A 109117-nucleotide genomic window follows, 5' to 3' on the forward strand; every position below is an offset into this window, starting at 1 on the left:
TAACAATGAGTGCTCTCCTGCCCCTCTACCTCTCTGCTTTCGGGGGTGGGGGCACCGTGAATATCTCATAACAAAGGCCTCCCTGATAGCTGTGGTATACAGACGTGCCCGTTGGCTTTGGTCACTGGGGTACTGCGCTCCTAACTGCCCTTGACACATACAGTATGGCACCATGGCAGTGCAGAGATGCAGTTCATTCCAGGGCCGGGCAGGGCTAAATGCCGTGACAAATCTGGACAGTTGACTCACTTGCCTGCTTCAGGGGGCATGTCCCACCCACTGCCCTCAAGCCACACCCCTTGGGGGGCGGATCCTGCAACTCCCCCAGATGCCCCAGAGCTTGAGTGTCATTCATTCCAGATGAGCTGTTTCCTGACGCAGTCAACCATGGGACTCCTTGCCATTCTGGTCCTCTCGCTGCTGTCGACCAAACTCCTTGAAGCGAATGAGGAAGAAATCTTACTAAGTGAGTAGTAACACACCCTGCCCTCTTGGGCTGCCGGCCGTCCAGCCTTCCCTCCCTCTTCTGTGCCATTGTCTAGAGTAAAGTCTCTTACCGCTGTGTATCCTGGCCATCAGTGAATAGGTTTCCAGGGCTATTTTTAGGGATGACTCGGCTGCTTAGGAGAAGTAAGCAGAGGGAACTTGGCTTCTCTCTGACTGTCGTCTTTTTGGCTGCTGTTAAATCGCGCCGAGTGCCAAAGTGTCTCTGTACCTGTTTCCGTGCTGTTCCGTGGCTTCTGTGCACTTTTCTATTGAGCCTGGCCACCAGGAAAACAAACACATACGCGGGAAAAGCAAAGGGCTGTAACAGGTTAGCATGAGTTTGAAGAAAAACAGCAGGGGGCGTTTTTCTCTCGTTTCCAGGGCGCACTCACCATCTGGGTGCACCAGTCAGCATACCGCCCCAGTCCCCCGAGGTCCAGGCGTCAGCCCGGTTAGCCACGGAGAAGTTCAGCTCCAAGTCAAGGTCCAAGATGCTCTTCCGGCTGTTGGATGTGACGTCGGCGGAGATGCAGGTAAGGCTACTGGGACACTGAGCTTGGTCTTTCTGCACATGGAATGCACTAAGACATAAATACCTCCATGCTGACTTTCAGCCTGTTGTCCTGCGCTGTTTCCTCACGCTTTGATGTCACGGTGCCCGTTCCCTAGGTGACGAACATCATCACATTCAAGATATGGGCCACCATCGGAAAAACCAAATGCCCGAAATCCACAGACGCCGACTTGGAATCTTGCGTGCTGGGAAAAAGGGTAATTTAAAAAAACACCCCATAATTATCTGGCATGGGATATAGGCATTAATTAAGGTCGACCACAACATGTGGCTGCGCATAGAGCCATGCTGGTCAGTGAATGCTGTCATACAGGTGTTCTCCCCTAGCTGCACCCTGTCCCACACACTCCCCGATCAGACACACACACACACACACACACACACACACACACCTGCTTCATTGGTCAGCAGCTCTCCTAATTTGTCTCTCTTTTCCAGCGCCTCTCTTGCACATTTGAGGTGACCTACGATCCTCGTACCAATCAGCATAAGGTCCCGATTTCTGACTGCAAAAAGGCCCCCGCAGCAGCTCGCTGAGTCGCACGGCGCCTCCTGCTGGATGTTTGCAGCATTGTGAAAACATAAAGACATGTTTCTTCACAAAGCCTAGACATGTTTCGGGGGGAGATTGCATTTTTTAATCTTGCTTTTTAATTTTAACAGCCATAGTCACCAGCATTTGGGGGTGGGCGGGACTTTCTCTGACCGATATGCACATCTAACGAGGGAGACTCTGAGTAGGTGGGTAAATCCTTGTGCACCAGTCATTAATCTTAAGGGGTTAAACAATCTGAGCATTTAGTTTAAGAATTTTATAGCAACAACAAAACCAGCAATGACGATGACAACAACAATAATAATATTACTATTATTTAAAGGGTTCCCAGAACTGTAAGGTCATCAGCCGAACACCAACGCTCTTATACCCATTTTATCACATTTTTATTGGCCTTATATCTGCTGCTTGTGTCACTGCTGTCTGAATCCGCATTTTGTCTGTATGCTACTTCTGTCTTGAGAATCTTAATTGTGAAATCTTTCAAATGCTGCTTATAATATGTCATTCAACGTGTCTAAAGTGCTTTAATATGCTGGTCTGGGAACAAGAATCTTCCACCACCAACTGGGGACCAACTGGGGCGTTACTTTACGATCTACATGAATCTGTATGAAAATGGAAATTAAACCCCTGCTTGAGGCCTCACTGTCTGCACTGATGATTGTCCTGCATTGGCAGTTTATAGCGGTTGCTTGTGGTGAGTGTGGCTGCATACACCTCTGCACACTGGTATGAAGAGGATGAGCTGTACACAGGTCACAAAGGCAGAAGTGCCCGATACATGGCTCACAAGTTTGTTTATTTCCTAACACCGTAGTTGGGCTTGTTTTAAGTTCAGCACCGTTTTCACTAAGAAGAGCCCCACAAAGGAATTTCCTGGGCTGTCAACAATGTCACATGTGCTATTCCACTGTTACTCATCTCACATGCCCCAAAACCTGGAATATGACCAGAGGGATGACAAGGTAGCCAGTGAGGTCTGCTGGCAGCTCCACGGACTGGGATATCCTCCCACGGTCTGACCGCGTGCGGTTTAGTGAATCGCCATGGTTACCTGTGTTGTGAGTGCTCCCTTGCTTCTTGGGCTCTATATTGCTTGGACAGTTTTGGAAGACAGATGGATGAACGAATCGCTTTAAATGAGTGGGCAATCGATGACATTGGCGCTCTCCTTAAGAGCGATCACGTCGAGAATACGGCAGCCTCATGTTCAAAGTCTTCCTGGAACCGTGATCATCTCACCGACAGCCTGTTGGCTTTGGCTTCCAGGGTTCTGCCCGCCTACATGTCTGTCTACCTGCCCCCGACACACAGCTGGCATCACAGCGGGGCAGGACTGGAGGGCCACTAAACACCATGACTCATTGAGACAGCTGAGTCACATATTCGAGAACCGGCTTAGCTAAGGCGGCATGTCTCACCCACCGCCCTCAAACCACACACCTTGAGGGGGACCGATCCTGCGGCTCCCCCAGATGCTCCGAGGCTTGGATCTGATTCATTCCAAATGACCTGTTTACTGCTGCCGTTAACTGTGGTTCTCTGGGGCGTCCTGCTCCTCTCGCTGCTGTTGGCCACACGCCTCGAAGTGAATGAAGAAGAAATCATTTCGCTGAGTGAGTAGCGCCACACCCTGCCTTCTTGGGCAGCCGGACGTGCAGCCGGACGTGCAGCCTTCCTTTCACTTCTCTGCACCTTTTCCTCTTGTTGTCCTGACCATCGCTGAATAGACTTCCAAGACGATTTTTAGGGATGGCTTGGGTGCTTAGACAGGGCTAGACCATGGTCCTGTGAGGCCCCTGGGAACCTGCATTTTGGAGGCCCCCCCATCACAGCAGGGGAGGGGGAGTTGAGGGCACATACCATGTAAATGGTCTGGATTCTGCTCTTCTATCAAGGCTATTTAGCTAGCTTGTTATGCTTGTCAGGTACAGAGCTAGCTAACTTTATCTGACAAGTTACTGAGCTAGCATTATTAGCCATTATTTCTGACACAGGGAGGTGATTTTACGTAAAGTATTATTTGGATTAACAATGAAACTACAGCCACACAGCATGAAGATGTCTTTTTTTAGCACTAATGACTGTCTAGCTGGGATGATGACCACAGAGTTAGCTAGATAATACTGCAACGACATATATGCTAACATACTGTAACTAACATTACATTTCAGGGTTACACTAGAGCCAGGGGATTTAAATCATTGCTATTTATGTTTTTGCTAGCTTGTTATGTTTTGACTTGTCAGGACTTGAAATAGCTAACCTTATCTATCACCTTAGCTAGTTAGCATTATTGGCCTGTGTCTAAGTAACAGAGGGAGGTAATTTCGCTAAAAATTTATGTCTTGGGTATAAACGTGAAAATAATGCACGTTTTTGAATGACCACGCGAAGCAGTGTATAGCAGCTGTGATATAAGCAGCATAATGTCATTCAAAGGTCCCTGTTATTCTGAATTCACACTCTTGTGAAAGTATGTTGTAAAATGCCAACCCGCATATTGAGGATGCCACCGTGGTTAACTTGTGCTGTATATGTCAGGGGCCCTCATGGTTAACTTGTGCTGTATATGTCAGGGGCCCTCATGGTTAACTTGCGCTGTATATGTCAGGGGCCCTCATGGTTAACTTGTGCTGTATATGTCAGGGGCCCTCATGGTTAACTTGTGCTGTATATGTCAGGGGCCCTCATGGTTAACTTGCGCTGTATATGTCAGGGGCCCCCGTGGTTAACTTGTGCTGTATATGTCAGGGGCCCTCATGGTTAACTTGCGCTGTATATGTCAGGGGCCCCCGTGGTTAACTTGTGCTGTATATGTCAGGGGCCCTCGTGGTTAACTTGTGCTGTATATGTCAGGGGCCCCCGTGGTTAACTTGTGCTGTATATGTCAGGGGCCCTAGTGGTTAACTTGTGCTGTATATGTCAGGGGCCCCCGTGGTTAACTTGGGCCTGGTAGTCAGTTCTTGCTCTTTACACAGAGGGCCCAGGTGGTGAACTCGCATTTTATATGAGGGTCATAGTGTTTAGCTTGCTCTGCAAATGTCGTGCACACCCCCAAACACCCCGGGGCACTCAGAGTGACTTGACCAACGATTATGGCTTTTGTCCGTAAAGTAAACTTAGGCTACACACAAAGCAAGACAAAAGAAGGATTTTTGGTTTGGCTTTCAGTTCAGCCTTCTAGCCTATGTGTTTGACAAAAAAAAACATTAAAGAAAAAAACATGGCTATTACAACCCAGCATTTCACAAACATTGATCATTGCTGTAATAGTGCGTTCGCCATTCTTGTTAGCTGGGAAGCTGAACGTTGACACATAACCACACCGCTAAGTGCTACTTCCAGGTGGGAATTTCGAGACTCCAACTTATGTGAATGGTCCAACAAGACAAACGCATACCATTGTTAATGCCCTTTCTAGATGAGGTTGCCGACATCCGTAATAGCCTGGCTATGCATTCCTTCTTTGCGGCTCCTTTCGTTTATACGTGGGACTGGTCTTCACAGGCTATAGCCAAAACTTGGGATAAGAAAATAAGGATCGAGCCTTGACAATTATAGATGAACTAGGCTAGGCTACGACTATTTGTTGCGTACTAGGGTAAGCAGTATGCATAATCATTTAAATTTCTTGTCCTAGGTCTCAGCTGGGTTGAATTTGCATTCAACTGGGTGGTACAGTGAGGATTTACTGACACAGATATTAAACAGCGCTCATTGGTCACATTTTGCTAATGTCAGTATGTGCTGAGCTGCTCCCTTAAAAACTACAAAACCCAGGTGCCATATTCAGCCACGTACCTCTGTGTTCTCCAGATTTCACTCTTCGTAGTTATGACATAATTACATTTAATGATGGGTGATGTGATGCTAACTTATTGTGACTAGCTGCAGTCGTATCCACAATATGCGGTTCTGGGTTATTGTGTGGATCTCAATACAGCACTAAATTTACATTAATTTTTGCTTAGCAGAGGCGTTTATAAAGTGACATACAAGTGATGCAAACATACACATTTTCAGGAGCTGGGCACAGTGTGTTTAGGCTGAGCTTCCGATGAATGACCGTTTACAACCACGGAGTACTTAACACTATTATTATAATGACAGAACGAACCAGTAAGTGACTGTCACACGATGGCTGAGAGTATGGAGGCTGCAACGGTGTAATAAAGAGTTTGAAACTGAGGAGGGAACAACTTAATCATTTATATACAAAGGCTTCTTATTTGGGAGATAAATGAAGCCAAGTTAAATTTAGGGGGGTACACATCTCCCTTGTCTCCAGCAGTTCCTGTGCTCGGTGTGTGTGTGTGTGTGTGTGTGTGTGTATATATATGTATATATAGATGATTATATGTATTCTATGCACACTTGTCCTATGCAGGGTCGTGGATTATTATTATTATTATTATTATTATTATTATTACTTAGTATTGGTACCAGTGCAGCTTCTTTCCATGCCAGCTGTTCTGCGGGGCCACAGCTGCTTGACAACCAACTAACCCGCCCAGTCCAGTCTCCAGCCAGCAGTGTGAACCCATGTCCCCTCTGACCATGGACGTCACCGCCATTTCATAATTATCCGTTTTTCATTAAATATTTGTTCACCCAGCACTGTTTTCCAGTTTGCCCCCCCCCCACATTCAAAATGCTTCTGACGCCTCTGCCTCTGACCGACAACACAGGGCCGTGGAGGGTGGGGGTAGGATTCTCACCCATCCTGTATGTTACAGGATTAGCCGAAGAAAAAATAGGAATCTAAAGAAACACGGATGTAGTGTGTGCTTCTGTGATTGGGGGGGGGCGATGATATTATTGTTTATCCCAATATTTTTGAGTTATAATATTGCATATTATTATTTTGATTACTCCCAGTCCCACAGCACACCAGTCAGCATACCGCCCCAGTCCTCCGAGGTCCAGGCGGCAGCCCAGTTAGCCACGGAGAAGTTCAGCTCCAAGTCAAGGTCCAGGATGCCCTTCCGGCTGTTGGATGTGACGTCGGCGGAGATGCAGGTAAGGCTACTGGGACACTGAGCTTGGACTTTCTGCACCAAGATAGACATACAGCCGCACTGGCCTCCAGCCTCCCGCCCTGCACTGTTTCCTCACGCTTTGATGTCACTGTGCTCGTTCCCTTTTGGAAAAATCAAATGCCTGTAATCCACAGAAGCCGAGCGGAGTCTTGTATTTTGGGAAAAGGGGTAATTTCCAAAAACATCTCATAATCGTCTGGCATGGGATATAGTCATTAATTAAGGGCGACCACAACATGTGGCTGCGCATAGAGCCATGCTGGTCAGTGAATGCTGCCATACAGGCGTTCGCCCCCAGCTGCACCCTGTCCCACACACTCCCCGATCAGACACACACACACACACACACAGCCAGTTACATACATACCTCCAGCCAGATACACACATACCCCCAATCAAATACTCACACACCCCCAACCAGATACACACACCCCGAGCCAGATACATACATAACTCCAGCCAGATACACACATACCCCCGATCAACTACTCACACACCCCCAACCAGATACTCACATAAAGAGGCTATAGCCCAGCTGCGGGACACTCTCTCACAGACACGCGACCTCAATTCCTCAGCACCACCCTGACAAAAAAAAAAGCTGAACAATGCAGACTTTCAGGGCATGGGGGTGGGTAGGGAAGTCCACCTCCTGACGGCGTTTTTTCCCTGTCGTCTGACGCCTGGTAACCATTAGCTCATCGCTGGCCTACGGTTCGGCCCACGCCTCCGCTGCAACTGTGACGTCTGGCTCAGCGGGCCGTCAGCAAACCAAATGACGGAGGAGGATGCTTCAGAAACAGCAGATTTTCATATGCAAACCAAAACCCCAGATAATCTCCTAACAAGCACGTTTATTCATTCACAGCGAGTACAGCTGACGATTATCCGGATACCTAAGAAAATAGATCTCTATTACTCATCGGCGTCTTCGGAAAGCTGGCAGCAAACCCCGGATGCTTCTCTCAGTGGGCTGCCGTTGTCTGTATTTTGAAAGAACCCTGCGGTCGCCATGCGGTCCCGTACTACACGGTCGTCTCCACCTTGACTGTGACCTTGGATCTCAGGCACTGTTTAAGCAGGACCTCCCACTGCCTGTACCTGTCCGGGGGGGGGGGGGGGGGGGGGGACATCTTCATTATTTCAGTGTGGAGTTGAAAGTGTAGCATCACCCTGGGAATGACTGCACTTACTTCTCCACAACTCCCCTGATCTCTCTATCCTCTTGCTCCTTTAATCTGTGCAGAACGCCCTCCAGGAAGAACAGGTCCAGGTTCAGGTACTGGGCCACCTGGGGAAACGGGGAGGGGGAGTAAACTGAGAGGCTGCGAGCAAAGCGACACGCTTTGGGGTTTGAGTAGTGTGTTGAGTAGTGTGTTGAGTAGTGTGCCTGTCCAAAGGGCTGCATCGCCGCCCCCGTAGGCTGAGTGTTTGACAGTAAAGTATATAATAACACCGTCAGAGGACCAATATGAGACATCAGCATTGTCACTGAGGCCCTCGTGACTCTCAGGGAGAGTGAGCAAGTTTTACTCCCACGTGGAATAGTGAAATTTGTATGCTGCAGTTGAAGGACAGGGCATCAGGGGACAGGACAGTGCCATGCAAGAATGAGTGAACAAATAAGCAATAAATATGTGTAATGAGACCCCAGTATAAAATGACAAATGGATGACAGTATAGAACAGGGCTATTCAACTCACGGTCCTCAAGGGCCGAGCTCTCCTGATTTTCCAGCCTTCCTTCACCTGTGAGCCAGGTGTGAAGCCTCTGACCAATCAGAATCAGTAATTCTTAAACTAACTACCTGGGAGAACTGAAAACAAGGCCTGGATTTGGAATCGAGGGCCTGAATTGAATTGCCCTGGTTTAGAAGAATAAATAAAGTGCAGATACACACAAGGTGCAGAGAGTTACCTTAGCAGTACGGGAAACACACGGCTAGCCGCTCATACTCACGTCTCCGCTGACCTCACGCTCGTCGCCTTCCATCAGGAACATCTTCACCACGCTCTGCGAGGGCCCCTGCAGGAGGCGCTCCCACAGTGGGAAGTCACTGTCGCTCAGTTTTCTTTTCTCTGACGGACACATGAACACAGTCACAGAAACGGGCCGGATGGAAACCAGACGTCTGCCATTTCTCCACTGGGGTGACACCTAGTGCTTGCTTCCTGTACTGCAGGCTGCCACGTTGACAGTACAATCACATGTAAATCGGAGGACCTCTCGTTCCAGGAAATGACAGGAAGTCACGCACCTCCACTCTGGTGAATGCAGTACAAGGCGAACTCCATGGGATCATTCTCCACCTGGGGCCGCAAAAACAAGAGTCCCAGATCACTTCCTGGCCTATTTCTGCGTGTGGCTGGAGGGATGATGGGAGTGGGGTCATCACCTTGAACTTCTTCAGAAGCTGCACTATAACCTCACGAGTCGTCATCGTGCTGCTGATGCGGACGTTGGTCGGGGTCCCGAACGACGGTGTGAATATCGAGGTCTGGGGGAGTAGTAAAAGGACAAGATCACATGCTTTCGTGGCATCAGGTTTCGTCTCACCTTCTGGAGGATATCTGGGCCCAAACAGGAAACTGCAAGCTGCAGTACCAAGGAGGGTAAACCCACAGCAAGCTTCCCATCGGAACATGAACACAAACCGTCATGTGACTCACAAGCCCCGCCTCCCCACCACAGACAGACCTCCCTCAGAACCTGGAACCTTGATCCGCTGGAGCCAGGTGGCACCCACCTTATAGTTGTAGAAGTGGCCGTTGATGGAGAAGCGGTGTTGCTGGGCCTGGTGCCTGTCCGACGTCCTGCCCCGTGCCCCCTTCACCAGCGAGGCGTCACTCATGGTGCGGAAAAGGTTGGAGGCCTCGTCCAGCTCTGCCTTGCGCCTCGGCACCCTCAACGTCCCACTCTCCAAGGGCGCTAGAGGGCACACAGTATCCCGTCAGGTTAGTTGTTCTGTGAACTCACGTAAACTCTGACCCCCCTCTGCTATTAAGCCGTTACCGACCGGCATTGTGGTCACGGGGAACCGCTTCCATCTGGTCGAGGTGGAGAAGGTCATCGAACTCGCCCCATCTGGTCATCCCCCTGAGAAGAGGCAGTCCGGGTTGTTTTTTTTCCAGACTACAAGAATGTCACCCCAGAGGTACCCAGGAGACACACTGACTGCGGCTACGTTCCAAAATACACAGTAAACTGCTGTCTCCTTTATCCTTTCACTCCTTAACTGCCTAGTGCTGTAACCCTGCCTGGAAAGTTCCGCCGGCTTGTCTGCCAGACGACCTTGGTACCACAGACCTCTTGGCCCCTAAAAGTTCGGTGGGGTCCGGGGACTCTGGAGATGCCGGCTGTGTCTCGTCTTGCATTTTGAGGTGAATGGGCATGCGCACCCCCCAGAAGATGACCAGCAGCCCTTCCAGTGTGACATGACTTCCTGTCTGTCAGGGGAAAGCCGGGTTTAACTGTGGGCATTAAATTACGGAAAAAAAAAACAAAAGTCTTCATGCGCTGCAGGTGAGCAGGGCTTTACCTCATGAAGAATCAGGTGCTGGTTGGTGTTATCTTTTAGGAAACAGTTGTACGTCCTGAGTAAAGACGATAACTCAGGCCTGAAAAGAGACGCAGAGAGAGGACAATTTTTAGTGTTCACAGTGCATACCTTTATTTAGTGACCTGTTTTATTCCCAGGCCCTTCTGGGGATATCAGACCACAGAGTTATTTACCAAGATAATATTATGGCTTTGAGACTTTCCCCGCAATGTGGTACTTTGCCCAGCGCCCAGGCATCACAGTCAGCCGCCCTTATCAGCTCCTGGAGGACTTCCTGTTCCTGGGCCTGACGAGGTCGCCGCCCACCTGACTCTCTGTGCTTATGTTACCGCTGCTGTGTATTAAATCACCACACAGTTCTGAAGATCTAGGCCGCTTGTTGGGTTGAGGCGCCCTCTCCAGTCAAAGCTTTACCGTTAGCCCTGCCTTCACGGCGACGCTCCTGCAGCTCAGCAGGGACGTGACGTCACTCCCCGGCACAGCTTTCTGTTTGGGATCCCCAACCAACTGGTTTGGGATCAGTCTTTTACAGCTCAAGGCCAGTACCTGGACAGGAGTCTTCCGTTTCCAACGGGGATGACCAGTGACGACGAGGCCATTCTGGGGCCATCCGGCGTCCGCACCCAAGGGACCTGCCACCGTTTCCTGGCCGGGCCTTCCCCTGCAGTTACAGAACCGACGTAAGCATGGGCACGCAGCCACTGGGAGAGAACACTCCTCAGGGCATTTAATTATGTTCATTTAGTTCATTTATCTATAGCTTTCATATTTCTTATTTTTATATTTCTTTCTGTCCTTGCTACTCGCTCATCATGTTCTTTACTTCTCATACAACTTACTCTCACCAAGGCCGTCTGACCCCCCGGCTCCAAAAGCCTGTATGAAGACCATAGATAAAGGGCCTGCTGCCCTCAGGGGGGGCAGAGACAGACACAGACAGACACTGAACCGGCCGTGTGAATCATCTTTCTGTAACATCTTCATTCTGTCTTAATAAACTGCTTAAGCTTAAGGAACCTGCCTCACCATTCAACTAAAAGAATGAAAAGATCTATAAGCAACTCAGTTAATTAGCCTGAAGAGACTGAACCTCTCGTAAACACAGCCTCGTTTGGCCAGGGGGCGCCACCTTGTGTCTGAGGCATCTCTGTGAGCATCACTGCAAGTCACCGAATCTCCTTTCAGTCCCGGGGACTGGCTGACACTCAGAGATGTTCTGCCTGAAATACTCGCCCTTCAAACAGACCGGGCCAAGTTTTAACAAGGTGACGAGCTCGTCAGCAGCCGTCTTGCTCAGCCTGAGGGGAAATGGGCTCGCAGCCATGAGTACCAAAGACACATAAAAGAAGGTTCCGTTTTGTTACAAACCGACACGCTCCGTGCCGCCTGACGCTGAATTAATTTGTCATGTGTGTTGTGTTCTCGTGTGACAGTGTCAGTCACCTACCTGGGTCTCCCTGCTCCCTCACCCTCTCCCCCTTCCCAGGTCTCCCCACTTCCCTACCCCCCTGCTCCCTTGCCCCCCAGCCCCCCGCCTGGGTCTCCCCTCTCCCCTACCCCCCATTCAGGTCTCTCCTCTCCCTCAGCCCTCTCCCATGTCTCCCCGCCCCCCCTTCTGGTTCGCCGCACTTTTATTCCTAAACTCCAGGCTGACACGCTGTGAAAGACGTCACCGAGAGCACCCCCGCCTGCCCTCACACGCCCCGTCAGTCCTGGAGTGGAATCCGCTGCCTGGGGGGGCAGAGGTGGGCCTCACCCTTTTCTGCTGAGTGGGGTATGTATGTGAAATCCACACGCCTCGTTCTACCCACATTACCAAACAGCAGTGTGCAGGGTCCCTTCTGGAATCACGCTTCACACTCACGTTTCCGCGACCAGGAAGAGCCACTCAGAAAGTGAAACCGTAACAGCAGAAACCCGGTACGTTTCTATTTTAAGACGGCACAAATGAACAAACCGCCTGCCGGACCCCTCGACCCCTTAACTACGGTTAATCATTTTCAGCCAAGACGGCAGTTGACGGCGGCAGCTCACCTGCGTCAGCGCCAGGCGGGGAAACCCCGCGTGGGTCCTGTGCTGCCTCCGATGGCGTGGCGGTGGGGTGTCAGGGAGGCCCCGCTGCCCTGGGGGTCTGAGGCGGGGGCAGGGGCTGGCCGTGTGTCACCGTACACACACGCGTGTTCCGAAGGCTAGTACAGCTCACCTTGCCCTGGTGCAGGCTGGGAATGTTTACCTAGGTGCAGCGTAAAGTCAAATGCTGGGAGTTACACACCCCATACAGGTGTTTAACCGTTTCCTTCCCATGGGAATCAGCTTTTATGAGTAGCCAGACACTGTCATCCGTCTCTAAAGCATTAGCGCTGACTATCTAAATCTGTCCCTTTCAAACAGATGATACTGTGTAAATAAAAAGCACCCACTAAAAACTAGCAGAGCTGCTTCTGTGCTCCTGGCTTTGTTTACATATTCTGAAACATGATACAGCTGCAGCTGACAATCACCACCCAGCCTTTATGTAAAGCGGGACGCGCTGTTGCCTGGAGACGGCTGACCCGCAACAGCGTGAGGGCAGTGACCAGTCCCGGCAGGTGACCACATGTTTTCTCTGGGTTTTTAACCCTTTACCTAAATTTCTTTGACTCATGCGAGCATCCAGAGATGAACATCATCTGATACCTCTGCTGTTTTTTGGAGATCTGGTGTTCCCTTGCTCATGTCAAAGGCTGTATTCCAAAGCACCCAAAAAGAATATGGCTGCGGTTCTGCTGTTGACAGGCAGGGGGTGCTATTGGCACAGAAAGCGATATTGGCGTTGAGTCACCGGTGCCGTCACCCCTGGGGTATTCAGCACAGCTGTCATGTCATCAGGGCCATTCTTCTGCATTCTGTCCTGTACACGGTAGCCATTTTAATGCTTATTTATTTTTTAAATTTGTAATTAATCTCTTGCTGTCAGGGAAGGTCAAAGCCCATGTGGCACCCAAAGTAAGCCTCACTATGCGAGACAAAAAAAACGTCAAAAAAAGAACAAAATGGGAGTAGAAAAATAAATTATTGTTTGATATATTTTAATGCATAATATAATTATATAAATAATATAGTAGGTAAAGTTAGTAATAAAATAAATATATTTATATACAAATAATAAAATAACAGGTGCTTTGAAGAAAATTAAAACAATTAAAAACACCCTTCACACAGCATGCTATTAGGACATTACTTCAGGCTGAATAGATGCACTTTCCTTAAAGCAGGGTTTGGTGACGTCTTTGATGTCTGGACAGCAGAGTTCCGCACTTCTCTGATGAGAAAATGCAGGTATACCGCTGAGCAGGCAGGTAGCGAACAGCCGCCAGGCTAACTCTGCACATCCATTTCCTAGCAGGGAAAACAAGCTGGAATAAAACGGCAGAATTCACTCACCCCTCTCCTCTTTCTCCTGTCCCTTTTATTGTATTGGGCTCGTGGCAACTTTTGCTTCTTCATTTTGAAATATTCGTCATCTTCTTGTCACCATGTAACTCACAACGTTTTCCTTTGCTAACCAGACAGCATCCTTGACACCTGTTCTGTGCCGGGCCTGCAGAGGGCGCCAGTACTTCCTAGGACACCAGTGGTCTGCTAAGTCGGTGGCCCTCAGCATTTGGTGACCTCGGCGGCCGCCTACGTGACTTCATGGGCTGACCGGCCTGCTTCTTCTGACCATCAGCTTCTCCAAACTCAGCCTCCCTGCTTCCCGCTGTCCATGGCCCCCAGTCGCTAGTCCCCACGCCCTGCATGACGCTGTGTACGAATGACCCCACGGGGTAACGTCACCGCATGGCGGCTGTGTGACCGAGCAGACTGGGCTCTCTGTCCCTCGTGCTACACTGGCCATCTCGAACTATGGGCCGGCACACACCAGGCACGTGACTGGGCATTTAACGTCGGGCAAGAAAGCAGGCCGTGGATGTTCTGTACTACCCCTCACCCTCTGGAATGTTGCCTGCGACCGCAGACGGCGCTCTGAGAAATGTCACTCCTTGCCTAAAATAAATGTGGGCAGTGGAGTGACAGGTGGGGCCACACAAAGGCGATGGGAATGCGAGGGCCGGATCCCCTAGTCTGCATGCATGCCCCTGGCCACACCCCCCTAGCCATCTTGCTTGTGGCATTGTTTAAACAGGACCAATTTCCCCATTGATCTTCTCCTTTTCCCGGGACCCTGAAGTGACCCTGTGCAAACAGGTACATTTTTTCTCTCCGGGGCAGCTTCTTCATGACCCCCCCACAGGGCGGTCAGCTGAATAAGCCACCCCCCCCACCCTCCCCCCGCCCCGCGTCATTGTACGGGCCCTCACCGGGGCCCCGTCAGGCTGCAGGCTCGGCAGCTGCGGCCGTCAATCTTGACTTCTCGCTGCTGAAAAAAGACCACCCCCCCCCCCCGTGCCGGCCCACTGCCCCCCTCCCACATGCCGACGCGCAGCATGGCCGGGAGCGAGCCGGGCGTGGGCGGGCATGTGGAAATGCTGTAGTTGACAGAGATTCTGACGGTGGAGATTTCCTGAGACTTCGCTTTCGGGGATTAAAGATGGGGATCCGCGTGACCCCCCTGCTCCTCCTGACGGCCCTTCGCCTGAGCGTCGGACAGCACAAAGGTCGGTCCCAACCGCGGGTCGCAGGAACGGGGTGCAGACAGCCGCATTCGCAGACAGTCGGGGGAGCATGATCACAGTTTAGAACAGATGCCCATTCTCTGAAGGATGTTCGTGTGCCGAGTCGCTACCTGGGAAACGGCGCCGGAGGTATCTGACGGAGGTGGTGCTGGGTGGCGGCTCGATGCTCGCGGTGAGACAGCTGGTGCCGGGGTCCCACTGACCACAGAGAGAATGACTGTGAGGCCAGTTCAGCCTGCGAGTTTGCGGCTCGTGGAACAAGCGGACGTATCCTGATACAAGCACCGTGATACATAACCATGTTCACGGCTGCTGCGATCTACAACCGCAGCTGTGACTAATCACTGGAAAGACAACATAAGTTAATGCTCAAAAACGGCCTGCAGTTAAAATAAATGAATTGATGGCTGTTAATAACATTAATAATATTAATAGCAGTGTTATTATTAAACTGGAAACATATGTCCTGTGAAACAATGTAGTGATGATATACTCACCGTTTGTTAGGGAGACCCGGCTGTTTACAGATATACTCACCGTTCGTTAAGGAGGCCTGGCTGTGTATGGATATACTCACTGTTTGTTTGGGAGGCCCGGCTGTTTATGGATATACTCACTGTTTGTTTGGGAGGCCCGGCTGAGTACGGATATACTCACTGTTTGTTTGGGAGACCCGGCTGTTTACAGATATACTCACCGTTCGTTAAGGAGGCCTGGCTGTGTATGGATATACTCAATGTTTGTTTGGGAGACCCGGCTGTTTACAGATATACTCACCGTTCGTTAAGGAGGCCTGGCTGTTTATGGATATACTCACTGTTTGTTTGGGAGACCCGGCTGTTTACAGATATACTCACCGTTCGTTAAGGAGGCCTGGCTGTGTATGGATATACTCAATGTTTGTTAGGGAGGCCCGGCTGTGTACGGATATACTCACTGTTTGTTTGGGAGGCCCGGCTGTTTATGGATATACTCAATGTTTGTTAGGGAGGCCCGGCTGTGTATGGATATACTCACTGTTTGTTTGGGAGGCCCGGCTGTTTATGGATATACTCATTGTTTGTTTGGGAGGCCCGGCTGAGTACGGATATACTCACTGTTTGTTTGGGAGGCCCGGCTGTTTATGGATATACTCAATGTTTGTTAGGGAGGCCCGGCTGTGTATGGATATACTCACTGTTTGTTTGGGAGGCCCGGCTGTTTATGGATATACTCACTGTTTGTTTGGGAGGCCCGGCTGTGTACGGATATACTCACTGTTTGTTTGGGAGGCCCGGCTGTTTATGGATATACTCAGTGTTTGTTTGGGAGGCCCGGCTGTGTACGGATATACTCACTGTTTGTTTGGGAGGCCCGGCTGTGTACGGATATACTCAGTGTTTGTTTGGGAGGCCCGGCTGTGTACGGATATACTCACTGTTTGTTTGGGAGGCCCGGCTGTTTATGGATATACTCACTGTTTGTTTGGGAGGCCCGGCTGTTTACGGATATACTCCCCGTTTGTTTGGGAGACCCCGCTGTTTACAGATATACTCCCCGTTTGTTTGGGAGACCCGGCTGTGTACGGATATACTCACTGTTTGTTTGGGAGGCCCGGCTGTTTACAGATATACTCACTGTTTGTTTGGGAGACCCGGGTGTACGGATATACTCACTGTTTGTTTGGGAGGCCCGGCTGTTTACAGATATACTCACTGTTTGTTTGGGAGACCCGGGTGTACGGATATACTCCCCGTTTGTTTGGGAGACCCGGGTGTACGGATATACTCACTGTTTGTTTGGGAGGCCCGGCTGTTTACGGATATACTCACTGTTTGTTTGGGAGGGCTGGCTGTTTATGGATATACTCAATGTTTATTAGGGAGGCCCGGCTGTTTACCGTTCATTAAGGAGACCCGACTGTGTACGGATATGCTCAATGTTTGTTAGGGAGGCCCGACTACTTATGGATATACTCACTGTTTGTTAGGGAGGGCTGGCTGTTTATGGATATACTCAATGTTTATTAGGGAGGCCCGGCTGTTTACCGTTCATTAAGGAGACCCGACTGTGTATGGATATACTCACTGTTTGTTAGGGAGGCCTGGCTGTTTACGGATATACTCACTGTTTTTCAGGGAGGCCTGGCTATTTGCAGATATACTCACTGTTTGTTAGTGAGGCCCGGCTGTAAACGGAAGTTGACCATTAGCTGCTTGATATATGTCATGTGATCAGTCTGGAGATGCTGCTCATTTTCACTGAATCATCCATTTGCGACCCGCACCATAACCCCCCCTTCCCTGGGCCCTCCAACCTCTCACTCCACTGATCTGGGGTTTGGCGGCTAGCCCTCCCAAGGAAATCTCACCGGAACCAAGGTCAGGGCTTGGGGGGGGGGGGGGTGCGGGGGGCAGTATTCATCTGAGAACTTTGGCCACACAGCACCTGTGATGCGTCCGACTGTGACCCACAGCAGCTTAATCCTGGACTGCAGTTCTGAGCAGATGGCTGCAATTACCAAATGTTAATTAAATAAGCACAAACGATCAAGTGGGAAATCTCTGCACTATCACATGCTTCTGTCTAGGGTGCCGCTAATCATGTTAGCAACTCATTCACTGGAGTCCCCCTTTTGCCAGCAGACAATTCCTTCCCATCCCAAATAGATTTGGTGATTTGTTAAAGCCAAATTTTCGTTTTAACCATGGTTTGAATGCATAATGTTGGCAGTGACATCATTGGTTCATGCTGCAGTGAAGTACTCAAGGTCTCAAGGTCACTGGACCTCTCGTAAACCCACCGTCAGTCATATCCAGAGGTGTCCCCTTGAGAAGGTGACCTCCAGATAAAGAAACAAAGTTCAACATGTTACAGTGTGACAGATGGTTTCACATGCAGAGATATTTGTCCGTAAATCAAAATACACTGCAAACAAACAGCTCCTTTAAATGACATTCTTATGTCAGATGACTTCATGAGCGTGCCATTTGGGTGAACTCATCTGCATTCCTTTCTCAAATTGTCTTGTCGTGAACTTCTTGGGCCATTTTATATGAAGACGGTTTTAATTTCTGACACCAAAATTAGAGCACCACCCACGTGCTGCACTGTAGCACTCACCGTCGACCCACAAAATCACGTTGACAATCTGTCACCCATAGACGGGATTCATGGGAGTGCTCTAACCCTTGGGAATTGCTGCTTTACCCCACAGCCCCTCGTATCACCACCTTGCTGGACACTCTGGATGTGCTGCCTGACCACAATGTCACTTTCATCTGCGAGGTGGACGCACGGCCCATCGCCGACGTCACATGGACGAAAAATAACTTCCAGATTGGGTAAAGGGTGCATTTATAAGCACGTTTCCTTAAGTCTGTATGCCGCAGTATGTCCCGCCTGGATCAGTGAATTGCGTTAATCTTTATGCATCAGGAATTTGACACCTCGGCGTGTCAATGTGCCCCCAGTACGATCTGTCCCTGTCCCACCTCAGGCCCTACGACCCGCGATACATGACCAGGGAGAATGGGCAGATGCTGGTTATTCCCAACGTCAGGGACTCGGATAGCGGCGAGTACTGCTGTGTAGCCAGCAACGGGATTGGAGAACCGGCGAAGAGCTGCGGGGCCCTGCAGCTGAAGATGAGTATGTGGCACGGCACAGCTCCACCTCTAAGGGTTGGCGGAGGTTTCTGGGTTCTCCCTGCTATCCTCGCAGCAGTAGAACTTTATCTCGGGCCCAGTGGAGCATCTGAGAGACACTGACATGGTGACTAGGTCATGGTACTTGGCAAATGAATCATCTGATCAGGTAGTCAGGCTTCAAGCTGGTACAAAGCATCCACAGTCAAATTTCCCCTAGAGATTCCAACTTATAGAAAGCTGACACGCGTTAACTAGTCCGGGATAGTCTGTGTGTTATATGTAGGGATGGGGTGGGGGTGTTATTTGAGATATTCTTGACACTTTCTGAAACGTGTCTTCCAGAGCCTCAAATCAAGAAACACCCAAACAACGTCACGCAGCTCATAGAATCGAAGGTTGTGCTGCAGTGTGTGACCATGGGCAACCCCAAACCGGACATCAACTGGATGAAAGATGAGGATGTCGTCAAGGTGACTCCGGCAGGAATAATGCCGTCGCTGTAATGTAGGCCATCCATTCTGCATTAGCACTCCCACCAAAACATCTTTAAGAATGATGAGGAAGCACATTAATTTAGGAGATGGATGTATTGTGCAAGAGGCATTAGATGGTCTTTGTTTACATGTCATTAGAGGTTCCGACCATTAACCAGCTGATAAAAGGTGTCAACTCTCACGAAAGCTGCGAATCAAAGCCTCAGTCACTTCCTGTTCTTCTGAGCCATCGGTTCTCTATTTAGCCCAGATGGAAAACTCCTCCCACTTGGCCACCAGCAGCCAGTCTTAAAGTTCAATGCAGATTTCGAAACCGTTGATGCAGCAGGGCCACAGCTAAATCCGCTTTCTACTCCACTGTAGGTTAGTGACCGGATAACCATCCTGGACTATGGCTCTCTGAAAATCAGCAACATCAAAAAAGAAGATGGTGGCCAGTATCGTTGTATAGCAAAGAACAGCTTTGGGATGGCTGTGTCGAGACCAGCAACACTTGAGGTGCAGGGTGAGTGGGGGGCACCTTGTTTGGGACTTATCTAGCAGGTCATAAGGTGGAGTTCTGTCAGGACTGACAAAAGCTGCAGAATATCAAAAAGTAAGCAACATCCCTTTAAGGAAGGAATATTTAAAAACTTTAAAACCTCCAATGTACCAAAACAGCCCAGATCCTAAAGCATTAGTCACACCCCCAAAAGACTTCTTTAAGAACATACCTCATACCAGAAAAACCCTCCTAAATAAACCCAGCTGACCCTGATTACATCTGAACGAGGCCAGTGCTCTCATCAGGGTCAGCTGCCTTTCGGCTCTTGTTGGCACGGGTAGGAGATCGATCACCATGGAGATGCCCCCCTTGCCCCCACCCCAATGGCTGTTGCCTTGCCTCCCACTGAACCATAATATTTCTCATATTTTTAACTTTAAAGTTGGGTGTCATGTCTGGAAGGGGCAGTCTTAGACTCCTCGCTGAAGCAGCCTCAGAACCGGGACAAAGGCACAAATTAGTCACGCCGGTCCACATCACAGGTTGTAAAAAAACTGAACGGACAGACGAGATGAACGAGATTGAAGGATGGGTCACGCACCTTTGAAAAGTGAAAAAGTGTGAATGTCTTCTTCTTCAGTCCACATATTTATCCAAAAGTGAGCCACAGATGGTTTAGTGGGTAGCAGCACCGCCTCAGGCCTCAGGCGTCGGAAGTTCCAGTCCTGCCCTTAGTCAGAAGGTGTGGAGAACAGTGCACATTCTCCACACATCATGTGGCTCTCCTCTGGGCTCGAAGTGACCTTACCTATGGTAGGTGACAGTTAGATACACAACTGGGCAGGTCACACCCCTGAGATTGTGGCACATACTCATGGGACCTGAAACTCACACGTCCAGTAAACCATGACAAAGTAAGCAGCGCTATGATTGGCCGATGGGCGTGGTGACACGCTCATGGGAAACAGACCTTATCCAAGGCAACAGCAAAGATGAGGAGGTAGGAATGTTCTTTAACGGGGGTTCAAAAGCAGATAATGTGACTGTTCTTAAATGGAGGATTATTCTTGTGGCTGTGTGTTTTCAGGCTGAGGATGTAGACGTGACTTGCAAACCAGCGGGTACATTTATAATGAACATCATGCTGTTCTCAATCTCTCCCTCCGGCCCGTAGTTCCCGCCCGGATCCTGAAGGTCCCGAAGGAGAAACGCGTTCCCTTCGGGTCCGAGGTCACGATGGAGTGTAACACCACTGGTAACCCAGTCCCAACGATAACATGGCTGGAAAACGGGAATGCGGTGAGTCCCCTTCCTGCTGGGAATGCCAGCGGGGGCCTGTGTGTCACATGCTTGGGTTTCCCGGCATGGAACAGTGGATTCAGGTTAAATGTCAGGGGTCATGTGTGCCCCATATGCTCTGGGGAAATGCGCTGGGGTAGCCCACAATTTGCAGCACGGAAACTCCTGGGAAATGTAGATGCCCAATTTGTGCCACAAGAGGGAATATACAGGATACCAGCACATCCACATCTCTGAGATAATAACTCAGGGTTATTAAATCATCACATGAAAGGTTTTTAAGGGCTATAGCCCATATGAGAGCCTGTGATTCATCTCACAGAGTCAGGATAGAGACACAGGGTCCTAAATCTCACCAGAAGGGCTATACTAAAGACGCACTATGATCCATGAGGGTTGTCATGGCCAAGATTACTACACAAGGAGTGAACTGTCAGGAAAGCTGTCTGTTTACAGGATGCGCAAGGCCAACCTGAGTGAAATGCTGAGATATGCTTAAGAATGAGGACTTCCTCCCACACCCAAGGGTTTGTTCAGCCATCTCAGATGCTGGTTCTCAGATGCATCCATGTTGCGTTTACTCAGATCTCCGGGGCTTCCGTGGAGGAGACGATCGTGGGTGATGTGGTGGCCTCCATTCTGCGCGTCGTGGTAAACAAGCCGGCTCTGTACACCTGCCTGGCCACCAACCAGCCCAGTGGTGTAGCCAACATGGCCAAGGCCACCGCCAAAGTCACCATCTCAGGTAAAGAGTCTGAGGAGTTAGTGATGGCCGCTAATGGCCCACACCACCTGATGTGTGGGTAATGCGCGCTTTTGGTGACGTAAATGACACCACGCAGTCCCCACCCCGACTACCTGACATCAGCTGTGGACTGGCATCGGCAGAAGCCTCTCACATTGGTTCTGAGACCAAGGCCATTGGTAAACAGGCACATATTGCAGTCACACTTCATAATCCCCCTGGAAATTCGATCCCGAATTCTAAGATGGACAGAAGTCCAGAGCAGAAGTTCTGTTATACCCAGAGTAGGCATTTTACCATAGTAAAAGAGGGAGAACGAAAGGTTGTGGTCCAAGACCATTTGCCTGGGCTCACAAGTGCACTACTTTAAACAGCACCCTGGTGAAATCTCCAGCAGGTTTAAAAAGACGAGCCCCCCAGTTTGAAACTCACACTGCTCAGAGCTAAAGATGCCATTTGCAGTTGCTTCATGTCAAACAGTAGGGGGAGTAAGAGAGGAGCCCTTGTAAGTGTTGGCTGTTTTTATTGCCGACCCGTGCTGGATATAAATACCGTGACCCTGATTCATCATCAGGCACTGCGAATGCGAAGCAGGTAAATCACCATGTCATCCCGTGGGTCATCTATCACACACGGGCACTAGATCGTTCCTCTTCCATTGCGGGGAGGGGCCGCTGTTGATGGAGACGCCCATGTCTGCTCACAGAAGAGGTCCTGCTCACCTACCTTCACACTCTGGGGTGAACACCAGCCCTTCTCTGCCGCTTTAGGCTTTTGCTTTAGGTTTTCGATGAGATAAGTCTCTGCTCTGGTTCGCAGCAATCCCAAGCTCGGCCGGTAGTTTTTAGTCACAACCACAGATGTCACACAAACACAAGCAAGTAGCCCATAAATTCAGGTCAGCTATAAAGGTCAGAGGGCTGTTAGGACAGTCAGAGGGGAGAATGCCCCCCTCCCCAAGGGGCTTGCCATGGACACAGGGGCTGGGTTGGCCACGGCCAGCCATCTAAAATCCACACCTGTTCCCACACAAAGCACCGACAAACAAAGCATGATCGGCCCCTCACAGAAGCATGGCCTCCTCGTGGGTGCAGACCAAAACATGGCTCCTGTCGAGTGCACACTGTAAAAGCTTCTTCTTCCTCCTGGGTCCTGTTCTGCTGGTGCTGGCCCAATCCTGCGACTCCCCCATAGAATGGAGGTAAGTCTGGCTCCTTGCTCTCGTTTGTGTGTGTGTGTGTGTGTGTGTGTGTGTGTGAGTGTGTGTGTGTGTGTTAAGGGGGGGGCGGGGAGACAAAGATTTCAGGTAAGGTCTGGTTTGCTCCCGACATGAGAGTTCACTGGGAGAGGTACTGTACAGTAGAGGGACTGGGAATGACATATGCCAGGATTCACAAGCACGAGACAGGAGTGAAGTGCTATTTAGAAAAGTTGGCACTGTTTAATTAAATCTATCTATTAACAGACGCAAAATACTACTTTGCATACATTAAATTAAAGAGTCTTTGGCCAGCCTTGCTGGAGATGGAATGTTTTCCCGTCATCTATTCAAGCAGGCGGATCAGTTTCCACTTAGTGTGACGTATTTTACCAGCAAGTCTCTCACAAAGTGCTTCAGAGTCATTTCCAGTCAGTCGATCAATAACTCTGCAGATGCCAGTGGCAGTGAATCCGAGTAGCAGTGAATCCCAGGGACAGTGAATCCCAGTAGCAGTGAATCCTAGTAGCAGTGAATCTCAGTGGCAGTGAATCCCAGGGGCAGTGAATCCCAGTAGCAGTGAATCCCAGGGGCAGTGAATCCTAGTAGCAGTGAATCCCAGTGGCAGTGAATCCCAGGGGCAGTGAATCCTAGTAGCAGTGAATCCCAGGGGCAGTGAATCCTGAACCACGGAGAGTATGAGTTTCAGTAGATAAATCGGCCTCTGTGAAGGTCTGAGTGCAGAAACCCCAGCGTGCACATACTGTAAGCAGGCATGGCCCCCGTTTCTCTGGGTAACACCCCACTGTTTACCTCACGGCCGCATCTTCCAGAAAAACATCACAGGCATCAGTGGCCTTTCTGTCCGTCAGAACCACTCTGAAAGTTGGCTTGCACCCCCATGAGGTGTCGCAGGCTCATTTCTGTAGCAGTACGTCACATACATCCGGGGTGCAGGAGGTGCCAAATGCCAGGGGGAGGCTTCAATTCTGCAGCGTGATATGCAGGGGAACCCGCTATGCTGTACGTCATGTTGGGCGGTGTTACAGGGCGCGCTGTAATGTTCATACGTGTTCAGAGTGCGTCACTTGGCATGTCACGACTTACTGTGTGTTACAGGGCGCGCTGTAATGTTCATACGTGTTCAGAGTGCGTCACTTGGCATGTCACGACTTACTGTGCGCTACAGGGTGCGCTGTAATGTTCATACGTGTTCAGAGTGCGTCACTTGGCATGTCACGACTTACTGTGCGCTACAGGGCACGCTGTAATGTTCATACGTGTTCAGAGTGCGTCACTTGGCATGTCACGACTTACTGTGCGCTACAGGGCGCGCTGTAATGTTCATACGTGTTCAGAGTGCGTCACTTGGCATGTCACGACTTACTGTGCGCTACAGGGCGCGCTGTAATGTTCATACGTGTTCAGAGTGCGTCACTTGGCATGTCACGACTTACTGTGCGTTACAGGGCGCGCTGTAATGTTCATACGTGTTCAGAGTGCGTCACTTGGCATGTCACGACTTACTGTTTAGTACAGTAGTGCGGTACAGAAACACCTTATATACGGTACCTTTCAAAAGTCACAGGCCGCTAAAAAAATATTTAAATTATCTTCATGCTGGTGTAAAACTATTATGTCAAAGTGTATCAGCTTAGCCATTTCAAACCTTCCGGATTTAATAATAATAATAATTAACCTTTATTGTCCCTCATGGGGAAATTCTTTTTACACCTCCCTCAACTTGCACTTTGCAGAGTAAGCTGTCTGCGAAGGGCAGCCACCTGTTGGGGCGCCCAGGGAGCTGGGGGTTAAGGGCCTTGCTCAAGGACCTTTATAGCAACAGGCCGACATTCTCATGTATTTTTTAGCAAATATACTGGCCAGATAAATAGTTAAAAAAAAATTCTTTGCCTAGGACTCTCACGCAGTCCTGTATATTTAGTACATTTACTGTCATCGAACTGTCTTGCCGTGTTTAGTAATACGTTTTACAAGCATACATTTTACTGCGCTGTCTTGCCACTTCATACAGAAAGTAGGCTTTGCATGTCCAGCTTATGCTCATCTTACCACCCCCTACAGGCTATACAAGGGCAGTGCGGGGTACTGCAGCACCTACCGGGGGCAGGTGTGTCAGGGCGTGCTGAGGAGGGATGCCCTGCTATTCTTCAACGCCTCGCTGCATGAGCCCGAGGACACGCAGGAGCTGCAGGCGCAGGTGGCCTGGTCCCAGCTGGACAGCAGCGGCGCCCTCTGCAGGCCAGCCGCCCGCGCTCTCTTCTGCCACCACGCCTTCCAGAATTGCAACCCCTCGGGGCAGGGCCCCACACCTAAGCCCGTGTGCAGGCAAGCGGGGGCCCGACAGGGAGAAGGGGGTCAAGTAGATGGCTGCCCCTCCGAGCTGTGCTGAGTCCAGCTGGCTGTCAAAGCTGCTGCCCGAGTTCACGTTACGTAAACAGTCACAAGAAGCTGCCGGTGCAGGAATGTTCTGCTCTTCTCTCCACTGTTCCGTGACCCTGTAGCCACACATGTTCCAACCCCCTCAGCCAGACCCCCTCTGACTGTTTTCTGGCAATGGGTGGGGGTGTGCTGCATTATTTCAAAGCTCTTGCCACCCCCCTCCCCCCATGCAATTGCTACATCGTTTGAAAAGATCCGTTTGTTTTACAGTTTAATCGCTCGTAAGAATTACTGCTCCTGAGCCATGAAATGTGGGGTTTCAAAGCCAAAATATCACTTTTAAAGAACATTCTGGAAGCAGAAACAGTCTCCTTCCTATAACTCTATCTGAGCTTCGTGACTCAGAAACAAATATCTTAAAATCCAGCTGGGCTGGGCGGTACTGGGATTAATCCAGTGTCACCTACTGGCTGGATCAGACCAATTCGAGTCAAGTCATGCATTAAAGGTCCTCTGTTCTTTCCAGAGAGCACTGCCTAGTGGTGAGGGACCTGTACTGCCACGGAGAATCGCTCTTTAAGGAGGACTCTGGCAGCAAAGGGATGTATTCCTCCGGGGCTCGCATCACGCTGCCTGACTGCACACTGCTGCCCAGCCAGAAGGATGACCTCACAGCCTGTACCGCGGTCCCGTTCGTTGGTGAGTCCCACCCCGAAGAGGCTGTCCACGCCATTGGCAAAAGTGCGTCGCTCCGGCATCCCATTGGCTGACGTGCGGCATTTTGGCATCCCATTGGCTGGCACTGGTGTGTTCCTTTTGAAAGTTTCGTGACATTAAAACTCTAGTCATTTAGATTCAGCCTCGCAGGCAACCCTGCCTTTGCTCACCAGTGGTGAAGCAGAGAAAATGGCCACATTTCACCTGGCATGTAGCTAGCTTACGATCAAGTTCTTAAAGGAAATTTTGACAAAGGTACGTTTCAGGTTTTAGCTGAGATGGACTCTGGCTAAAACACACAACCAGGTAATAAACAGCGGACACAGAGTTGGGCCAAGATACACAACTTGGGTAAAATAAACTGGGATGCAGAGCTTGCAATTTCCTGCATTGGTTGTAGCCTGTGGGAGCGTAAAGTAGCGTGCGTGACACGTTAAATAGCTGCTCTGGACCCCCCCGGGGAGCGAGCGCTGTGCTTTGCCCCATTTTCAGTTGGGATCAGGAACTCCGCTGCCAAAAAAAATGCAAGAGGAGGGAGCTCAGTGTGTAAAACAGCACAGCTGAGTAAACGTTTCTGTGCCTGGTTTTCCAAGCTCCCCTTCCTCTCCCCAGAGCCCCATCCCCCCATTCCCTGCCCCTTACAGGATGGCCGTTGTTTGCACAGGTTGACGTTTTTACTTGTGCAGCTTTCCATGGGTCAGAGTGTATCAGCTCCCACTCTAACTGGCAAAGGTGCCTTCAAATCTGCCTGAATCAAGCCACATGTGCATCTGGCAGAATTGAGGTGCCTGGGTATCTACCAGAATCGAGGCAGCCATGTATCTGCCTGAATCCAGGTGTCCGTGTATCTGCCTGAATCGAGGTGCCCGTGTATCTGCCTGAATCGAGGCACCCATGTATCTGCCTGAATCGAGGTGCCCGTGTATCTGCCTGAATCGAGGTGCCTGCATACCTGCCTGAATTGAGGTGCCCACGTATCTGCCTGAATCGAGGTGCCCGTGTATCTGCCTGAATCGAAGTGCCTGGTTACCTGTCTGAATTGAGGTGCCCGTGTATCTGCCTGAATCGAGGTGCCCACATATCTGCCTGAATCGAGCATCTCTGTTTTCTTGCAGATCTCAAGAAAGACCAAATTACCAGTAAGTGATTCCGCCCCCGCCCAGTCCCAAAAGGACTCTGTTCCCTAAAAGATTGTGTCCTTACTACATGGTGCGTCTAAAAATATTGTAAGCTCCTGTGAGCTCATTCTGACTATTTGACTCTTTCACATTTTCAGCAAAATGCTACGCCGACCGGGGACAGTTTTATCAGGGGACGGTCAGTGTCACGCTTTCAGGCGTGCCGTGCCAAAGATGGAGCCAGCAGGTAAAGAAGCCCAGGATTCATCTCCCTTTTTATGGAAAGTGCTTAACTCTCTTTTTTTTAAGTGCATCACTCAGCCTGGGAGTATTACAGCACAGTACTAAATTATGAACATGTAATTATATCTCTGTACGTGGAAAACAAGCGTGCAATTACACAACTGTGTTTTGGATGGGAGCAGCATCATCAATCTAATGAACCACTGAAGATGGGTGGGCGAGGGGGGGTAGGGGTCAGTGACACTACAGTGAGGCCCATGTTACTGCCCCCCCCCCCCACAAATATCACAGATATGAACTCTGCATTAACTAGTCACAGACAGGATGGGGCTGCACTGCCATTTATGCCTTCATTGTGTCAGATGGAGACCGAAAGGTTCTGACCCAATGGGTTTGACATGTATTGATGTGACAATGGCCCCCTTCCCTGCAGTGTACTGGTCAGCACGGGTGGCTTAAGCACCAATCACGCACACTAGTGTGTAATCAGTAAGCGTGTTTGGCACTGATTACTCACACTAACATGTACTGATCACTCACTCTAGCATGTAATCAGTAAGCATGTTTGGTACTGATCACTCACACTAGTGTGTAATCAACAAGCGTGTTTAGCACCGATCACTCACACTAGTGCAGGGGTGAGCAATCTTATCCAGAAACAGCTGTTGGGTGTGTGGGTTTCCGCTACAACTCCCCAATTAGATTACTAATTAGAGGACTGATTGGCTGAATTGGCTGAAGAGTACTCACACCGGGGTTTGAACAGCTGACCTACAGGTTATCCTAAAGACCTGCCTACACACTGGCCCTTTGAGGATAAGTTTGCCCATCCCTGCACTAGTGCATAAACAGTAAGCATGTTTAGCACTGATCACTCACTCTAGCGGGTGAGACTCACCTGGGTGACATAACACATCACTTGACTCTATAGACACCCTACCAAAGCACCAGCAGCCCACGGTTCGGTCATGTGACCATGGTATCCACATAGCTGAAGGCTTTCACTCTCGTATCCCAATGCTGTGACTGGATAGATGGATGGATCCATCACTTGTGACTTGTTTACCACCCTCTGCCCTTAAATCTCCACCGAAGGATCCCCACACGCACCGGCTTTCCCCAGAGGTCATTCCCGAGCTGCGCAATGCAGAGAACCACTGCCGGAACCCCGGAGGGGAGAACGAACGGCCCTGGTGCTTCACCTCCAACCCATACCTGCGGTGGGAATACTGCGACGTGCCTAGATGTGGCGATGGTGCGTCACAGTTGCATGTTTACTTTCTTAAATTAGTTTATAGACTATCAAACTTTATTAATTGAAGACAGCAGCATAACACAAATGCTATGAAGTCAAGGGCTGCATCTTACACTATCTGCACATTACAGGTTTGTGAAATTCTCCTATTATGCCTTATTCTACCTGTGCAGTGCCGGCCCCGGTGTCCACGGTCCCCCGCCAGCTGGCCCCTAATGTGCCCCTGTCGGGGTCCCCTACCTACTCAATGAGCATCATCATTTTCGTCATGGCTGGCTTGGCTGCATCTGCTTTCCTCGTCGTCATCGCGCTCATGTGCCACCGCAGGAGAAAGCTGTGGAAAAGCAGGAAGAGGTTTCCATTATTTCTCCCAACTTTTCTCCATATGTTCTGGAATAGCCGAATATTCCCGTCATAGACAGCGCTCTTGGAATTGTGCCATCAGCCACTTGCAATGGCATTCATTGCGCAAGCCAATAAGCTTTCACACACACCCTTGTAGGGGTCGCTGAAGAAAGAGACATGTGAGAAACCCAGTCAACAGAGAGCTGCTTTTCTGGGGCCTCTTTCAGACAGATGGGGCGAATTTTGTACACTTCTGACACACACTTGTCTGCCCAAAATCCAGAAATGTGCTAATTATTCACAGATTATGTGACATCGTGAGTTTGGCCTGGGGAAGACCTTAACTCATTGTCAGATTTTCATGCTATGGTGTCACACTAATTACAGTGTTGCCATGGCATTTTACCTAGAGTGATGGAGACCGCCATGCTGACCACCCTTCCCTCGGAGCTTCTGCTAGATCGCCTTCACCCCAACCCCATGTACCAACGCCTACCACTGCTGCTCAATACTAAGCTCCTGAACCTGGAGTATCCACGTAACAACATTGAGTACGTCAGGGACATCGGCGAGGGGGCCTTTGGCCGAGTCTTCCAAGCCAGGTGAGGGCGACGTTGCTTCTTGTGGATGGTGGTCCTGGTTACTTTGTGTCCTTACAATGTCTAAGGTGACCACTTTATCCATGTCGGGGCACAGTATGAGCTCGAAAAGCGTTTATAAACTACCATTTCTCTTAAAAAGCCCTGGATTTCATTTTAGCACCGAGGTCTTGCTATATGCTGATTGGTCAGTCTCCTATAATAATACATCTGTCACTGATGTTAATGGGAAACAGCTGGATAAGTCTTTCAATCAAGAAAAGAATCCAGTTAAAGCATGAGAAGAATCGAACTAATTAGCCCAGCACAGGAGCCTTTCAGTTTGAAAGTAGTTTTTGAAGTAGCTCAAATTGTCCTCCCTGACAAGGATTAGATCAGGGTTCTTCAACTCTGGACCTCGATTCCAAATCCAGGCCGTGTTTTCAGTTCTCCCAGGTAGTTGTTTAATAATTACTGATTCTGATTGGTCAGAGGCTTCACACCTGACTGACAGGTAAAGGAAGGCTGGAAAACCAGCAGTGCTCGGACCTCGAGGACCGTGATTTGAATAACCCTGAATTAGATGGTCACTCTAACAATGTTAAATATAAGGTTCTCAAAGGGTTAGTCTTCTGGGGCCACTATACTGTATGCTGACTGCTAGCTATTTTAAATAACATTTTGCCAAAAATAATAATGAGTGTGCATTTAAAAATAGCAAAATTGAGCCAAAATTTAGAAGCAAAGCATATATATATTATAGTGTTTTGTTTTTAGTGTATCTTCACATAAAATGAAAGCATGCCTTTTTAAAAATATCCTGTGCTCCCATATTAACCGACAGACCAGCGGACGTTACGTTAAGGTAACTCAGACTCATTCCCTGTTAGCAGCCAGATTTGACGGCTAGCAAAACAGCATCTATATTTTCGTCTCAGAGTCACTAGATCGCCCAGGTCGAAATCGATCTCATTCGGTACAGAGAGATTCCTGGGAAGAAGACGGGGTGATATATTACCTTCCTTCATACCCCCGTTCCAAAAATAGCACAAGGAAGCTGAACATCAGCACCCATCCAACGTTGTTTGGGGTGGAACTTCCCTGTAGGTGGGGCTACTCGCCCGCAACTGGTGAGGGGGGTATTTTTATCCACAGTGCGAAATGCTTGCTTTCTCCTGAACAACTTGGGCAGCTTTGGAGCTTCCAAGACAGGAAGCGAGAGGAGCCAGAATGCTAAGTCTTTCCTGAGTGGCTGCCATTTTGGCTCAGCTGTGGGTCAAGCGGCCCAGACGCCAGTTTAGCGGGGAAGCGTTTATCCATTAGCACGTTGCCAGCGTAGCATCTGAAGTACAGCTAATACGGTGTGAATTAACGAATCACTGATCTGGAGCCTACTGCATTTCTTGTGACGCAGCTATTTTAAAAATAATGCTTAATGCTGGCAATGCACGGCAAATCGACATCTTAAAAAACGAAATAATAATGGCTTTTTCAGCACTTGTAACTAAATGTAGTCAAGTGAAAGCAGGAGAGATTAGTTGTGTGCTGCACACTTACTACATCAAAATCCAGTGTAGCCCACATGGTTTGTCAGCAGATTATGTGACGGGTGAGAGGTCAATGGAGAGCACAGAGGGACACGTCAGTATCCGAAGACACAGCCGGGTCCCATCCATTAGCGCAAAAGAGTAGCACCGCCCACAACAACTGGGCCAGAATCATCCCCCGCAAATGTTTTCTTTGACTGACAGGACAGCAACGAAAAACAAATATTTTCAAATATTTTAAAAGACCAATATATAAACATGGCGATGTAAACAACATTTGGACGGCAGCTGTCTAAAATACAGATTTCCGCCCAGATGTGAGTGTTTATTCAAGTTCATGTGCAATATAATATGTCATGTTTCTATAAACACTAACTCCCAATATCAATTTTAAAATTAAGCACTTCACGCTGCGTAAAACAGCAACAGAACCTCCTGCAGCAACAGAATGTTCTCGAACATCCAAACCTTCCAAGCTCATTTCAGTGTCCATTTACTGACAACAGGCTTGTGGCGATGGCGGGGACATGGGAGGAGAAGGAAAAAAGTAACGGGTGCTTTTGCGAGATTCCACAATACAGATTTATCAGTGAATGACTGATCAGAATACACAGGGTAAAATAAACAGATTTATAACTAAAAAATAAGTACACTTTTCCAATTATGTATGAGTGACAGCTATTGAACGTGAAGTGCACGTATGAATGTTCAGATATTGATTACATTTTCCTCGTAAAAAGAGATTACGCCTGGAAAAGTGAATTTTGAATATAAAGCTAACTTTTCCGCGGTGCCGGAGTTAAGGTTTAAACCAGGGCCCACTACCTCCCTGGTGTTTGTGGCTGAGGAAGCAGGCCCACCAGAGGTTACAGTACATTCCATGTACCTAGAGCCAGTTTTGGTAGCTGGTAGTTTTGGTAGCTGGTAGTTTTGGTAGCTGGTAGTTTTGGTAGTACTTCCAAGGCCCCTGCCTTCGACTGCCACCCGATCTACTTCACACCCCACCCACGCGGCCCACCTACAGGTGGTGGTCCCGCAGGAGGGCGGACCCAGAGCTGCTGCTCCTCCGCGTCAAAAGGAGCCAGTTGTGGTGGTTCGGGCGTCTATCTAGGATACCTCCTGGGCGGCTCCCTGGGGAAGTGTTTCTGGCATGTCCAACCGGGAGGAGGCCTCGGGGCAGACCCAAGACACGCTGGAGAGATTACATCTCTCAGCTGGCATGTGAGTGCTATAGGATTCCCCCGGTGCAGCTGGAGGAGCTGGCTGGTGAGAGGAAGGTCTGGGCATCCCTGCTTAGACCCCAGATGAGCAGAAGAAAATGGATGGATGGATGGATGGATGGATGGAAGTATGGATGGATGGATGGATGTAGGCCAATATGGATCACATGGGTTTATTGTGTTATCTCGCAAAACATTTGCTGGTGGTAAATGGACACAATGCAATTATTTTAATAAATGCCTATAAAAATACAAAATCTGATAATTAAATGGTGTATATTGTCCCCCGTAGCCTATTTGACCATTTATTCTATCCGTTGTAGTTGAAACGGGCACAGTGAAATTATTAATACATTTGTATTGCGATATCTCGGTAATGGACTCATTATTTTTTCTTCCATTAGTTTTCTTCTCCTCTAATGTCCTCTTCAAGGCTCTGTACGATTCTGGGTAAAATATGAACAACGATTTCTTTTCCCCTCAGAAATGCGATCGGGACCGTCTCTCACGATTCTTCAGCAATATATCTCCCACTTTATTATTTTTTCTTATTATTGCCTTTATGGGCAAAACAAACAATACGACTGTCACATATATGCTACCGACATCGACTTCGCAGACCTGAAAACACGCTCCAGGTACCTCGTCTATCGACGTTAAATTCACACAAGACGTGTATCGTTACTGAAACTTAGGGGGCAGCTGTGTGCTATATTTTGGACAAATTGTACAGCAGGGATAAATCAGCAAAGTTGCTGCCCGTGTGCCAACGATTCATAACACCAGCCGGTACCTTGACATGACAAATGGTAAATCTGAAAATGTGAGCTGGGACTTTTTACTTATTTGTTTACCGAGTGAACTCTGTGTGGTGTCTTTGCACTTGGTTTTCTATTAAATGTATGTTTCCCTATGCTGTGGCTGAAAGGCAAACATAAAAAATACATTTGCTGTGATGTCCAGCTTTCAAAATGTAATCATGGGTAATGAATTACACTGACACTCTGATAAAGGCATTTCAAATCGAATCAATTACAACAGCACAGCATACAGCAGTATATGCAAAGTGAGTGTTAATTAAGCTACTTGTTAATTGAAAGACGTTTCATTCTATTAATGCGCAAGTAATCTGTGAAGCTGACATGACATTGACAAATAGAGCAGCTTGATGGTCCGGATCAACCTATGCCACAAAAATGGTCTGAGGGCAGAAGGAACAATGACTGGTTCAGAGAGATAACCAATCAGATTGTCGAGGAGGTGGGTCCAAGCAACTAGAGGAGGTGGGACCAAGATATTTGATTGGTGGGTCCCACCTCCTCGACAATCTGATTGGTTATCTTTCTGAACCAATCATTGTTCCTTCTGTAAAACTCCCATGAGCAATCCTATCGGTGACACAGGTGGCTCCCTAGGCCATACCAACTTGCTAGCCAGTTTCCCTACATGGGGGGCCGGCAGCGATGCTTGCCTAGGGTCCCACATCAGCTAGGATCCTATGATTTGCTTGTTTTGAGTTTCATGCACCACATCAGTATCTCTCGCATGCTCTGGCACAACACTGGGCCTCCCCTCTTCCTCACACTGTTCAAGTGATATGAATCAAGATTGTGATTCAAAAATATTAATCACACAACCCCACTGTTGCTCAGAGCCCCCGGTCTGCTGCCGATGGAGACGTTCACCATGGTGGCCGTGAAGATGCTGAAGGAGGAGGCTTCAGCGGACATGCAGAATGACTTCCAGAGGGAAGCCGCTTTGATGGCCGAGTTTGACCACCCAAACATCGTCAGGCTGCTCGGTACGAGCCGCCCCACCGGCACCATCACAGTAACGTGACCAGTTTTCACAGTCACCGTAACTCCCGCTCTTTTCCTGTGTATCACTACGCTGTTTTTTTTTCACAGAACTTGAATTTGGAAGGTTTTTTCCCCCTGAAAATTTGCCCCCAAAAAAGCAAAAAATGCTGAAAGACCCAAACAGCAAGTCAAAGACCTTAGTTTGGAGGCAGCAGGCAGACACAAAAATGACATGGAAAGGGAACTATGTAGCCTCCGTTTGACAGCTTGCCCAGCTGCATCTGAAATTAAGATGCTAATGATGCTAATCCATAGGATAAAACGCATTAAAAAACGCACAAAAAAACAATTAAGGGAATCTGCTCAGAATTAATTTAAAACCAAACAATGTGATGCGTTATTACTGTGGTAGTGGTGTTGTAATTGAATGATACAGCTTTATGGTAATTTGGACATTATATAGCTTCATTTATAATTAGCATTAACTAATGTTCATATTAGCCAAAGTTGGCCACGCTTTGACTACTGTCTCCTCTATCCCTCCCCCCCCCAGGAGTGTGCGCCGTGGGCAAACCCATGTGCCTCCTGTTTGAGTACATGGCTAACGGCGACCTGAACGAGTACCTGCGTCGGAACTGCCCCAATCCGCGGCACAGCCTGAGTCAGGCCAGCTTGTCGGGCCGCAGTTTCGCCTCTGAGCTGGAGGGCGGCGCCCTCACCTGCGTCGACCAGCTCTTCATTGCCAAGCAGGTAGCTGCCGGCATGGCCTACCTGTCGGAGCGCAAATTTGTGCACCGAGACCTGGCCACCCGCAATTGCTTAGTGGGCGGCGAGCTGGTGGTGAAGATCGCCGATTTTGGCCTGTCCCGGAACATCTACTCGGCCGACTACTACAAGGCCAACGAGAACGATGCCATCCCCATCCGCTGGATGCCGCCCGAGTCCATCTTCTACAACCGCTACACCACTGAGTCGGACGTGTGGGCCTATGGCGTGGTGCTTTGGGAGATCTTCTCTCATGGCATGCAGCCCTACTACGGCATGGCGCATGAGGAGGTCATCTACTACGTGAGGGATGGAAATGTGCTGGGCTGTCCCGACGGCTGCCCGCTGGAGCTCTACAGCCTCATGCGCCTCTGCTGGAGCAGCCACCCCTCGGACAGGCCCGGCTTCCCCAGCATCCACTGCATCCTGGAGCGGATGCACAGTCAGATGCTACACGCCTCCCTACCCTGACCCCTGATATCCCCTGGAAGACAGCAGCCGGTGGGTCAGCAGAGGGTCTGGGATCATTTCCTGATGGGATCCTTTGGCCCATCTTGATGACAGTAGGTCCTACAGCTGAGATGACGATCAGCTGGATGCACCAAGAGAAGATGTCAAATGCATTCGCTCGAATAAACCTCCGCAGGCTCCCTTTGGAGATGTGGGTGGTCCTAAGTCCATATCCAAGACTCTCCCCAAAACAGCTCATTTCCACCTGATTAACTACAGTCTGTGCAGAAATGACTGTTCCAGTTGGGGATAACCTCTCCTTCTCCTCCACCATAGGAGATGCCGTCTGAGCCCAAAAGGGACAAGATAAACCTTTAAGATCCATTTTAGAATCGACTGGACTGCACTTTCTCTTCAAAATAGATGATTGCTTTTCTTGTCTAGCGGGAACAGTTAACGATCTGAAGGGTCTTTGCCATTTTAAAAACACACCCATGTATTAGCTGATCGACGCCGGTGTTTTCCCCGTTTCTGACGGCAGATAAGCTTAATGAGCGCCACCACACCGCGTACACACCTCCCTGAATGCCTTTCAGACACCTTCAGCCACCCGCTGCCCTCTTTGAAGCAGGGCACCTGGGAGTAATGAAGATCAAAGCCAGAGGGTAGGACGGGCAGGTACTTACACCCCCACCTGTATTTAGGGCTGTATTTCATTGCAAACATGCCACCGTCTATACAGGATACAGCATATTCCACAGTGGTACATTATCACTTTTAATATTTTTATATGTTGTGTTTTGACATTGTTTTTTTTTTTTATTGCTCTTCCAGCTAATCATGTAATGTTTTTATCATTGTTATTGCATTATTTTTTGGCTATATCACACAAATGCATCCAGATACACCAGGAACTCGACACACAGAGTCCCTCCTCAGGGTTAAGGAGAGCAGGCAAGGAAATGGCAGGCTTCCCCGTTTGTTTAGACGTGTTCGGCTTGTATCTCACATGCATGATGGAGTGTAAACTCCTTAGATAAAACATACCGAGTCAAACCGTAAAGTAACCATGCAGGATACCATTCCAGCAACTTTGTTTCACAGGTAGTCAGCTTGTGATATTTAAATGTGCTTTTTTAAAGGTTATGTTTAAATATAATTACCGAAAGGCCTGTTTCTGCAGTACCTGAAAATACCCAACCAGTTTGTGTCGGCCGTTTTTTTCCGGCGATCGTACCCTGTGCGGACGCCTCTGGGCACCGATGGCCGTGCTGGTCCCAGTTCTGGTTCTGAACGCTGCCTTTCTGCAACCTGCATCTTCTCTGAGCAGCATCACCAGCTACTGTGAGCGAAGCAATGATGAGCTGCTGAGAGAAAATGTTACATCTAGGTTGAAAACGTCTGAAAATATGCCGGCACTTTGATTCCTTCTTTGTTATTATTAATTTTGATTCAAGTATTTGACAAATTGTCTGGATTTTGTGTGCAGTCTAAGATTTTGTGCTTAAAATGCAGATTATTATGTGGATTGAATGGCCGAGTGATCACACTAACTTTGTCATATTTGTATGCATTATGCCATGATTATTTACACTCCATAAACTAACTTTACAGCTGCCGTGTAGACGATACAGATTAAGTTGCAATATGATTTTGTGAGGTAGGTGGCACTGTTTCATCAGTTTTAATAAAATTCAGGAAAAAAAAAATCACTTCTGCTGGTCTATTATTGACGATCTCACCGTAGATTTTGGGATCCATAGACGTGATAAAATGTCTTTGACGCCTTGATGTTACTCGAGTTGGACTTTCTCAGCTTAACTTTCCATGTTCTACAAACCGGGTTGGGATGTCGGGAAACCGGGCGGAAGCAGAACACTCCTCCTCCTGTGTCTTTGTCGGGGTTTGTCAGTCGCCTCCTTGGTTGCATTGGGAAACAGCTTCGTAAACTCCCCCCCCCCCCCGTCCTGACCCCCACCCTGTGCACCGACCAGCTGTTTCATTTTGCCTCCACCAGGGACCAGATGTGTCTCCTTGCCAAGCCGCATGACGCAATCGGCCCTGTGCCTCTCCGTGAGAGCCCAAATGAGGAGAGGACAAAGGCACACATTCAGCGCGCTCTGGCTCCCCGGTGACAAGGCCGCAGCTGCAGGTGACGAGCCGGCATGGGAGCCACGTGCCGATGCCAAGCCCGGGGCCTGTCCGAACATGGCACTGGATTTCTGGGGGGGTGACGATGGAGAGCGGAAGGAGGTTAAACGAGAACTGCGTGATCTCAGTGCAAACCTTCAACTTGGCGCGACCCTGCAGAGTCTCCACAATTTATATCAACCCCATCCCCTCTTTTCCCCCCTCCTTCCAGATGTGAGAACTGGAGGGTCCAACCTGCTGGCACATTCTGTGTGAAAGGTTCTCCCCTCCACGTACTTCACAGAGTGCTGGTGTGACCGGGCAGGGAGGGGGGGCTCCGGCGGGACACCGGTCACAGTGGACTTCGAGGTAGACCGTGCCTGTGAGATGATGTCATGTGAAAGCTATCAAAGCCACCGTCACTGGCAGGGAGTCCTGCTGCGTTTTCGAAATCCCATTAGTCCTAAAATGTCAGGCCGTGCAGCGTCTCCCATCCAGCTCAAAGCGTCACCCCGCAGCCCGAGAGCGTCTGGGCACAGGACAGCCAACTGGGCCATGTGGTCCTGGGTTCACGGTCAGATACTGTGATTTGGAAAGGGGGGTTCTGAGGAGAGGCCGGAATTAAGGAAAAGGATTCAAAACAGACACCCATACTTGCAGGCATCTGACTGGCTCTCAGATGCAGATCACGTGGCGGCCGGCACAGTGATGTCATCGTGAGCCATCAGGGACTGACGCCAGCCACAGTGACGCTGCCCCGGTCACAGCCTGGCGCTCGCTCCGAAAGTGCGGCATGAAAAAACGATGGTCCCTGCGGCTGAAATTTAAGAACCAGGCCTGGGGTCCAGACAGGAATCACATCCAGTGTTCACATCAGCCATTTCCTGACTCCCTCAAAAAGACAAAAACCATTTTGTATGACCCCCCCCAAGCCCCCCCCCCCCGCCCCATACATACCAGCCGTCTCCACACTCCGCCCTGTCAGCTCTGTGCCCCCACTGTGGCTCTGTCCCTCAACACTATGGCATCCCTTTCGCTCAGCACACAGGGAGAGCCCTGAACGAGGGCATTTCCTGTGTGGCTGGAGGGGTGTGGAGGAAGCCAGGGCCATCAATCTGTCCGTGGGGGGGGGGTCGCAGAGGTGCAGGTCATGGGTGGGCACGGCCCTGGCTTTTTCCACATAACTTAACTCTGCCACATAGGCACAAAGGCTGACCACGCGGCTGGCAGCTAACACCGCCTGGCACTGAAAATGCAGACCCGGATTTCAGCATCAGGCCCAGCACCGTTAAAAAAAATATCATGGATGGGTGTTTTGAGAACCGGTGCGGCAGAAAGTCTAACAGCCTCACCCCCCAGATGGTGGGAGAGAGGCCTGACTGAGGAACGCCGCCGCCTCGTATCTGCTGTTCTGACGCTTGCACTGAAATCCTGGTATCTGTAATCAGGGGTGTACTGCTCTGAAGGGAGTCTTTGTCTTAAAGGGCACTGTGCCTTTGATTCACCACAACAGCTTAATCACACCCAGTCAGCAGCAGGTAGCGTAAGGAGCTCAGGCCAATGATTTCAGGAGAAAATACATTTTAAAAACATCTAGTTTATTTCATTTTTTTCCTGCAGACAACCATTTCAGAGGACTTTATTAAAATGTCTTCACTAAAGACCCCAGACAGCAGGCCACCTTATTATCTGTGCTGAATTTATTTTGAGAGTATGGAGAAAAAAATATTTGTGGTGGAGTAGACACCCTGACCCAGGTGACCAAGGCTGTGACTCTTCCGTTTGCTGAAATGCACCTTTAAAAAAACAGAAGGGCTTACGCAACATTTTTAGCAATTTCCCACATGGTGTTGTGCAAATCATACATCTGCTTAAAGTGGTCAGCTGAGGTCAATAACAGCGGTTTGCATGCTGTCACCCAAAAAGGATTGCTTTGCTGCTGTGGCGAAGGGGGACGTTCCTTTTAAAAGCAAACGTTAAAGATTTCCTTTTATGATTAAGTGACAACTTTGAAGATATATATTTTATATACATACATACATACATAAGTGGATATAGGAAGTACAACACAGATTGATATTTTTTGGTCTCAAGCGCAACCTCAAATTACATCATTACATTTTTAGTGAAGTTGAAAAAAAAATACACATACTTTAATGTCAGTTATGGAGGTGTATGTAAGAAAGGAGCTATCGGCTTTCTTTTAAGAGAGATCCACCCATACATGCTGATGGGAGGGACCCAAACGCCGCTCGCTCACAGGATCTCTGTTCTTAGTGGGATGAATATTTATCAACACTATTTCATTAACAAAGCTTTAAGGCGAGTAAAACGATATGTTACATAAGTTTCTACACTTGGTCCTGTTACCCGGCAAAAAAACGCAGTGCGATTTCAGTGAGAGATGGGAGTCCCGCGTAGTCTGCCGTGTATAACGCCGGCCCTGGGGGCGGGCTGGCCATGGACCTCGTGCGTCCCACACAGGGGGGGCTACGTGACAGCAGGAAGGCAGCCCTGCATCTGGGTGACCGCGGCGGACGGCAAAATGGCGGCCAGTTTTCCCAAGGTTTCCTTCATATTGTACGTTAGTCCTTCGGTGGGAAATGCCACGGCACTGTTAAAAACAGACAAAAGCGGAACAAACAGTGCAGGCGAGAAACACGCAGCTAACAGCTCACTGGTGCCGTCCCAGCTGGCTCCATTTTCGCTCTCCGAAAGAGCGGGACACGTCTCCTTCATACCACCCCGGCAATGACACCCTCACCAGCTCCCCTCTCCTCCTGGGCCCGTGCAGCCGCCCGCACGCCCTCCGGGCGCTCACACCACCGAGTGCTCGTTGTTGTGCGGTCCACTCAGCACCGTGTGGTTCATGGAGGAGGCAGAGCGGTCGGAGCCCTCCGCCGTGCCGTTGACGTTCTCCTGCCGCTGGCAGCAGAGGATCTGTCTGAAGGTGGCGCTCATCTCCTTGTCCCGGTAGGAGTAGATGATGGGGTTCATGGCCGAGTTGAACTCTGCCAGTAGCAGGAAGAACTTCTCGAAGCTCAGGACGTTGCACTCGCTGCAGAAGACGTCCAGGAGGAGCAGAACCAAACCGGGGGTCCAACATATAATGAATGCGCCTAAAAGGAGAGGAGAGGAGAGGAGAGGAGAGGAGAGGACAGGAGAATACAACATGGAGTTAGTCACCTAACCCCGAGGCGGAGGCCTCATCGGCCAGCATGATTGTGTAGCTACAATGCAGAGCGTCAGAGGCTAAAACCACTGAAAATAATAATAAATCCTGGCATTTACAGAAGGCGGGGGGTGTCTTTGAGCATCACATGCCCCCCCCCCCCCCCTCAACGCCAGCTTTAATATTACATGGTTTGTGAAGCTAATTAGAGACCGAGCGAAGGTCATCCAAAGGCCCCGCCAGCCTCACTTTCATGCGTTTATCAGCCTGGTTCGTGCATCTCCGTGTCAGGAAACAGGGCAAAAAGTCATTTTGGCTACAGATGTGCTTCTGTGAGAGAAGAGGCAGACTTTGAGGGCCCCGCTCTCCTTCAGCTGAGCCAGCTGTTCCAGGCCCTGTTTACCTCACTGGACAGCTATGGAAAGACTCTCTGGAGTTAGATAAATCCCACTCAGTCCCTTTCCAGCATAGCACTCAGAGTTGTCCAAAGACAACGAGCGGAAGGTTTGTTTGTGACGTCCCGGTCTTATAAAAGTGAATGTTAATTTTCTCAGACAATTGTCTAGCTCAGGGAAGCCATTTGCTTTGCTAATGATCCTGATTTTTCAGTTTCCTCGAGCCTGCTGTCCGCAGATAGGCGTGTAGTCGGAAAGGCGGCCATTTTTTGCCGACAGTGATTGACAAGAGCTTCGCTCTAGGCCACGAAATCAGGCCGGGGGGTGACAATGTCACGTTGCCACACGCAACCCCCGCGGGACCTGAATGCCCGAGTGACTAAGAACAGAGTGCCTCTGTTGCGTGAAGCACGGCTCTTTAAAGAGACGCACTCGCACTGTGACAGGACACGGGCCAAAACCACACATACAGGCCGCTGACAGAAACACGAGGGGGTGGGTCCGGCTGGTCATTAGTCGCCATGACTACATGGAAAAATCACATCAGGCAGTACACAACCACACGCAAAGGTCTCATTACCTAAACAAGACTGGTGGCATTATGGGGGTCCACACCATTAGCTAATGTCCAGTGACGTCACCTTAGCGGCGCCATTAAACACTGGCTGAAGGAGGCACCTTCCCCTGGGGGTAGTCTACGCACTGCATATCGCAGTGCCTTTTCCAAGCTGTCTCGCCATGACCCAACCAGAGAGGCCCCGTGATTTTTCACCCATTGAGGGAACCGTATCCTTCTGGGTGTAACTGTCACACTGTGGCCAGTACACAAGCCAGAGAGGCATCATAAAGCACACTGTAAGCACACAACTCTACAATGTCAGCAGTGAATTACCCTACGCTCGCTCACTATTGAATAATAATTTATACATAGTTAAATCAAGTCACACCACATTGTATCTCCAATGAATCATCTCTATTACCTTGATGCTGCAGTTTGGTGGAAGATCTAGATCTCAGCTTCCAACCAAACATTTATATGGTTCACTACACTAGACCAGTAGTTCACAATCCGGCCCTCGGTGACCCACAGACAGTCCACATTTTTGAGAACTAGGAGGGTGCAAACACTTGTCTGGCAGGGAGCTCGGAGGGAGCAAAAACATATGGGTCCCTGAGGACCAGATTGGGAAATACTACACAAGACAAAAGACTACATTACGTGTGATTTATATGACAGACAAGATTAGATATAACAGACACTAATTTCCCCATTACTTGATAGGTTAGCATAAATGTCATGGTATCTTTTCTAACTGGACACAGTCTCCATCAACGAACAAGGCCCCGCTCTCTCATCTACCAATAAGCTTCACAGCTTCTCATTGGCTTCAGAGTGGTAATGCTGAAAGGCTTGCAGGGCATTTATTTAATTTATAATCACACTATTCTTGCATTGAGAGAGAGGAGAAAATGAGCACATTCAGACCTCAGAGTTTATTCTGATTTCACGGACAGACGAAGGTTTCTGTAGGAAATTACAAAGCCAGGGGCTGATATGGCGATTTGTGGTGAAACCCTACATCCGTGCGAAGCGTCGCGATGCCACGGCGACCGGCAGATGTGTAATTTACAATTATATTGTGGGTTAAAGTTTACACTGGGCCCTGTCCCGTGTTTTTGTACTGAGTCAGAGCTTGCCTCATGCTGATGGTGCCACACACAGCTTCCTGTTCAAGGGGAAGTTGTCCTAACAGTGTGAGGCAGCACCAAAGATCAGTGGCCTGTACTACGAAGCGGGGTTACTGGCTTATTGGGGTAACTTATCGGATTTAAGGTACCACAGTTTAAATGGACTTCATATTCGTTCACTTACATTTTGCCCAGACTACCTTAAATCCGACAAGTTACCCCGATAAGCCAGTAACCCCGCTTCGTAGTACAGGCCCCTGGCTTCCGCCCTGTTTGAAATCTAACATCCATCTTTAATTTAAAACCAGCCAAAACGCCGACTTAATTTCTGACACACTTGTAACCATGTACACTTCAACGTGGCCATGACTTTTTGGGATTCACAGCTAGAGAAGGCACATTTTCAGATTCATTCCCAAACAATATTTAATCTCCGACAGGAATGGGAGGAAGGTCATGGTGATTCTGACTCAGAGGGATGCCATATAATTCTGGGAAATTTGGGAACGTGCCAAGTTTGACAACGACCAACTGGTCAATCGATTTACACAGAAATGCTAATGGATGAGACAATGTGTCAAATTAATCTTTTTAAGAGATTATAACCCATTTAGGGATTAGGAGACAAGGTGATTAAGAACGGCAGTTTGCAGCACAAAGTTTTTTTTTTTCCGGTCTTGCCAACCAGAAAGTATTTCAAAACAAGGGAAAACAGACAGATAAGCATGGAGGATAATAAGAGCGCTCAAGGGTGTGTGTTTGAAGGCCGAGGTCATCGCTTAGGGTCCCGAGAGCAAGGGGCTGCACCTGAAGCGTTTCAGTGAACCAGGATGAACCAGGATCTGCTCAGCATTCAGAACGCGATGGCCACAGATCGAAGGGGCACCATGCTGTCGAAAGGCAAAGCTAAGTGGGAACATGAATGACAACTGAGCCTTCGGGAGCTTACCGCCGGGGGCTGGGGGGCTTCAGGAGGTTACCGGGGGGGGGGGGGGGGCAGCTTGTTTGTTATCCATGCAGCAAAACCTACAGTAGTCTTCCAACTGGCAGCTGTCCAGGCTGCTGTATTTCAGGAATCCAGTCCTACGCCTTGCAGGCTATAAATTTACGACTTCCTTACAGCTTTCCATACACAATTAAGTGCTGTGACTGAGACTTACAAATTAAAGCACTGGCCAAAGTCTACCCCACCCTCACACCCCACCCCAGCCGTGGTCTGAGCTCTGAAATGTGCAAAATGTGTGAGCACAACCCAAGTATATCTCCCCCAGGGCCCATGTGGATACTCATGGCATAGATGGGCAGTGCTAGGCCTTATGGGTAATACGTCGGTCTTTCCAGAGGATTTACATTGTAATCTCTATCATTATGTGAACCGGAATCTCACGATTTTTTTTCTGTATACATGTGTGAATATTCAAATGAACGCTATCCAAGAGCATTACACGCTTTTTATGGAAACAGAGACCGTATCGAGCTGGAAATTCCCGATCTGTCTCGTCGGCATCATGGGAACGTTCCAGCCGCGTAATTCCATGCATCAGTGCCGAATCTCCTTGCACTGGTGGAGGAGCTTCCGGAGCAAACGTGTAAATTCGCACCGGGTCCATCCAACCGGCATGGGGGCCATGTGGGAAATGGCACCATGACGAATGCGGCCAGCAGAATCGGGCCACCTGCAGAACGGCTTAGTGCAGGCCGGGCGTGTTTCAGTGCTGACCCCATCTTGACCAAAGGACCCGCTCGCCCCCTGCCGGCCGCCCCACCTCCCCTCCCCCCACCCACCCACCTACCTCCCCTCCCCCCACGCACCAATCTGCTTTGCTCCTGCTTCTAATTCACCCCGTTTGTTTGATTAAGTTAGCTGGTACTGCAGATAGCAATTTGTGGGAAAAGGACAGCTTGACATCACATACGATAGCACTCTGAACCCGCCCAAGAAACCAATACATGCCTAATTTTGACTCGTGAATCCAGAAATAAATAAAAATTATTTTGCAGTAAGACATAACTTAGGCGTGAGATTAACTCCTGAGTAAAAAGAAACTATTTCAAAAAATATTTATAGGAAACATTAAATAGTACATCTCTGTTTTTTGTAAATAACTTAAAAATGGAATGAATACCATGGCTTGGTCCCAAAAACTGAATTACTCATTTTCACTCTCCCCTCCAAAAGCCTGATAATCAAACCGACGATCCCGGGGACCCCCCCCCCCCCCCCATAAATTGTGTGGCTGACTGCATCAGAGTCCTGATATTTTCCAGCCGTTTTCCGTGATAGAAGCTCCCAGGAGAAATTAGGAATGACTTATTTTACAGCATCCTGAGAACCTGAAGCCATTCGCTCATCTGCTACACACATGTGCGCCTCTGAACACCCACTTCCCGAGGACTTTTTAACCTTTGCACGCTCTGGGACGGCCAGCGCGCTTCCCGCTGTATTTCACAGAGCACGTGGCCATTTCTTACAGTAGCGGAAACAAACAGGCATTTCGGGCCCTACGCGACATGTATAATGGACGTCCTGGAATTTGGGGATAATTTAATGCTGACTCTGCTCACCCTCCCAGTTGACACTAATGCACATCACAGATCCCTGAACCACAAAAGCTGCGTTCCTTTCGGATGCTAACATGAATTAATGAAGAGATATGAGTTTTAAATACATCCTGCGTACTGAATGTTACGTACAGCTAGCCACTAGCTTATGAGGGACTGAAGAAAACTGTTTACTCGACCCTAGAGTCAAACTCAAACGACGTACCCATCTCATCCTTTGGGCCCGTTAATCTTGAAATCCTTTTAACAATGGAACAAAAAGCTAAAAGAAAAACAGACGGACTGAAACAACTTCCAGCTGCGATTCGGAGGGTGGAGGTTGTGTAAAGTCACGGCAGGGATTTTTTCTAAAGCAGCCGATTCACAGCCACGACTGAAAAACACAAATATAAGAACAACAGGCATCAATCATGCGGAGGTTTCTGTCGCGGACTAAGCTGGAAGGCGCTCTTCAGTTCACTCCGTGGTGTGGTGTCGCCATAATACGCAGCTGGACTCGAGGCTCTGACCCGGTCATGTCAGACACAGACCATCCCCCAACAGTCCGATGGCGTACGCCACAGTCTCAGTGCACGCGGCGTCCTGCCTTTAGGGGCCGGCCGGCGTCTGTCGTCACGTGATCTGTTCCCAATTAAGTCGCAAACGGTCGCTGTACTCGCAGACCACTTCTAAGGGACATTCTGTACTGGCGTCCGTGGAGTAAAACGGAGTTTAAAAAAATAAACAATCCCAGCATCCTCACAGGGCCGGAGAGGGAGGCAATCCAGCCAGGCTGGACCTCCTCTGGTTTCTTCTGACAGTAAAGATGTTTGATTTCCTGGCCGATATTTTTAGGGTTAGCCTTATCTGAAAATAAACGCCTTGATCCACCAAGGCTATTTACTTGGCAAACTGGCAAAGGAAACCAATATGTTTACCTGACATCTGTGGGGTTAAACACATTCAGTGGTGTGACGGCTCTTCTCTAACTGGGTATCAGGTTCAAACAAATATTTGGAATATTTAGCAGTGGCACGACATGGGTATAGAGCCTGTGGTGGACCAGTCTCCATCTCCCGTTCCTCCATCAGCTACAGCTGGACTCCATACCGATCCGATCAGGCCTAATTGAAACCGAGAGCACTCCCTCTCGCGATATTCTCCCCAGCCACGCCTGCAAATTCACCTCAATGCGTCTGTCTCCACATCCTTCTGTGCCAGAACCGTTAGGCTCTAAACTCTATCAGATGCATCACTTTTTATTTCTATGGAACACAAACATAATTGGGGGATTGTACCTTAAAAACACCATTTCACTCAATGTCATGTATCTTCCAGTCAAGCCAGTGTGACAACATAACCCTCTTTACGGCTTTCATAGTGTTCTAGTATCCCTGATGACCTCATATCATTCACAACCACCTACTCATCCCACCCTCCTGAGCTTATTCACCAGCAGCTGGCACCCAGAGTTGGCTGAGCCACTGTTCCCGCCGTCGGGACGCACGGACATGGCCGTGGTGTCGTACTAGGCGACTAGCGGGACCGACGACAAAGACTCAGTGAGACTTCTGTGAAGTCAGACTCTGCATAGAGTCAAAGACTCTATTGTCCGCATCGTTTTCCAAAGCTGAAACCGGACATCTGGCTGGGGTGCCTCTCGAAGCACGTTCCAGCAGAGCTGCTCAGTGCCAAACAGTTGGCAGCTCTCAAGTTTTTGTTTGGTGTCCCCCTCGGTTGCTCCATGTCAAATCGATCGTCGTTCCCTTTGATTTAGCTCAATTCAGTTCCAGCACCATCTATATCTGCGACTGTGTGTGCATTCCACATAACCAACCAATGAAAACTTGCCATTTCTGCACACACATCGCAAATGTTCCGGAAGTTTGTGCTCAGTTTGCAGCCACAGCTGCACATGCCAGAGATAGGACTTCTCAAGACCCCCCAAGATGGCTTTGATGAGGTTTCTACTGCAAATGGGAGACACACCAACAAAGAGATGGGAATGGCATAAACGAGGCAATATCGTGCCAACAACAACGTGGCAAGATTGTTTACCTAGTGCAAAAGACTAATTGAAAACAATAATAGCTAACCAGACAGGATGGATAAATTAGGGACCGGAGGAGCTGGCAGAAACAAAGTGGCTCCCAGAAACCGTACAGCCAGCCCAGAGGCACTCACCTAGGACGATGACGACGGTCTTCAACAGGCTCATCATGGTGTCTCGGTTTCGCCGGGGACCTGAGCTGTGCCGGGACATCCTCATGGTCCTCTGGCGGACGTAAACGAATATGTGGGCGTAGAGGACCACCATAACAACAAAGGTGACCAGGTTGAAGATGGCCCAGAAGACCAGGTAGGAATTGCTGTAGAGCGGTGCCATGTTGGAGCAGGTACTGATGTCGCAGATGCAGTTCCAGCCCACGCTGGGGATGGCGCCCATGACAATAGACATGGTCCAGATGATGACGATGACCACCACCACCCGGCGGTTGCTCATGCGCGTGTGCAGCTGCATGCGGAAGACAGTGATGTGCCGTTCGATGGCGATGGCCAAGAGGTTGGCCACCGAGGCCGTCAAGCTGGTGTCGATGAGTCCCTGGCGGAGCAGCCAGGTGCTCACGGTCAGCCGCCGTGTGTTGGGTCCCGTGTTGAACATGAGGTAAAAGTAGGCCAAACCGGCGAAGAAGTCGGCCGCCGCCAGGTTGGCCATGAGATAGTAGATGGGGAAGTGGAAACGGCGGTTCACGTAGATGGCCACCATGACCAGCAAGTTGGCCAGCATGATGAAGATGCCCACCGTGATGCCCAGTCCCATCACCAGCTTGCTGACTGTGTTCCACTCGGTGGCCAGAAACTTCCCACTGCGGTTGTAAAAGAAGGCGATGGTCTCGTTGTAGTAGCACTGTCCTTCGTCCATGGTGTCTGTTTGCTCCCTGAGGATGACAGAAGCACGTGAGTTTAGGAGGTCACTTTGCAGGGGGCACATATGCTGGCTTCCACTCAAAGTGCCTGTCAAATTGTCCAAAAACAATCTGCGTTGTTCATGCCTACCCCGCAACCCTGACCAGGACAAGCGGTTACAAGGTGGATGGAAATAACATTCAACCCTAAACCCTTTTTTCCAATCAAATGTACCTGTTTTATTTGAGTCACGATTTGTTGAATGAAATTGAAGAAGTGAAAACCAAAATGAGCTCCTACCCCAGAGATAAATGTCAAAACGTTTACACTTAAAGTACGGTGGTTTCCCTGAGCACGGCCCCTCCAAGGAAACCACGGTGGGCGTCCTCTGTATCATCACCCTGTGCGCAGACACACATGCTCAACGACTGAGCAAACGCTGGGCAGATACACAAACACCCAGAAGAACTCCCACGCTGGCTACGTACCCAGGGACTTCCAACATGACCAAATACCAGCCGTCCAAATCCCAGCAGGGGACACGACTCCTACTTACTTGTTACTGGAGCTACTCATGTTTAGCATTTTGCTAAGGAAGGTTTCATTGCAGACTTGAGGCAGCCGCCTTTCTGTTGTGAGCTCACACCCATGACCATTATGCTACCATTCATGAGGAAAGGTCAATCTCTCCAGCTGAATAAGCGGCTAACATGTTCAGCTGTAAGCCCTGCCCTGCAGAGTAACAAGTAAGTAAACAAAACAGCTGTAAGCCTCCAAAACGACTTTAACCTTATTTCTGCAATTCCTCCGTCATCCTCTAATGTAAATATTCCGCTTTCTCTATTCTCACCTTCTTATAACTGGCACAATGTAAAGCGGGGCACGGGGGGGGGGGGGGGGGGGGGGGGGGGGAGAATACCAGACCATGTGCGGACAGACAAACAAGGACAGCAAAGCGCCACCCTCGGGCCACAAGGCCTTTCCAGCGTGCTCTGTTAGGTTTCATTCCAATTGGCCGGTTGCTTTCCCAGCAGGGCAGGAAGTGGGCCCAGAGTTTTGCCTGGGGTCAGTGGACCTGTAGTTCCCCTTTTGCTATTACCTTACAGTTTCAGTACTGGATTCGGTGATCATGACTTATAATTAAACACAGAACTGAAATACATATAAAATGTTTCCTCCCTCTGAAACCATTATCCTGAAAATTTTAAGGTGAAAGTTGCATTTTTAGATGGCGTGAATGTCTAAACTAAAGTGCTAGCAAGCAAATTACCATATTGGCCTGAATATAAGCCTACCCCAATTATAAGATGACCTCCGACTTTTTGGCAACTATTTTTAGAAAAAGGTTTTTAGAATACCAATTCTTACCTTTACAAAGAGAAATAAATGTCCACAGGTATCTAGATTACAATATGTGTATTAAACAGCATTCCAATATTCCAAAAAACAAAATGCATCATTTGCGGAGGGGAGGATAATCAATATTACAAATTCCACAACATTTGAGGGCGCAGAATGTTTTCGATGCAACAGACCAACATGAAGAAGTTAAATAAAAAAAGTATTGGAGAAAGTTTGAGCCGTATTAATAAATGATATGACAGGTCTTTTATAATGAATGATACTATCTTTAACAACAGACACTATCAGTTTAATACTATAGCGGTACAGCCAGGGACGCCAACGATTTACAGGCGCTCAGGGATAGACGGTAAACATACCGATACTATTAGGCTCAGCAGATGACCGTGTTAGCCTGTGGTCATCAAAAGGTTGGCAAGCCCTAATCAGAGAGTTTGATTTTGTCATGGATAATCAAGAACCAAGAAGGGGATTTTTTTTATGTGACCAAGGTAGGTATATTGCCTTACATAAAAGTGTCAATCATCTGCTTTTGTTTTTCCTCAGGCATAGTATTTAAAAATAGACAATCCAAGTGAATCCAAAGACAACTCGTCCCGTGCCAGAAGTGGAAGCAGCACTGAGGAAGAAGATGGCCAGCTACAGCCCAGATGTGATGAAAAGCAGCATAAACAAAATATGTCACTCAACAAAATCGATGAGGCAATGCCAGATAACAAGCTGGATGTGCTGAAAAGCCTGGATGAACGTGGCAAATGTGGCTCACAGGCCTAAGGAGACACACACGCAAGGATACGAGCTCCTCCCAGTGGGCAGGCGAACCTCCAAAGCTCATTCTGTTTGGTGGCTTTGAGGCTGTGCTGCCACACCAGCCCGATTACTGTGTCCCTTGCACCGGGATCCGGGACATACACAGATTATATATATATATATGAAAATATATATATATTTTCTGCTTATCAAAAAATGTGAAGCAATAAAATGAAAAGATGACATGCAACAAAATGCTGACATGCAGAACCTGACCTGTGCACCACCTTGGGTACCATCGTGCAGAACCGCGAGGTGCTTAGAAAGGGGAACCTAAACTAATCCCACAGTCAGACACAGTAACATCTGTAGCTGATAATGAAAGCTTTCTGCATTGGTGGCGAATTTTTAATGACCATATAAAATGGAGAGCGAGATTTCAGGGACAGATTGCACCATTGTGCTGGTTGACTTAGAGGTCTCTGAGATTTCTCTACCCGACACGCCACACAAAAGGAGGTCTGTGCTTAAAATGTCCGTGGGCGAACTGCTTCTTTATTGAAATGCGGGTCGCAAAAAAAAAGCAATTTCAGCATCATGTTGACAAGACCACCCTCTAGAAACCGCAGATCTTCCATTACAGCGAGCATTCATTCAGGAGAGCCATGAGAAGCTCTCTCTTCCCTGGTCCAAAGTAAACTGGCCTGCTGGAGAGCACGCTGCCCGGTGCAGCGGAAAAACATGCGAGAACTGCATGCGGCGGGGCCGCTGAGTGACGCTGCAGCCGGTTACCGTTAGCGACAGGGAATCTTGCACGCTTTCAGACAGAACCATACAAATGACACACATTGCCAAAACACTGAAACAAACAGGAAAACGTATTTTTAAAAACTCTAGAATTACAGCTAGATTAAAAAGTAAAAATATGATTCACATATTATAATAGGTAAATATCTGCAATGCATATATTACCGCAATATTTGAAATATTACAACATTTACTGAGCTAAATGTTATGCTACTGAGCAGACTGAGTGGCGCAAATTTTTCCTGGGTGTTATTCAGTGCTCAAGTTAATAGTGTTAATAGAAGATTCTGTAAACACTTTATTAAAGCTGCTTCCCAATTTACCATTCTTCAATGAGAATAAAAAACTACTACACCAGGCGAGGATCATGAAGAGGAAAATAGGTAACTCCGACTCAAACAGATCATATCGATCGGAGATGCTTAAAAATGGTTTCGGCACAAGCCAAACCAGCTGCTGAATACCCTGTGCTCTGATAAAGTCTGGAAACCAAACTGTAAAACTGGAAATTGGAACACTGCAACTGTTTCACGATGGCCAAAAATGCAAACCAACTCTTAGAAGAGAATTTTGTGCAAATCGCTGGCATGAACCATATAAATACTTTTAATTAGAAAACTAAAATTAACTGCGTGTCAAAAGACATTAGCAGAATAGTTGAAATTCCAGAGACTGAATCTTAGATTTGACAAAAAATCCAGAACAAAATGCAAACACTGCACAGTATCTTATGTACTATCTCCCGTGATGAGTAACTGCGGTGTTTGCAAAGGCAGCTACTGGAAAAACAGGTGTACATTCACTCATCTGTAACAGCCATCATAGGCAGAGTTCACTTTTGCAATGCAAGAAAAAAAACACAGCATACAAATCCAGATTTCCCGAAAGCTTCCCTAAAAATAACTTGCTCCATTCTTTTGGGGGAAAGGCATTTTGCTCAATGGACATGAACCAGTGAAAGTTTGCGAGATGGTTTCTGTTACGCTGAAAGGACAATCTGGCTAGACCTTGCAGCAAAGATAGCGGGACAGGAGAGGACCTCGTGCCGTTCCAATATCCACAAAACCGTCAAGAAGCGGCAGCATCTGCTATCTGCAGAAGACATACTTTAGCAGATGCTTGTTCCTTTTATCTTTTCTGTCCAGCCCCTACGCTAAAGCCAGGATATCAGAAGGTCATCTGGTGCTCACTGGGATCCACTCTAGGGCACTTTTTGACCACGCCAAGTACCATAATTTTGGTACTTTCCCTTTTCCTTTTTTTTTTTTTCTTTTTTTTTTTTTTTTCAAACATATTGGTGGAGATATTAAAAATTACCTGAGCTAATAATTCCTACATATCAGATATCAGAATTTTGATGCAGTAATCAGAGGTTAGACAGCAAGAATGACTTTCGTATTTCTATCATTTGTAATTCATTTAGAATAGAATAGAATCACTTTATTTCACCAAGTATGCATAACATACAAGGAATTTATCCAGCAACTGCTAATTCTCATCGAGGTCTGGAGAGTGTGGGGCCTGTCCCAGGAAGCACAGAGCACAGGCAGAGACCAACCTGCATGTGATGCCATTCCACAAAAAACAAACACAATTAAGATGCTCAGATTTGCCTGACTGTGATTTTGGCTGAAAGATTAATTAAGCACAGTCTTGTCTGTATAAAAATGTATAGATTCATTTAACCTTAGTCCTATGTTAGCTTTCTGTTCCTATCGCTTATGTTAAACAGATCCGTGCCAACCCCATAAAATACCCTCAAAACAATAATTTATCATCCAATTTGTTTCTCACCTCTTGGTTGCCTTGTTTAGCTTCATTATCCATGAAAAGATTTGTTTTAATATTTTTGGTGTGGCTTTTTGGACCTTTCTTTGACAGCATACCTCTCATTTTCAAAAAAAAATAAGGTAAAATAAACCTCAAGAGAATTATATAAATAAACTGAATTGGTCTTATTTTGCCTTACATGTATGGGCATGCCTCGCCTAGTGAAAATTTTTATTTTGTTTAAATAGAGATTCCTGACAAAGTCAAAAAGCCTCGATGCAGTACACAAATTTTTGTGGTGCTTTTATGCATTGTAAACTCACAAACGGGTCGGTGCCGACCCTAACCCTAACACGATAGCAAGGTAAAGTTTTTTTTTTTAATCTTCAGTTTTGTTGGAAATAACTTTTGCAGTCAGACCCTTGGTGTATGAATCCTGTTAACCTTAACAATGACATTCAGCAACATGACCTTATAATGTTAATGACCAGTATCTTGCAGATATTAACTGAATTATGCAAAATTCTACATCATTCTACATTATTGCACCCAAACTGTTGATATTGACTAAGTGTTATTACTGACATCCTGGACATGTTGCTTTTTAGCTTTGAATTTGAAATGTTAGTAGATGAATTCATGCTGTCAATAACATCTCACTTGCTCACCCCCTTTTAGATAAAAAAATACCCTTTGTGGTTGATAGGCAGAGGGACTGAGCTGAGGACCTGATGGTTGTGTGGTTTTCGCTCACTGAGACGTGTGACACAAACACCCTGCTCTCAGTCGGTCAGTCTTCCTGTAAAATGCAGAGGTGAGACTGCTAGTGGAAAATTAATGACTGCAGCATCAACAACACATTTAAACAGCAGCACAAACGAAATGTTCCACAAATGCAAGAAATCTGTATGCTTACAGCACACATCAGACACGCTGACCCTCAGCACTGAGCTCCTCCAGGCTGTGTGCTCTCCCCCTTCTCTTCAGTCTCTACACAAATCACTGCTGCTCCAGAGATCAGTCTGTGAAGATCTTGAATATTGCATGTGACACTACTGTGTTTATTTATTTTATTTTATTTTTTATATTCCCTCCTCCACCCCCCCTCTGCGGGGGACTGTATCTATTTTTTTTTATTTTTTTTTTTATTATTATTATTTTTTTTAATTATTATTTATTTATTTATTTTTTATTTTATTTTATATTTTTATTTACTTCCTCAAAAGAAGGAGAGGGAGGGGGGGACAAAGGAGAAGGAGGGAAGAGAGAGAGAGGGAGAGAGAGGAATGGAAAGAAAACAGAAAAAAAAAAAAAACAAAAGAAAAACAAAAAAACCAAGAAAAAAACAAAACAGATAATCTGCTTCCATGTCTGTTGAAAAGAGAAAGACAACATACAACATCTGTACTAATCACAACGACCATCAAACGTTAAATGTTGTTGAACAGCACACACAACCAGCCTTACAACCCATGCCCAGAAACAACAGCCGATCAAGACAGTGTGTGTCCGTGAGCACGTGTCCGTGAGCACCTGTGTGCACACCTGTGTGTCAGCGCGCTGGTGTTCCTAAGGTTTCTCCAAGTAATTGTCTAGTAGTGTGTGTGGGGAGCCACAGCCCCGCCCACCCAGGACATGAAGTCGACACGGGGGAGACCCGGGCCCCAGATATCCAGAGGCCCTCCAGGGCACGGGAACCCCAGGAGGACCAACGCAGGGACAATTGCAGCCCCCACCGAGAAAAGGGCAGAGGAGCGCTCCGGAGGGGGGCCATCCGGCAGCCACATCACAGGAGCCCCAGGGGGCCGTGGCGACGAGCACGCAGGCCCCGCCGGCGGCCGGCCACACCAGGGCAGACCGGACCCCGGGCCCAGAGATCCAAGGGACCCCCCACCCCCCAGCCAGGGCCCCGACAGAGCCGGAAGGGCCAGGCCCCTTTTCCATGGAGTTCCAGTACCATAAGTGCTAAACCAGCTGGGCTGCTTTTTTGCTCCTTCAGTTCTTTGTGCAATGTTGACTGGTTCTGTGAACATGCTGCCCCTGACACACCACACAAACGCAATCTTGAAAAAAGGTGCTAACTCAGAAAACAAAGATAACCAAAGTAAAATAATAATGATGATAATGAATGCATGGACAAATGAAAAGACCTGAGCATCAACTGCAAATCGGTCAGAAGAACCAGAGATAAGGACAGCATGACAAGACAAACTTAATATAGCATTTTCTATAATAGAGGCCTATTATGACAACATGGTACTGGAAATTTTTCAAGTGTTGCAATGTGATTTTACTGTAATAAATATGGGGTTTTTTATAATAAGGACTTCAACATAAATTACTCACAAACCAGTCTAGGAGTGACTTAAACAACAAGGATGAAAACGATTATGATTGTCTCGGAAAACGCATGTATTGCTCACACTAATGCAGGTAAACTTTAAACTGATTTTCAAAACATATACTAGATAATCTTGAAAAGAAATAATCATTACAATTGAAAAACAATTTTTTTTCCTGACAGTCTATAAATATTGTAGCGAAACCTAAACCCTCTGTACTATAATTTCCATACAGAATTGAAGGCTGATCTTAATCTAGCTGACCAGTGATGTAAGAATTGCATGTGCATAACATGCGATGTTGGTATTAACATAACACATCACCTAGCCTTATAATATTCTACAGCTATTTTTCGAATTCAGTACAAAATACCCCACCTCACCCTTGTGATGTCATTCAGCTCCGGTACCAGTTTTACACCAGTGAAAAACCAGCACCTTGAAGTACCTTGCTTTTGGTTATTTCTTGAGGGTAACTGGTGCAGTGGAAAAGCACTCTAAGGAGAGACACTGCCATCACTGCGCACCCTCCTACCCCCCTTCATTAAATCTTACTTCACACACAAAAGCAGATCTTTTGCCTATATTTCATTGTTCCTTAGTACAGTCATAAACCCTGCAGAGGAGGAAACAATCAGTCAGTCAGGCCTTCAGATCAGTTCCCCTGACCTCTAGCTCCAGGAAAAGCAGACCCCCCCCCCCCCCCACATGTCTGCTACAAACATTTTCCCCTCCTTTCAGGCCCTTCGCTATCAGTCTCTCTTGTGACGGTTTGTGATTTTCCACTTGTTGCGCAATAAATATATCCTATGTGGCACACACAAGGAACGTCTGGTATCGACCTTGCCGGCTCACTCAGATCATTATTCTGAAAATGTCTGTCCTGGTGTTTTTCTCGATAATCAGTCAACAGTTGAAAATAAAGCAGCTGAATACTGACTCCATTTTGACTGATGTCTTACTGCATACTTTGTAAACATAGAGGGAGGTTTGAGAGGAGGGGTTTTGCTATCCCAGCAGCCAATCATTTGCCTCTGCAAGCATTCTGGAACTGTCAGCATGATACATTCCACTGTAGCACGACCTGTCTTGAATTCCTGGGAAGTCTAAGAGACAACTTCACTTTGCATAGATATCTTTTCAGTGCTTCCCTCTGGCCTGTTAGACAATGAGACCATTGTTCAAAATGCAGTGGGGCCTACCTTCATGTTAGAGACAAAAAAATAGTTTGCATTTGAGCACATCCTCACTGAAGCATTGCGGTCTCTCAACCGTCTTCACTTAACAGCCTCCTGCAGTTTTACGTATTCTATGGCTCAGATTGGCTAATGCTGCTGATTTTCAAGTAGATAATTGGCTGGATACATCTTGGCGAATCCATCTGGTTTGCAGAGGTACAGATGTTTTCTCTAACCTAGTAATAAACTGGGGAAAAGCCAGGATAGTCTATTAAACAAAAGCTACTCTTGATTACAGAACCTAGAATATTAAAAATATTATATTGATGCAATGGAGTACAAAATTAACTATTCAAAAAAGGCGTAACAGTCTGTTAGTCGTGCTGTCATGGTCTGAGCACAGTTATTGCACCATCAGGAGTATCTGCTTGTGCAGCCCAGTGAGGGCTAGTTGAAAATGTAGACAAGACAGGGCTGGTGTTACATTTCCACACCTTCCGTTTCTATATCAACCAATGTGATGTCACAGAGAGGGTAAACTGTGCAAAGCATTCGCCAAACCATGCTGACTTCACAGGGCTGCGTATGTTTACTAGATGGGCGAGAGCATCTCTACACAGCCGTAAGTCTCCTGTTCTCTGTGAGCATAGTGCTACCTTCTCCTGGATCTCCAGGAAGCCTTGGAAGACTCAACTGTGAGGAGTGACCGGTGCAGCTGTAACACTTGGTTTGTCATTTGGCTCACATAATCCTGCGTGCTACAAAGTCATTAACGTGAATCACTGAATAATGGAGCAATGAGCTGGTGGTTACCTGGAATACAGTGTGACTCACCCTGTAACTACATCAGATGCCATTCGGCTGAGGATCACATTTATATATTCCCTATGGCTGGTCAAGAATTGCATGTGAGGGGTTTGGAGAAGTCTTTGCACCTCCAATTTTCAAGCCCGCCTTGACCTCTCACCCCCCAAGACAGGCTGGAGGCTGGAGAAAAGGGCTGGAGAAAATGCTCTGAATAAACACCCCCTCCAAAAGGAGAGCGGTAAAGATTTCTTTAACACATGGCAAAGCCTCAGTTACCTGGGGCTCTAGTGTCGACACACGGGGGGAGGGGGGGGGTGACACTTAAAATAAACAAAGGGGAATCTTTGAAGCAGCCACTGTGATGTGCTGAGGACTAACGGTTAGACACACCACTGGATAAATAAAGCACTCAACAGATGCTGGGCCCAGCCTGACCTGAAAAGGCAGATCCAGACTGCAGATGTGATGGACAGAAGGCGTAAACACAACCGCGCTTATAATAATGCTAACGATAATGACCATGACGATGACCTAGGTTGATGTTAATAACCCAGCACTAAAGCTGCTATATTCCTCACAGTGTTTTCATTATTAGTGCAATAATTTTTAAATATTACAGTATTTGTTTTTGAAGTGAGAAATCTGTCCTACACTTAAATGCTGAATGGCACCTGGGCATACACTGAAATACTCTGAATAGTCTCTGTCAGCGGGTGACGCGTGTAACTGAGACAGTTAATACTTGCACTGAATCTTTTTAACAAAATGATTTTAGAAAATTGAACCTGTTGTGTATCCATTAGTTCTTGCAAAGAACTAACTCCGTAATCATCCCACCTTAAACGACTGAATACTCTTCATCACACTATTAGTCGGCTCTTATATCTGGTATTCATAATATATTTACTTCCATTTATATGCAAAAATATTTTGGGGCAAATAAAATGGAAACGAGTCTCAGCTTGTTTGATAGGTTGATTGGCTGATTATCGACAAGATGAACTGTGATGAAACTGAAATTTAAGTGTCCAGTTTAACGGTACCATTAAAACAGTGTTTTTTGAACCAGGTCCTCGGAAACCCCAGGATGGTCCATGTTTTTGCTCCCTCTCAGCTGCCTGCCAGACAGTCTACATTTTTGCTCCCTCACAAAAACGTGGACTTTCTGGGGGTCCTTGAGGACCAGTCTGAGAAACACTGATTAACTGATTGAAAGCACAAGCTATAATTACTGTGCTCTCTGTGTACTGTTTATCCAAAAAGAAGCAGGGCTATATCTGCTACTATCTACCAGCAAAACACTTAAAAACGTGTGCCTTTCACGGTGCTTCAAACACCACATGCCAAAACCATTCATTTCAACAAATACCACACACACACACACACACACACACACACAATCAACACCTTTTGAGTGTCAAGTTATATTTAGAGCCTGCATGTTGACACTGATTCAAGACCAAAATCATTTCAGAGGAGGGAATGTGTGGAGAATTGCAGGCATTTTAACGGGGACGCCATGTGTAACATACTCATACAGCAGAGAAAAGTGTGCTAGATGAGTTAGCTGTTGGAGTTGTTGGACAAATTTCTTATGTGCCTGTTGCAGAATAAGGATATGTTTTTAAAAACCAATTTTAGAAAAATATCGCCAAAACCATTGCAATAATATTATATTAAAATAAACCAAAGTCTATATAAGTGCCCAGTGTTTGTTTCATACACCTAAATGAAGTCTAGAAAAAATTAAGAAATCATGGAAAAAATGGAATCAACGCTTCCATATTTGCTTATCATAATCCCGGATTTCTTAGCACGTACGGCTAATTCAGATGTCAGCTTAAGGTTTGGTTTCACAGTTTGCCGTCACAAAAAATGCAGCATGCAGGTAGTGAGGCAGAGTCTCCTGGCACAACAGCACCGCATGCAGCGTGTGAAAAGCCCTCGCTATCTTCCTGTCTACCGGCACATTTAATGTGTGCATCAAGCTTACTTTCTTTATTAAGCATATAGAGGTTTCTGCTCCTGGCATCTTCAGCATCAAGGACAAGGATTGGATAACTGCAGCTGGCTCCGACTGCTGGGCGCTACAGCCTGCTGTAGACTCTGCTCGGGGCTTCCGGGCTACATGCATTTAGCTCGACCCACACGAGGGCAGCTTCTGTTTCAGTAAGCGTCACTCGTTAGCCATGCCTGTTGCCTGGGTCAGGTTAGAATTTGCCCACCCACAGTCATACCCACCCTTGTACACTGGGAAAAGATGGTTATCTAGCCACATTAGACTAGAAGGGCTACCTTCCCATTTTTTGCTTTTGGATAGAAAGCTAGTGTTAGTACAGTAAATCTGTTTTTTTTTTTTACTCAAGTCAATTAGTTTATTGAAAGAATTAAGTATTAAAGGACTTCTACTTTTATTCTTTTGCTTCCTTTGGTGCACTTGTGAGCCACCTGGGCTGCTGTTTATATTATACATATTGTGTAAACAGCCTCTATGTGCTATTACACTATGCTATACCGCATACGTCAGTTTCACCTCACATTTCACTTCCATTTGTATCCCCTTCTTTATGCTTTACGCTACGCCTTTTTCTCCCTAGACATTCTGAGGCATAACATAGCATAATTGGGGGCTTGTCCGGAATCATAGCAATCCATCTGTTTGTTAACCTGTGACGTTTTGATGCATGCAAGGTCGTCTCTGCATTAAGCCGGCCGTAGGCTTCAGATGAAATTGAGAGAATCTACACGGTTCGGCTATATGACGTTGTATGACATATAATCAAGATGCCGATCACCATTTCGAAGCACCGCCTGTACAGGGTCCCCGAGGAGAACTTCTTCGTTTGTTCTGATCCTACCCGCTGCCCACGATTGGCCGAAATTAATATGATGCTGCGGGGTTGGTCAGCAGGATTATGCAGTTACCAGCATGCTTTGCACCGCAATGCACTTTCATTCATCCATCCATCCATTGTCCAACCCGCTTTATCCTACTGGGTCGCGGGGGGTCCGGAGCCTATCCCGGAAGCAACGGGCACGAGGCAGGGAACAACCCTGTACGGGGGGCCAGCCCATCACAGGGCACACTCGCAGACCATTCACTCACACATGCACACCTAAGGGCAATTTAGCAACGCCAATTAGCGTCAGCATGTCTTTGGACTGTGGGGGGAAACCGGAGTACCCAGAGGAAACCCCACGACGACACGGGGAGAACATGCAAACATACTAACCACTGCACCACCATGCCGCCCCCTGCACTTTCATTATATAAATTAATATATTTATTTGTGTAATGTTTGACGTGGAATGTGTGTTTCATTAGCGTGAAACTGATTGTCGTGCAAATTGTTTGGATTCCTTGAATGTGCCGCCGCAAGCATTAAACCAACATTGTTAAAGAGAGCAACTTCCATTTTAAAAGTGCTGTCATCTCCATTATTAAAATGACTCATGCACTTGCCACAATATGTTTATTTGCCCTCTGTATGTGGGTCTGCTGCATAAAAACATTCTGTGCCCTCTAGGGTTGATCTAGAACAAACAAGGTGGCAGCCTTGTTTTAAGCATGCCACAGACGGTTCTCGCCGACACGTGTTTTGTACAGACTTTGTTTGAAGTATACAGCCACCTTTAGGGAAGCATTGCCAAGTTCCTGCTTTAGAAGTCTCTGCATAATCCTACCTCAGGGTTATTTGAGAGTTGCTGTAAAGAGGACTTTATTAGCGGAGTCTTTGGTTTTTGAAAGATTAGTGGAGGCTGCTGTGTTGACGTGTCGAGTCCCCTGCTCTGTGGGGCCGGGTGAGTCACATGTCGCCCCCCCCCCCCCCTTTCCTTGGGTCCCGTACCCCATAGCCATGTGACACGTTCCAAAGCCGGCCTGCCCCGTATTCACGCTGAGGCGGAGGGCAAAGCGAAGCAGCATGAACTCAAGTGTCAGATATATAGCACCATGCAAAAGTCTTAGGCAGACTAAAGAACTGCAGAAAGCTGATTATCTGGACAGTAAGGGTATGTTTGCCCAAAACAATTAGAACATTAGAATATATGCAAATTAAGATAAAAACTAACAGGGATTTCTTTTGTTTTCCAAGAAGTTACGGATGACTTGCTAGATGGCTATATGGACACCGCTTCAGTTCCCAAACCTCTCCTGAAGTGCCCCAGCCATACAGCCATGTATTTCTGAAATTTCACCACTGCCTTACTTAACTAACTAAATGGGTTTCTAAAAGTCAGTGAGGTATTGATTGGCCATATGAGGCGTTGCTAGTGGTCAAGTCAAAAAAAAACTTGCTGCAAATACTGTGGTGATTGTATGACAGGTTTGAAATAGCTAAGCTAGCACACTTTTACAGACATAATATCATAGTCTTACACTTGAAGGACATTTACACACCATTTTCTTTGACTGCCTAAGACTTTCGCACAGTACTGTAAATCTGAGATTAAGGCTGACAAGGAGGTTGCCTTGAGGAGAACAAAACTCCTGTGATTCCGGTAGCAGCTTCGCTGTTGTCCCTTTTGCCTCCGGTAAGCTTTGGCAAAGGTCAATATATAACTTCGTTACCTTCATATTGTGTGTCAGAGACTGATGTTTCTCAGCACCTTTGAACACATTGCGCTAACGCTGGTTTAGCCTAAGGTTATGTGGTCATTAATCCTGTGATGTGAATTGACAGGCGAGGCTCAAAAGGTCTGAGCTGAGCTGGCTATTGAAGAGGGTTTAGCATTATGATGCTGTCAAATCCTCCATTCTTCATGCTTATTAGTTCCTGAGGCATATATAGGCCGGTGCTTCCGGAACCATAAAACAATCTTTTGGCTAAACTTGCTTTTTACCTGACGTCATAAGGAGGTGCCACAGCCCAACAAGAAAACAAAGTAAATAGGTCCACTTCCATGGCAGTTATGCAACTGGTAGAAGAGATATTCACTGCAATGGATAACAAGTAATACACAGTGGGGGTGTTTATATATTTAAAAAGGATTTGACACTATAGATCATGGCTTATTAATTAAAATTGGAGATATGGTATTAGTGGAACAATAGTTACCTTGACGATAGATATCAATATGTAATGATAAATAATTTAAAATCAAATTTGTTGAAGGTTACTTGTGGGGTTCCACAGGGTTCAATGCTAGGCCCTAAGTTATTTATACAGCATATAAATGATATTTGTAAAGTGATTAAATTGTTAAAATTTGTTTCATTTGCTGATGACACTAATATACATTGCTTTGGGAAAAGCTTGGAATGGCTTCTGAATACAGTGGAAAGTGAATTGAAAGTCTTAAAGAAATGGTTTGATATAAACAAATAAGTATTAAATTTAAGTGAAACTTTTATAATTTTGGCAATCAGCAAATCAAAAATAAACTTAAAATTATGATTGTAAATAAATTTTAAGAGCGATAATTGATCATAAATTATGCTGGAAACCACACATAAATAATGCAAAAACTAAAATGTCAAACTATTGCAACTAAACGTGTCCTTGAATCAGAATTCATGATATACACTGTATTATTCCCTCATGGTTCCACACACTACCTACTGTGTGGAGGTACGTGGAAAACACATGCAAAACAAAACACAAATCCAATTTTTATGGTACAGAAAAAAGCTATAAGAATTGTAAATAGATCAGATAATTATGAACCAACCAATGCGCTATTTATTAAATTACATACTCTAAAATGTTGTAACTTAGTTGATATATATACTGCACAAATGACGTACAAAGCACAAAATAACTCACCTCCTAACTGTATTCAGAGGTTTAAAATCAGAAAGTAAATCTGAATTAAGGGAACATGGTGTGTTGAAAAAAACAAAGATAAGGACAAATAAAAACAGCTGCGCATCTGTCAAAGGGGTAAACCTGAGGAATAGCTGCCATAAGGAACTGAGAATCTTTTGTTCGCTCTGCAAATAAAAAAAAAATAAAATAAGGCGGTAAACAGTTATATAACTAATCATCAATGTGTGAGAAATTTGAAAACTTTTGATATTGGTTGTGTTTTTGTTTAGCCGAAAAGGGTACGTATAATAAACTGAAGCTTCAACACAGACTTTTTTTTCCTGTCTATATGTATGTGTATCTATGTGACCGAAATAAATTTAAATTCGTTCATTCAACAGATGCAAGCTGTCACTACCAGTCTGGCACATCTGCTGGCGGTGTGAACTGTTTTTTATTGTCGTCAACTGGCTGTGTTATTGCAGTGTCCTTAAATGGAAATCCCAGCCTATGGAGCATGCTTAACCTGAGTATTGGTTTAGCTGGTACTCTGGCCACAACTCTTACCTCTATCTCCCATAAAACACTTAATGATGGGGCTCCCAGTTGTCACTCTGATTTAAGGGGAAGGGCTGGCTGCCCGCTGCACTAAATGAGCGCTGTGACGTTAGAATCCTGAGGGACACGGAATCAGCAATGTGGGGGGCATTCACAGCCATGCCCCCCCCCCCCCCCCCCCCAAAATGAGCCAATGTACCCCCTAACCCCCAGCGCTACCGACTAGGGAGATGTCTTATTTTATTTCAGTTTTATTTTTTAATAAAGAAGTTCATCCTCAAACAAATAAGCTGACTTGATGGTCTCGGCAGGGGGGCTACGGATCACCTGCTTATCCAAAGCTTTGCCACCCTCTCCCCTATCAAAATACCATTTATATTGATATATGTTTTATTGTGCGTTATACTTAGGTTTCTGTTAAATATTATCCTTCCTGGATGTAAATAATGGGGAGAGCTTTGGTCATGACGGTGGACGGACCATGGGTAGCAGCGCGGCACGAAACAGCCCAGAAAGCTCGTCTAGTTCCTCCAGCCAAGTCAGTCTTTCCTTTAGTATAGAGTTACTCTACATCCGGGTCTTTTTGGACCCCTGTCCGGGCATCCAAGTGGGTTTTGAAAAATCAGCAGGTTGTCCTGCCGATTGCTGCAGCCCGTATGACCCAGGACTGCAAGTTTTATGCATTCATACATACATACAGATAGTAAATGAGAAACATAAATGAGAAACAGGGAAGAACAAGATCGATCACAAAATGTCACAAATAAAAAAAAAAAGAAATAAAAATGGCTTTTGCCTTGCCATGTAAACAGCCATAGATGTAAAATACAAGAAATTTATAAAAAATGAAGCAAGCAAATGACATGATTCACTGTTCACACAAATACAAAAACAATGTGCCAGTGGTTTCTGGAAGTTGACGTCACTCATGAACTGTAACATGCAACCCTGGGTTATACAGGCTGCAGTGTTAAACCTGGACAACCTGCCGATTTTTTTTAAAAAATCACTCGGATGCGCAGACAGGGGCCCAAAGACAGGACATGTACCAGGATGTAGAGTAACCCTATACTAAAGGAAAGACTGACTTGGCTGGAGGAAAGATACTGCTCAGGTTGGAGTTGCTGGAGCTGCTGTTACAGGAACAAAATGAGGAACTAGATGAGCTTTCTGGGCTGTTTCGTGCCGCGCTGCTACCCATGGGCTGTAAACTGGCTGTGAAAGTGATGGGGATGTCTGGCAGTGTCATGGCCAATCAAGAGGGGTTCGCAAAAATGAGCTGATGGGGGTTGAATTGCCCAATATTAAGGGCAGTAAGCATCTCCCTATGATTTGTGAGCAGTTCATCTGTGCACAGAAGGTGGTCCTTTGGTGAATTGTTTTAGTTTAATAGCCAAGCAGCCATCTGAAATGAAAAGGTCAAGCATGCATTTTTTATAGAAGGAGATCCTTATAAGAAGAAGATCCCCCTCCTATTGTAGAGTCTAGCAAAGGGTCCAGAGTGGATCAGTTAGATTGTGGTGCCTGTATATGGTGTCGAAGCCACATGACCATCAGTTATCAAGACATTTAGTACCAACGTACCATCACATTTTGCAACATTTTTTTTTTTTATCGTCGATCTTCATGCACAGGTCAGATGATGGGGAAGCCCTATCAGTTTATTCCCCCTGCTCCTGTGCATCCTAACTGGTGAAAAATTGCAATGTTTTTCAACAATTCAGTTCTGGTTTCATTGTGTGACCAAATCCTGTCCATTCCCCCCCACACCCACCAACCCACTAATGCCCCACATTGCAGGCAAGTGGAAAACAAAATGAGATGTTGCCCTTCTACGCTGGGCAGGAAGGCCTGCCCTAAGAAAGCCCCCAGAAGCACCATAATAACTACCTGCCCCTAGAAAGCACATGTGTGCTGCTGTATAGCCTGCAGGTCAACAGTGTGAAACTCCGCCTCTCCGTCTCTCAGCCAATAGCTTTCGTTTCCGTTTTTTGTCTTCATATCGTGTTCTTAAATTTGAAAATGGTAAAGAAAAATAAACAATACATTTGGGGTAGTCCCTGAAAAGTGGTTTAAATTAAATATGCCTTTTTTTGATAGTACTGTACCTGGAAATATTTTAATGCCCATAAAAGGCATTAGTGTGTCAAACGTGTTTACGTAGATTGCGAAAAAACTCAAAATGTGTGTCGGTGCGTGTGGGTAATCCGAACTGGCTCCCAAAACGGCGGCCCTGCATCGTAAACACGACGGCAGAGGGGACTCTCGGGCGAAAATGCAGCTCTGGAGCCACACAGCCATGTCCCTTTCAGCATCACCTCACACATACCTGGCATTTCAAAATGACGCCATTTACACAGGATCATTAGATCAAATAGCGTATATTAATGCACAACTGCCACTTTAATGCCACATTGAAGCCAGAAAACACTGCCCTAAGCAAAACAGTCGAAACAGATTAAAGCAACAATCATGTGTTCAATCATGTTCTGTGCTGTAATGTTCTCCCCAGCCTTTCACACAGCGCAGAAACACATATAAATCACTAACCCTTATCAGAGTGTATTTATGGTTACAATTTGCTAGTTCTTGAAGTCAGCAGGGGGCACACAGTAAAGATAAAGCATACTATTAAACGTCCGTCAAATCAATGAGGCCATAAAGTCTGCTATCTTCTGCTGTTAGGGGTCCTGGAGTCAATCATAAGAAAAACAAGCAGGATCAAAACTGATCCACGTTCCGGCCCAGGAACACAAGATCCCCGTGAGCAGGGAAAGCACGGCTGGGATGTGAGATGCACCACGGCTGGGATGTGAGATGCACCAAGGCGGCCCAACCACAGACCACTACCTCTCCGGCTGCCCAAAGGGTGTGGTTTCACTGCTGCTGTCTGAAATCCTTCAATTGTTTTACAGGTCTAGGGGATTTTAGTGAACATTTTTTGGCAAATAAGGGGGCAGAGTACTAACACAGTGTCTGCAGGCTGTGGGAAGTCTCATTTCAATGACTGTATACAATGTGCACTTGTAAACAATATACACTGCTGTTTTGTGACGCAGATTCAATAAATCAGCAGCTGAATTTTAAAGATTATAAACACCTTTGTCATCATGTCTTCAGCCAGAAGTTTCGGGAAAAGTGATTATAATTCAGAACTGCTAATTGAACACATCTGATTTGTGGTACAATGCGAGGCCCCCTGTACGTTTTTCGCTTAGTCCCTGAGCACAGTTGTGGGACAGCGGGGAGGATCAGATCTCCTTGCCATATAAAAACAGCCATAATTTGCCTTTGAGCACATTTTTTGATGCAGGGGGGCCATTACTGACAGTTCTGTGCAGAAGTCTACCACACGTCCACCCTACTGAGGAGATGAAAGCAGCCCCCCCCCCCTTCCCAGACGCTTGACCGGAGGCGGTGCTTGTGTCACACACAAGGGTTAATGAGGCACACGCTGCATTCTTCTAGCCCATATTTCCGGGCCTCTGCTTGGAATCATGTTTATCAACCATGGGGTGCTGCACCCTGCCGGCAAGCCTGGACACGCACACGGAACTCTCCGGGTACGTCAGCGGGCCGTTAGGGTTAGGGTTAAGCCTCAGGCCCCACGACTGACTGGCTCATGCTCTACATCCTTATGTACCCGGGACAGCCATATGTAACCGACGGTATAATTTTCCAGGTTAATTAGATACCATCTGTAAAATTAGAACGTGGAATAAAATGAACAGAGAAGGCAGTCTCTGTTTCCACATTTACTGGCTGCAATTTTAAAATCTCAGTCTCCACCCAGTAAGAAGAGGTTTTAAAAAAAAGTAGACCCAAGAGTGTCGGAATTTAAATACACACACCCCATTGGGGAGAAATGCCGCTCTTTCCACGACAACCGTGCCAACGATGCTCTCTTCCGTACGACCGGAGAGCCCGCCAGCATAACAACTCAGGATAAATGCTTTGGAAAAACCATCAAGAAAATGAACGAGTTTCAGGCATGCAGTCATTTGTTGACGTGGCTGTGGCCCCTGTACTCACACACCGTCTGGTCTGTTGCTGGGTAATTATCTGTTTTGCCATAGGGGTCCATAAGTTAGCTAATGAGATACACATTTTTACGTGTGTGGCGCAAACTTCCTGTCTGACATCTCCCTTAAGGCCACGCCGCATGCGGCTCAGGTCTGAGATGCCCCCCCGACGTCTCAGACTCCACCTCCCTGCCTTTCACGCCTCCAGAAAGAGGCTGAGAATTCAAGCGTTTGATCTGAAATGATCATACTATTAAAGCCTCAGCAGCTGCCTTTACAGTCTAACACAGGAAGCGAAGTTTGAGTCACCATATACAGGCAGTCCCCAGGTTACAAACCAGATACGTAGCTTAGATCCGTCTTAAGTTGAATGTGTAATTTGGAATAATAATAATTCAGTACATAATAAAAATACAGTAATAATATAAGTAGCTACATATGGTACTGTACTGTACTGACAAATCATTGAGGCAACACAATGTTTTCATCAGCATCACAAAGTAATGTGTGCGTTCATTATTATGAACCATTCTATTTAACCAGAATTTTTTATATAAGCAGCTTTATGGCAGTCCATTCATAAGTACGAGTTTTCCGTAAGTTGGTCATTCTTAACCTGGGGGTTCCCTGTACCCAACTGACCTTTGGCAACATGTTGTTTTCCATACTCGGACACTAGGTGGAGTAGTGTTTAAGGACACAGACTCACAACCTTAAAGCTGATGGTTTCTTTTCCTGAGCAGCTCCAGTACAATATCTGTCTGTGTAGCATATTTCCAGATGGCAAGAAGGTTTGCTAGACACACATGGCCTCTAAAGGTTTATTCCCGGGCACCTACGCGTTGTACCACAGGGAGGGGCCTGGGCTGGCCACGGCAGGGCCACCCACTGGTCAAACACGAGGCAATTCCAGAAATAATTTTAAATGTGGCATGATAGGTGTAGCAAAGAGCTACACCCTCCACTATTTCTGACTGTCTCTACAGCGCTGTTGTGGGTCCTAACTCTAACCTCACACCCAGGTCATGCTACTCATCACTTCAGTCTTCCACATTGGCCTGAGTAAAAGACAGCTCACATAACCTGCGGGAGGAGGTGGGACTCAACCAGTCAAGCAGCAAAACAGCACCAAAGTGCAAAAAACTTGCACAAACAGATCAATACATTTAGGAAGAAGACAGAAAAACAAATAAAAGCAATATTCCAGGGTACCATCCTTGTTACCTCGTTTAGGTACCTCCTTAAGATCATAATAAATGCTCTTGTTCTTAAAAAAAACACAAACTCGTATTATTCTACGGCCTGAAAACACACCCTTGGCTGAAATTAAAGGCGTGCTCTAAACCACAACACGAATATAAAGATATTCTAATTCACAGGTCCAAAATAAAGTCTGGACCCTCCTACAGTTTCACACCCACTTGTAAAACTAAATTGTAGTAAGAATTTAATGAAAGCTGTTATTTTCTTTCTAAACCATATTAAAAGGCTTGTTCCGAGGCTAATGCTAAGGTAGACATCTGAAAAGCTTTATTAAATCTGTGTGCAGCCCGTGTAGCAGGGACCGACACGCAACTGGATCGCAGAGCTCATAAAATGGAGCCCCAACTACACACATCTCGCCGATCTGCTGACGATTAAATTCGTAATACGACTCAGTATTATGTAGCCTACTCCCAATTGCAAGAAATAATCATAAACTGAGAAATCAGAGACAGGCAGTACCGTTTAGGCAATTCCCAAGCCGCTACCTCATGAGGAGTATTAATTCCCAGACCCTCGCATATGTTCCCGAATTGAACAAACGCCGTACTGTATATGAGGCTGCATAACGCAAATGCGGAGTCCCGCAAACTTAATGCAGCTTTCCCAAGGTACGGCAGTCAGGAATGGGGCCGGGCCAGCAGGGAGCGCCTGCCATCTAACGGTATCCAGCTTATCGGAAAAACGCATTAAAACGGTGCCAGGCACTGATTTAATTAGATTAATTAGGTAAGCCAATCAATACAATAAGTGACTTTGCGCGTTACTGAATGAGACAACGAAATCTGTCAGTCGGAAACGCCAAGGAGACGTGAGGGTGCGGGAATGATTTCTGGAAAATGTTGGACTCGGGTTTCTCTATAGCCGAGTTGCATGCCGAACTTTTCAGGAGTGAGATACATGTTCTTAAAAGACGGACATCCCTGCGGAGGTAATAACCTTTTGCCATTATGTGGACCCCCTCAAACAACTCAAACTAGCCTGTCAGTGAGCATTTGTGTCCGAACAGTCAAGGGTGAACCTAGAAAGCTGCGCTTATCTGCGAGCAGTTTGGCTGCATTTGCACGCACAGCCTGCTGCGTTAGGCACACACTTAATTATGCCTGGTGTACACGCTGGCAATGATAACTCACTTCCACAGTGTTACCCACTGTTACAGGGCCCCACGTACGTGGTAAATAAATTATCCCTTTGTGAAATACATAGCTTAAATAAATACATCGAAAAAAAATCTTGATTATCATAAGCAACATTTAAATGCTTACATACGTTTCAAGTGTCAGTAATAATGAAATCGCTCCGTACTTACATTACTCTTTTCGCCTTGAAATCGTATTTCCACAAACCGTTATTCCCAAAAAAAGAAATGGAAAAGTGATAAAACAGCCAGAACTCCACGAGAAGTTGAGATGTGTCACTGTGAGGGGCGCGTAGGATTTTTCCAGCGGAGAGAAGCTGCGTTTGCTGTGATCATCTTACTTCCATAAAGGACAGATCGCGGGATGCAGGGCACTCGGGACGTCCGGAGTAAGCATATTGTCGATGCCTCCTCTCCACTGGGGCGGTGTGGAACGCCTGGAGGTAGCAGCGGCATCCACTGGTGTTGGTGACGTCAGGCAGGCGCACTAGCGCGCGCACACACACACGCTCACATAGATATACACACCCAGACACACGCCTAATTCGCCCTCTCCGGAGTACCTAATTGACAACACATTGTACTTAGCCAAGACTTAAGTTTACAAAAAAACGAAAGAAGCGAAGAAAGAAGTTTTATTTCCTTTACTAATCAGTGAGTGGCCGCGTATCCCGTATATGTTTTTTTTTTTCTGAGAACATGAGTTTTCCATGTGCTCAAGGAGTGAAGAAGGCGTACTTGCAAAATATAGGTACTGTGCGATTCCCGAGATAATTAAACGTCCGATACCTAAATGTCCTTTAAAGTCTTTCGATTACAGTCCCTCTGAACCCTGCGCGATCTGCTCCATCGCTTTGCGCTGTGATTAAGTTTAGGGTCCTTTATGAACACCAGTCTGAAAGTGTCTGAGCCTCCTTAAGGCGTTCACCCGCTGGAGAAGCCCCAGAGTCTGAGCTCACTCGGTATCAGAAGTGCAGTGGTACAATGTGGGATGAGTACCCTGTGTATTCCGTAATAAACATGTATGAGATAACATTCGGCGGAATACCCTCTTTAGTCGTATGTAAAGCGTGATCAATAGTCAGGAGAATGCATATGATTGATGCCACGGGGTTATCTAAACTCCCTTTCACTGACAACAAACACGGACAGCCACTGCATAACATCATCCTTAATCACCTTTTCTGTGTATATAACAATGCCACTTACAGAAAAGCTTTCACACGATTTTCGTCACGGTGCCTTATAACTCGGGGGGATAAACATATCAAAAGCTGCAGTTACACCAACTAATTACACCTCTGCGTTTCACTTCGGGTACTGCCGGGACAGGAAAAGGCTGATGTGTGTCATACAAAAGATTGTGTTGCTAGTTTGTAGCCTGTAGTTTCATGCATGGAAACGCCAAATTTACTAACAAAATTTACGTTGGTTATGCATCATGGTTTCACTTCCACCTCCAAATAAACCGTAATGTTCTAACAGAAATTATTATTTAAAAAAAAATAAGAATTATAGCACATCGTGGATATCATATGGCATAGCATGAACACCGCTTTTTCTTGGTTTTGGCTCCCATTATCGACTTGAAATCTCCATCTGATCCGTTTTACAGTGTAAAATAGTATGCATGCCGGTTACGATTTCTCACACAGATAACAAACCTAGCTAGCAGACTATGTTAATTGGATCATGTCTGCATTCTCCCTAATTTTAGTTACAGACAGAATTGGTGTTGTTCACGCGCTGATGCTGTTTGCATGCACATTACTGTATTCTGTAGCATTGAAATGGGCAGCAGTGATATGTTATAGGGTTTGTAAGCAGTTGCTTAAGGTGATGTATAAGTAATTCAAAAACAGATAACTATATATTTAATATATAATTGATATATTTAAATATTACCTGTTTCCTGTGTTTATAAAAATATACGTGAAAAAACTAATAGAAAAATATATTTTTAGTGTTTGTTCTCCGAACAATAGTTTTTGATCTCTATATCAAAGGCTTGCTAACGATTGCCAGTCAGAGGGAATACAGCGAGACTGCGAGTAATTAAACTGCAACATCTGCATAACAGATAAGGGCCTGTGAAGTCATGACCAGCATCGCTGTTTGATCTAGTTTTATCAGATGGAGACCCTTCCACTCTGCAATTTCAATGCTGGTGCCTTCAATTTAATCAAATGCGCAATAGTGCGGCAGGGTTAAACCATAGGTCGGCAGAAATGCTGACAGATTAGCGCTGGCGGCAGGCTGGATCTGCACGCTGGCTGCATCGCTGCTGTTTAATCGCTGCTGTTTAATCGCTGCTGTTTATTCGCTGCTATTTAATCGCTGCTGTTTAATCGCTGCTTTATCCGAGCTGCTGGGACCACAGCAGCTTTTTGGTCGCGTTCATCATTAACGTCTTGCCCGCTGATGACTCTTATTTATAGCTGTCAGAAGAATGCAGAAGTAACCAACTTACACCGATCTGCCCTGACCACCCAGAGGTAAAAAATAATAGTTTCATATCCCCATTTTATGAAGATGCCAGGGTTGAAAGCTTACGTGTAGCCTATTTTAGCTCGAAAGTCAACATCGCTTCGTAGGGGAAAATGGCTAAATGTTTCCTTAACAATAACAACAACAACAACAATAGTAATCATAATAATACCAGTAGGTTGCCCCAGAGTTTTACATGCTCCTCAGGAAAAGTCACAGTTGGAATGGGGAAGAATAGGCTACTGGTTTGACGCTACTAGACAAGGCAGACTTACTGAAATCGTACTTAAAGGAGCAGGGTGTTAATGCACTCAGCATGCGCGTCTACATAAATCAGTGCCGATAGAGGCTGTGCGTGCGAAGCGTGGTGCCTCCACTAGCAGGCTTGGAGTCCATCTGCGGGCTGCTCTTCCGCCGCTGCAGGTCCTAATTAATTTGTCCATGGGGTCCCGGCTCCTTTGCCAACAGATGCTAATTGCCTCATTTATTCCCCGCAGCATGACGTTGGTTCTGGGGTACGACGTTAAGCAGGAAACAAATAGATGCGTTTGGGAGGATGTTGATAAACAGACTAAGTGACGATGCTGATTATGCTTTTAATTACGTCCAGGAACACGGGCTGAATAAAAGACTCTGGGATGATGGGGCACGGCTGACTGCCAGCATCTTCCATGTCGCAGAAGGAGAGGCAGTGAGGATGATAGTTAGGGTGGTGGTGGGGGGGGAGGGGGGAGGCAGCGAGTGCAGCAGGAAAGGTATTTAAGAGACGAGCGTCAGTGTGCATGTGAATCAACACGCAAGGGCGCTCAGTTCAGGTTGCACAGTGTGAGGGACCGCTGAGTAATGCGGGGGGAGGAGCACGGCAGTGACAGCAGGGGACACGGCGGACCGAGGAATGCTGGGGGACCGGCCAGAGGTTCGGACATTACGGAGAGGAGTAAGTCAAAGAGGGCCCCGGCAAAAACGGCGGGAAGGGCGTGTGAGCGATACAGTCCAGATATAGGGAAAGGTCAGTGACAGGAGGGGAGGAGAGAGCAGGGGAGAGAGAGAAAAGGGTGCAGAGAGGGGGTGGGGGGGGGGGGGAGGAGTCAGGGGAAGGGGAGAGAGACAACTGGATGGTGCATCGATGAACTTGGACATACATGACCAGAAGACTAAAACGTACATTTGGAAGAATGTCAGCTGACCTGTGTGGCCTCCGCCATCGTGCTGCGGTGTCTGACTGCCGGCATGTCTGGCCACATCTCAGGCATGGCCTCACGCGTCCTGCTCCCAGCAGCCGCTACGCAGATAAGATAACGCAGTCCCTGTGTGCGTGGCACGCTCCAATGGTTCCAGTGCACGGGGGTGGGGGGGATGGGCAGGAATACAACTCTGCCCTACGTCACCACGGGGTCCTCGAGGTTCTTGTGGAAGTTTACCTCTGTAGCTGTGACGCAGGACATCGGCGATATGCTCTGCTCTCCCTCTCTGTCCCTGCCGCTACCCCATTCCGCCGTACGCATGCTGCACGTCCTGCAAAACCTGTTCGCAGGAATGGAAGGTGATTGCTCCAGAACCTCATGACATGGGACTCCAGAAAGAGCAGACACGTGTTTGTTCAGGAAGTCACATTTTTTTTATTGATTGTTTTTTTCCCCACACGCATGAAATGCACCATCAGAGAGGTTCTTTTGTTTAATAAATGTGGGCCTGGGGGGTATTAACATCAAACTGATGAGTCCTGCATAATCCCAAAAAGTGTATGTCGTTTCTGAAAAAAATTAATCAGGCATATCTTGCTGAGAGTTTTTAAATATCGATTAAAATTATGATTTGCACGAAGAGGAAGTCTGTATAGTCACACCCCCCACATAGGTTGCTTTACCTAAAGTACAGCTCTGGTGTCGTTTTTCCATAATTTCCTTCCAGGGATTAATGAAGTATCTCTCTATCTATCTAACAGACTTACATGTATAGTATGAGCGATATGACTAACAACATAACGCAGAGGGTAAGAATGAATTGATAGGTCTCAGGAGGCTACGTTTCAGATGAAATTTTAACGGATTCCAGCAAATGGAACAAGTTATTGAAAATATCCCAGTCTTAAGCGTATTTGAATGGGTGGACACAAAAACAGTCACATCAGATGTTATGATTAATGCTCACAGACAGTCATACGGGATTGATAGAGGGAGGGGCAATTTTATACATCAGCAGTTTACGGTCCATTTCACAGAGAACAGAGCATGTGAGCACAGTGGTGAAATCCCCGCTGTGACTTTGCACTGTTTGGGGATCTCTGAAACCCAGGTAAAACACAGTGACTACCTGTGAGTAATACCAGTTATCCTTACCAATTAGTGCTCCTAGTGAGTCATTAGTCCTACCTGTGAGTACTATTCATAATGCTATCAGTTATATTTACCAATAAATATGCCCAGTGTGTATGACTAGTAAGCAGTGACTATTGTTACTACTTGTGAGTGCTACTCCTACCACTCAGTACTCCAAGTGAGTCCTTCCAATAAGTCCTCCCTCTGAGTATTACCAGTGAGTAGTACCAGCAGTATTACCTGAGTATTACCAGTGAGATTACCAGCAGTAAGCACTACTGCTAAATGTTAATATTGCCAATAAGTACTCCTGATAAGTCCTCCCAGTGAGTAACACCAGAAAGCAGTAACAGTGAGGCCTCTTTTGAGTGTCTGCGCTGACAGATTTGTGAGATATGCCGTGTTTAACTCTTTCATAAACACCCTGCGGCCATTCCCGTTTATGCGAGGTGGCTCTGGGACGTCGCGCTCCCTCCGCATAAGCAGACGCACTGGAAGCCGCAGAGAGTGCGACCGCACCGAGCCTTCCCAAATCCCCCAAACGCCATCGTTCTGCAGCCAGTGGAAAACTCTGCGCCCATAGAGGAGCGTGGAACAGTGATGGGAACTCCCAGAATTCACTGCTCGCCCCTCCATCAGTTCAAATGGAAAAGCCATCATTTTAAACAAAAAAGGGCCCATTATTTAACATCAAACTAAGAGCAGCTTGACATAAGGAACCAATTACCCCCTCCCCCAAACACTCACACCCCCCGCCACCTCTTTCCCAGCAACCTTAAAGAGCAGTGAGATTTTGCCGGCATGTCTGGAACCGGCTCTCAGGCACAGGTTAAATCCCCAGCTGCAGACTATATCCCCCCACTCTGTGGCTCTGCCGCTCTACGCCGTCGAGGCCCTCAGTCTGATAGCAGAACCACCCGTGATCTTCACTGAAATATTACGGGTCTGAGTCAGGACCTCACTGATGGACCTTTAGGTGGATAGATCAGGTCCAAAAAGTGAAAATCCAGACCAAATTTTTGTTTGTGCACACGGCGGCGTATGTGATGACAGCATGGTGAGCAAACCCATGCTCTCACAAGGTCTGGGCCTCCAGGTCGCCATGAAGTCATTCATAAACAGGGGCTCGGGAAGCCCATTAAAAAGAAGCTTGAATTTTCTAGGGGCGGGGGGGGGGTCCACTTTTCCCTCTAGCATGTTGAATCACTTGCTTTAGACGCAGGAACATTCATTTAGCAGATGGCCGATCTGTGGAGCTGCAGACAAGGTTACCTTGTGCTGCTAAACACGTTCTGGAAAAGTCTCGCCGTGGAGTCGGAAGACCTCAGGACATCACCGTGGCAATCAGCCCCAGCGCTCACTGATACTTCCTGTGGGGCCCCCTGGGACAGCGCGGCTGGCATCCCCGCACGCCCTGTGTCCTAGCATGGCTATGGGAGCACCCCCCCCCCCCAAAGCTGGCAGGGGGGGGCACCTCACGACGCTTTTCCTTTTGTTTCTGTTCTCTATTCTCTGGGCACTTGTGAATCTGGGCCGTTCCATCTCCCAGCTAAATCTGATTTCCCACATACCCCCCCACCCCCACCTCGCCTGTATGCTTGGGTCATATGATATTTTCCAGGAGTCTGATTGAATCGGCTGAATAAATGGTGAAAATACCAAGCGGATTTCCATCGATCCATCCCATTGTCTGATTGGATTATGATCGTTATGTTTATGGTGTGATTGCATTTGCGACGCGGTGACGGATCACAGGAATTGGACGCGCAGCTTGTGGCCATTATGCACCATCACGTTGAGAGCATCCTCTCGCTGTCTGGCCCAGCTGATCAGCATCGTTTAAACGCTGGACCGGAAGCAGAACCTTGAGTGGCCGAGTATGAACAAACAGCACTGAACTGGTAATGCAGGCTGCTTCAGCCTAGGAAGAGGAAACACAATGCAAACCGTGGATAAAAGTGGCAGCTGACCGGTTGACGAGGTTACATGGGCCACAGCCGGGGCTGCTGGGATTGCATCAGAGGGGGAGGCCTGAGCAAGCATCAAGCGGCCCAGCTAAACAAACACATCCCTTATGTCGTCCTGGAGAGGGACAGACAGGGAAGAGCCGGGGGGGGGGGAGTCAGGGTGTTGCTGTCAGGCTTCTCGTTACATCAACCGGAGACGTCCATCGTGATGGAAGAAGTGGGGAACGTGGCCATTCCCAGCTCGATCCGAGCGACCCAGAGGCCCGGCAAGGAAGGAGTCCTGCTCGATCCCCACACAGCCACTCGCTCATAAAAGTCCTGGGTGTGGCCACCAAGCACTGTCAACCCCCCCCCCCCCCCCCCCTCCCCACTGCGCACATTGTACAGCCCTGATTAAGTCACCGACGAAAGATCTGAACTTTAAAGAGAACAATGTAGGCTTTACACAATTGAAATGAAAACGCACATTTTATTATTTTATTTTTTTTATATCTGTGACTTCTAAGTGACCCCCTGCGACGTGACTTTGTTTTTGTCTCCATCAGCTTGCTGGAATATAACAAGAGACCAAACAATTCATCCTACATTGGCCAGAACACGCAGCTAGGCCCCTTAACCGTTATGTAACCGGTAGATCAGAAGGAAAGAGCAGCCACCATGTGTATGCTGTGCCGTATCCATGGAGACAGATGCCTCGCATTCCCTGGTAATGTTCATGGGAGGCGTACCCCCCCTTCCAGCCCACGCTGAGCCGTCATGTGCTTGGACCGCGTGGCAGCACCGATATGTCATGACGCACATCCCAGCATGCACCACTCTGCCCCCAATGGTGGGACCCAGCGGCCGCCGTTCTCCAGCTGAGGCCTGAAATGAGATTCTGTGCCTTTAAAACCCACCCTCCGCTCTTCCCTACTCCAGATGCAGCTCTCTTCTTTCCCCTGCCTCTGCTGTTGCCTGCCTTGCCCCCTCATATGGTTTATTTGATTTATTGTCGGGCGGCCGAGGGGCTCAGGTTACGGCTTTTGAAGTTGTGAGGGACTCCAGGACCCCTGGCATACGTGGGCCAGAGGAGGCACTAACCGGTGCAAGAAGAGAGCCCTTGTTCCCGTCCGACGGGCAAAAATCCCAGGATCTCACATCTGAAAGCCAATGCTTTCGTAAGACAAGTGAATATGGCCCTTTTCTGACATCCACGCCGTAGCGGTGAGGCCCAGAAGACACTCGAACGGGGAAGGGGCCTGGTTTGCAGAGACGGACAGATTATGGGATTCCCGTTTCGATAAATGAGAAACACAACCAGTAAGGAAACAGCCAGGGCCGGACAGTCTCATAAAAACATCAAAAGTGAGGTTGCCTGAGCGCCAGCCGATTTCCCGCAAGAGCTGACGTGGTCCTCGGAGACGCCTGGAAGCACCAGAGGGCTCAGGCAGCAATCCGCGCTCCTCTGATGTGGTTTGGACCACAAAGCGACGACTTCCGTTTCCTCTCTAGCTTCTATTATCTGTGTCAAAAGAGGGTCATCTCCAGATGAACAATAAGGGCGTTAATTGGGTCCGGTCGAGAGAGAGAGAGAGAGACCACAGATAATGGAACGAACTGATGTCGCAGCCATAGGTAATGACGGGAGTGATGTTTGGCTTAATGTGGATTGCAGTGAAAGCACATTTTGCATTGACCTCATCATGCAAAAAATCAAGTCTGAGTACTGAACAAATAGGATGTTAGTAATCGGCAACAGGAAGAAGGGGTTAGGGATCAGTTAATGCTCAGCTCGTGTCTGTCGGTCACAAATTGACCAGATACTGGGGAGGCATGAAGGCAGGCAGGTTGGCAATGGAGAAATGATGATGGAGAGAATGTTCCAGAAGCTGAGGAATGACTGAAGGAAAGAGGCCCTGAATGAGGCCCTGGCCATGGGGACTGTTATTTATGGTCATTTGGGCACCCCCTTCGACACCAGGGGGTGTGGAGTTCAAAGCCCCCTGTTTAACACCCACGCTCTAATAGACCACCGCGAAGAGGTCAGCGGCAACTCCATTCACAGCCGGGGTCGACTGAAGCTTTTAAGGGGGGTAGACTTTCGATGAATAGCTGCCATTATGTAGAAAAAGCCTCGTTCACACCCTTCCCCCCGCCCCTACTGAAAAATAACTTCCTCTTGGGGTGCATACATTTTGTTCAGTACTATTTTTAATGTCCCTATCTCGGCTTTTCAAGACAAAAGAACACAAATAGTAGTGATGTTGATACCTGTTCCAGCATGAGTGGCTGTTATAGTAACCATGTAGTAGGGGTGTGGACTCACCGTGCGGACATTATGGTGGAGGTGGCAGGAACTGGCAGACGCCTGGACCAGCCACCCCAGTCCAACTTCCTGGTGTTTTTCAGGCCTATTGTATCCCGGCCTGGGGGGGTAGCCGTTTTACCCCCCCCCCCCCCCAGCTGTTTTATTCACGGTGCAGACTGCTTCCCTTCAGTGTTTGGGGAAAAGAGCCAGGACCCTGCTCAGGAACTAATCCATCCATGAGAGTACATGAACTCTGCATAGGCTCTGTTCGGATGACTGGCGGTGTGGAGCCAGGGCACTGAAACTGTAAATTCAGTGGAAAAGCGACATCTCAGAAACAAGGACATGGTGCCATCATCGCAAACTCACATCCTAAATGCCCCAGAATAAACAATGTAATAAACACACCTTTGCTACCCACCCCCCCCCCCCCCGGGCCAGGATACAGTGGGCCTGAAAAACACCAGGAGGTTGGAAATCAGCCGCTGCGACTGGGGTGGCCGGTCCAGGCGTCTGCCAGTTCCTGCCACCTCCGTCCTAATGTCCGCACGGTGAGTCCACACCACTACTACAAGGTTACTATAACAGCTACTCATGCTGCAGCACAAAGTCAAACCCAGTTTAAAACAAACTTATGCACATATACATTCATATACACCGACACACAAGCAACCCCACATATTCACAAACACACAGAGACAGTCACACACAGTGAGACACACTCACCCATATACACACACACAGATGTGCTCTCTCTCTCCCTCTCTCTTTCTCACACACACATACACACACACACACACTAATGCCAATACAAGGCTGCTTCAGCCCTGATTGTTGCACTTGCCAGGCGTCACAACCTCGACGACGTGGTGCATTTTACGGCAGAGACACCCCCGTGTTCAGGAAGTACCCGCCTCCTGCACCTTCCTGCTGATGTTCATAGGTAAGTCATTACCGTGAAGTACCGAGGGGGTGAATAGCGCCTCTAATTGGTAATCAGAACCATCAGTCTGAGGGATGGTCTTTAATTATCATATACAGACTGTGTCTCCGTGCAGCATGTGGCACGCGGTGACGTCTGAGGCCACCGACCGGCACAGCTCGTCATTCTGTGTCTCCGCTTCAGCAGGACCACCGACTCACGTTGTTCCTTGGAAGGTTCTAGTGAGATGCCGTAATTCCAAACAGCTGTGCCGCCCCTCCCCCCCCCCCAGCCGGCAAACAGCCCCCTTTTTTGTTTACCGAAGCGTTTTTTTGCCTTTTCCGTTTTTAATTTCCCCCCCAAGGGACACATCATCACCATCCCTGCTCCTTATGGCGTCGCCATGGAAACCAGGGAAAGCGTGATGACGGCCCTCAGGCCCCAGCTGGGCTGGGGGTACATTGCTCGTGGCCAGAATTTGGATTTGTGGTGGAGGAACCAGACGTGAAAACAAAAGGTTCTCCTTTTAAATCCCTTCAGGAGAGCTGCTGTTGGACTGTGAGTGGGGCTGTGCACAGCTGTGTAGGTAAAGCCCAAAGTGGATTACAGCGTGATCACGGCAATAATGAAGCTTGGCTGGAGTGGCGGCTCCGGCTCTTCCTGTTTTTTATGATTGGGTGCTTTCACATTGCTGGAACCTACCACACCAAACTTATTCTGGAATCAAAGCCTTTTTCCAGGATTCCAGGATTTGTAAACTACAATTTTAATTAATAGGGCCTGAATTTCACTTAAGCACTGAGTTCTTGCCGTGTGTTGATTGGTCAGTTTCCTATAATCATGCATGTGCCACTTATGTTAATGTGAAACAGCTGCATATGTATTTCAATCAATGAAATAAACCAGTAAAAGCACAAGAACTTAACTAATTAGCCCAGCACAGGAGACTTTCAGTTTGAAAGTAGTTTGTAAAACCTGAAGTAGCTCAAAGCGTCCTCCCTGACAGGGATTATCCAGTCACCGTATGCCTGCGTTGATATGACACTCACAGTTGTTCCAAGGGCTCACTCAACAAATGTTGCAAAATGTTATTCCGAATAAAAAGAAAACAAGGTTATTGGATTATATTAACGCCAACATGGTAGAGAAGGCAGAATTTCCTGTCAGACAATGAAATAACCATTTAAATATGTTGCTTCCTTTACTGAGTGGAACGACAGCTGATAGCCAGGCACCCTACCCTAAAACAACAGCCCTGACGGCCAAGGCAAACCTCGAGGATAAGGCCGTCAAAGCATATATGCTCATACATTTACTATGATTATATTTTCAAATGCTCCAGACACAAAGAACCATATGAAGCTCTGTGTGACACAGTTCATGTCCATCTTTGAAATGAACCCTGCTTCAGACTTAAACTCTTTTCACGGTGTCTCACACACACACAAGCGTGTGTCTCAGTTTGCTTATCCACCGGGTAAACGTTTACGCGCTTGTTTACTCTTGGTAGGGAGTGACAGTAACAGACCCTCGATGACCAAAGGCGCTTTATGAGAAGACAGGCCTTTTTTGGAACAGAAATGCTTTGACACACTGCATGATGGCCTTAAGCAGGGGCGTTGCTAGAAATTCTGGACTCCTTGACAAAATGTTACCTCAGGCCCATTCGGCATATTATGGGAAGGGGAGGGGTTGGCCCTCTTAGTAGATTTTTAATACTGGGCCCCCTCTAGTCTAGGGCCTGCCCCCCCAGTGATAGGTCTGGCTTGATTTATATGAGATTATGCTAAAATGCAGCTTGACCAAATTAAATCTCTCAAAGACTGGGTCTTGGGGCAAAGCCACCCGATCACACGACCTCAAGCTGCCCGGACGTCAGTTTCCTCTCCACTGAGGTTCCCTCAGCCAACTGCAGTCTGACTCGCCCTGTACGTCGTGAAGTCGTCACGATGCGGTCATGACAGTGCAGGAGGGTGTGAATTTCGAAACAGCTACCTTCCCCCCCCCCTAGGGTGAAGGTAAAGGCACAACTCTTTATAGGTTCTCTTGGCCAGGGACTTAGTGGGGGTGGCGGGGGGGCATGCTATCTCTTGTTGGGAGGTCGTGCGAGTGGGTGGTGGCTGTTGAAGACACATAAAACGTTGCATGCTGCAGGTACCGTGTAAGCAGACTGTGGAGATTAGTAGGAGGTAAAGCGAGGACTCAGAGGAGCTTCACGCTTCGACGCCAGCACACCTGCGTCATCTTTTCATTTGACACTCGCCACAGCCTCGGTGACACACATTTCACTTGGCATCCAGCTTGCACATGGGATCGTGAATAATTTATTACTCAACATAGAGGATGCAAGCACCTCCGAGCGTTCATGTTCTACGTCGGCAGCCTGTTGGAAACTGGATAGAGAGGGAAATGGCTTCCAGATGAACGGGCACTTGAGAAATCACGCAAAGAAAGCATCTATATAATGCCATTAAGCATCTATATAATACCAAAACCTCTGACTTTTTCAACGCAGATATGAATCGTTTCAAAAACTACGCTGGGTGAGTCAGGAGCTCTACGGTTAAAAGGCCCAGAGGCCGGGCCTTCATCTCGGGGAAGACTGAAGGGTTTGGCTGGAGAAGCTCGAACAGGAAGGCCATTACAGTGCACACCAGGCCACCATCTGGAAACCACTACTGGGGAAGATTCAATTATCCTCCCCACTTCGTGGGGGTTGGGAGTGGACCTGAAGAGAACTTTCAGAAGGTGATGCAAGATAACATCTAGGTTTCAGGAACATGGACCAACTGCCTGCCACACAGCTCATTTCTAACCAAGTCCATAGCATTCATACAGTATGTAAACAAAGACGTCACATGTCTGGAAGCCCATTGAAGATCAACATTTCCTGGGTATTTTGACTGCTGACCCTGGACTGGTGTGGAAAGTGAGGACCAGACACTTATTCCTGAGGGAAACGCTGACTGGAATTATGTCATGCCGTGTAACGGTGAAGGAGGGAGCGTGTTTTCTCATTACTGCAGCATGCCGGATGCACGCAACCTCAAAGCCAGATAAACACCCCACAAGGCAAGGGGCTTGGAGTTAATAACCAGCAGCGTTTCAAAACCCCAATGCACCCATGTCACCTGAGGTCCTCAGTTTGACAGTGACAAGAGCAATTCAGTGACAGACTCTGGCTTCCTGCAGAATTCCTGCGGAAAGAACTGAGCGCGACACTCCCGGCTTCAGAGACCTTTCAAATGCGGCGTGTCAGCGAGCACATGCTGTGTTTTCCTTTGGAAAGCGCTGCTGGCAGGACTAATGAAACAAACGTGGCCACCTCTTTACAGCACCCCCCCCTGGGGGACGCTTTGTAACAGAGGCCACTCTGCTGTCATCACAAGACACGCGGATACCAAAGGCGCTCGGCAAATAACAATGGCCGGGAGGGGTGGGGGCTGTTTTGCTTCTATCTCTAAAAGGGGGCCAGTGACGTCACCTGGACCACGCCGTAGATGTGCGACTCACCAGCACCATCATGCGGACCTGACGGCCCAGGGGAACCGCGGGGGGGTAGGGGTGGTGCTGTGGTGCCAAAGTGAGCTTCCATAATGCAAAATAAACTATCATTTACTATCACATTTAAAGCTTATAATCATCATTTTTCAACCAATTGAACTACCACAGGTCATACCAAAATACCCCACTAGTGTTCCTGAAGGATGGGGCAGGGCAGGGAGGCGGTGACATCACAGGCCACACCTCCCAAAATACAGCCCCGCCCTCATTACATGCAGTGCAGCCCTTGGCTCGAGTTTTGCACAGCAGAGGAATGAGGACAATTTAATACATCTGCTGCATCGCCTCCTGCTGCCCGCCAGCATGCACTTCAGCTGCAAACCTGCACTGCATCATGGGTTAAGAGGGTACTGACCAGCAGTTTAGAAATCCTACATATACGATGGATTTTTCACTTTAAATAAGTGTGTATAGGATACAGTCACGAATAACACAACGTAGAGGTTTCTCTCTTGACAATATGAGGATAATTCTTTGAAAGTGTACAGACTTGGTTTATTACATTATCATTGAGGGAATGTTGAGGGAAAAATGGATCTTCTTTGTTCTGTCCTTTCTTTCCAGTGGAAAGAATTTGAAGAATACGTCTCCCTGAGCTGGCAAAGCGCCGTGAGCCAGTGGGAAAGCAGCTAATCAGTCCCAGCTGGGCGCTGGAGCACCCCGTCCGCTTTCAAGTCGCCGGCCCGGTGATTTCACACGGGTGAGCCGCATCCCGCCCAGTCCCGTCGGGACCTGACGTAGCCTGAAGCCTGGATAGATCTCATGTCACACGGAAGGTTTCACGGAGTTAACAAGGACCGCAGGAGTTATACGTCTTCTGGCTGGGAGGTGAGTGACCGGCGGGGAACGGCTTCAAAGCCATTTACAGTCTCTGACCATTTGTACAGCTGGACGTTTTACTGGAGCGGCTGAGGTTAAGTACTGCACTCAAAGGTACAACAGCAGGACAGCCGCTCCCTGCCTGGCCTTAAAGAGGCACGCTGGTGGGGGCAGGGCACAGCACTGTGTAGATGGCTCTGAAGCTTCACAAGACTTGTGGGAAACAGTCGCTTATAAAACCGGTTCAGCCATTTTCCCTTAAAGCTTCCCTCCCATATTTTTATTACATATATTGTTCCCCCCTGACCCACACATTAAATCCCCACTTCTAACGCTTACACTGCAGTGGGAGTCCTCTAGCAGACTGGACCGTTCCCAGGAGGGTGGGCTCATCCCCGTGGTCTGAGGATTGCTCCTTCCTCAGCCTTCCTGGAAGTCCTCTATTTCAAAGCACAAGGCACACAGTCACACCGCCCAAAATGTATGCCTTTGCCAGGAACACGTGTCCTGAGTTCTCACAGAATGAGAGCAGGTTTTTTTCTGGGTGTGTGTGGGGGGGGGGTGGTTTTGTTCTTTGTGAACTGGGAATCTACCGTTTAGGGAAATATCCTGCAAAAAATAAAGGGTTAAGATCTGGGTGAGGATGGACCTTCTACAACAGGACAGTAGCGCTACGCAAGGGTAACAAAGCCACAGTCGGGCCGCCCGCTGGCACCACGGACTCTGAGGGAACCACGACTGAAACATGATCTGTTTATAGGAAGCTGCATCAGTGCAAATTAAGGCAACATTTAGGTGAGATTAATATAGCAAACTGGACTGGAGCCTATGGTTTCTGGAACTTTCCTGACATCCACTCACTGGAAAGCCTTCAGGGCTCATTGAAAAAGTCCACACTTACTGGTAAACCAATACAGAATTGCAATATGAATGTGACTGGGCAAGACAGTTTAAAAGGTGGATGGATGGATGGATGGATGAATACAGCACACTTTGGGAAAAACACTGTTAAATAATGCAGATAAATTATACAAATTAGGGAAGCAGTTACTGAGGGGAAACTTTTCTGGTTTGGCTGAGGGTCAGTGCTACACAACAGTGCCGTCTTCACACTGAACAGGAAGTTGATGTCCCCGTTCTCATGTGTGAGGAGAAGCAGGTCTTCTGGGGAGAGAAAAGGCAAAATTCTGGAATAGTGTTACTTTTTAAAGTACCGCATACCTCAGTATAAAAATTTTGATCTATGGGGACCGTCCTCATACAGCTGCTCACCATAACTACGACAACAACAATATCTATTCTTCCTCTACTATCTTGCCGTTGACTGCTGATCTGTGATACTCCATGCTGCCACCTACTCGAAATACTTAATCAATTATTGATAACTGCACATGTGCAGTTGATGTGCACGGATGTGCAAGGTTTCCGCTAGACGTAAAAATCAGGCCTACATGCTCATTGACCGCAGCCGTCTGCAAATTCACATCACGTCCCCTCATCTGCACCCGAAAGCACATGCGGAAAAGTGAAGTTGACTCCTTTAGGGTCAGGAGCCGAGATGGGGGGGGGGCTCTGAGCTCATCCTCTTCTGGTGGCACTCCAATGTGCTCACCTGAGCGGTTCCTGTCTGTCCAAACACACCGTCTGCTTCTGAATACCGTTCCGGCCCATCCGCTGGCTCGCTCTATCCCCAACTGATGGAGGAGGTGACTGGAGGGTCGGGCCCCTATCCGTGAGAAGAGGCAGAGCCAAAGCAGGGCATGCGGGTGAAAACTGACAGACTCGTTTCCTGGGAACGGTAAACGGTGTCACGCTGCTTAAGCGGTGTCACAAATGAGGTGTGTCACATCCCATGGTTGTTATGCTCACAGCCAAACTTCTCTTAGTAATAAATTCCTGTGAAGTGAAGTAAAAATTACAAAACCAGAACAGAGGATCCCGTTAGTGACTTCACTTCTCCCCCCCCCCCCCCCGAGGGCATTTATCTACCCGACCCACTGGCTTTCCCATCCAACCAGAGTCACTGACGCCCGTCCATGTGTCACATTACTCATTTCGAGTGTTGGGCGACAGTCACGCTGGTGCCCCTAGCCGAGCGTTATAGGGGGAATTGGCAGCAACACAGGGCCCCCCAATTTCCTGTGTTGTGGAGAAAGTGAAATGATCATCAGTTTTCTTGGTAGGGGGGCCTAGTCCTGTGGTCAAATTGGAGTCTGACCTGCACTGTATGTGTTTTCCAGATTTTCTTACCTGTAAACATTCGAGAAATATAATCTCATAATTTAACAGTTTGAGCTGTATCAGATTACTTTGAGCTGTCCTAAATCTTCCTTTAATTGCTTATCTCACTCAACCCGAAAGCAGTGGAAACATTAATATGGCCTCGGAGGACATAAAATACCATTTTAAAACCATTATGCCATAACATAATACTTCCGCGCAGGACGACTTAGTCTGAGAGAATGAGAACTGGCCAGGCTCCTGGCTGGACCTGTGGCTGGGAATAATCGTATTTAAGTAAGACTTAAAGTCTACAAGACACTCCCTAGTTTTTAAAAAATACAAATACAAGTAAAATAAAGTAATCTGTATGAACTTTACATTTTCCAAAAGGATGGATTTGTCAGGAATACTGTCCCTAACAGGCCTGTAACGGAGCGACAGAGGTGAAATGTGTCATGTTTACGTTACGCTGGTTACACGCGGCCGTTGCCAGAGATTAGGCTCATGCTGAGAATCCAGATAAGTTCACTTTCACTTGAATTTCCAGAAAGAAAGAAAGGCCCTTTTCCTGCAACTGACAACACAGGGTTGCAGGTTTTCGTGTCGGTGGCCACAGAGTGCAATTGTTCGGGGCTTGGGTGTCAGCCCAGTGCACAGGAAGTGCGAGCCGGGGTCACAGGGGAAAGCCGGCCACATCTGCAGCCATAAGAACGTGCTTTGAGTTTGACAGGAAGCAGACGGGCAAGCGGGCGCACAGAGGGGCCTGTGTGAGGCCGTTTGATCCCGTCTGGGCCGCGGGAGCGAGCTGAAATGAAAAGCGCGGGGGGGGGGGCAGCCACACAAACGGGTCCTGTGCTCCGGCCTCTTCATTCATTTTGGCCCAAGAGTGTTTTTTTAACGAGAATTGCACTCTAATCTTTAAAATTACAACAGATTATGATAAAGGCAGACATTGTTTTTCATTCAGATCCATTTGCTTTTGATGCCTTCAAACTGACTATAGGGGTTTCAGGAGGACACTGGGTGCTTTTAGAACATTTAATCAGGGAGCTGAAAAATCCACTCGACAACAAATTTAAAAAGCAGGGAAGCGTTAAGCGTTGCTCCATTGGCAGAGGCCTGCTTGACCGTTTGCCTGATCTCTCTGCGGCCCGCGAGCTCGGCCTGCCTCTTCGTCGTTCTGCATATAATGACTGCCAAATTCCCTCCACACAGCGTGTAAAAACATGAATCTTCTCCATGCAGTTGCCTGTTTCAGCCCGAACACAGCCTTGCCCAGCCAGTTTGCTGGCATGGGCTCATGAGAAGATGCAGATTATAATCGGCAAAAATCCAATAAATTCACAGATTTATTACATGTTAGTTTATCGCAGAATATTCCAGGTTATGTTGGATCTCCATAGAATGACATCAAGGCCATGGCACCTGCAAATTATACTTGTGCAGTTGCTTGGTGCAATAACCCCTTGTCAGTTATTTCTTCTTGTTGCTGTAGGCTGTGGCACTGCTTGCCAAGACTCTAACCACCACCCCCCCACCCGCACCTTTGACGAAGTTTGGCATATGTCAGTAGAAAACCAGTTCTCTCAAATTCAGGGAGAGGCCTGACTGAGATTTCTGGGAAAGATTAAGCGGCAGGTTGGTTTTTAGAGTCAGAGGGAGCGTAGTGTGGGGCAGGGGGCAGGGGGCAGGGGGCATGGCGGGGGGCATGATGGGGGGAGTAGCTGAATGGCAGGTGAAGTGCACAGAGGACAGAAAGGGGGTGAATCACCCCAAAGACAGAATCACCCCATCCAGCCTGCAACACGACCATCCTGTAGCTCAGAATACTCCTCCCTTACTGGCAGGTGAAAACAGTCTCAGAGCCAGTCAGAGGCCTCCAAATATTCTTCAGCCAATGAGAGGAAGGTGCTCACACACCATGTGCTCTCCTTATACCAATACAATGTCTGCTATGTTAAAAAAAGAAACAGACAGACATGTCTGTCTCCTTCAAGGCCCTTCGACGTACCTTCAGATTCTTGCTACTGCCGGCAAGAGGCATCCCAACATTTTCCAGATTAGTCATGGAAAAGCCAGGGACATGATCCACATGTCACTTCCTGGTGGAACCGTTCCGTGGTTCTGGCTTTGCCGCGTTCCCTTAAAGGATCACGGGGGTGCAAGCAAATTTTAACAAAGAAGCAGCTTTTAAATTAAAATAAACAACAAAAGGTTTGGGCTCGGCGCGACATCCCTGACAGCTGCTGCGTTTTACTTTCCAGTGAGGGTTGGGGGGCGTCTGGGTGTGACTATCCGTGCGGATCTCTGTGAAGGATCAAGGCCAATTCATACCACACTTTTCCACGTATGCTTTCAGTTGACGTGTCGTAAACTTCATCATCAGGGGTCGGCTGCGGGTGGCTGCTGTCGGTGCGTGTGTAGCCCAGATTTTTACGTCGAGCGGAAATCGTGCCATTCAGTGTGCATAGACCGCGCGTGTGCAAGAGTGATAAAGAATCTCCAGCAGGGGGCAGCACCAACTTTCACAGATCAGGAGTCAGTGACAAAAAAGTAGAGGAAGAACAGATACTGTAATAGTAATGGTGAGCAGCTGTATGAGGAAGGTCAGAGGTACCTGCATATCTAATTTCTCATACTTATACCGAGGTATACGGTACTTTGAAAAGCAACACTATTCTGCATTTTGAAATCTTGGCGATAAAACTCGCCGAGGGTGAGGGGGCCTTCCCAGCTTATTGTGTTGTAAGGATTTCACTATACCGTGGTATGCCATATTACTATAGCCTAGATTAATTACTAATTATTAAAAATTCTGATAAAAGTTTACCCATTTCACTTCACTGCTTGTATTTGTGTTTGTTGCAATACACCTGCCCCCTGCTGGTCTAGCGGAGTATCACTGCTGTGCACCGACTGCAACCATCCGAACCCGCAGCCAAATGTAGTATGAACACAAGCTGCCACGCAGACAGAGGGCAACATTCAGAGAGATTGCTAATGAAATTAAAGCCAGCTGACCCCCCCCCCCCCCCCCCGGGGGGGGTGTTAGAGTTGTTGGAAAGTCAGTGTCTCTGGTCTCTGCGTCACAGACTGTAGACACACACGGGGGGTGTCACATTCCATGCTCCCCTGCCTGATTTTTGCATTGTTTACTTGATATTATGATATTTCCTTCACCCCCCCCCCCCTTCGCTTGGCTGTATTGTGTGTGTCTAGGGAAGCACAATAGGCACCCCAGTCTGAGGTTTTTGGACATGACACAGATTTCCCAAATAAACATTTCTCATCTTTATGACTATTGTTCTCGGGAAGTATGACTGCAATCCATAATGTTTATCTGTGGCTGATGCAGCTCAGACTCTGCTGTTTGTTTACGCACAGGCTTGGCACACAACTCTATGTATGTGTGTGAGGGAAACATCAAGGCCTTATCCAGGTGACAATAAAAAAAACTCTTAAATATAGTCATTACGCCACAGGTGTTACGATCGGAGCGGGCGAGCAGGAAAGCAGGCGAGAGCAGGCAGATGTAAGGGTAAACAGGGACTTTACTTGGGACGAGAAGGCAGACAGGTGACGAACATCGAAACAATACATCAATGACAGATCTGGGGAAGACTGACTCAGACACGGACTAAATACTAAAGACAAGCCGAGACAACAAGGAACAGCTGGGCACGATCGGGAAAGCACACGTGGATAATGAGGGGCGTGGCACACATCGGGATCGAACGGAGCGGATCGTGACAGAACCCCCCCCCAAAGGCGCGCACACCGGGCGCGCCTGGGAGGAGGCGACGGACGAGACCGGGGAACAGGACCTGGAAGACAAAAGCAGAACGTCAACGAGACACCGGAAACAGGACAGAGACACAGAACAGGAACAAGGACCAGAAAAACGACAAAACCTGACAGAGGACAGGGAACGCGGACAGGCAGACAAAGAAAGGAGACAAAGAGGGGACAGAAAATGGAGGAACAAAAGGGCCGGGAGTGAACACGGGAGGCACAGAGGGACGAGCAGCAAAAACCGGAGTGACAAAGGGACCAGAAGGGAACGGAGGAGACACAGAGGGACGAGGAGCAAAAACAGACGGGACGGAGGGAAAGGGAGGAGGAGCCAGGGGAGCCCGAAGGAACCCAGGCGGGCGACGGGCAGCGGCCGGAGGGGCCACAGGCGAGAGGGAGAAGGGAACCGAAGGGGACCACCCAGGGGCCAAGGGAACGGGACGAGGGAGTGACGGAGGGGACACGGAGGGAGCAGGAGGGAACACCGGTGCAGGCAGGCAGGAGGGGGAAGCCGCGGCAGGCGGAGGCGCAGCCGGAGCCGGCGAAGGCGCCGTCCGACGCCCAGCCGGAGCAGGGGGGCCCGGAGGCGACTGACAAGGAGCCGGAGGCGGGACCGAGAACCGGCACCGAGGACCCAGGGGGGGACCCGGCGGCGACCGCCGACCCCGAGCCGGAGGACCCGTAGGCAGCCACCGCGCCACCGCCAGGGGCCGAACGGGCGAGCCAGGGGGCAGGGCGGGCGGGACCCGGGCCCGACGCCTGTGTCCCCGTCCCTTGCGGGACACCGAAAGGCGGGGTCCAGGGGCTGTTGACCTCGCCGGGGCAAGGGCGAGGGAGTCATGAGGGAGGTCAGTCCTGGGCGGACAAGAGTCAAGGCCTCCACAGGCGGGGCAGCCAGAGCCGCGGGCGAGGCCGCCCGAGCCGCGGCCGCAGGCGGGGCAGCCGGCCGAGCGGCGGCCTCAGGCGGGGCCGCGGGCCGAGCGGCGGCCTCAGGCGGGGCCGCGGGCCGAGCGGCGGCCTCAGGCGGGGCCGCGGGCCGAGCGGCGGCCTCAGGCGGGGCCGCGGGCGTGGCCGGCTGGACAGGCGAGCAGGGCTGGGCCGGCTGGACAGGCGAGCAGGGCTGGGCCGGCTGGACAGGCGAGCAGGGCTGGGCCGGCTGGACAGGCGAGCAGGGCTGGCCGGACAGGACAGGCGAGACGGGCAGAACCGGCGAGCAGGGCTGGCCGGACAGGACAGGCGAGACGGGCAGGACCGGCGAGCAGGGCTGGCCGGACAGGACAGGCGAGACGGGCAGGACCGGCGAGCAGGGCTGGCCGGACAGGACAGGCGAGACGGGCCGAACCGGCGAGCAGGGCTGGCCGGACAGGACAGGCGAGACGGGCAGGACCGGCGAGCAGGGCTGGCCGGACAGGACAGGCGAGACGGGCAGGACCGGCGAGCAGGGCTGGCCGGACAGGACAGGCGAGACGGGCAGAACCGGCGAGCAGGGCTGGCCGGACAGGACAGGCGAGACGGGCAGGACCGGCGAGCAGGGCTGGCCGGACAGGACAGGCGAGACGGGCAGAACCGGCGAGCAGGGCTGGCCGGACAGGACAGGCGAGACGGGCAGGACCGGCGAGCAGGGCTGGCCGGACAGGACAGGCGAGACGGGCAGGACAGGCGAGACGGGCAGGACAGGAGCCGGCCGGACAGGCGAGACGGGCAGGTCAGGAGCCGGCCGGACAGGCGAGACGGGCAGGTCAGGAGCCGGCCGGACAGGCGAGACGGGCAGGTCAGGAGCCGGCCGGACAGGCGAGACGGGCAGGTCAGGAGCCGGCCGGACAGGCGAGACGGGCAGGTCAGGAGCCGGCAGGACAGGCGAGACGGGCAGGTCAGGAGCCGGCAGGACAGGCGAGACGGGCAGGTCAGGAGCCGGCAGGACAGGCGCCGCCATCACGTGGCCAGCAGGGGGCGCCGTCGCGGGCACCTCCATCGTGCGGCCAGCAGGGGGCGCCGTCCTCACGCGGCCAGCAGGGGGCGCCGCCATCACGCGGCCAGCAGGGGGCGCCGCAGCGGCCGCCTCGGGCATTGCCCTAGGCAGAGCAGGCAGGACCGGCGGGTCAGGCAGGACAGGCAGGACAGGCGGGTCAGGCCGTGCTGCTGGCTTCGCAGCGGCGGCATCAGCAGCAGGCGGTGCCGGGAGCAGACCGGCGGCGGCAGCAGGCAGCGCAGCCGTGGGCAGGTCGGCGGTCGCCGCCAACACGTGGCCATCAGGGTACGCCTCGGCAGGTACCTCAGGCAAAGCGGCGATGGCAGCTGCAGCAGGGGTTGCCGCGGGCCAAGCGGTGGCAGCTGCAGGAACCGCAGGCAAGACGAGCGGGTCAGGCTGGACAGGCGTCGCCGCGGGCAGAGCGGCGGCTGTAGCAGCTGGTGCTGCAGGCACATCCGGAGCAGGCAGGTCTGCGATCGGCGCCAGGATCGGCGCCGGGCGTACAGGCGCTGCCCCTTTAAGGGCCTTGGGGATCCGGGGAATGGCATCCCAAACGGCCCTGGCCCCCCTATTGAACGGGCGTGCTGCCCGAAAGTCATATGCCGCCAAGGGTGGCGGCATCTCCTCGGCGGGGCTGGCGAGGGGTACCGGTAAACCGGAAGCGGGGATAACGCCCGGGGTAATGGCAGCGGAGAGAGAGCAAGCCCCCAGAAAGATCGCCGGTCTCTCCTCCTGTCTGTGCTCTCTCCTTTTCTTCTTCCGCCTCCGGCTTGTGGCGGGGGAAGGAAGCGGTTGCGCCGTTTCTGTGGGGACAGAAGGCGGTTCAGCAGCCCCAGCGCAGCACAATGCGACCAACTGGGCTCTCCGGTCTGTTACGCGCTGTATTAGCAGCCGAAGGTTCTCGCGTACCTCCTGCAGGGGGTACGCGTTTCCGGGTGGGGGTGCCTCACTCAGGAGGTCTCCACTCCGGCTGGCTAGGTCCCGGGCAGCGGGGTCTTCCTGGACCTCGGGTTGGGACAGCCAGTATATCACCTCCTGCAGCAAGCCGATCCGTTGGTCTTCGGCTTGCTGCGGTGAATTGTTGTGGAGATCCGTCATTCTGTTACGATCGGAGCGGGCGAGCAGGAAAGCAGGCGAGAGCAGGCAGATGTAAGGGTAAACAGGGACTTTACTTGGGACGAGAAGGCAGACAGGTGACGAACATCGAAACAATACATCAATGACAGATCTGGGGAAGACTGACTCAGACACGGACTAAATACTAAAGACAAGCCGAGACAACAAGGAACAGCTGGGCACGATCGGGAAAGCACACGTGGATAATGAGGGGCGTGGCACACATCGGGATCGAACGGAGCGGATCGTGACAACAGGTTCAAATTCTCCACTATTTCTGTCAGCGAAAGTTTTATTCCGTTGCATGTTATGAATCTGGCCATTTTTTTAAAACTCTGCATTTCCCAAAACAGCAGAAACAGGATTACTAGAAAACAAGGCGTATGCCCATAATCTGGGAGACTGTATAATAAAAATGGCTGGCGCATGCCATCTAGTGGATGTCCGAAGCATTGCAACATACTGTCCCTCGTCTTTTCACACATCAGCAATGACACCACTGATACATACTCCGTTTTCATGAACGACTTTGCTAGTGTATTGGGAGAGGAAAATCTGGGCAGGCAGTCGCCACAAGAGGGAGCTGTCTCAGAAAGGGGGAAGCGCTACCGCAGACACATCAAGCAAACATTAAGCTGAGTTCTGGCCGGAGACGTGTCTTTATTACAGACTACAGTGTTCACTACTGGCCACAAGGCTGCTCACTTCTAAGACCAAACCAGAGACCTGGATAAATTCGATGTTTCTTAACTTCCATGGTGTTGGTTTTCTCAGTGGACTTAAGTAGAGACAGCGAGAGGGGGCGTCTCAGCCAAGCCGATAACGCCGCCGGAGCTAAACTGGTTTTTACTTCAACAGTAACTGACATCAAATGGTGAGCAGATCACATGCACGTGCCATGATTTAGGCGGTGGCTCTTGGCCGCCTGTGTTCTGGGAGGGCAGACTGGTTTTCACCCCAGGGTATACCACGTTTACACCCTTTTCTCCACGCACTGAGACCCAAACTGGATGAGTTTTTTTTTCTCCGATTCCGATCCAGGAAGGCCAGTCTACAACGCAAACACACACCTTACTCAGACAAACACATCGTATTTAGTACATAAGCTATTAGTAGGTGTGTTTGAGCAGGGAAATCAGCAAGCTGTGTTGTGTTGACCCTCCATGACCGGAATTGGGGAAGGCCATGCGGGAATGCACCACACCATATAATAGCCTAGCATGAATATGTTATACTCAAGAGCCCTAATGATACAAAACGCCCAGTTCAAAAGCTTGGGCTGGACCGCAGGGTCCAGAGGGGGGGGGGGGGCACCGCAATGAGGGAAAGGGCAGGACGGGACTCAGCCGGCGGGTGAGAAAAAAGCAGATCAACGTCAGACAGAAACGCGGGAGCGGTGGAAGGAGTTACACAAACAGCCCCAGCCAGGCAACAATTACACTTTAGGTGAAAGCTCTGCAGACAGGTAGTGTGTGTGGCTCGGTGACAACCAGAAAACTGTCAACACAGCCATTAATGTGCAAAAATCCCGGCGTAAATCAACGCGCCGGTCTGTCTGTGCAGGACAGCCACCTCAGCGCCCGGGAGTTGCGTCACATTTAACAACAAACTTTTGTGCAATGAGGTGCTTTAGAAAAAAATAAATCTAAATAGAGCACATGAATTACACCGCAGAGGTTTATACACACTTGAATGCCTTCAGTGATTATCACTCCCGCAGTATATCAGCCTGGTAATTTACTGCAAGGTGTCCGCGTGTTTTGCGAGTCTGACCGCGATTGCGGCCAAGGTGACGTCATATGTCATTCCGAGTGCGCGCCGTGCGACCCCACAACTGTCCGTGCCATTTACAAAAGAAATAATCAAAAAGATCTGCTTCTTTGGGGGGGTGCTTAACGACACGTCGTCTCAGCACACGGAGAATTTGCTTCATATCTTCAACCCGCGGGCTTGTAAACAAAACTGAAAGGGGGGCGACAGCGTGACAGGCTTCATCGGGACGCTCACCCCGCGCTGAACTCCCGGCGGTGGACGCGCCTACTGTCCGCCGCGGATCCGCGTCTCCGTCGCCTTCCCCAAATAGAGAGGAGGCCGTCTCATGTCGCGGCATGTGGGGGGAAAAAGGAAGATGTCAGGATTTTTAAAAGAGCGACTCTGACAGGAGCTGGCTTATCATTAGGCAGTTACTCCCTTTAGCGCCCCCTCCCCCGGCTGCTAATTGGCGCCCCGACGCGGAGCCGCAGCCTCCCCGCTATTCCGCTCACGTAGCGCAAACCGACGCGATTAAGACGTTTCCTCTTCCCCGCCGCAACGAGACGCCGGCATCTCCGGCACGGCGGAGGGAAGAGGGGGGAGAGAAGGCAGAGAGAAAAAAAACATTAAAATAAACTCAGACGAGAGAGGGAGAGCGCTGATTTGAAGGTTATGCTGTACAGCCCTCAGCTTAAGCGTCTAATTAAGTCTGCAGGGAGTGTGAGGCTGGACCCACGCTGGGTGTTTCTGGGTCAAACAGAATGGCTAAAGATGAGCTCTTTATTCATGTACTCAAACATGGTCTGACATCAAACCGACCGCTTTGAAGGGCCCCTTCTATCCGTGCAGCCTCTCATCCACTTTTAAAGCGTGTACTCCGCACCGATGGAAGGGACCTACGACTGGCATGAGTGTCGAGGAACAGGAGGCTGGTTCTGGCTCCGTCTACGAGCGGCGGCACTGCCATGGGCCACGGGCGAAGAGAAACATCATGGCAGGGGTTGGCACCAGTCCAAAGCTGCATGGTGTGCATCGTCCGAAGCACGCACAGGGGGGGGGGGAGATGTAACATTTAAGAACCAAACAGGAGCATTCGATGGAAAATCAGATGAGGGCTGCAGCTCCGTTCTGGGGTACAGCCTGACCCCACGCGCTAGTCGGCTCCACGAACAAAAAATACGGTTAAAGAGTCGGGCTTGGAGCCAAAGGGTTCAGCAGCCGGGGGACATGATGTAATGGTGAAGAAAATACCTCTTATAAAGAGCGCAAAGCGTGAGTGACTCGGAGCGTGTTCAAGAGCCGGCGAGCTGTCTAATTAAGTCAGCGCTAACAGGAGCAGTAATCTGCACTGCACAGCACCGGCTGCGTTATCGGCTTGGCTGAGCCGCCGCGTCTCGCTGTCTGCTTACTGCACGGCTCCACGGCCGACGCATCGTAATGTCACATCCATCAGCCGCTATGTGATTAAACAGGACAGCTGCCATCGGCCACGGCGACACCATCCGCCAGGGCATGGTCACCTAATGCTGGGGCTATAGGCCATCCGACATAGACAAGGTGAAAACATGGCAAAAAAAATACCGTCTTAAATATCAACCCCCACACCCCTACAAGAACCTTCCAGAACACATCAGGGAATATTTATAAAGAGGCTGGGAGCACAAGGCAGTGAAGCGGGAACACCAGCGCTGCTTGGTTATCATGAATACAATTATATTATGATACTATCCGAATATAACTATGAAAATATTCTACTACCACTGTAACAGTTATTCCCTTTTAGACAAAAATGTCTTCAGTCCCACAATTCAAATATCAAAAACAGAAAGTGGGAATATGTTAATGTCAGAGAAAATACATTCCCCCCACGTAGTTGAAAACAAGATTCCTATGGCGTTTTATGTACCGTCCAGTAGAGGGAGCCGTTTTTTAGCGCTAAAAATGATGTATGTAATATACTTGACACACATTTAATGGCGTCAGTTTCTGGATGACGGTCAATCGAACGTGGAGCCCAAAGCTCATCTGATGGCTCTCTGCTGTTTGTTTATCAGACGGAATGAATCAGTAATTAGACAGGCCAGGGCACAGGCTCTATCACAATCAATCTTGCAATGTGGCCGTACAGCTAGCAGGGATACTCTCTGGAGTATGCTCACCTTTTCCATGCCAACGCTTAGGCCAGTCATGCTGTATCTCCTGGGAATGTCCTCAAGGGGGCAGTCTCACTCAACGGGATGCCAGTGTGATACTGGCCAGAGGACAGGAAAGGGGGGGGCAGCATGCTGTGGGAGAAGAATTTGAATTTCGGGAGTTGGCCAAAACATTGCACTCGTAATTTGAGCCTTTGAGTTGGACCACGTGAGACATTGTGAGGGTGTTGTGGAAAGTGCAGATAGCAGCCATCCTGTCACCGTGAAGAGTCCCGATGTGTTAGATTACCACTGCCAGCTTTAAGCATCTGCAGTTGAGCCCAATCAGGCAGAAATATGCTTTCATACAGTCAATGTATGTAAGAAAGCTGTAAAAGTTGGACGGTTAGTGGTTTGTATAAATTGAACACCTCCTGTGTGCACATACATGAAAGGATGCCAGTCATCACACTAACGGAAACACTCGCTTACTGATTGACTTACTTACTGAGTCCCGCTGATGTGAGCAGAGTCAGTGTATTTCCTGCAGTTCAGTTAAATGACATCAGCAACCCCCTTTCCTTCTCCATATGCTCTTTACTGAAGAACAAAGAAAGTTCTTAGGAAATAAAGAGGTGTAATTCTGGATACGTTCCAGCAACACTCTGCTGCCTAACCCCAAAACCTTGTGTCCCATTTTCATTTGATTGGATTTCACAGTTATCTCTAGTTGTGCGCTGTGAATCAGACACAGCTTGATGCTGGAGCCTCGAAAAGTCCGGCATGTGTGACCCCTGTCCTGTTCCCCCACAGTCTTTGCTGTGATCAGATCACATATTTAAAGGCATTTTGGTTTATTTTTGTAGAGGAACTAAAGTTCATCTCAGTAGATCAGGCTGTACCTTTGGTTCAAGTCAATTTGGATGAAACTGTGTATCAAGGAAATAATACCACATAATATCACCGATCCTGATCTTCAGCCTTCCTGTAACCTTCCTGAGGTGCGAGATGGCCGCTGAACCACCATCCACTCCCCAAGAACCATGCAATCTCCTCACCACAGCAAATAATGAGCATGTTTTCCATGGACCATCACAAAGCAGCTTCTAATCTGGGAAAAGCCTTTGGAATTTTGATAAGCTAACCTAGAAATACACACACGAATTAGCAGGTAAAGTTTACTCTCTCTATTCATAAAACCTATAAAAAATATATATCTATTGACATATTTGAGAATAAGCCAATAATGTAACCTAGACAAGGAAGATTCACTGTTGTGTGTAATACACACTTTATACATGGCAGAATACTTATATATTATAGTAGGATTTCCAAAGCTCTTTGTAAGAGAGGGGACAGTGTCCTCTGTGACGTGTAATGCGTAAGGCAGGACACATTACAGCTAATGGCCTTCATTATCTGGACTGTCACAGAGTAACAAAGCTGTAATGCACAGGACCTCCTGCAGGGTGACCCTCTCCCCCAGTCGCAGCGCCGTTAATTTAAGCTTTAATTGTATCAGGTGACGGCTGGAGCTCGTGCAACCACACGAGTAGCGTGGAGACGGCCTATTCACTCGCCATGTGGAGCGCCTCATGCTCTCACCCCTTGCCTCCGCTAACGGCCTCAAGACCACGCGGGAGGTCCAAAGAACCGAGTCCTAATTAAGCCCACAACAGCTGGCCCTGCGATGAGAAACCGGCTCTTAAGCTAAACGCAGCTCGGCAGGTAGAAGAAGAAGCGATCTGTTAGCGAATAACAGGTGATATTAATGAACCACTGATCAGGAGGAAGGAATTACAGAAATGGGCTGAAATAAATGCTCGTTTTGGGTCAAACTGATAGAATTTGTGGCGGTGCTGATCTTACCTGGGAAATGTACTCAGAGCATATTCTGAGGAGGGGGTCAGTTTATGAGGACACCAGGCTGAGGATAGGCAAACTGGGTCATTAATTAAACAGGTGATTAATAGGGGGCGCTAACAGTGAATGGGTCAGAACAAACATGTCAGCTGCGCTTTCGGAGGGGCCTCTAAAGCCCAAACGGCGTCAATGTGGGCGGCTCATGTCTCCCTGTCAGCGGTCGGCCACTTGTTACACTACCCAGTGCCACGCTACCCAGTGCCGCGCTACCCAGTGCCGCGCTACCCAGTACCACGCTACCCAGTGCCACGCTACCCAGTGCCACGCAGTGGAGCCCATCACTCCTGCGTGAGTCAGATTATTAGTGTTTACGGCGCGCAATAAGATTAAAAAAAGCAAAGCCAGTAAAGCAGCCAGGATTCCACCATTATGAGACTGAATTCTACTTTTTAATTGGACATGTGATTCACCAAATATAGCGTGGGCACTGCGGCAGATGTGTACTGTTTCTGGTGGCAGAACACGTTTTTAATCTTCCATTCACACCCATTGCCGTGCTTCTCAGTGCAGATATCAGCAGAAATAACTTGTGGATGATAATGTTAATGGGCGGGGGGGGGGGGGGGGAGACACACATATGATGAAGATTACCCAGAATGCCATACGTTGAACCGAGTCCAAAACGAAAATGTTTCTCACAGATGGACTCCTGGGCTCATCTCTCAGTCTGCAATCCAGAGAAGTACACATTCCAGAACAGTCCCGGAGGAACGCTGCATATGCCGAGAGCGAATGAGGTGTCACTGGGCCGTCACGAATCAGGATGCTGCGACTCGATGTGAAGACGAACATTATACTGTGGACAGTGTCTCCATCCCGGGGCCCGTCTCCAGCCTCTGTAGGCCACTAGATTCTGCCTATATGCCAGTGTTGACCTAAAGCTGAGATTGAAGTTGCCATGTAGACCTACCACTTTGGGTTAATGGTCTTAGTACGTATTACAGTCATCTCTTCCTTAAAAACAACCAAATGAACAGAACCTACAATTATGATGCTTAAGTATATTGAGAATAAACGAGTGGGTTAAGTATGCAATGAAGGAGAATGCTAATTAAGACATAGGCCGGTATGATCAGTATAATCCACTCCAAAGTTCAAGGGTTAGTTTTGGAGCTCCCTCTGCTGGTGAGCAGGAGTATTTCACAAGCCTGATATAATGACGCCCTGAGTATCAGCACGATGTTTCCAGGGTATTTTTAATTTATTTTTCACTAATGAGAAACTGTCAACAGTTAGGTACTAGACCGGCTAAGCAGTCATCGCATTTATATTCATAGGATTGCAAGCTAGCTTCAGTTAATGCCAATAAGAATAAAATGAACTTATTAGCAAAGTCAAATTTATTATCGGTGACGCATGCTGTCCTCTGCACAGGTGACATGCGCTTGCACAATCTTTTATGTGGTGGCTGACATGTGAAATTAAAAGCAAAATGTCTGTTTGAACGGTTCCCGACAAGCCGGCCAAACGAGATGGAATGTGGGTTGTGCCCAAGTGACCTGATCGCTTCCTTCCTTATTAATTCTTCTGCTGTCTTTTCAAGTTATAATTATACCCTTAGTCTATATTAATAATGTCAGCATCCTAATTGCCAAACGCAAGCCTTTTCCGCTAATTCTGCATTCACAGGCCAGCACCAGCGCACAGTGGCGGTATTAGACGCGCGGATGAGCGGCGGCACTGCGGGCCGGATCTGCACTCCTCGCCTCCCATCTCCAGCAGAACGTTGGGACGGTACGGGTCCCACAGAGATGAGCAACCTGGCACTGATCCCCCGGGACTGCGCACCTGGAGGAGCGGAGAGGGCCGAGGGGTAACAGCAATCTGCTGTTTATTTTCCGTTATTTTCATGTCAGTGAATTTCACCAACATATTTCATGTCTGCGAAGGCTGCCGCAGGAATGCTCCACTTCTGTCTACCTTCAGAGGTCAGATTGGATTTTTGTTCCTGTACTGGAAACAAAAGGATTTAAAAAGAATGGCTTTAAAAAAAAGGGTAAGGAAAAAAAGGTCCAGGCCTTGTCATCAGAAGAGAGAATGAATCCCACTAAAATGAACAAACAAAGGTTTATCTGGGGGCTGGTTGGCATAAAAAGCAGCCTTCACTGGGTTTTGCTGGTCGCTGGCTTTATATCCTGACCCTGCACCCACATGCACACACACGTGCACCCACACGCACGCACACACACACGTGCACCCACACGCACGCACACACACACGTGCACACACACACACACACATAAATCCCTGACTGTATGAACTGGGTATTTATGTTTGGAAAATCAACCACTATTACTTTACAAATGTCACCACATTTTAAATGTGGCTGGTCACGTCAGGGGTCGTGTTAACAGAATAGGCCTTAATTTGTGGATATATTAGCCTGCCTTTCTGTTGTTTCACTCAGAAAACTTGTGACCTGATCCTACATGACGACAATCTTCCCTTTAATGTATTTCCTTGGGAATGTATAAGTTGCAAAAACAAGAAAAACTACAGAGAAGTGATTTGTTTTGCCCCTGTAAGCTGTAGTTAAAAATCCCTTTCCTAAATGCAAGGAGTCAGCATAGATTTAGGTGAGCCACATTTCGGGGTGCCTTTGATCGTGCAATCAAAGCCGCTGATGGTATGAAAGCACATCATGCAAATGCAGCTTGGGAACCAACATTCCTCTTAAAAGGCTGCAACTGATAGTAATGACATTTGGAATCCAGTGAAGTTTACAGCTGGATGTAACTCCGGGGTTCTGCACGGCTCCCCTCTTGGGCCATTATTTTTACTCACATAAATGACACACTCAGGCTTCAAATGAGGTGGCTAATGACTAACTCACTTTCTAACATTTACAGCCTATTATCTTACCACTGACGCTGTGACTAACGGTTCTGCGCGACTAAATAGCGGATACCAGCTGCTATGCCATAAATATCAGTAAATAAGCCGACAGCTCCGTAAATGTCTGTCTTTCATGAATAAATGCTGAAAAATTGCCCTCGACTCGCAAAGTGGAAGACCACGTCGGGGTAACTTGAACGACAGGGTCCCGCCCGATTAAATCCGTCAGCAGTGAAAGGCCAAGACCCTCCCAGGTATGTCCGCGCAAACGGCGGCTGGGTTTCGTTTCCGCCGCCCCACCCTCTGCAAGCCGGCAGCTGCGGAGCCGGCCGAGATCCACGGCAACGGCACGTAATGAAAAATTAATCGTCTCAATCTTCTCATTGTTGAGAGCGAAACAGCTCATTTGGGGCCGGCCGTCTCCCCCCACCTGCTGGCCGCTTCACACCAGCTGATGCAATGGCGTGCCTCGAATGCCAATGAAGAGAACCCCCCCCCTCCTAACCACCACCAGGTCTCCATCTCTGCAGAGACTCACACACTACCCCAGATCCCAGCAATACGGCTTTCAGCAAACAAACAGCTATAACAATAATTGTAATAATAATAATAATTTCAGTCACAAGGAGGTGCATTAGCACAAATCGTCTGGGTACTTTCCTCATTGAGATAGGCCCTGGGACAGAGGCGAGCGTGAGACCCCCACTGTTCCTCCTGCCTTTTAGTGATAACAACCCCCCTAATAGTGATACTGTAATTTAGCTGCTCGTAATTTGGCGATACTGGCTATTAGCTGGAGCTTTTCCCAGATGCCTCAGAAAGTCCCGCTCATGGCCCCCCCCCGCCCCGCTTTTTAACTCCGGTAGCGAAGGGAGCTCACGGGACCAGCCCGGCGCGTGCAAACGGCCGCCACGGTGCCTATCGCCTCCCCCAACACGTCTCAACATGTTGCCTTTGGGGGGGGGGGCATGTGTATGAGTGTGTATGAGTAGGTGGGTCTCCTAGAGAGAGGAGGCTTTCATTAAATGGGTCATGGGAAGTTCATTGTCACACAGGATTGCTTGTCACCTCCACACTGTTTTTGTGTAAAAATGAATTAGGTATATATATCTAAAAAAAGCACACACACACACACACACACATATATATATATATATATATATATTTGGGTTCCAAGACTCACTCTCTTTCTCTCACTCTATATATATATATTTTTTTTTTTTTTGAGTGAGAGGTGAGAGTGAGTCTTGGAACCCAAATTCTTGAAACCCATGAAATATGATTGGCCCCCTTTTTGCGGGGGCCCAAATCAAAATCTCACCCAGGGCACCTCCATAAAATAGAAATGAAACTACAAATGCCACAAGCTCTACCATGAAAGTGAAAATGAAAAAGTGCAGGTGTGGGCGCCTGCCATCACCCCACAGAGGGCTGCACTCTGAGCACCCAATGACCCCTCTGTGGGGTGGGCAGGGGGGGTGGGGGGAGGTACTGTAATATTAAAATGAAATCTGCTACGCACTTCAGCAAGCAAAATGATTTTTTTTTTAACTAAGGAAGCTCTTTCTGACAGAGCATGGGAAAAAAGGCTTGAGAGGCACATCTTCAGAAAGCCTGCTATAAAAATCTTGGCGTGTGCTCCTGTGATCCGGCCAAGCGGCACTCAGCCGATCCAGGGGAAGACGGAGAAACAGAAGCAAACATGAGACACACATTTACTCTTGATCTTCGCTGGGAAAGGCTGAGACTCTGGCAAAGCAGTATAGTCCTCCCCCAAGCCCAGGGTTCATCTTAAGGTCAGAGCCAAAAAGGCAAGTCGATACACACTCGGCTGTCTGGCGGATTCGCCGTACGCGGTTGCGTGGCAGAGGCTCTGCTTAGCGCCCGGATCAAGGCGTCTGTGTCTGTCATGCCCGCTGACTACATGCCCCGCGACCCCCCGGGCGGTCTGGGGAGTGGGTCAGTGGCGGAGCACGGAGCCCAGAGTGACCCCCGGTCCAGCACCTCCCCGCTGCCCGTGGCCCCCCAGGTTGAGTCACCGGGGCTAATGCTGAATCTCTAATGGCTGGGGCAGGAAATTGGGATTAGCACGTTAAGCTGGTGCGTGTGATTGAACGTGGCAGGACCTGCGACGTGTGTCAGTGGGTGGGGGGGGGGGGTGCAGCGGTGGGCTTCCCAGAGAAGGAGCCCCAGCCTCCGGGGGGACAGATGGATGATTAATGTGGCCCCGTCAGAGAAGGACAGAAATGTTTCTGTCACTAAAAAAGCATGATGGAATTTTTAAAAAATGTATAAGTTTACATTGCTTGGCATTTCCAACTCATTCTATCATGCTACAGCACTGGAATGTTATAGAAATATGGATTATTGTATATTCACATGGATTTTGGGCCGCAGTATGTATTTTTGATGCCGTTAAGCTGCTCAAATTCCAGTTTCTCTACGGCAAGCTGGCACAATTTGCCGTAAGCTTCCCCATCAGCACCTTCCTCCAGTTTCTAATACAATCATCCCCACTGTCTGTCCTGTATCACTTGAGAAAACAAATGTTTAAAATCAAAACTATTATTTGCCTTATCATAAGCAGGAAGTGTAATCAGTTGTACATGGTTATGCAAATGAGCCATCTGTTTCCGACGGTACTTAAAATTAAACATGATTACGTTTTTGTCTACGATCGTCAAACTGTCATTTTCTCCGCGCCTTTATCTCGCCGTTTTTTTACCGTGGGGGACGGCGGCTGTTCGGCATCCGTCTCCTCATGGGCCCTTCGCCCACCGTACCGCCGCAGTTGAGCAGGAAGATGGCGCGCTGTGGATTAGTCCTGCTAGTGAAAGGAAATGAGCATGGCGGGTGAAACACAGGCGCAGTAATGGACGCCTGATGGGCGAGAGCCTCTCTCTCAATGGTGGGCCCCTCAATGGCGGGCACCTCAACGGTGGGCACCTCGGCGTCCAGGAGCAGAGCCATGGCAGGGAAGCCGGAATCTGCCAGACTAAGTGCTTTATTTTTATTTTTTTTTTGCCCATCAGTGAATCTAAGAGTCCTTCGTATTCAGAGCAATATGCGGTGGCAGATGGCAGCCACACCGGTCCCTACTCTCTGCCAGGACTGTCGTTATCATCCGTGGCTCCCGTCCATATGCTGGTGCGGGGAGACAGGTGGTCTGCCGTGAGGCGTGCAGGTGGGCGTGGCTTTGCCGGCCCTGCCGGGGCCCACCGCCACTCCTGAAGGGCCCCCCGATCAGACACCCGAAATTAAGATAATCGTACGGCTGTGTGGCCGCTTGGTTTGACCTTGGGGCCCATGAGCGTGACGTGTACTTTAGTGTGCCACACGCATGTGTCTGTGCTGTATGACCTGGGCTTGACACACCCCATCAACCAGAGCGGCCCCCTCGCCACTCCCTCCATTATAGGGACGTCCCGCTGCTGTCGACCAAACGTTACCAGCTGCTAAGAGGCATCCTGGTGTTTCCAGAACTTTCTTTGTGTTCATAATTCGTCTAGTCGATTGTGTTAATGTCTTTATTTATTTGTTTATCATTAACAACGACAACAATAATAATTATTATTATCATAATTATTATTATTATTATTATTACTATTATTATTATTATTTAACGTTCCTCAGGAAGCGTGTTAAGCTTAACGCAGTGTTAAGACCTCAGGGCCGCCAGCATACCGGAGAGCGCTAAATATTCGGCAGCGCTCGTTCATTAGGAGGCGTGAGTTGTAGGCGGAGCCAATGAGCCTCTCGCGTGGTTAATTATGCGTCTGCCGGTAGCTGAAGCGTGGGTTGTGTTTAAAGGCAGGGTTCAGGGCAAGGCTGCGTTCGCTTCCATTCCTCCTTCTGTCTGTCTCTTTCATTTTTTTGTGCCCCCCCTTGTGTGAGCTGGTGCATTCCGTGTCAGTGGATGGAAATGCACAACTGAGTCATACAGGGGTGTCGTCCAGGGGAGGGGGGATCAATAATAGAGCTGTCAGCCATGTGACGGGGGGGCGCTGATTTTACTTTAGGTTCTGGCTTTGTCAGCGGAGCTCGCGGCGTGTGAGGGGGGCCAGCTCGCAGCACGGGGGCGCCGCGGCAGTGAGCGGAGATGGACGGGAGAGACGGTCTGCCCCCCCAGGCGAGAAGGTGCGCCTGCACCCATCCCCGCTTACAGACGGGTCATTATCTCTCTCACAGGCGCGGAGGACTGGCGGGATACAGCGGAACCAGGGGGGGCGCTTTTGTCAAGAGGAAGGCGGGTGGATAATTGAAAGAGCACTCGAGGGTTACTGGCTGCCAGTGTTCCCATCAGCGCTGGGGGGGGCGCCAGCCGCAGAATGCTGTCACGCCGCGCCTGCTCCCCCCAGGTTCTCAGACGTGACATTTATGTAAGAAAAAGGCTGCGAAGACGAAACTCAAAGCCCAACTTCTCATATTTGCATCCCCCCCGCTCCCCTCCCCCGCCCCGCCACTCCCCCTGGTCGCTGCCGGCTGATGGAGTCACACTCTGAATGTGTGCGTGCTGGAGGATTGCGTCTTCGCAGGCTGTCAGGCCAGAGTGGGGATTCGGGGGCATCGACGGAGCCTCAGTAACTTAGTGAGGTGCAGTGAAAGAACAGCAGGCTGTGCAGCGCAAAGCCACCCCGATCTCAGATGATCAGAGGTGATTAAAAACCTCCCCCCATAAAATCAGTGACCTCCTGACCCACTATATAGGATCACCAAGTCACACGGCAGTTATTTACCCCTCAGAACGATGACAACAGGACACACGTCCAAAAAAAGCAGCATGGATGAGCCTGACATTTTACAATCAAACAGCACTGTTGAGGTTTAATAAGGTACCGTTTTGATGAGGTACAGTGGGCTGGTTGTGAGTTTTCCGTAAAAAAGGAAAGTATTCGATATTTTTAAAGCCTCGTTTTAACTGGACTCGGACGTGGAGAAGCAGTCAGTCACGTGACTCTTGCACTTTTGCGTCTTTTGTGAGCGAGCGGTCGCGACTCAAAAGGACGGCAGGTTCTCAGTCGCTGCTGGATCACAGCAGGTCGGGAAGCTGGACTCAACGGGCAGCTTTACAATTCAGCGCTCTTCGCGGGAGCCGGACCTTTATTTGGAGGGTTAAAGGGATTGTCATTATTGTTAAATTAAACGGTAAAGACTACTCTGCCAATGGGGGCATTTATATGCAAGGTTATCGATCTGCTCCAGGGTCTATATCCATTTTAGAGGCGTAGAACCTGCCATGAGGGAAAGGGGGGTGGAGACTCATCAGGACAGGAAATGATTTGAGCTCATAAAATGCTTATAGCTGTTAAAATATATTCCTCATAACTTTAATATATTTTTACAGCTAGTTGCTCACAAAGGAAATCCATTATCCTAAGGTGCAAAAACATTTTTCCCAGAGTTGAACAGGACTTGAACCCAGAACCTTTTGGTCCGTAGAGCGGTCCATAGCAGATACACCACCCATGTTTCCATGTTACCCACTGTGTCCTTGTCAGGTGAGATTATGGACGGAGAACACTTGGATTATGGACGGAGAACACTTGGATTATGGACGGAGAACACTTGGATTATGGATGGAGAACACTTGCCACATCTCCCATATCCATGTTCCGGTTTGCTGTGGATCCGTGCCGATGTTTCCCGCCTGCCTGCAATCCCTTCTGCAAGCCTGTGGGGGAATAGGCAGCATTTTAACCTTTGCCCTTTGACCCTGTGAGCGTCGGCACACCTGTGTGTGAATCCCAGCCCTCCTGATCTCGGGTTTTTGGAAACAGGCGGCTAACTGATCAGGGTTGAATTCCTGGTCTTTGATGGATGGGATTCAGCGTTGTCACACTGACAGCAGAGTCCTGCCATCCTTTCACTCCCTCTTGTTTTTTTCTTCATTAAACCTGCTCCTGAAATAACTACCCCCCACCCCCCAGGCGTGACAGAGCGGAAACTTGGAAGAAAATGGTGAGGCTCTTCCGTTTGGGATCGCGTCGTCTTCCAGCTCGCTGCGTCTTTTGACAAAATGATCAGCCCTTCAGGAATCCAGCCCCCGCGTCATTAATATGCGCCGTAATTACATAGTGCCACGTTCTACATTTCCCGCTGAAATTAACGAACGATGATCCAGGAGGCTGCTTCCACGTTCCTGCATTGTTTCATGGCCTGAAAATTGCCCGGCTATTTTTAAAATTGCCAGAGGCAATTTGCTTCTGCAGGAAACAAAAAAGGACTAATTTCTTTTCTTTTTTTTTTTGGGGGGGGGGTGGGGGGGGGGTAACAAGACCAGTGAAATTGATAATCTACAGTCAAAAAAGCCTTTTTAGGGTAAAATGAACTTTGCTCATAAACTAAATACTGCATGTAACAAGCTAAAAGAAACAGCTGGTTTATAACAGTTATATTAATCTTTTTTCTGTGAATAATTTAAATAAGAAATATACATGGATATTGCTGACTTTTTGACATTCTTTTCATGTATATTTTAATATTAATATTAACTAACTGAATGGTACCTTTCCTGTGCACAAAGCTGTTTTATTCATCTAGCTGGTGCTGATAGGATCTTTCAGCTGATTCACCTCCTCCATCGTAGATCAAAAGCCACTTGTCCTGCTGAGAGGGACACCCAAATGACACACCCAGACTCCCCCTATGGACGGCGCTCCGTCCGTGCCAGTTCAGAATAGACTTACCTGCCTGAGCTTCTGGTTTAATTATATTAAAGTGAGGCATGTTAAAAAAACATCACTGCAAGAAACACACCATTGAATTAAAACAACACTTTTTGTTCAGTGGTGAAGTGTTCAGAACTTTGTGAGTAGGTCTCCAGTGACACCAGTTCTGAGCTCGGGGTGGGGGGGGGGGGGAGGGAAGTATCAAGAAAAAACAGCATGAAACAAATAGGGAGGAGATGTACTCAAAGTGCGGCCGTGAGTAAGGAGAGCAGAACGCGGTGAATATGAGCTTCACAACACTGCAGTCCCAAAACAGCCCGGCCTCAGTTTGCAAAAACTTACTAATAACAAGGAGGGTAAAGTGGAAGTGAGGAAAAGAAAAGCAAACCTTGAAAAACAGCACAAAACAAGAGGCAGGGCTGGCTGAGGCGCCTCGGCTCACCCCCCGCTCCGAGCCGCGGGGGGAGTGTGCCCCGCAAGCCTGCTCGCTGATTGATTTTTGACGGATGCTTCAGTCTTTGTTTAACAGGCTTCCATAACAAGGCAGAGGCTGACCCGTTTGATTCCGTGGGACTGAGAGAAATCGTCTGTTGCATACGGG

The 109117-nt window shown here is 48.4% G+C and overlaps 5 protein-coding genes across 7 annotated transcripts; 2 read left to right on the forward strand and 3 right to left on the reverse strand.

The window, feature by feature from the left end:
- Window positions 1-328: 328 nt before the first annotated feature.
- Window positions 329-2277, forward strand: LOC111842174 (cystatin). Its single transcript, XM_023808528.2, has 4 exons — window positions 329-466; window positions 868-1019; window positions 1156-1257; window positions 1499-2277. The coding sequence occupies exons 1-4, from the start codon at window positions 361-363 to the stop codon at window positions 1595-1597; spliced, it is 459 nt and encodes a 152-aa protein (XP_023664296.2). The 5' UTR covers window positions 329-360; the 3' UTR covers window positions 1598-2277.
- Window positions 2278-7495: 5218 nt separating this feature from the next.
- Window positions 7496-13237, reverse strand: rassf6 (Ras association domain family member 6). Of its 2 annotated transcripts, XM_072714310.1 has the most exons (12): window positions 12897-12966; window positions 12255-12453; window positions 10767-10881; window positions 10200-10278; window positions 9968-10107; window positions 9678-9757; window positions 9408-9589; window positions 9057-9158; window positions 8919-8970; window positions 8621-8739; window positions 7855-7952; window positions 7496-7762 (listed from the first exon to the last, which is right to left on the reverse strand). In XM_072714310.1, the coding sequence occupies exons 3-12, from the start codon at window positions 10817-10819 to the stop codon at window positions 7687-7689; spliced, it is 981 nt and encodes a 326-aa protein (XP_072570411.1). In that variant the 5' UTR covers window positions 10820-10881; window positions 12255-12453; window positions 12897-12966; the 3' UTR covers window positions 7496-7686. The 2 variants fall into 2 exon arrangements, with proteins under 2 accessions (XP_072570411.1, XP_023664285.1); XM_023808517.2 differs by having other exon boundaries at window positions 12255-13237.
- Window positions 13238-14664: 1427 nt separating this feature from the next.
- musk (muscle, skeletal, receptor tyrosine kinase) lies at window positions 14665-36890 on the forward strand. Its single transcript, XM_023808514.2, has 17 exons — window positions 14665-14857; window positions 18072-18198; window positions 18354-18505; window positions 18847-18974; window positions 19362-19503; window positions 20657-20781; window positions 21367-21526; window positions 22721-22727; window positions 24810-25073; window positions 25654-25826; window positions 26960-26983; window positions 27121-27209; window positions 28301-28460; window positions 28634-28814; window positions 29216-29407; window positions 33803-33951; window positions 34503-36890. The coding sequence occupies exons 1-17, from the start codon at window positions 14791-14793 to the stop codon at window positions 35183-35185; spliced, it is 2823 nt and encodes a 940-aa protein (XP_023664282.1). The 5' UTR covers window positions 14665-14790; the 3' UTR covers window positions 35186-36890.
- Window positions 36891-38871: 1981 nt separating this feature from the next.
- On the reverse strand, window positions 38872-70349 carry lpar1 (lysophosphatidic acid receptor 1). 2 transcript variants are annotated; one of them, XM_023808529.2, is made up of 3 exons: window positions 69914-70349; window positions 47276-48030; window positions 38872-40413 (listed from the first exon to the last, which is right to left on the reverse strand). In XM_023808529.2, coding segments are annotated over exons 1-3 (1059 nt in total). In that variant the 5' UTR covers window positions 69916-70349; the 3' UTR covers window positions 38872-40111. The 2 variants fall into 2 exon arrangements, with proteins under 2 accessions (XP_023664297.1, XP_023664298.1); XM_023808530.1 differs by lacking the exon at window positions 69914-70349 and adding an exon at window positions 69067-69193.
- Window positions 70350-85601: 15252 nt separating this feature from the next.
- On the reverse strand, window positions 85602-93452 carry LOC140592038 (uncharacterized). The gene is made up of 4 exons (XM_072713858.1): window positions 93000-93452; window positions 92394-92893; window positions 85719-85832; window positions 85602-85605 (listed from the first exon to the last, which is right to left on the reverse strand). The coding sequence occupies exons 1-4, from the start codon at window positions 93186-93188 to the stop codon at window positions 85602-85604; spliced, it is 807 nt and encodes a 268-aa protein (XP_072569959.1). The 5' UTR covers window positions 93189-93452.
- Between the last annotated feature and the right edge of the window lie 15665 nt (window positions 93453-109117).

The sequence above is a fragment of the Paramormyrops kingsleyae genome, chromosome 7 (genome assembly GCF_048594095.1).
Source record: "Paramormyrops kingsleyae isolate MSU_618 chromosome 7, PKINGS_0.4, whole genome shotgun sequence".
Classification (NCBI taxonomy): Eukaryota; Metazoa; Chordata; class Actinopteri; order Osteoglossiformes; family Mormyridae; genus Paramormyrops; species Paramormyrops kingsleyae.

Bases quoted from the DNA above. Each gene is read 5' to 3' on its own strand.
- LOC111842174 (XM_023808528.2), top strand. From the start codon at position 361: ATGAGCTGTTTCCTGACGCAGTCAACCATGGGACTCCTTGCCATTCTG. The intron at 467-867 runs GTGAGTAGTAAC...TCTCGTTTCCAG, and splicing joins TGAGGAAGAAATCTTACTAA to GGCGCACTCACCATCTGGGT. The intron at 1,258-1,498 runs GTAATTTAAAAA...TCTCTTTTCCAG, and splicing joins CTTGCGTGCTGGGAAAAAGG to CGCCTCTCTTGCACATTTGA.
- rassf6 (XM_023808517.2), bottom strand. From the start codon at position 10,819: ATGGCCTCGTCGTCACTGGTCATCCCCGTTGGAAACGGAAGACTCCTG. The intron at 10,279-10,766 runs GTACTGGCCTTG...GTCTCTTTTCAG, and splicing joins AACGGAAGACTCCTGTCCAG to GCCTGAGTTATCGTCTTTAC. The intron at 7,953-8,620 runs GTGAGTATGAGC...CCGTTTCCCCAG, and splicing joins AGCGTGAGGTCAGCGGAGAC to GTGGCCCAGTACCTGAACCT.
- musk (XM_023808514.2), top strand. From the start codon at position 14,791: ATGGGGATCCGCGTGACCCCCCTGCTCCTCCTGACGGCCCTTCGCCTG. The intron at 14,858-18,071 runs GTCGGTCCCAAC...TTTACCCCACAG, and splicing joins GAGCGTCGGACAGCACAAAG to CCCCTCGTATCACCACCTTG. The intron at 19,504-20,656 runs GTGAGTGGGGGG...TCCGGCCCGTAG, and splicing joins AGCAACACTTGAGGTGCAGG to TTCCCGCCCGGATCCTGAAG.
- lpar1 (XM_023808529.2), bottom strand. The intron at 40,414-47,275 runs GTGAGTGCCTCT...CTCTCCTTTTAG, and splicing joins GACCGTCGTCATCGTCCTAG to GCGCATTCATTATATGTTGG.
- LOC140592038 (XM_072713858.1), bottom strand. From the start codon at position 93,188: ATGACGGATCTCCACAACAATTCACCGCAGCAAGCCGAAGACCAACGG. The intron at 92,894-92,999 runs GTACGCGAGAAC...CTGTCCCCACAG, and splicing joins ACGCGTACCCCCTGCAGGAG to AAACGGCGCAACCGCTTCCT. The intron at 85,833-92,393 runs GTACCTGCCGAG...TCTCACGGATAG, and splicing joins CCATCGCCGCTTTGCCTGAG to GGGCCCGACCCTCCAGTCAC.